This window comes from Bos indicus x Bos taurus, chromosome 20, assembly GCF_003369695.1.
Source record: "Bos indicus x Bos taurus breed Angus x Brahman F1 hybrid chromosome 20, Bos_hybrid_MaternalHap_v2.0, whole genome shotgun sequence".
NCBI classification, from domain to species: Eukaryota; Metazoa; Chordata; class Mammalia; order Artiodactyla; family Bovidae; genus Bos; species Bos indicus x Bos taurus.
Window position 1 is genome coordinate 33,231,892 of NC_040095.1, and position 144,179 is coordinate 33,376,070.

General features: G+C 40.6%; 2 protein-coding genes across 2 annotated transcripts in view; one reads left to right on the top strand and one right to left on the bottom strand.

Annotated features, from left to right (window-relative positions):
• Positions 1-2,250: 2,250 nt before the first annotated feature.
• On the top strand, positions 2,251-75,142 carry MROH2B (maestro heat like repeat family member 2B). The gene is made up of 42 exons (XM_027520296.1): positions 2,251-2,278; positions 3,464-3,525; positions 5,595-5,705; positions 6,945-7,104; positions 8,200-8,298; positions 11,682-11,836; positions 15,917-16,057; positions 16,422-16,514; positions 16,603-16,672; positions 18,289-18,402; positions 19,302-19,375; positions 22,480-22,602; positions 23,313-23,426; positions 25,522-25,678; positions 25,823-25,863; positions 26,485-26,626; positions 27,180-27,223; positions 30,874-30,981; positions 33,751-33,867; positions 37,073-37,180; positions 37,732-37,884; positions 41,509-41,535; positions 43,064-43,183; positions 43,407-43,486; positions 48,510-48,645; positions 48,747-48,842; positions 51,997-52,086; positions 52,494-52,614; positions 56,999-57,096; positions 59,580-59,732; positions 62,149-62,306; positions 62,867-62,993; positions 63,357-63,544; positions 65,386-65,526; positions 66,047-66,161; positions 67,011-67,157; positions 67,663-67,845; positions 71,243-71,398; positions 71,730-71,864; positions 72,500-72,602; positions 74,491-74,556; positions 75,003-75,142. Exons 1-42 carry the CDS (start codon positions 2,251-2,253, stop codon positions 75,107-75,109), a joined length of 4,761 nt encoding a protein of 1,586 aa, XP_027376097.1. The 3' UTR covers positions 75,110-75,142.
• A 20,907-nt stretch (positions 75,143-96,049) lies between these two features.
• C7 (complement C7) overlaps positions 96,050-144,179 on the bottom strand; it is a 57,028-nt gene continuing 8,898 nt past the window's right edge. The window contains exons 4-18 of the mRNA XM_027520141.1: positions 142,432-142,573; positions 138,243-138,390; positions 137,117-137,255; positions 128,981-129,151; positions 127,468-127,711; positions 125,247-125,357; positions 121,498-121,664; positions 120,082-120,310; positions 117,060-117,231; positions 114,091-114,178; positions 111,925-112,057; positions 107,704-107,895; positions 102,705-102,795; positions 99,286-99,470; positions 96,050-97,285 (exon numbers count right to left, since the gene is read on the bottom strand). Coding sequence (XP_027375942.1) covers positions 97,104-97,285; positions 99,286-99,470; positions 102,705-102,795; positions 107,704-107,895; positions 111,925-112,057; positions 114,091-114,178; positions 117,060-117,231; positions 120,082-120,310; positions 121,498-121,664; positions 125,247-125,357; positions 127,468-127,711; positions 128,981-129,151; positions 137,117-137,255; positions 138,243-138,390; positions 142,432-142,573 — 2,394 coding nt within the window. The 3' untranslated portion in view covers positions 96,050-97,103. The remainder of the gene's footprint in view (positions 97,286-99,285; positions 99,471-102,704; positions 102,796-107,703; positions 107,896-111,924; positions 112,058-114,090; positions 114,179-117,059; positions 117,232-120,081; positions 120,311-121,497; positions 121,665-125,246; positions 125,358-127,467; positions 127,712-128,980; positions 129,152-137,116; positions 137,256-138,242; positions 138,391-142,431; positions 142,574-144,179) is intronic.

Below are 144,179 nucleotides of genomic sequence, written 5' to 3' on the forward strand. Positions count from 1 at the left end.
GGAATTGTGCTCTATAATGAAACCATTAAAACCACAAAAATTTAAAATTTGATTTTCATAAAATTTTAATTTCTATAATATTTTTATATTATTTTCACGTATCCTCACATAGCCTTATATTTTTCCTTTACTGCCTTATTAATATCCTTGTCCAATAACACTGCATTTGGGAACATAGTGCTCCCATAGTACACATAGGGTTGAGTGGTATCATTTGACAAGTCACACTGAAAGGGGATGGTTACACCATACCCAGAGAGACACCCTAGTTGTTTAGCAAGGTGAACATCAACTCCCCTGCAATCAAACATCTAGAAACAATACATCATTAATTAGCACATGCCATCCCATTAGCTTTGAGAATTAGGGTTTAGGATGCTACTAGGGCTTCAGAGAAATCAAACCCATATTGTGCTAGTCTAGCACAAAAAGTAGGAAATAATAGGAAAATGACTTTTTTTAAAATATATCTGCAACACTACTTTATGAAAAGAGAGATCTATGAGTAAATTGCTTTATCTGAAAGAACATTTAACAAAAAGTTGTTTTGATTGCCCTGATGAATAAATTACAAAGTCAGTATAAATCAATCATCTCCTAACTTCCCTAATCTCTGTGAAATCAATAAAATCTTTATGTAGAGACACTCAAAAAAATCATTTGCCACCATTCATGAAAAGAATAAGAAATTGATTGTAACAATCAGCTGAATCACTGTCTTAGTATTGATTCTGTTTCACAGTGTTCTTTAAGATTCTAAAAGCACATCATTTCTAACATTTTCATTTTGCTATAAGACATTAAGAGATTCCAGTTTCCTCTCATCACCTCATCACCTCTCTGACCCACTAATTCTTAGCCTATCCTCCAATGGGTGAGTGAGTCATTGTTCTGAAGATGAGCAGCTGCTATTCTCACCAAAACACAATGAAGAGCCTCCAAGTAAGTGCTAAATTTTCAATTATCCACTAATGGGTGATTGCACAAAGATCTTGGCAAGTGCTTCTCAGACTTTAGTAGACCTAAGAATCAGTCAGGGTACTCATTAAAAATACAAATTGCAAGCCCCTTTGTAATTTACCAGGTATGAGGTGTCCCTGAAGGATGGACATTTTTAAATAAGGACAACAGGTGATTCCTGATATAACACACTTGTGGACCACACTTTAAGAGTGATGCTGACTTGGGAAGCTGAAAATGCTTCTAATCACCAGCCTACTGAAGACCTCTACAACAGATCCAGAGTGAAAATACCTATAAGAAGGACAATGAATCCAAAGGTTTAGGCCAAAGCACCCAGCCTTGGAATCTGAAATATCCTTAATGAAGGGAAGATAGCTGGAGAAGCAGCAGAAGCTGAGACTTGTCCTGGGCCCCTCTCCTCAGCCCCTTTCACACTCAGACCTACAGACTGCTGGTACCCCACTCCCACTTCCTCTGACATCTACCACCTTAACATACAATCTGGACATACACTGAAAGTTGTGAATAGATTTAAGTTTGCCGGTGTGTGGAGAACAGACTGAAGTACTAGTAAAGTTGAAAGTATTATAGCCAAGAGATCTGGATAAAGAATGACTTGAAAATAAGAAGAGAGAATGAAGTCAGAGGAAAAAAGCCTGAGCCTGGAGTGAGGGCAGTATCCAGATCAAGTCAGTGACAGAGGGGATGGGGAGGGAGGCTGAGAAGGTCTGGGCTCTTCTGCTGTCAGTTGGACATTCCATTCAACTGCCCGTGGTGAGCATTCCAGTCCACTGACCATGCCTAGTTTGTGTGACTGACTTTCACCAGGTAGAACAATCAACAAGGTCACCATAAAATTTTGACCAACACCAGGCCAGTAAAGTGACCACTGAAAACAATTTCCAAATTTGTAATCAATGGACCCATGTTTAAGGAGAAGAACTCCTTTGGTCTACCAAAATGGTTTGAGTTTCAGTCTCTAATTTCTTCCTTCTCAGATACTCTGGTCTCCACCAAAAGGACACTATTTGGTGAGATGAAGCCATTTTGTTGGTCAGCAGGAGCTCAGAAGCAAGAAAATGTCCCAGTGGTAGAATACAGCATCATCTTCCTCAGCAGCAGCCCATCACTGGAAGTTTCCAGAGCATTGTGCCAATCGAGTGGTGGACGGACTTTCATTTAGAGACCCTTATGTGAGAAAATTGCAAACCTGTTTCTTGGACTTGTTAGCCTTACTGTTTCTGATACTTAGGTGCTGTCTCTTAGAGAGCCTGAAACAGCCAAGACATGGCTGAGGACATGGACGAATCTGCAGGTAAGCATCACTGGACCCTGAGGAGTTAGATATTTTGTGTCTGTGTGACCATATACATATGGTGGGGAATAGTGAGCATGATTTAGGGAGATCTGTATACCTGAAAGGTTTTATGAAAAATTATATTAAAGTAAGATTGTTTCTCTCCACTCTCCTTTCATTCCAAAATAATAAAAATCACCAGATTATAAATTATAATTATAAAGGACCAGTGAAGGACTGGGAGCCTGAGAGATGATTGTGTTTTACCTCTTTAGAAACGTATAGTCTATTTGAAGAGAAAGTGCCTACAACACAAAGGCAATTTCTTGTTTAATCTTCAGTGCTGGCAGAGTCCTTTGGAAATATTCTGCTTTGCCAAAAACGACTGTATGAAAGGGTGATGTTGTTTGATTTGGAGGCTTATGGAAAATCATTACATCCAAAAGGATCCCTCCTACCAACTTGCCGTGTGGTGTGAAATTTCTCAGTTCCCTTGACTCAAATATGTCTTTTCAGTTTTCCAACGTGCTTTATTCAAATAATGCCTGGAATGTGCAAGTCAAAAATATTTGGATCATTTTTAGAAAAGAACAAGGTTGCATGAGCATGATACCAGAAGAGCTGGCAGGCCCAGAAGGGAAGTCAGAGAAAAAGAGGATGTGAATAAATAGGATGGAGGGGAGCACGGAGGAAGGAGGTAGAAAATAACCAGCTCTATCACACTCCTGCCTTCCCCTACTCAAGTCAGGCATAAGGGGCTCAGTTCATGGAATCTGAGAGGGGAGCCTTGCTGAAGAGGATATAGTGTGATACCTACATGACTGGAGGGATTAATTGGGACATAGCATCTTCTGTCTTCCCCTACGTGTTTAATTTAGGTTTTGAAGAAAAAATACAAAGCATCTTCTATTGTCAAGTATATGAAATATACATGACACTGTTCCTGCCATCAAAGAGCTGGCAGTCAAGAGGGAAGAGGAGAAAAGTAGGAGGAAGGGAGAGAGGGAGAGAGAAAAGAAAGGGAGAGAGAAGGAAAGAAGAAGAGAGAGGAGAGAGACAGAGAAGAGAAAGAGAAGGAGAGAGAAGTGAACACTGCAAAGTAATTAACAGGAGGGCATTTCAGCATGTGTTTTTTTTTTTTTTAATGTTTACAATGTTGTATTGGTTTTTGCCATATTTAATTCTTTTCCCATCCATTTTTAGAGATTTTGGGAGATATTAACCTCACTCTTGGCATGCTGAACAAGGAAGATAATATTAGCAAGGTAAGGAAAAGAGAGAAAAATCTCTTCCCCATTCACTTTTTCTAGTCCAGTTATTGCAACATTTCATCTGCATCCTTCTTTGCTTCAACTTCTTCTTTTCTTTCTGGCTTCTTAAGTGGTATTCAGTTTTTCAGAAAATGCACTTTCATAGAAGTCATTTTAATGTTTCCACCATGACACTTGGCATTTGAGGATTCAGAGTATCCGGTTGTAGAAGCTAGCAAAAGAATGTCCCCTTCCATAACCTTATGCAGATAGATGTGGAAAGAGGGGGATGCCAGAGTCACAACCACGTGGGTTAGAGCCTACTCCTGTGTATTCTGAGGGTTAGCAGACATTTTTTGGTGCGGACCAAATGTTTTATGAATGTTTTGGACAGGACCAAATGACCTGCAAGGAATTTGAGGGCTCCTATGAGAAAATTCCCAAAGATCAAACCAGTCAATCCTAAAGGAAATCAACCCTGAGTATTCACTGGAAGGAATGAGGCTGAAGCTGAGGCGCCAGCACTTTGGCCACCTCCTGGGAAGAACCGACTCACTGGAAAAAATCCTGATGTTGGGAAAGATTGAAGGCAGGAGAAGGGGGCGACAAAGGATGACCGGTGTGTCCATCATGGACTCAATGGACATGAGTTTGAGCAAACTCCGGGAGACACTGAAGGACAGGTGTGCTGCAGTCCATGGGGTCGCAGAGAGAAGGACAGCGCTTAGCGACAGAACAGCGAACAACAGCAACGACCCATCTGTATGCTATTCCACAAATAGAGATGAATTTCTCTGAGATTTGAAGGTTTTTCTGGCTTCAATAACCTTTCGTAAAATAACAATGCTATCTTTCATAGAACACTTATCTAGGGCACTTGATTCTTTCCAAACAATAATGCATTGTATTATGCTCACTCCTCACAACTTTGTGATATAGGTGTTGTTATTTCCATTTGACAGCTAAGAAAAGTGAGGCCCAGAGAAGTAACATGCTTGAGAACAGTAGACAAGCCCATTTGATTCCAAAATAATGCTCCTAATCATTATTCAGTGTAACCTCCCTGTGAAGGGCGGTGCCTACACCTTTATCTCTTAAGCCAGTGGTTCTCAACCCTGACTCCATATTAGAATCCTGTATGCAAAGTGAGTTATCTCACACCTTAAACACAGGCATAGTACCTCAAGGTAACATGCCTGAGGCTCTTGGAGATTTCAGAAGACCAGTCTCTCATCTTCCAAAGGCCTTGTGGCCATCTAAGAGATTGAGAAGAGCCCTCACACACAACATCTGCTCAAGCCATGTAGTTCCCAGAGGCTGCAGCTCTGTGGAAAGGAGTTCACAACTTCTCCTCCACAAAGGCATAGATGAAATAAGGGCTTACAAATCCCCTTTAGGAACAAGTTGCATAACTTTCAGCCTCTTTGGGAATGACATCATATTCCTTAATGCTATAGGTGCTCTTTGGTAGTAAAAGCAACAATTAGGGTGATGGGCATTTCCATTGCCCTGAGGGCCCTACAACAGAGGATTTCGAGAGACTTTAGTATGTCAAGTGACCCATTCCTGCCTTCAGTTAGATACTGCCTTAGAAATATGGTCATATTAAAACAGGTTTTAGAATGAACTTCGCTTTACCTATAAGCCTTTGATTCCTAAAGATGCATATTATGTTAAGTGCATGTGTGCTCAGTCATGTTCACTTCTTTGCTACACCATGGACTGTAGCCTGCCAGGCTCCTCTGACCTTGGAATTTTCCAAGCAAGTATACTGGAATGGGTTGCCATTTCCTACTCCGGGGAATTTTCTGGACCCAGGGACCGAACCCACGTGTCTTGGGTCTCCCGCATTGGCAGGCAGATTCTTTACCACTGTGCCATCTAGGAAGCCTATATTATGTTAAGGAAGCCTCAATTAGGATATATAAAATCTCGTAGATACTTTGCTTAGTTTAATGGTATCATCAGATATATAAAATCTCGTAGATACTTTGCTTAGTTTAATGGTATTATTCATCTGGATATATTCTGACTCTTTTAGCTTTGCAACTCAAATTTCTGTGTATAACTTTGTATGTTCACAGGAAGACATTTATGGTCATCTCGCTTCCATTATTCAGAATACCGACATCTTGGATGATGCAATTGTCCAAAGGTTGATTTATTATGCTTCTAAGGACATGAGAGATGACAATGTAAGTTTTATCCTTAATGATGCATCAGTGTCAGGGCCAGTAACAGGTCTTTATGTGACGCAACTGCACCCATGTAGACATCCATAAACATTTTTTACATCACTACAAGGACCATAGATCACTTCTATTTGTTTTTCATGGTAACCTGGATATTATTTACCCCATCACAGATGAGGAAACCAAGGTAGAGCTTCGAAAAGTTTTAGAAGTAATATCCCATTCACTTTTAGGTGAGGAAATTGGTGCTTAGAGAGATTGTTTGCAAAGTAACACAGCTATCTATCAACAGAATGAATAAACTAGAACCCAAATTTCTTCATTCCCATGTGAATTCCTATCTCTTCATATGCCTAATTGTCCATGTATACTAGGCATTGTGTCTGAAAAATTATTTGTAGAAGTAGTTTGAGTCTTACATTATTTCCTTCCAGAAAGGATTTTCACTTGTTTATCTGCCGAGGCACAAGCAATCTAATTTCAAGGCTTGGGATTTTTCTGGGCAACTTCCGTAACTCAAGGTTGGACTCTAGTCCCCGGAGAGCCAATTTAACCTCCCATATGAACGCAGCTCTTAAAACATAGGATGACCAGGGTCTCGCTCTTGGTTGGCCCTGAATTCTGACTATTGTCCCGAAAAGCTGCAACGCAGTCCCAAAGGCAAAATTCACATCTCTGGATTTCCAGTCTTGTCCAGATTTCAATTCAGTAATTCATTCCACCTTATATTGTGACTGTCTTTGATGTTTCTATGAGTATATTTTTTAATATCTTGCCCAGCACTTTTTCTTTTCCTCAGCAGGAAAGTGGATCAAATTGACTTCATTCACCATTACCAAAAGCAAAGGCCCCTCCAAATATCTCCAACATTAAGGATAATTAGATCAGGACAATACTAAAACTCAAAGCTCTGGACTCCCAGCCCATTTTTCTTTCTCCATTCCCTTCAGTAATTCATATCACTTAAACGTAAATCTTAAGTTCATGGTACCTGATTAATTAGCTAGAAAATATGCATTGCCTCGAGTTTACAAGAACTCTATGAAAACCTGGCTTTGAGAAGCTTTTGAATCACATCCGCTTCCCAGCTGCTGACATCTACCCTAGAGTCTTCCACACAGGGTTTGTAACAGCCTGTTCTCCCTCAATTGAAAAGGTAGAGAACTTATAAATATTATGTCAACTATTTCCCCTCTGCTGATTCATGCTGGCTGTTATTGTTATCTTCCTTTTCTTCTTCAGATCCTCAGAGAAATCAGAATGCTAGCTGGGGAGGTATTGGTGTCTCTTGCTGCACATGACTTCAACTCTGTAATGTATGAAGTACAAAGTAACTTCAGGATTCTGGAGCTACCAAACGAGTTCGTTGTGCTTGCCCTGGCTGAACTGGCAACCAGCTACGGTACAGAGGGAATAGCCTCCACATTTTCCCTGGGAAACCATCATTGTAATTGTCTAAACCCAAGTGGGAGCAAACAGCAGAGGGGGAGTGTCTCTCCTACTTCCTTCGGTACTAAAGAAATACTGACCCGTCTGGGCTGCTGTTTGTGAGCTTGGATGGGCCTGCCCTCCAGCCATGGGTCCACGCTGCTCTGAATTTGGCTGGACTCTTTCTCCCACCTTCACCTCTCCTTTCATCTGGCCTTGTATTTGCAGAAGCACATTTTCCACAAGGCATATTCTGCAAACCACTCAACTCTTACATGAAGTAAGGGTTTCCTAGGATGCTTTTTTCTTTATTTAACATATTTATTTATTTATTTAGCATATCACCTGTGCTAGGCCCTGGGGATACAGGCAAGTTCTGGTGGGAGGGATGAACATTAACAAAATAATTATCCAAAGTAATTGCTAAGAAGCAACAGGTACAGACAACTAATAGGAAGCACCTTATTTTAAGGTGCTCTAACTACAGTAAGTCTGCCAGATGTGACTGAGTTCCATTCCAAGAGCATGTTTGTAAGTCCAGTTTGTTCGTTCAGTCCAACAAAGTTAGCCTAGCATGGTCGGCTGTATAGTACTGTACTGTAATAGGTTTATAATAATTTTCACACAAATAATACATTAAAAATGAACACAAAATATGGAGAAAATATTTTAATCCTACTGTACAGTACCTTGAAAAGTACAGTAATCCCAAGCTACATCACCACAGCTTTTGTGCTTGCTTCCAGACATGATGGGCTTGGAATAAAGACTATGTACTTCTGTACTGTCTACAGTACTGGACGGTAAAGAACATGTCTACTTGCACATGACATTGTATACCAGACACGTGAACTAACGTATGAGACTGGACAGGCAATTGCACATTCTCATCTTTGAAAGTTTGCAACTTGAAGATTCATATGAAGGAGACTTACTGTACAGGCTGGCATTGGGGGGTGGGCATGGGGCAGAATGGCTTCCCACCACACCTCATCTGCTTTGAAATGCTTGTTAACTGATGATGGTTTGGGGAGCTGTGACAGAAATTCCTCTTGTGCCCTTCCTGCAGTGTCCCAGAGTATTCCCTTCATGATGATGACCCTGCTCACCATGCAAACCATGCTCAGGCTGACCGAGGAGGAGAGGATGAAAGGCGCTTTCTGCGTTGGTGGGTATCCCTGCGGTTTCCCCTTTATTAAGACCAGACTATAAGTGGAGCAAATGTCTTATTTTTCCTTTTACTCGTGTCCTTTCTAGTAGTAGTATCTACCATTAACTGAGGGCCTTCCACATGGAAGGCCTTCTGCCAGGAGTTTCCCCTATCAATCCTCACTGCAATTCTACAAAGTACTATTAGCCCATTTTACAGATGAGAAACTGAGGGTCAAGGGAGTTAAGTGATTTTCTCTCAAAGTCATGACAGTCAATGTGATGGAGAGGTGGCATTCAGATCTATATGACCACCCAGTCCATCTTCTTTCCACTGTCCTACATAATCAGTTTCTACTAGTCTCCTTTTTCAACTGGACCACACTTTCCCTAGTGATTATGAGATCTTACTAGCTCTTCAGTTCAGTTCAGTTCAGTTCAGTCGCTCAGTTGTGTCCGACTCTTTGCAACCCCATGAATCACAGCACGCTAGGCCTCCCTGTCCATCACCATCTCCAGGAGTTCACTCAAACTCACGTCCATTGAGTCGGTGATGCCATCCAGCCATCTCATCCTCTGTCCTCCACTTTTCCTCCTGCTGCCAATCCCTCCCAGCATCAGAGTCTTTTCCAATGAGTCAACTCTTCGCATGAGGTGGCCAAAGTACTGGAGTTTCAGCTTTAGCATCATTCCTTCCAAAGAAATTCCAGGGCTGATCTCCTTTAGAATGGACTGGTTGGATCTCCTTGCAGTCCAAGGGCTCTCAAGAGTCTTCTCCAACATCACAGTTCAAAAGCACCAATTCTTCAGCGCTCAGCTTTCTTCACAGTCCGACTCTCACATCCATACATGACCATCCATACATGACCAAGGCTATGGAAAAACCATAGCCTCGACTAAATGGACCTTTGTTGGCAAAGTAATGTCTCTGCTTTTCAATATGCTATCTAGGTTGGTCGTAACTTTTCTTGCAAGGAGTAAGCGTCTTTTAATTTCATGGCTTCAGTCACCATCTGCAGTGATTTTGGAGCCCAAAAAGATGGGCTAAATTTTGGTATCTCTTTGTAATGAAATATTGTGAAAATGATAAGTAAATAATCTAATAAAAGCACAAGCAATCATAAAATCAAGGAAAATGGGTATACAAACTATGATCACAAGTCCCTTCTACCCCAAAACTGAAAGACATCTATAGTAATCAACAGTCTGCAGAGAATGGCATGCCCTTCAGTTCCTGGAAAAAGCATTCTTTGAACAATAAGAGGTTTCTTGGATGAGTCTGAAGACCTGAACTCTCTCCTCTGATGAGTCACTGAGCCATCAGGTGATTCTGTCCTTCTCTCAACCTCAATTTCACCTCTTAAAACAACAAATGAAGTGACTGCTGAGATTCCTTCCACCACTGACATCTCTGTGACTATTATTTTATAGTATTTTAAGGCCCATGCTGTCAGAAATGTCTTCTTTACATATCATCCAAGTCTTCTCTGTTCTATTTTGCCTGTTTCTTCTTATCTGTCCTCAGTGAAGGTAAGATTTGTACCTGATAAATATTGAGAATTTACTATCTACCTGGGTACTGCCGTGGGTATTTTTAGATTATTCTTTCATTTAACCCTCACAGTTACTACATTGAGCGGATAACAATTTCAGTTCATTTTACAGATGAGAAATTGAGGCTTAGAAAGGTTAAACAGCTTGCCTGCAATCACATAGCCAATACTTGACAGAGACAAGATGTGAAGTATGACAGTCTAAGTCAAGGACTCAAACTACTATACTAGATTAGCAGTTTTCAATATTTTTTTATTTTCCCTATTTATCATCACAGTTAACATTGTGTTCCAGCAAAACAACATTTGGTGCCTCTAAGTGCATTTCTACCTCCAGTATTAATAACCAAGAAGGTAAAAGAAAATAAAATCAGAAATCACAATGCAATGAATAAGGGAATTCTTATCTGTGTATTATAAAGTTATCTAAGTGCTCTTTGGTCCTAAAACAACTTTTGTCTGACTGCCAGTTAAGGTTAAATGTCTATACTATAAAGAAAATATATACAATTTAATAGCCATCCACCTAGCTGTGCAATCAATCAGCAAAGAAACAGATGTTGTGTTTGTTGTTTCAGAATACAAACAAACAAGGTATGTATACCACAAGCAGATTTGAGAAAATGTAACATCACTTTTCACTTTCATGCATTGGAGAAGGAAATGGCAACCCACTCCAATGTTCTTGCCTGGAGAATCCCAGGGACGGAGGAGCCTGATGGGCTGCCGTCTATGGGGTCGCACAGAGTCGGACACGACTAAAGCGACTTAGCAGCAGCAGCAGCAGCAACATGAGATTACATGAGAGAGTCTGGAGGGGGAGGAATAAACCAATAAATGACCAGTTCTAAAGCTAAGGTACTCGGCGTCTTTTCCATAGTATTGTGTGACATATCCTTGAGAGAGTAAACTATAATTTTTTACTATCTAACACAAGGGATAGCATGCGGAGCTGAAGGAAAAAACAATTATGTAATGACTTGATGCAAATATATACGATATATTGCAGGCTCAAGATTTTTAAGTTTTATTAAAGTAAAATATACATGGAGAAAAACATAATTACCATAAGTATACAAAGAGCTGAGTTGTCACAAAGTCAGCCTTCCATTTGACCTCCACTCAGGTTAAACCTTTGGACATTACTAGCTCCTTAGAGGCCCCCTTCATCTTTTTTCCCAATCATCACCCTCTCCATCCTCTCCAAGAGTAACCACAATTGTGGATTCTAACACCACAGGTTAACTTTACCTGTTTGTGAGATTCATGCATGTTGTTTTGGGTCCATGGAGTCCATTTTCACCTCTGTTTACAGTTACACGTCTGTATGATAGTTTTTCCATCCTGCCTGTTGACAAATAATTTGGATTGTTTTTTGTTTGAAGCTGTTACCAAAAAGTGAATAGAAACATTCTTGTACAAGTTTTTAGTGCCTATATGTATGCATATCTAAGGGCTGTATACCTCAGAGCAGAATTTCTGAGTCCAAGATAAAGCACGTTCAAGTTTGGTTGATAATGTCAAACCTTTCTCTAAAGTGTTTGCAGCAGTTCATACTCTCACTAGCAAAATGTCAAAATACCAGCTGTACCTTAGTCTTGTCAATACTTGACAATGACTGTCTGAAATGATAGCAATTCCGGATGGTATGTTGCAGTATCTTATTATGGTTTTAATTTACATTTCACTAAAGTGGCTGGAGCACTTTTTTATAAATTAATTTGGTACTGTCATAGATTTTATAGAAATTAATACACATTTGTTAATCATCAGTACGCTCTTCTCAGATTATATTATGGCCCATCCCCTCTTGATACTTTTCTCAGTCTGTGGTTGTTTTTAAATGCAGCCCTAGAGAAGTTCAGCAGAGCCATTTACAAGTATGTCAACCACTGGAGAGATTTCCCCTATCCCAGATTAGATGCCAACCGCCTCTCTGACAAGATCTTCATGCTGTTCCGGTATATCATGGACAAGTGGGCCTCCACGACCTCGCCCACACAAGTGAGTGGGGCTCAGTATGACTCCAGCTAGCTCTCCTCGCATCCCGATTGAACTTCCTCTTCTCTTTTTAACATGATAATTCATCTTAGTTCTTTTGGAAAGTGATGGGTTGTATTTTATCTGGTTTATTAAGTCTTTTGTTTTTCCTGTTTCAAATCACTATTTACTTGTTTATTTCAACTAATATTTGTTGAGTCCCCATGACATGTCATATCATTCCACATACTGGAGATACAGCAGAGATTAAACAGATCCAAATCTCCACTGTCATGGAACTGACATACCTATGTGTGGAGAGAACAATAAATATCTAAAATGAGCAAAATATATGGAATGTTAGCTATATCATAACCCATATTTGGACTGAATCACTGATTAGGAAAAACACCAGTCCACAGAAATTTGCTGTGTCTGTGACTATCACAGTGAATTAAAATGACATCTAAAGAATGAGGCTGATCATTTCATAATAGTGTAATGCCTTATAAAGAATAGATTACAAAGTTCATTCATATATATAATCCCATGCTGCTGCTGCTGCTGCTGCTGCTAAGTCGCTTCAGTCGTGTCCAACTCTGTGCGACCCCATAGATGGCAGCCCACCAGGCTTCTCCGTCCATGGGATTCTCCAGGCAAGAACACTGGAGTGGGTTGCCATTTCCTTCTCCAATGCATGAAAGTGAAAAATGAAAGTGAAGTCACTAAGTCGTGTCCGACTCTTAGTGACCCCATGGACTGCATCCCATCCTAATCTTGCTTAATTGCTATAATTTTTTAAGTAAGCTAACTTAAATTTTATTTCTTTATTGCTATATTATAAAAGATTTAACATTTAGCTACCTTCTCTAGTTTCTTTTTTATATTTTGAGCTATTATTTTTTTTTAACATGCTGGGATGGTGAAATCATTATCGAACATGAAATTTTTAAAATACTCTGTAGAGGTCTTTTATGGAAGCCACTTGAAAAGCAAAATGCAATTCAAATTTGCTCACTACAAGAGTTAGGCAAGTAATAAGAAGGTGCACAAAGTAATAAGAGAGCACAGGGAGAGAAACACTTAACACCCGATGAGTACTAGAAAGGCCGTGACACTAGAACTGAGCTTGCAGCCTATGAATTCATTTACTGCTGGGGACATGCAGTCACTAAAGAGGGGAAAACTCACTGAAGCATAGGTTGGAGATGGGATAACGTGGCACTTGAGTGAGTTAAGTGGGAGGAGGGGAAGTAGGGTGAGGAAAGTAAATATAAACAGGCAGAAACAAAGAAACCCAAATAGTGATCTTGGCCAACAGAATAAAGAGCCTTTAATTCTACAGAGGATGTTTTTTAAGAAATAAGAAAACTTGGAAGGACTTAAGAAGAATGAGATCTTAGAAACTAAGGAGTGATTTTCAAAAAGCAAAGGCAGATCTACAGAGGCCATTGTTATGGTGCTCAAATAAGGAAAATCTTGAAACGTGTCCACTGCATGGAAATGTGGTAGAACCACCTCTCAGCTGACATACAGTCTTAAGTGAAATCAATGGTTATTGTTATTAGCCACTAAGCTTTTTAAAATTTATTAATTTTTAATTGGCTTATAATTGCTTTACAATGTTGTGTTAGCTTCTGCTGTATAATAACGTGAATCAGATATGTATATGCATATATCCCCTCCCTCTTGAACCTCTCTGCCACCCCATCCCACCTCTGTAGGTCATCCCAGAGCCCTGAGCTGAGCTCCCTGTGCTATACAGCAGCTTCTCCAAAGCTATCTGTTTTATGCAAGGTTGTGTCTATATGTCTATGCTCGTCTCTCAATCCATCCAATTCTGTCCTTCCCCCATTGTGCCCACAAGTCTGTTCTCTACATCTGCATCTCAATTCCTGTCCTGCAAATAGGTCCATTGGCACCATTTTTCTAGATTCCAAGTATATGTGTTAATATACAATATTATTGCATTGTATATTACAATATACAATATGCAAAGAGTTTTGCTCTTTCTGACTTACTTCACTCTGCATGACAGACTCAGGTTCATCCACATCACTACAAATGACACAATTTTATTCCTTTCTGTGACTGCCACTAACTTTTGAGATGGTTTGCTCTATAGGAAAAATTAGCTAATAGATAAAAATTATATAATATTAGGTAGAGAAAGCTGAATTTAGAACTATAGATTAAAGAATGATGTCAGTTTCTAAGAAATTAAAATACATAGAGAAAAAGAGAGAAAAGAAAAAGTCAAGTAAAGAAAAAACATATTAAAAACATACCAAATAGTGCCTATCCATGAGTACTCTGGGCACTATGTTTTCTGCTTCCTCCTAATTTTTGTGTTTTCTAAATTGTTATCATCAATATACATTACATTTATATTTTGTGCGGGTTCGCTTTTCATGTCATGTGGAAGCCGGAGTATTGTGGACTGAGAAATAAATGGAAGGATATTGGAGAAGGAAATGGGACCCACTCCAGTGTTCTTGCCTGGAGAATCCCAGGGACGGGGGAGCCTGGTGGGCTGCCGTCTATGGGGTCGCACAGAGTCGGACACGACTGAAGCAACTTAGCAGCAGCAGCAGCAGCAGGGAGTGGAGATAGCAAACGCAGACCACTCCTTCAATAAACTTTGACATGCAAGCAAGAAAAGAGAAGGAGAATTGGGTGAGGATAACAGTGGGGTTGAAGTGATATGGAATCAAAGAATATTTCATGTCAGGGAGATTTTTAATTTGTTAGTATATTCTCATTAGTTGTATAGCACAGGGAGCTCTACTTAATTCACTGTGGTGACTTGAATGGGAAGGAAGTCCAAAAGAAAGGAGATATACATATGGTTGATCCATCTTGCTGTACAGCAGAAACTAACACAATATTGTAGAGCAACTATGCCCCAGTGAAAGTTCATTTAAAAAGAAAAAAATCCACGTTGTTTGCAAAATAAACTTATAAGTAAATTTTCTAGATTATTGACATTTTAAGCACCATGATGTTTAATAATATTATTCAGAATAATAATAATACTCAGAGGAATACTGAAGAAAATTAAACATTTAATGAAAAAATTTTTAATTAAAAAAATTTAGTCTGTGGGAACTTGAATAGAATTTATATCCTACTATTGTGTGAAAATTATTTAAACCTTAATTATGTTGATTGGCTCATGGTGCTTTTCTGATCTACTATATCCTTCTACTTTTCTGTATGTTCTATTAGTTTTTGAGAGTTTAATATTGAAACTCCAATTAAAAATCTTAATTTACTTACTTAAAAAAATAATTGTAATATATAGTGGAACTACATGTAACATTGTTCTGTATTTTCCAAGTCTCCTGCAACTGTGCTATTATCATACTTTCATAAAAAATAAAGAAAGAGAAAAAGTTTTTAATAAATCTGTTAATATAGTAAAATAAACTGACAATTAGAATGAGATTAAAGAAATAGAAGAGAGGGGCAAACATTGAAATGAGCATAGATATGGATATGGATGTAGATACAAATATAAATATAACTCTTCATACAATGAATACAGTGATCTTAGCTTCAATATTTTTTGAAAAAACCTTGTTTGGTTGAAAGCAGTGAGGAAAGGTTTTTGGAGGTATCTAAAACTCTTCCTGGTATACTGAGAAATGTACAAAAACATAGTGAAATATTTTATTATGTACTTATGTAAAGTATCAGTTCAGTTCAGTTCAGTCGCTCAGTCGTGTCCAGCTCCTTGCAACCCCATGAATCACAGCACGCCAGGCCTCCCTGTCCATCACCAACTCCCGGAGTTCACTCAAACTCACGTCCATCGAGTCGGTGATGCCATCCAGCCATCTCATCCTCTGTCATCCCCTTCTCCTCCGGCCCCCAATCCCTCGCAGCATCAGAGTCTTTTCCAATGAGTAGTTATTATATATCTTATATTATTAATATATAATTGTGTATTATACTTTACATAAATTTACTATACTTGTGCTTAATATGTATAATATACATAATATACATAAATATAATATAATATACATAAGTATATTATACTTATGTAAAGTATAATTAAGTATTATACTTTTTCTAAGTATCTGTTTGCTGCCTCTGCAGATTTTGGCCATCATTAAGGCTCACGGCCCCACAGTAAGCTTGCTGCTCCATCGGGAAGACCTCTGTGAATATGCCCTGGGCCAGGTCCCATGGCTCCTTAACCAGTACAAAGACAAAGAGATTGACTTTCACGTCACTCAGGTGAGAGCCACATCAGAGAAACTGATTCCCACGGTTGTCCAAAGATCATCCTGAAGGATGTTCATTCTCAGGAGGGGTTAAGGAACTCAGACATGTTTTGGGGCAGCTGAATTTACATACCTCCCAGGAAATACAAGGTAGAGAAGCAGTAGGCCTCTAAGGTGGCAGACACTCCAGAAAGGAATTCCTGTTCAAGCTGCAGGAGCACTGAACACGGTAAGGCAGCCAGAATCACTAAAGAAAACGGTAACCACTGGAAGGATAGGGGTATGTTCTCCTCACAACCATGATCATTTGCCTTCCACATTCTGGGCTGTCGCTCCGCAGGCAGGCTCCAGCTAACCTTGGAGAGCTTTTATTCCAGAGTCTAAGACAGATACTGACCGCAGCAGTCCTTTACGATGTCAGCCTTCCGAAGGCCTTGAGGAAGGCCATCTTCATCAATTTACTCCGCCAGGTAAGAAGACCATGCTGTCAAGTCTGTTTTGTTGTCACCAGTTTTCTGTTTCACGTCTAGCCCCTTAATGTTTTTTCTTCTCATTCAGGTGTGCAGAGTTCCAGAGCCTCCAGAAAAAGAAAACGAAACCGAAGCTTCAAACTGTTTCCTCATTCTAGGTAGGACTCAGCATCCAGTGGGCTTTTAATTAAAATGTCTCAGAGGGGTGATGACAGCAAGGACGAAGTGTGAGCACACTGCCACATTCGTCACTTTCACACATACACACAAAACGTTCCTTTGACTCACGCTATTCTGTTTTTTCATACCCTACTTGTTCTGAGGAGTGCTGTAGGTGGGGTGACCAATTATCCCGATCTGCCCAGGACTGAAGGATTTCTGGGAAATTAGAACTTTCAGTTTTAAAACCAGAAAAGTCCCAGACATATTTTGGATATAAACTTTTTACTGGATATGTGGTTGGCAATTACTTTTCCCATTTCATAGGTTGCCTTTCCATTTTGTTGATGGTTTCCTTTTCTGAGCAGAAGCTTTTTGGTTTGATGGAATCCCACTTGTTTATTTTTGCTTATGTTACCTCTGCTTTTAGAGTCAAATGCAAAAAATCATTGCCGAGACCAGTGTCAAGAAGCTTAGTCTCTATATTTTCTTCTAGAAGTTTTAGAGTTTCAGGTCTTATGTTCAAGTTTTAAATTTATTTTGATTTAATTTGTGTGCATTTGTATTTTTTGAGGTAACAATCAGATTTCTTTCTTTTCCCAGCACCATTCACTGAAGAGACTAATCTTTCTGCATTGTATATATTCCCGGGTCTTTTGTTGAAAATTAATTGACCATATATGCTTGGGTCTATTTCCAAGCAAACCAGTGTGAGTTGGTAACCCTAAGGCTAGGAAATACATTTTTTCTTGGTATTTGTGATTATTAGACACTCTATCAAACTAATGTTACCCTTTTTTTCTTCCCTGTCAACTCTTGGTATGTATCCCTTATCATTTTCTCCAGCCTTCACTCTCTTTTCTTTCACATCACAATCCTGCCCATCACTATGTTAGAATCTACAACCTGACACAAGTTGCAGAGGAAACACCAAGGTCCCGGGGTCAGGATACAAAACCATGTTCTAATATAGTTTCTCAGGGCAAGGGACAAGAACACCCTATACCTCCCACACCTGCACCCTCTCCAAAATGTGTCATCTCCACTACCTCACTGCATACCTTTCTAGCATGGCCTAGTTCTCTCCTAATCAGCCCCTCTGTTTTTGTACTTTCCATTTCTCGATGTGCCAGCCTAATTAACTACTTCGCTTTATCATTTCCAGCCCAAACCCATCCACTCTATCCAGACCTTTCTTCAGTTTTACCTGCTTCCTCCCTACCCCCACCAGCTGCACAGATGGTGAAGCATCACTTTGATCTCTGCCTCCATGTTCACAAGGCATCCTTCTGTGTCTCTGTGTCTTTTATCCATCTCTTATAAAGACACCAGCTATATTGAATTAATACAACTTCATCTTAACTTGTTTTCTCTACAAAGAACCTAATTTCCAAATAAGGTTACATTCACAGGTATGAACAGAAGTGGGCCTAGCTCTCTTAGGGACCAAACTGTTAAATTCTGTATGCTAAAGAAGTATGGGCCTAATAAAATCTGATTACCAACCAAAGGGTGACTTTGACAATTCTCATAGAATGATAGTCTTCCCATTTACAAGAATTTTACCTAAGGTGAAAACGAGTTCTTTTGACTCCAGTATTTCTTAAACCCACAGCCCATTCAAACCCTGCAGACCTGATGGATTTTTTTGATGAACAAATGAGAAATAATAATGAAGCCATTCGAATGGGAATCTTGACTTTGTTAAGATCAGCTATCAATGCTGAAGGTAAGAATAGGGATGACACCAGAGTTGTTTCTTTTGTATTAAGAAGCAGACTGAAATCTGTGCACTGTCTCTAATTTGATCCTGTGTCTTTGGGAAGTTTACAGAACACCATATTCAAGTAAAGCTAGGTTTTCTTAGTTGTCTATAATCAATCTACTACTTTTAAATAGGCATTTCCAGTTACCTCTGTTCTTTCATGATATTTATGGATGCAATCAGTAAAGGAATAGAATATTTGAGAATTGAATCTGGAATTGAAAGGAGGTATTGGTTAAGTGGCCCAATAAACTGAGAGTGGGTGTAAGAATGCACAATGTTCTAAAAATTTGTACTTTTAGAAAAGAGAATTTAATGAATTTTCATTTTTGCATTCTAAAAACTGTTAATTTTTGCAATTTCAGAATGCATCTTATAATTGATAGCATCTTTAATTATCATTAGCCACTATAGGTTTTCACTCGGTGCAATATAAACTAATGATGCCTCATAAAATTGATACCTCAGATTCAATAAAATATGATCTTTCATTTTTGTACAACAAAATAATAGTTTTTTAAAAAAAATTCAGTTTGCCCTGTGATTTACTGAAAAATTGGCAAAAGAAACCTGAGGTGGTCTCCAAAATTTAAGGCTAATCCATTAGGTGTGATGTATTGACTGCACTTAAGAATCTAACAATTTAAACAAGGTTAAACAAAGTGTAACAGAGAACCAAAAAAGCAATCAACATCTATAAAGAGTTGAAAAAGGAGAAGGTAGGAAGGAAGTGAACAATATAAAATGTTAAGGACAAGAGACTTTGAAATTATGTGCCATAACTCTAATCGGTTTTCAACAATTCCAGAATGTACTGTACTCCTACTGAAGTAGGCTTCTCAATTTCTCTTTCTGTCTTTCAGAGCCCAAGCTGAGGGATCATGTCACTTCAATTGAAAAAGCAGTCAAAGTCGTCATGGGTGACCTCAGTATTAAAGTAAGAGAATTAATGGGGACTTTTATTTGGATAATGATAGCTTTAGGAGTAAATGAAATAGTTTTGACTCTTTAGGGATGTGCTTATGAGACTGATTTATAAAGAGCTCAGTGACCAATTCTACTTTTAAAAGAACTCCATCTTTCCCTAATAAGATAAACTCTATCAAAGTAAAGTTCTGAAGCACATTCTCAAGGGCTTCTCAGTAGGAAAAAAAAAAAAAAAGATTTTGGTCTAGAGCATGATTCTGCTATGCTAGTTAAATAGTTTTAAAATTAATTGTTAATTATAAAGATGATACTTCTTCCTCCAAAAATAATAACCCCTGAACCCTATTTTGAGCAGAGATATCCTATTTTCCAGTCAGGGAGCATCTATAGAAAGTCTTACATGCACAATAGATTTCTCAATATCTCCTGATTATCTGATTAAAGTATTCCATGTTGAAAAAGACATAGAACTTTTATGTGAGAAATTTTTAAAATTAGCAATTATAGTATTATTTTGTATGAAAATTGTATTTTATTTGGATCAAAGCCCTATGCAGAAGCCAATGAAGAGAAGAAAATTCCCCCAGGAGGCTTTGGTCACCAATAACTATGGTTAAAATAATCAAAGCTATGCAATAAATAATAATGGAGTGATTATATTATGTCCAACCTAGATAGCATATTCAAAAGCAGAGACATTACTTTGCCAACAAAGATCCGTCTAGCCAAGTCTATGGTTTTTCCTGTGGTCATGTATGGATGTGAGAGTTGGACTGTGAAGAAGGCTGAGCGCCGAAGAATTGATGCTTTTGAACTGTGGTGTTGGAGAAGACTCTTGAGAGTCCCTTGGACTGCAAGGAGATCCAACCAGTCCATTCTGAAGGAGATCAGCCCTAGGATTTCTTTGGAAGGAATGATGCTAAAGCTGAAACTCCAGTACTTTGGCCACCTTTGGCGAAGAGTTGACTCATTGGAAAAGACTGATGCTGGGAGGGATTGGGGGCAGGAGGAGAAGGGGACAACAGAGGATGAGATGGCTGGATGGCATCACCAACTCGATGGACATGAGTCTGAATGAACTCCGGGAGTTGGTGATGGACAGGGAGGCCTGGCGTGCTGCAATTCACGGGGTCACAAAGAGTTGGACACGACTGAACGACTGAAATGAACTGAACTGAACTGATTATATATATAAACCTGACCCAGTAATTGAGCAAGCCAATTGAAGCATTGCTAGGATTTAGGGTAGAATAAAAGAGGACAGAAATTTCCAGGAAAGCGCTCACTCCTTGGGCAAATATACAGAGAAGGTTTACCTCTTTCTCCTCAGTTAAGGAGATTACAGAGTCCGTGTGTGCAACCTTGGGACCCTGCTTCCCTGTGAAAAATTATTTTCTTCCTACCCTCCATTAAAAGACCCATTCACTAAGGAATTAGATCTGAGGTTTCTATCCTCCAGGGAAACAATCCAATAGATGAATTGAAGCCAAATTATTAAACAACTTGTGACACAGGTTCATAACCATTTATTCAAATCCATAGAGCAAGACATATTTCATAATTTACAATTTTTCAGATTAGAAAAAAGTGTTACTGTGATAGTAGCCCACAATCAAACCTATTAAGATTTCTTCAAGAAAATGTATGCATATTCACACTACATAGAAAGGGTAGAGATGTTGGATGACATCACTGGCTCAATGGACATGAGTTTGAGCAAGCTCCAGGAGGTGGTGAAGGACAGGGAAGCCTGGCATGCTAGAGTCCATAGGCTCGCAAAGAGTCGGACATGACTGAGGAACTGAATACCAACAAATAGCTTTAAAACAGTTCAGTTTGAGTTTCTCAACCAAGTAGGAACCAAATTTAAGAAACAAAATCCCAGTTTTCAGTGTCATTTAGAGTTTGAGTTTGTGGATAAGAAATTGTGGAACTTTATTTCAATGTGCCATCTTTCACTGAGGATTTTTTAAGTGAGGCAGTGTTTTAGCCTTTTCATAGGCTAAAACAGAAAAGGAAAAGCTTTATTTTGGGGTGGGGGGGGGGTCGCTCCAAAATCACTGCAGATGGTGATTGCAGCCATGAAATTAAAAGATGCTAGCTCCTTGGAAGAAAAGCTATGACCAACCTAGACAGCATATTAAAAAGAAGAGACATTACTTTGCCGGCAAAGGTCCAACTAGTCAAAACTATGGTTTTTCCAGCAGTCATGTATGGATGTGAAAGTTGGACTATAAAGAAGTCTGAGCATCAAAGAACTGATGCTTTTCAACTGTGATGTTGGAGAAGACTCTTGAGAGTGCCTTGGACTGCAAGATCAAACCCATCAATCCTAGAGGAAATCAGTCCTGAATATTCATTGGAAAAACTGATGCTGAAGCTGAAACTCCAATACTTTGGCCACTTGATATGAAGAACTGACTCCTTGGAAAAGATCCTGATGCTGGGAAAGATTGAAGGCAGGAGGAGAAGGGGATGTCAGAGAATGAGATTGTTGGATGACATCCCCGACTCAATGGACATGAGTTTGAGTAAGCTCTGGGAGTTGGTGATAGACAGGGAAGCCTGGCGTGCTGCAGTCCATGGAGTTACAAAGAGTAAGACAGGACTGACTGAACTTAACTGAACTGAGTTTTAGCCAGGATATGTCGTGGGAACTAGAAAGAGTTTGCTTAAAGAGAGCTTTGCTAGTGACACTTAAATCATAACCTTATAGATTACTTCCTGCTCCTACAGGGCGTAATTGTTGTTGTTGTTTAGTTGGTCAGTCATGTTCAGCTCTTTTGCAACCCCAGGAACTGTAGCCCACCAGGTTCCTCCATCCATGGGATTTCCCAGGCAAGAATACTGGAATGGGTTGCCATTTCCTTCTCCAGGGGATCTTCCTGACCCAAGGATAAAACCTGGGGTCTGCTCATTGGCAAGCAGATTCTTTACCGTTGAGCCACCTGGGAAGCCCCATCTATTACAGTAATATCATTCAATTTATAGGGTTGTTTTTTTTTTTTTTAAGATTCCCGCTGAACAATCCATAAAGGTTACACAATAGGAGTATCTAAATTTCCATTCTGCCCAAAGAAATGAAATATTGTTAATGTATTTTCCCTACTCTAGGTGAGGAACTCCACCCTCCTCCTCATCCAAACCATGTGTGAAAAATGCTACATTGAAGCCCGGGAAGGCTGGCCACTGATTGACTACATCTTCACCCAGTTTTCAATGTCCAACAAGAATCTGGTACGAAGAGGGTGCCATCTTGAGTGCTGCTCTGCAGCAAGTGCAGTTGACTCGACTGGATTTTTAAAAATACCTGAAGTTCAATTTAGTAACTAAAGTCATATTTAAGCTTTCACTTTTATTAATAAATTTTTCAGCATCTAGTGTTCTCAGTTCCCTTCCACTGATGCCATTTCTAACTTATCATAAATGCAAGGTAGGTTAACTCACAGTTTTCCCTAGAGAGGAGACAACTTGGCCTCCAAGGCTGGGGGCTGGTTTGGAGAGAGGCAGAGAAAGTGAATTGTCTCTAGAAAACAGGAAACATCCATACTTGTTACACTGGTTCCTTTGGATGAAGAACCTGAAAAACACATGTCTAAGATCTCAGTGATCTTACAACCTGCAAGTGAAATTGCAGTCCACTCCATAGGAAGTAGTGGAAATTTTTGTCCCAGAGAAAAATGGGGAAAGGCCTGAGAAAGGGGGTAACTGAAGTTCACAGTGTTTGTTTTTCTATGAAAAAAGCCAGAGGCATTTTTGTCTCCCCCTTCTTCCAAAGAGCAGTTAGAAGCAGGGGTTAGATACTGGAGTCCAAGGTCACTGGGTTCCTCAAGCCCTTTAAGCTGAGTGACTTTATCCTCCACCCCAGAGACTAAGAACACACCCAAGGTCAGAGGAGACCAACAACAGGGATTATTAACAAGTCACCTGCTTCATCTTTCTTAAAGGAGAAACCAATAAAACCTAACTCCCAGGAGACTGAAAAGGGAGAGACATCTATCCGAGAAATAAGCCTGGAGGTCTTAAAAACCCTGGACCCACTGGTCATTGGAATGCCTCAGGTACGGAGTCTTCTGTCACCAATCATAGTTCCTTTGATCACCTTTCTAAAGCTCTGTCCATTTAGGAGTAAAGAAGTTGGTACTCCATCTGTCATCAGCTTTTTGACGCTCTGGCCAGAGAAATTATGTGAGAATATTCAAGGCCAGCACATAATGGTTTCTCAAAAACAGGTGTTAAATTAGCTACATACTCTTATATCTGGAGGCAAATGGCAGTTTATAAGCATCTTAATATATTGTTTCTCTTCTTCCCAAGTAGTAAGGCAGTGAATGCTAAACTTACCCCCACTTACCTGGGAAGGTGTTAAAAGCACACATTCTCAGACCTCACTTGAGGTTTAAAATAACCTGAACCTCAGGAACTTTGGGATCTGCGTTTTGCTTAAGAAAAACAACCTGGGAAAGGATTTAATGGCCAGAAATACATGGCACAGCCAGAAGACAATCTACAGACCAATTTAAGTGAATCGGAGGCTTTATCTAGGATGGTATTTTAAGGTGTGATTGTAGATTACCTGCAATATTTATTTAAAATGCAGATTTCCAGGTCACATGCCAGACCTAAATGAGTCAGCATATCTGGGCGTGGGACCCATGAATCAGCATGCAAATAAGTTCCAACATTTCTGATGCATATTAAAGTTTGGGGAATTTCTGATCTAGTAGTAAATGATGAAAAAGTAGTCTAGAGCCAGAATCATAAAGGATCTGAAATGCTAAATTCCTACCTTGTCCTTGATGAGCCACTGGAAATTTTAAGCAAGGGCCAAACATTTGAACTGTGGTGTTGGAGAAGACTCTTGAGAGTCCCTTGGACTGCAAGGAGATCCAACCAGTCCATCCGGAAGGAGATCAGCCCTGGGATTTCTTTGGAAGGAATGATACTAAAGCTGAAACTCCAGTACTTTGGCCACCTCATGTGAAGAGTTGACTCATTGGAAAAGACTCTGATGCTGGGAGGGATTGGGGTTAGGAGGAGAAGGGAACAACAGAGGATGAGATGGCTGGATGGCATCACTGACTCGATGGACGTGAGTCTGAGTGAACTCTGGGAGTTGGTGATGGACAGGGAGGCCTGGCGTGCTGCGATTCATGGAGTCGCAAAGAGTCGGACACGACTGAGCGACTGAACTGAACTGAAACATTTGATAACTATAAGAAGTCGGTGAATTGACATGAGTAGTCTAAGCACAGAGACTATATATAAGATGAGATGAGATTCATAGACACTGGATATGGGTCATAAAATTAGGAAGGGAAATACGCAAGGGCATGAAAAATCTTATAATGAAAAAAAGGTCTAGGCTTGGTGATTCAATGGGGTTTCCCAGGTGGCACTAGTGGTAAAGAACCCACCTACCAATCCAAGAGATATAAGAGACTTGAATTCTATCCCTGGGTCAGGAAGATCTCTTGGAGGAAGGCATGGCAACCCACTCCAGTATTCTTGCCAGGAGAATCCTATGGACAGAGGAGCCTGGCAGGCTACAGTCCATGGGGTCAAAAACAGTCCGACATGACTGAAGCAACTCAGCATGTTGGTGATTAAATGCAGATGGCAAGACAAAAGGCAGAGTCCAAGTCGATACCTAGGTTTCCATTAGGACATGAACCATATTCAAGTTTTCCAAGGGATGTGAAACACACAGACTACAGAAGTTAGCACCTGGAGCACAGACGGCAAACACAGTCCATTCGCTATCCATTCCCAATCCGTCTCACTTTGGAGCGTTCCACTCCAGTCTTGGAGTTTGGAGAAATATATGGGGCATTTTTGGTTGTCATATTGACGCGGGGCTTAAGGGCACTTGGTGAGCAGAGCCTGGCGCTTCCTGCAGTGACCCACAGTGAAGATTTGTCCTGTCCCAGATTCCAGCAGCAACCCCATGGAGAAACACTCATGGCCAGTAGCGCCTGAAAATGAATGTGCTCAGCAGAGGCGGATTTCATGATTTCATTTTGATTTGGCCCAAAGAGCAAAATAATAACAAATGAGAGGAAGTTTTCTAAACTAGAGGGAAACACACAGTGAGGACCAGGGAGGAATAATGGAAAAGAACAAGCAGCACTTTCATTTTGCCTTCGTTTTCCACAGGTGCTATGGCCCAGAATCCTGACTTTCGTGGTACCTGCAGAATATACAGGAACGCTGAAATACCTGTTTAATATCATCAGGATTCTGTTTATGGCAGAGGAAAGAAAGAAGAAGAATGCCAAAGAATCAACAGCACTTGTCATCTCTACAGGAACTGGTTTGTACATTCAAAAACAAAGCAAAACTTTTCTCTTATGAGATTCATTTCCTGAAGGGCTACAGGGCTTCACTCATACACCCAATCCCAATCTGAATTTTTCTAGTCCCCATAACAGTAATGAAAATTGCTTTCTCTTTCTAGTGAAACTTCCTTCACCACAACAGCTACTAGCCAGACTTCTGGTGAGTGAGTTATGAAAAATCAAGGCGGGATCAATTTAAACCAATGCAGATATTTCCAGTTCCAAATAAATGATAGTAAAAGCGACAAAGATACTCCAAACCAAAAGAAACACTAAAACGGCATAATAAATGTTCTGCTATATTAATGACACTCATGAAAATTTATTCCTGGCAAGATTATCTCCTAACTCTGAAATGTTTCCTAAAACTTCATTTATGATTTTTTAATAAGCGTAAACTGAATCTGATCCGTGAGAATGATTCAAGCAAATTGCATATTTGTTGTTCAGATTTCTCTCTCTCTCCTTTTGGCCACATATGCATCATTTACTCCAGTTGTATCTCCACGTGCCCTTATTTAATTCACAGATAGATCTGTTAGTACATTTCATTTATTTTCAGTTGATGCCTTCCATACACTTTTTCACTTTTATCTGCAGAAAAAAATTGGACAGATGGATGTCTAAGTATTAGCTTTACTCTAGAATAGTCTGTGATGGTCTGTTAAAAGATTATCTAATGAAGGATTCTAGGGAATCCAGAACAGTGATTAAAAGGAAAATGTCGGTGAGCCCTTTAAATACCCCTGAGTTGATCAGTAATTTTTCTTCCATCCTCCAGGTAATATCTATGCTCGCTAGTGTGGGGAAATTGCGTGGGGCTGGTGCAATAGGACTTTTGAAGATATTGCCTGAGATAATTCACCCAAATTTAGTAGAGCTGTGGAAAACACGCATACCTGAACTCCTACAGCCTTTGGAAGGTACAAGTGCATGGGATCAGGTCTTATTCAAGGAGGCAAGAGCACGAAGAACAAGGCATCCCTTCTGTGTCTTAAGCCATGAGTGTTCATGCTAGACAATAAGGACAGTGAACTTGATATGCAAGGTGGACAGCTCTGTTTTGTCTTAGACTCCTCAGGTTCCATTTCTCTACCAAATACTTATACTGTAATAAGGCCAGGTGGGTTACATACTTAGCAAGAACTTTTACTTGTGATCTGGTCTTTTTCTTGTATTTAGAGAAGTCTTCTTTTGGTAGTATTCTAAAATGTTACTATTCATCTATGCTAGAATATTAAAATACTATCATTCAGTAAGTACTGTTGAAATTGGCAAAAAGCCTGGATTTTTACCATGAACTAGCAATTTAAGATTGCTAACATAGTAATTTTAATCTTAAATAACCATCCTGTGTAGGGAGAAAACTGAAAATGGAACACTAGCATCCAGTGGGAACCTGGCAAGGGAGAAGTACATCTTGAATTTTTTTTTTTTTTTTTTTTTTGCCCTTATTGCACCAATTTCTGTTTCTAGGAAAGAACAGTAGTATCGTGCTGTGGGAGACCATGCTGCTTCAGGTAAAGATGGCTCCCAGACCAACTGTTGATGATGGGGTGATGAAACCACCTAAAATTACTCACCTTGACCAGAAAGAATTAAATTCCCAAGGGCAGAAAACAGCATTTCTTTTCTTGAGAAAATTGTTAGACTATTAGATGTGATCGTGTCAACTGTACTCTTTGAATTACCATAATTTGAACAACTATCTTTAGTCTTCAATTTGGTTCAGAATCTAGGACAGTTTTGAAGATTTCACGTACTAATATTTTTCTCCCTCTTTCTTAAATCTTCTCTAATTTTCAAGTTTTCTCCTCTCCTTCCAATTGCATTCTTTCATCATTCATATAGAGAAATAGAAATTAACATAATTTCCACTTCTTTGCTCCTAAATACAACTCCATTTCCTCCTATATCTGCTTCTCATTATCTTTTTCTTGATGTCTAAACACCAAAAGACCATATTGCACCCCTTCTCCAGAAAAGAATCTTACTCTCATCCATAACTTTTTGGACTTTGACAGCCAACAGTGCCATAATGTCAAATCCCCAAAACTATAAGATAGGACTTGCACATAGGACTTGGACATTAGCGTTACAAACAGCACATTGGTTTTAGGAGTCCACAGAAGATCAAGGAGCCCACAGCCAGGAAGCTTTTAATCCAACAGAGTTTCAGTGCATAAACCACCTATATAGAAATTAACTATGGCTTCTTTATTTTTTAATTGAATTTATTGATTTACTGCTGTACAGCAAAGTGATTCTGTTCTACATATCTATATATATACATATACATTCTTCATTATGGTAAATCATAGGATATTAAATATAGTTCTCTGTGCTATACAGTAGGACCTTGTTGTTTATCCACTCTCTATATAAAAGCTTACATTTGCTAATCCCAACCTCCCACTCCATCCTTTCCCTCTCCCTGTCCCCCTTGGCAACCACCAGTCTGGTCTCCATGTCCAAGAGTCTGTATCTATTTCATAAATAGGTTCTCTTGTGTCATAGTTTAGATTTCACATATAAGTGATACCATATGATATTTGTCTTTTTCTGATTTACTTCACTTAGTATGATAGTCTCTACTTGCATCCATCTTGCTGTAAATGGCATTATTTTGTTCTTTGTTATAGCTGAGTAGTATTTCATTGTATTTATGTCCCACATCTTCTTTATCCATTCATGTATTTATGGACACTTAGATTACTTCTGTGTCTTGGCTATTGTGAATGGTGCTGCTATGAACATAGAGCTGCATGTATCTTTTGGCATTATAGTTTTGTTCAGGAGCAGGCTTGCTGTATCATATAGCAATTCTATTTTTTTATTTTCTGAGGACCCTCCATACTGTTTTCCACAGGGGCCGTACCAACTTACATTCTCACCAAGAATGTAAGAAGGTTCCCTTTTCTCCACACCCTCCCTAGCATTTGTTATTTGTAGACTTTTTAAAGATGACCATTCTAATCATACTAATCTAATGAGGTAGTACCTCATTGTAGTTTGTTTTCATTTGGGGGCAGTTTTGAGGGGATGTATTTATTACTATGTATTACAGAAAAGGTGTATTTTTAAAAGTAAGCTAAGGGTATTTATAATGATTTTTAAATTTATATTTTAAAAAGGACCTGTCAAATAACTTTTTAGGATTTTGATTATAAAATTTACTAGATTTTTTTAGTATTTTAGTTTTATTGGAGTAAAGCTGATTGACAATATTGTCTTAGTTTCAGGCATACAGCAAAATGACTCAATTACACATATATATATTCATTCATTTTTAGATTATTTTTTCATATAAGTTATCACAGAATATTGGGAAGAGTTCCCTGTGTTATACTGTAGGCCCTTGTTAGTTGTGCTAAGTCACCTCAGTAGTGTCCAACTCTTTGTGACCCTATGGACTATAGCCTGCCAGGCTTTTCTGTCCATGGGATTTTTTAGGCAAGAATACTGGATTGGGTTGCTGTGCCCTCCTCCAGGGGGTCTTCCCAGCCCAGGAATCAAACCCACATATCTTACATCTCCTGCATCGGTGAGCGGGTCCTTTACCATTAGCACCACTAGGAAGCCCCCATGTTGGCTATCTATCTTATATAGTAGACATGTTTGTGTTCATCCCAAGCTCCTGATTTATCCCTCCCCTTCTCATGTTTCCCTTTGGTAACCGTAAGTTTGTTTTTGATATCTATGTTTACTTCTGTTTTATAAATAAATTCATTTGCATCTTTAAAAAAAATTATATCTTACATAAGAGTGATATCATATGATATTTATCTTTCTCTGACTTACTTAGTATGATAATCTCTAGATCCATCATGTTGCTACAAATGGCATTATTTCATTCCTTTTTATGGCTGTGTAATATTCCACAGTATATATGTACCATAGCTTTTTTATCCATGTCTCTGTTTATGGACATTAGAGTTGATTTGTGTTCCTCTAATAATTAGCAATGCTGAGCATCTTTTCATGTGAACTATAATTTCTATAAAATGTAATATTTCAGTGATGTCTCCACAGCACCTCTACCCCTAAAACCCCCCTTCTAGAATCAGAATCTCCAAGAGGGGGTACCTGACAGCTTACAGGTCTTGATGACGCTCACAAATGAGTCTTATCCAATATGAGGTTTGAAAGCAACAGCTCTATTCTTCCTGTTCCTTAAGTCTAGAATCTATCTTCCTCCTATATTCATGCTTCTTCTATCTCTTCCTCCCTCCCTCTATCATAATTTCTACCTTATTTCCCCACTTACCATTTTAAAATAACTGTTCTTACTAGGAAGGAAAGTTCTTGAAGCCTTGAGAACATTACTTTCCCTTCCTCCAATCTTGAGTATACTTCTTGGCTTCTTTTTCCAAAACTGTCTACATTTGCTTTCTTCCCTTATAATGCCAAGGTTGTACAATTTTTACTTTTCAAAAGATCCATTGAATGAATTCTTATTAAGAAAACATGTTCACAAACTTTTTCAATGGTTTTGACACTGTGTTCTGTCTAAGATTAAGATAGAGAAAACGCAGGAGAAATCATAGATTTTAGAAATTGCAATGGATTTTGTCCTCCAAAAGGACAAAAACACCTCTTCATGTATGGTTCAATGAAGAAAGACATGGGTTCAGATGACTGATTGTGGCCCTGGCTCAAAATAATTGATGAAATGAGGAATATTTCATTACTCCAGTTGAAGTTGGCAACTTGTGCTTGTATATCTAATTGGTTCTTCAAGGCCTTTAACTCACTATTCCAAAAATGTCCCTTTTTCTTAGTAAATAATAAAGCAAACTAACTTTGACAAGTGGAGTTTTTCCAAATCTACTGAAACCTTGAAAAATGTTAACTTCAATTTAAGTTTCAGATTGGATGAGTTTCTATTGTAAGTCTTTTGGCAATTTTTATTTAAAAGGAAAACAGAAGGCACTTACATGAAGTTAACTTCCACTTCCTGTGGATCTGATTCTTACTGGAAATTCAGAACAATACGGAGTATGTCTTCTAAAATAAGAAGAAAAGTTTCAAAGTAATCAAGTTTTTATGGGAAAAGGAATAATCCCATATAGTATACATTTTATACTTGTAGAATATATTGTAACAGAAAAGTAGCAAGAAAACACATTAAACAGTCACATTCATATCTGATTTTCACCTCCTTCAACAGTTGCTCAAAGAATCGTTATGGAAGATCAGTGATGTAGCCTGGACCATTCAACTGAGTCGGGATTTCAACCAGCAAATGGACAGTTACAGCAACACCTCTGTTGAGAAGGTTGGTTTTTCAGCTCAGAGACCATACCTTCTAATTTATGACCAAAAATTGTGGTGCAAGTTCCAGCTTGTCTGCACTGCAATGCAAAGGAGGAAGAAGTGGTTAGAAAAATGGTCCCTTCTATTTACCTTTATTTGACCCAAAGTTACAGGGCCACAGCCTATCTGCAAGGAAAACTGCTGAGTATAGTGCCTTTAAGATAAATACATGCCTGACCAAAATTTGGAGGTTCTGTTCTAGAGAAGGAAAAAAAAAATTACTCGAGAGCGAATAGCAGCCTCTTAACCATAGCACTGGTTTAATGCCAGTTTATGCCTTGGTTTCCATTCCACTGGGCCACTCATGTGAGGCCGGCTGCGGGAAATAATCTATCATTTTTTTTTTAATTGAAAAAAAAAAAAAAACAACGCTCAAATTTACATTTTTACAAATTTACCAATTTTCATTCCTCTCTCTACACATGACCTCTACCAAACCCTCCACACTGTAACCATCCATTCCAAATGGAGTTTGAATTCAGCTTCCACTACTTAACTACTAATGCAGCTTTTGGTAAAATTTTTAACCTTTTCAGAGCCTCAGTATACTCACCAATAAGATGGAAATTTTTATCTCTCTCTGAGGATTGTATTGTTATAAGGGTTTGATGAGATAAAGTATATAAAGACCCTAGTAAAGTGTCTGGCACATGGCATGTGTTCAATAAAAAGTAGATTGTAGTTATCACTGTGGTTATATCATTCCAAAATTTATTCCCCCCTGGAAAGACATTTGCTCAGTTATTAAGTGTTCCCAGTATTGAGTGTTTCTTCCCACAAATCCTTTATTATCAACCTACAACTCTCTTACATCATTTTCAAATTCTTCTGATCTCAACTAGCCTCACTGGGGTGTACTGGGGATTGGCTGGTCTGGGATGATTTTGTCTAGGACAGCTTGTTTCTGCTCCTTGCAGTCCCTCATCCTGCAGCAGGCTATCAGGGGCTTGCTCTCATGGTGGTGGCAGTGATGCATGCAAGATCCTTGAGGTCTAAGCTCAAAGGGGGCATGCTATCACTTCTACCACATTCCAGTGACAAAAGCAAGTTGCAAGGCAAGCCCAGATCCAAAGAATGGAGAAATAGACTTGTCTTGATAGGAATCACAAACTCCCATAGCAGGGAAGCATGGACAGAAATGAGATAGAAAGATTATGGCTATTTTACGATCAACCACAATTTTCCCCCAATTCGGGCTTTCTGATTTCTGGGATTCCTAACCAAGTCCCCAGGTGTGAATGCACTATTCATTGAATCTGACAAAATTCAGCAGATAAGCAAAAGGTCAGCAGTACTGGGAGGCACTGAAGCTATATTATAATACAATATATTTTCCTCCTTCCTCAAATCAATATTCCTGCAGCACAAGATTTTCCCACCTCTTTCCTACCCTTCTCCCAAGATGAAACTAAATAGACTCTAGCAGCTTTGGCCCCACTCAGGGGATCTTTTGCCTAGACAACTGAGAATGGAGTGGATGCTCCCTCATCAGAATCTTACTCTGATCAAGTCTACTCTTACTCTGTTCCACCTGTTTTATAGCCTTATGGCCCCCTCCCATCCCAAATCAGATTAATCTGTACAATTTCTCCTGAATGTGCTAATTTGTCTTTATCTGTTATGCCTAGATTTTCCATTCCTCCTGTGCCATAGATCCTTTCTGATTACTAATGACCACTCAAAGAGCTACAATCCTTTGAGCTCTGCAGAGTTTTTGGAGTGGACTTCCAACTGGCCATTTTTCTCTCCTTTCTGTAACAAGACAGACATTCTAAATTAAAAGATGCCAGTCTGGTATTAAATTGCTTTGTATACCTGCATGTTCATACACCTATTTACAGCCAGGCATGTGCTGTGATTTTCAAACACAAGCTACTGCAGGGCTGTCCCTTGCCCCTAGTCAATAACTCTGCATGGCCACCGATGAAAGATGACAGGAAGCAGTGCCTGTTCTACTTGCCTTTTCTCCATCCTGACACTACAGAAGTGCCCAGCGTATGGCTGGCATAATGGATCCAACACTCTCACCGCCTCTGGAGGGGGTGGAAGCCACAGAATGATTCCTGACATGCTCTGTCACCAGCGTTCCTCCACTGGGTGCTTTCCTTCCTCAATTTACTCAGTGTTCATTACTGAAGACACATGTGTATGTGAAAGTTCTTATGTGACTTTTCTGCTTCATTCCTAACACCAGTCTGACAGCACTTCTGGAGAGAGATAATGGTAGAGAAGCCAAGGTATTACTTTCAAAACTACTGTTAAATCTCTTAAACTATAAACCAAGTCAATATACTGTGAAGTTTGAAAATATCAGATGACATTGTCTTCAAAATAACCCAATTTTCATTGAGCATGTTTATTCAATAAGAACTTATTAACACTTATTTGTACATAGATAATCAGTGAAAACCTCTGCTACCAAGAACTGAAATTCTGAGCATAGAGACAATAAGAAAATTAAAAATCACAGTAGGTAATAAAAGGTATTATTATGATGGCAGGGCACACAGCATAGAGGAAGGCAGGAGAGCACAGGCAGAGGACAGAGCCTGTGGGGAGGGAACATTTTGAAGAAGAGACAATACGCGAAAGTGCTTGATAAGCAAGCAGTCCTAAGTCAACTCAATGTCTTTTTTTTTTTTTTTTTGAATGACTGTTTTTACTCTTTCTACTTTTTATCAGTCTTGCTTTCCAACTTTTAACATTCTGTTGCTTGTCCTTTGTTTTCCAGAAATTTCTTTGGAAAGCCTTGGGAACCACCTTGGCATCCTGCCAAGATGTGGACTTTGTCAGCTCACAGATTAAGGAATTTCTGGCTGCTCCCCACCACCTGGGGGACCAACGACAGGTGGGACCACTTTCTCTCAATTTCCTCTCATGACAATGATAGTGAATTCCCTCTGGAAAACCGCTGGCAGTTCTTACATTAATAGCTTACTTATCCAGAATTATCCACGCAGAATTATCCACACATACATTCAAAATAGTCCAACAGAATTTTTCAGAAAAATGAGGCTTCCCTATTTTTTATTATTATTAGAGTCTAACTGCTTTACAGTATGTTATTTTCTGCTGTACTACAGCATAAACCAACTATATGTATACATATATACCCTCCTTCTTGAGGCTCCCTCTCACCCACCATTCTTCCCGGGCTGAGCTCCCTGTGTTTGTTTCACAGCAGCTTCCTACTAACTATGTATTTTACACATGGTAGTATATTCTTTACATCTGCGTTTTCTATTTCTGTTCTGCAAATAGGTTCCTCTGTACCATTTTTCTAGATTCCAAATATATGCAATATTTGTTTTTCTCTTTCTGACTTACTTTACTCTGTAGACGGTCCGTCCATGTCACTACAAATGGCCCAATTTCATTTCTTTTTATGGCTGAGTAATATCCCATCATATATATGTACCACATCTTCTTTATCCATTCATCTGTTGATGGACATTTAGGTTGAGGTTTCCCTATTTAAAAATCAGTGCTTCATTATCTAATCAGATTTGTGAAAATAGTGAAAAATGAATTTCAGTCACTCCTACTCAACAAGAGTATTTTAAAAATATTTTGACCTTGGCTTTGTAACATAAGGGCATGATTGTAAGTACCAAAATCATTAAATGTGTAAGCCGAAAGTAAGGTTATGTATCATTGGTTTTCCTCCTAGAGAAAATATAACCTGGAGAGCTTTTGCAAAGAGCTTTTGCCTATTCCCTACCCTAGCCTAAGCTGGAGAGCATATGTGAAGAAAAAGACGATGTCTGTTTAAGAAAAGAAACCACCCAGGAATAAAGACCAGCTAGTAAAAAATAAATGATCATAGTCTGTCTTTTTATATACCTGTCTCAGAAATTCTCAGGTGTTTAGCGTCCTTTCCCCATTGTAAATAGCTGGAAAACATTATACTTACTGAACTTTTAAAACTGACTTTATATCGTCGTTAGTTCTTTTTTCCATCTCAGATATTCAGCCTTCAGTTATTTCTCATTGACATTATTCCTAACACCATTATTTCCATTCTAGTTGCCCTTTTAGTTCTGCTCTGGGCTAGAAAACAATTAAGTTTATTTTAGATCCAAGCATACCATATGGCCATCATTCAAAGTCTGAGGAATTCACAAGCCTTGGAAGGAAGATGAACTTTGTGACATCCACTTAAGCTTCTCAAATTCCTCTTTTACTTAACTTTGCTTCAAGTTCTTCAGTGTATCCTGCACACTCAAATCACTTAGCAAATGGCCTCTGGGTTGGTGAGGAGTTAACACATAACTCTCTAAGTCTCACTGATCAGCTGGCCTTCCTTCTCCTAAGAGTGACTCTCTCACTCAGGTGACACCTAGGCTCTGATTCTGGTGTCAGACCAGCTGGATTCAAATCCTGTCTCCACAACACATTGCCTGCATCCCTCAAGTTCCTCCAAATAAAATAAAGGAAAATAGACTCCTCAAAGTTTTTTTTCATAGAAAATGCTTAGTAAGGAGTTTCAGGAGAGAAGATCTGAAATTACAACTGTGAGGAATTGGAGAGAGAAAATAGATTAAAGAAAACAAATAGGATATGTGTGCAGATTTGAGGGCCCCTTGGGGAGTTGAAATCATCTTCTACTCCAGCAATTTTCTCAGGGGTGTCATTTTTTTTCCCGGTAGCATCCAACAAATGGGGTATACGGATAGGTGATAGACAAGTATGAGAGTCAGATTTATCCAGGGCCTGGGATTTTCCAGACTCACATGACAGAAAGACAGTGGGACATAGGTCAGAGCTGGAAAGATGGGGAGGGAGTTAAGAAGTTAGGAAGATGGGTCGGGAGAGGAGAAACACAGAGCACTGTGGGGTGAGAGGACCCGGAGATGGAAAGTCACAGAAGTTTACATCTTAGGATGTAAAGGAACCTAAGGAACCAAGGCACCATGACCAAGGAACACAGAGACACCAGGCCACCAGCCTTTAAAGATTTCTTCCAAGCATCTCCTGGTGGTAGAGAGTGTAAGACCCTATATCTAAGAACAGTGCTGGTTGAGAGCTTGATGACAGAAGTCTAGTCCCTGGATTCTCATGCTGGCTCTAGCAGGATTATGCAACCAAATGAAACAAATCAGGACTCATGAACAAACTGGCATGAAGGTACAGTGGTGAAGTGAGCCTGAAGCAAGTGAGGTGGAAAGAATGTGGGCAAGGGGGAAATATGAACACAGAGTGTGAAACAGGAGCTTTCAACATTTTAATCACCTAAGGGTGAAGTTAACCTTGGGCTTCCCTGGTGGCTCAGACAGTAAAACATCTGCCTGCAATGCAGGAGAGCTGGGTCCAATCCCTGGGTCAGGAAGATCCCCTGGAGAATGGAATGGAAGCCCACTCCAGTATTCTTGCCTGGGGAATCACATGGACAGAGGAACCTGAAGGGCTATAGTCCATGGGGTCACAGAGTTAGACAGGACTAAGCAACTAACACTTACACTTTTCAAGGTAAAGTTTCAGAAGGAGAGTGATCCTGTAGAAATGATAGTCAACTCCAGCTCAAGAAAACCTCCACTTGCTTCCCACTGGTCTAAGATTAAAAATCCAAAGTATTGAGTGTGGCCTAAGAGACCTTACTCAGACCAACCCCCACTTTCTCTCTGACCTCATCTTTTACTTCTTTGTTCCATCTGTCCTCCTTGGTGGACCTCAGGACCTTAGCACATACTCTCTCTGTTTGGAACTTTCATTTCCAGGAAGTCCATTAGCTCACTCTCTTGCTTATTTCGGGGCTCTTCTCCATGTCACCCTTTTATTGACAACTTGTCTGGCTACTCTATTTGTATTGCCAACTCCCCGAACTTATAGAAGCTACACTTTTTTCTTCTTTTCTTACAGCACTTATCACCATTTGACATACTATATATTTATAGGCTTACTGGATTTGCGTATTCACTTTATGTCACTTCCTTGTGACTTCCCCTGGTTTTACACTCAAGAGGATGAGGAGTTTGGTGTGTTCTGTTGACTCCTATACCTCCAGCACCTAGAGTTCCTGATGCATCAAAATGCCCTGTCTTTTCTGATTTTAGGGAATAACATCTATCTTAGGATACTGTGCTGAGAAACACTTTGAAGTTGTCTTAAAAGTTCTTAAAACATTCCAAGATCGGGAAAAGTTTTTCATGAATCGATGTAAGGTAAAAAGAATATCCTTCTCCTCCAAACCCCTTGGTCATTGCAAAGGCGAGTGACACTGACTCCATCCGTGGACATCCTTTCTCCATATCATACTTGCTCCCATCCTCGGTCTTTATTCCCGGTTGGAACCATCTGAGCCCAAGCCCTGTAGAATGACCAGCTAGATAACAAGTCTCCTCCACTTCCTGTCACTCATACTGACCTGGGAGGACCTGAGGAGCTCTGTGGGTGTCTAGTTTTATCCCTCTTCTGGCTCCTCAGGCCTCATGGACAGTTTCCATTGCATATACTGCTTCCCCTAAAGAAGAGGAAGAATGAGTAAAATGAATGCAAGCCCTCTCTCAAGTACCTCTATTAAAGCCTGGTAGATCCACCACACCATTCTGGGTGTTGAAATTTATATCAGCAAGCATATCAGCTTCAGACTCATTTTAATAATCCCAGTCCCATTTCTTAACTCCCATAGTGGCCCATAGGATTAGGAAAAATCATGAGAGGAAAAGAAACTCCTTCAGCCATATTTTTCATGTCTCTCTTTTCTCCTCTTCAGGGTATTTTCTCTGGGAAAAAGAGCCTGAGCAAAACTGACGTCATGGTAATCTATGGAGCCGTGGCCCTCCATGCACCTAAGAGTCAACTCCTAACCAGGCTTGATCAGGACATTGTATCTCAAGTCCTATTTCTCTACGGCCAGTGCTCTCGGGTAATAGCCAACACGGGGCTACTTCAATTTCCAAGACTGGGGTTCCCAAACATTACAGGGGCTCAGCTCTTCAAAATCATCCTCAAAGGATACAGACCAAAGGGAAGATAGGATCTGGTGCATTTGGAAGATGAGAACATATTGTTGTTGCTCAATCACTCAGTCATGTCCCACTCTTTGCTACCCCATGAACTGCAGCAGGCAAGGCTTCCCTGTCCTTCACCATCTCCCAGAATTTGCTCAAACTCATATGCACTGAGTCAATGATGTTATCCAACCATCTCATCCTCTGTTGTCCCCTTCTCCTCTTGCCCTCAGTCTTTCCCAGCATCAGGGTCTTTTCCAATGAGTCGGCTCTTCTCAGCAGGTGACCAAAGTATTGGGGCTTCAGCTTCAGCACCAGTCCTTCCAATGAACATTCAGGACCGATTTTCTTTATGATTGACTGGTGTGATATCCTGCAGTCCAAGGGACTCTCAAGAGTCTTCTCCAGCACCACAGATACAAAGCAGCAATTCTTCAGCTCTCAGCTTTCTTTATGGTCCAACTCTCACATCTGTACATGACTAGTAGAAAAACCATAGCTTTGACTATATGGACCTTTGTCTGCAAAGTGAGAATATATGGGAAGAGAAATTTTGATTATGAAATGGAGTTGAGTGATTTGTTTCTTTTGTAAGATCCTGGGCAGAGTTCCAAAGAATAACAAGGAGAGATAAGAAAGCCTTCCTAAGTGATCAATGTAAAGAAATAGAGGAAAACAATAGAAAGGGAAAGACTAGAGATGTCTTCAAGAAAATTAGAGATATCAAGGGAACATTTCTTGCAAAGATGGGCTCAATAAAGGACAGAAATGGTATGAACTAACAGAAGCTGAAGATATTAAGAAGAGGTGGTAAGAATACACAGAAGAACTATACAAAAAAGATCCTCATGACCCAGATAACCAGGATGGTGTTATCACTCACTTAGAGCCAGACATCCTGGAATGAAAAGTCAAGTGGGCCTTAGGAAGCATCACTATGAACAAAGCTAGTGGAGGTGATGGAATTCCAGTTGAGCTATTTCAAATCCTAAAAGATGATGCTGTGACAGTTCTGCACTCAATATGCCAGCAAATTTGGAAAACTTAGCAGTGGCCACAGTACTGGAAAATGTCAGTTTTCATTCCAATCCCAAAGAAAGGCAATGCCAAAGAATGTTCAAACTACCACACAACTGCACTCATCTCACATGCTAGCAAAGTAATGCTCAAAATTCTCCAAGCCAGGCATCAACCGTATGTGAACCAAGAACTTCCAGATGTTCAAGCTGGATTCAAAAAGGCAGAGGAACCAGAGATCAAATTGCCAGATCTGTTGGATCATAGAGAAAGCAAGACAATTCCAGAGAAACATCTACTTTTGCTTTATTGACTATCCCAAAGCCTTTGACTGTGTGGATCACAACAAATTGTGGAAAGTTCTTCAAGACATGGGAATACCAGACCACCTGACGTGCCTCCTGAGAAATCTGTTTGCAGGTCAACAAGAAACCATTAGAACTGGACATGGAACAACATACTGGTTCCAAACTTGAAAAGGAGTAAATCAAGGCTGTATATTGTCACCCTGCTTATTTAACTTATATACAGAGTACATCATCTGAAATGCCAGGCTGGATGAAGCACAAGCTGGAATCAAGATTCCCAAGAAAATATCAATAACCTCAGATACGCAGATGACATCACCCTTATGGCAGAAAGTGAAGAAAAACTAAAGAGCCTCTTGATGAAAATGAAAGAGGAGAATGAAAAAGCTGGCTTAAAACTCAACATTCAAGATCATGGCATCTGGTCCCATTACTTCATGGCAAATAGATGGGAAAACAATGGAAACAGTGAGACTTTCTTTTCTTGGGCTCCAAAATCACTGCAGATGGTGACTGTAGCCATGAAATTAAAAGACATTTGCTCCTTGGAAGAAAATCTATGACCAACCTAGACAGCATATTAAAAAGCAGAGACATTACTTTGCCAACAAAGGTACGTCTAGTCAAAGATATGGTTTTTCCAGTAGTCATGTATGGATGTGAGAGTTGGACCATAAAGAAAGCTGAGCACCAAAGAATTGATGCTTTTGAACTATGGTATTGGAGAAGACTCTTGAGAGTCCTTTGGACTGCAGGATATCAAACCAGTCAGTCATAAAGGAAATCAGTCCTGAATGTTCATTAGAAGGACAGATTCTGAAACTGAAGCTCCAATACTTTGGTCACCTGATGCGAAGAGCCAACTCATTGGCCAGGACCCTGTTGTTGGGAAAGATGAAGGCAAAAGGAGGAGGCAGCAGAGGATGAGATGGTTAGAGAGCATCATGGACTCAATGGACAAGAATTTGAGCAAACTCCAGGAGATGGTGTAGGACAGGAAGCCTGGCGTGCTGTAGTCCATGGGGTCGCAAAGAGTTGGACATGACTTAGTGACTGAACAACAACAATGAATCAGTCTTCAGGGATGGATCACTGAATCTGTCATTTTAGACAGATTCTAAATGTGAATCTGATGCTACACACCGGAAATTTGATAAATAATGATGAGAACTGAAAACATAGTTTAAGAAGGTATTTTATATTACTATTAAGTCCATCACTGAGGAAAGTTTTGGTAACAATAAAATAGAAAGGAGATAAAGATGTTTTAGATAAGGATCACTACACTTTAAGGTAAGTCAATTCTGCTAAAATGCAACTTTTGCACAAGAGAATACAGGAAAAACCACAGGGATTATGGGGGAAATGGGATGAGTGGTACAATATTCAACAACCCCATCAATGATACAGTTTAAAAAAAAACAACAAGAATTTAATTTTCAAAAGTAATTTTAAAAACAGTAAGTAGATAAATACTACTAAAAAATGATGGAAATTTTCCTTAAAAAACCCCTGAATTCAACTGCACAATTTATGAGCTATTATGAAACGGTGGTGGGAAGGAGGGATATCTGAAATCCGACAGACAGCTGTAATGCCGGATTTGGGTGAGAGCAGCTCATCACACACAGTAAACAGAGGCAGCTGATGATGTCTGTGGTGTATGTGCAAGTCTTCCTCAGGCTCAGTTCATCTGGTTCACCTTTTTGCCCTCATAGACAAAACTGCACATAAGCAAACTCAAAATTCAGAATACGCTAAAAGTATCCCCTCATACATCAATTTCATTGTAACAAATTTGCATTTTCAACACAGGCATTGTCAGAGAACTGACTATATCTCAGTTCCAAAATCAGCTGCTACATTAACTTTCATTTTATAAGTTTTCATTGCTCTTTCTTCCAAGAGCTTTTGTGCCCTTTTTCTTACCAAGGTCTGATAGAGCCTTTTTAAAATGAGAAGCCTGAAATCCAAAGGCTTGAAATCTTTGTGCTGCCTTTTGTAGCTTAGTCATGATTCATCCATGGCAAAGAATCCACCAATACACAGGTGTCCCTTTGAAACTGAGGGAGGGAGGGAACAGCCCCCACCACTTGGAAAAGCTGAACACCCTGCCTCACTGTTGTCCTTCAGGTTGATGCGTGGTTCTTTGGTTGGGGTGAAAGAACTCTGACTGCTGCTCTAGTATCTGCCTTTCCTTCTGATTTTTTTCAGGTTCTGGGCATGTCTGTGGCGAACAAGGTAGGTGATATATTTGATATACCTGAATACCTGTGTTTGAGTATAAATATATCTGAATACAAATTATGCTCCCTGAAAGTACAGTAAGCATAAATGTTCTCTTGATTTGATTCCACAGGAAAGAATCCCAAATTTTAACTAATTAATCCAATTCTGAAGTCAGGATTCCCAAGCCTAATTTAAGACAGAACAAGGAACTGTATTTGGTTCTAGGTGGTTTGAAAGTTACCTGTAAACCAGAACAGTGTTCTTAGAACTGTGAGTTGTGACCCACCAGTAGATCAGGAAATCAATTTAATATATCTAATAAATCACAACCAGTAACTTTTTGTAATAAAATAAAAGAGGAATAAAAGATAATTTTTGAGAGTTTGATATTGAAACTCCAACTAAAAATCATAATTTTTCTACTTAAAAAATAATTGTGATATATGGTGAAACTGTATGTAACTGTGTTCTGTATTTTCCAAGTCTCCTATAAATGTGTTATCATACTTTCATAATGTAAAAAATAGAAAGAAAAATGACTATATATAGCATTAAGTATCACAAAACTTTTATTTCAGTTGTATTTTATATATATATATATATTATATACATAATATATATTATATTGACCTATGGTTGAAATATGTGCCCAGACAGCAATGACACTGTGCTTCTTTTGGCATTTTCACCTTAGTCTCAGATCCAAGTTGCAGGCAGGTTGATAAATCATGGTTTTATATATCTATATATATAATTATATATTATATAATATATATTATATATAATACATCATGTATTATATACATATATATATGTATACATAATACATCATGTATTATATACATGTTCAGTTCAGCCACTCAGTCATGTCCAACTCTTTGCGACCCCATGGACTGCAGCACACCAGGCTTCCCTGTCCATCACCAACTCCCGGAGCTTACTCAAACTCATGTCCATCGCATCGGTGATGCCATCCAACCATCTCATCCTCTGTCATCCCCTTCTCCTCCTGCCTTCAATCTTTCCCAGCACCAGGGTTTTTTCCATTGAGTCAGTTTTTCGTATCAGGTGCCAAAGTACTGGAGCTTCAGCTTTAGCATCAGTCCTTCCAATGAACATTCAGAACTGATTTCCTTTAGGATTGACTGGTTGGGTCTCCTTGCAGTCCAAGGGACTCTCGAGAGTCTTCTCCAACACCACATTATACATGCATTTTATATATATATATATACACACACACACACACATATATATATATATATATATAGTTCATGTAAGTACCAGATGGATTTGTAAACTGTTTCCTATTTTGATTCTGGTCAGAAATGTTTGAAAACCACTGTTCTAGAGAATCTGCAGTCCATGGCAGAGGTCGGGGTTAAGAAACCCTGCAACTTGGATCTGAGACTAAGGTGAAAATGGCAGAAGAAGCACGGTGCCACTGCTGTCTGGGCACATATTTCAACCGTAGGTCAAACATTTGTAGAACCAGGTTCAGTGCCTAAGACTCTGGCTTGCACTGTGAGTCATTTTCCTTTAGGACATGGATCTGCAGATGAGTTTTACCAGAAGTATCACAGAGATTGGTATTGCTGTCCAGGATGCTGAGGATGAGACGTTCAAGTTCTCCTACAAGGAGGTGCTGCTAGGTTACATGCTGGTGAGTGTGCAAAGGACATGGGCAAGATCCTGAGAAGTTAATTACCAAGAGAGCAAGTTGTCTTTTTTTTTTAAGTGGGTAAAACTTGCCAATCCCTAAGAACAGAATTTTGCCATGGTTCTGCCTGAGGGCACCCAACAGTCCAATGAGGCTTCCACCTCAGTGCATCTAGAAACTCCCCTAGTCCTCCCTGAGACGGTTCACCGCCTTGTCTGTGTTGCAGGACTTCATCAGGGATGAACCTCTGGATTCCTTGGCCAGCCCTATTCGGTGGAAAGCCTTAATTGCCATCAGATACCTCAGGTAGAGAATTTTTTGTTTCTTCTCATTGAAAAAAAAAATTTCCTCCGCATATACTCATTCTGATCAACTGCCATTGATAAGTGCAGACTCTAGTGCACCATCACAAAAAGGACACCGTTCATCAATGCGTGCATGTTACCTAAGTTGCTTCAGTCGTGTCTGACTCTGTGTGACCCCATAGACGGCAGCCCACCAGGCTCCCCTGTCCCTGGGATTCTCCAGGCAAGAACACTGGAGTGGGTTGCCATGCCCTCCTTCAAGGTATCTTCCCAACCCAGGGATCAAACCCACGTCTCTTACGTCTCCTGCATTGGCAGGTGGGTTCTTTTACCACTAGTGCCACCTGGGAAGCCCAATTCATCAATAGGTTATTTCAAATGGGAGCTTTTTCTTTTTCCAAAGTGACAGAATTGACTGAAAGCCTGATCATTTGATGACTGACAGGGACTAGCAAGCTGCTTATAAAAGTCAGATTTATTGATATATGAGGACTGAAATTTCTGTGCAAAAATAATTTCTCTTGGCCTATAGGCAAATTTTAATCTTCCCATTAAAAACTTATGAAAGCCTTAATCACACTCAGGTTTGGTTAGCAGCACTATGCCTGAAGAAAATGATAATTTTAAGCACATTTTTAAAATAATCTTTTCCCCTGCAGTAAAAGAAATAGAAGTTCACTGTTAAAACTTGGAAACTGCAGAAAGTCTTTAAAAATCACACCTAACCCTACCCTATTATCAAAATTTTGGTATATTTTCTTCAATTCTTTATTCCTAATTGTCCATGTTGATTACAGAGCTGAGATTCTGCTCTGCATATAATTTTTATCCTGTTTTTTTTCCCTCATCTTATATATTCCCATGTTATGACCAATTCTTCACAAACATAATTCATTTTTCATTAATTTTTATTGTGGTAAAATATACATGTTTATCACCTTAGCTGTCTTTAAGTGTACAGTTCAGTAGTGCTAAGTACTTTTACATGATTGTGTAACCAATCTCCAGAAATGGAAGCACTATACCCATTAATCAACTCTTCATTTCCTCCTTCCATCAGCCCTGGCTGATACCACTCTATATTCTGTCTCTGTGAATTTTATGCTTTAGGTAGCTCATGTCACTAGCACCATCTAGTATTTGCCTTTTGATGCCTGACCTATTTTCCTTAGAATAATGTCCTCAAGATCCATCCATGTTGTAGGGTGTATCAGAATTTCATTCCTTTTGAAGGCAGAGCAATATTCTGTTTTATGTGTATAGTATACTTGGTTAATCCATTCCTCTATTGGACACTCATCTGTTGGAGGGTTTTCACATTTTGGCTACTGTAAATAATGCTGCTATGAACATAGGTACATACATATTTCTTCCAGACCCCACTTTTATTTATTTTGGGCATATACTCATGAGTCAGCCTGTTGGATCAGATGGCAAGCTTGTTTTTGATCTTTTGAGGAGCCACCACACTGATCTTTATAGCAGGGCACTGTTTTATGTTCACCAACAGCACACAAGTGTCCTAAGTTTCCCATATCCTTGCCGTCACTTTCTGATTTTTGTTTGTTTGTTTTTACAGTAGCCATTCTAATGGGTGTAGGATGGTGTCCCACTGTAGCATTGAGTTGCCTTTCAGTAATGATTAATGACTTTGAGCATCTTTTTATAGGCTTATTGCCTGTTTGCATATCTTCTTGAGAAAAATATTCGATCCTTTGTCCATTTTTCTCAGTTCTTTCTCTTTTTTTTTGTTGAGTTGTAGTTCTTTATATTTTTATACTTTTCGTATTCTTTCTACTCTAGATAAGGTTATTAACCCCTTATCACATATATGACTTGCAAATATTTTCTCTCATTCCATAGGCTGTCTTTTTACTCTATCCTTTGTGTCCTTCATGAACAGAAATTTTTAATTTTGACGTAGGTCCATTTGTCCATTTGTACTTTCACTGTTTGTACTTTTAGTGTCATATCCAAGTAATCATGGCCAAATGCAACATTATTCCCCTCTGAACGGTCTTGGCACTTGTTGAAAATCATTTCACCATATGCACGAGAGTTTATTTCTGGCCCCTCTATTGTATTCCACTGGTTTGTGTGTCTGTTTGTTTATGCCAGCACTATACTGTTTTGATTACAGTGGTTTTGTAACAAGTTTTGAAACCAAAAAGTGTGAGATCCCCAACTTTGTTCTTTTTCAAAATAGTTTTGGGTATTTGAGGTCCCTTGAGATTCCATGTGAATTTTAGGATAGATTTTTCTATTTCTGCAAAAAGTATCATTGGGATTCTGATAGGGATTGCATTAAATCTGCAGACTGCTTTAGAGGGACATCTTAACAATCATAAGTATTGCAATTTAAATATGAAACACCTTTCCCTTCAGTTGTGTCTTCTTAACTTCCTTCAGCATCATTTTGTGGTTTTTTGGTGTACAAGCCTTTCACTTTCTTGGTTAAGTTTATTTCTAAGTATTTTATTCTTTTGATGCTATTATAAATGGAATTGCTAACTTTTTTGATGGTTCATTGTTTTAAGTGTATAAAAATGGAAGTGATTTTTGTGTGCTGATTTTGTATTCTGCAACTTTGAAGAATTTGTTTATTAGTTATAATATTTTTGTAGATGTTTTAGGATTCTCTATATATAAGATCATGTCATCTGCAAACAGAGATAATTTTACTTTACTTTTCCAATCTGGATGGCTTTTATTTATTTTTCTTATCTATTGCTCTGGCTGGGACTTGCAGTATTATGTTAAATAGAAGTAGCATCTTTGTCTTGTTCCTGATCTTAGAGGGTAAGTTTTCAGTCTTTCACCATTAAGCATGATGTTAGCTTATACGGTTTTCATATATGGCCTTTATTATGTTGAGGTAACAACTATTTTAATCACTGCCTGATATCTTGATGCATAGATATGCCTCATATTATTACCTTCAATTATTAATCAACCTCCTATTGCTACATTTAACTATTTCTTGTTTTAAAACCTGTAAGTAATACTTTGATGAACATCCTCATGCAAAAAAAATGTTCTTTGAACATCTAATTATAAAAGCTGACAATTTGGTTCAATAAATATTATTGAGTTGCATCTATGTATCAGACATTGAGCTAGGTTCTAAAAGGACAATGTTAAACAAAATATGACCTTTCTCTGAAGGAGTTTTAGCCAACAAAGAGAAATGAATTCAAAACACATCCACATAGTTTTTCTAAAATTCAGTAAGAAGCAAAATAAGGGAAAGGCACAAGTTCCCATATTTATAAAGATAAGAGAGGTTTCAAGAAAGTGCAAAGAAATCTTGAAGATGAATTAAGACTTAACCAGGTTCCAGAACAGCATTGTTGAGTAGAAATAATACAGGTCACATTTATTGTTTAAAATTTTCTAGTAGCCACTATTAAATATGTAAAAAAGAAACATTAAATTAATTTTAATAATTATTTTAATCTAATATATTCAGTATACTACTTCAACATGTATTTAAAATAAAGAATTAATAAGATGACTTACATGATTTTCATACCACATCTTCAAAATCCGGTGTGTTTTACAATTACAGTGTATTTTAAATCAAACTAGCAACAACTCAAGAGTTCAATAGCCACATGTAGCTAACAGCTTCCCTCATATAGACAGGACATTTGTAGACCTTGAAGACTAATGACAGAAAGCAAATCAGTGGTTACCTTGGACCAAGGTGGAGGAATAGATGAATTGCAAAGATGCATCAGGAAAAACTGGGGACTGATAGCAATGTTCTGTATTGCTTATAGTGGTAGTTTCATGAGTGTGGAATTTATTTGATTGCACACTTTAAATGGATGCAGCTTGTTGTGCATAAATTATGCCTCAATAAGTTGATATTTTTAAATAGCCAGCCAGACAATAAGGATGAGAAGATTGCACACTATATATCAACACATTTAACATTCAATAAAGCTGTCACAGCTTTATTGACTTTTACTCCTCTGTGCAAGTGAAAGTGAAAATCTATCAGTCATGTCAGACTCTTTGCAACCCCATGGACTATAGACCATGGAATTCTCCAGGCTGGAATACTGGAGTGGGTAGCCTTTCCCTTCTCCACAGGATCTTCCCAAACCAGGGATCAAACCCAGGTCTTAAGCAGATTCTTTACCAGCTGAGCTACAAGGGAAGCCCTGTAAGAGAACCAGTTTCACCCTTCTCTGACAGTGTCATCATTTTTTATTTTTTTGCTAATTTTGTTGCAGACAAGTGGTGTTGTATTGTCTTAGCTTACATTTATCTAATAACAAATGGAGGTTTTCATATTTACTGAATACTTACATGTTCCTAAGCTATATCCAGGTTTCTTTATATCCTCATGTCTATACTATATGTCAGATAGTGAGAAAGGAAAAGGAAGGTTCCAGTGTCATTTACTCTGTGTTTATAGGTGGTGTTTAGTCACTAAGTTGTGTTCCATTCTTGCAACTTCATGGGGAGTAGCCCACAAGACTCCTCTGTCCATGGGATTTCCCATGCAAGAATAGTGGAGTGGGTTGCTCTTTCCTTCTCCAGGAGATCTTCCCCACCCAGGGATCAACCCTTTGTCTCTGGCATTGCAGGCGGATTCTTGCCAGACTGAGCCATCAGGGATGACACATGACATGAAAGGACATATGACATCAATAAAACTCACTGTTCCAAACTTAGAATCTCTCTTCTCTCTCTCAGTCACTCACACACACATACACACATAACTTGAGTGCTGAAGAAAACAAGTAGATAAATGTTAGATCATACAATAAAGGATTAAGTAATGCCAAGCAAGTGATGGTTTGTTTATCACTGTAATAAGTTAGACTTACAGTCTGGTTTTATGTCCCCAATCTTTCTCTACTCCTGTTACCATCTCCTTCAACATTGCATTTCCATCAGAAATGCATCTGACCCCTTCAAGCCCCTTCAGATCCTCAGTTCTCTGGAACTCAACTGAGATGTGTGTTGTTTGGCGATATAATATCCACTTCTCCACGTGGTTCTCATTTCAGTAAATTGAAACCTCAACTCTCACTGAATGACCATCTTAATATTCTTGAGGAGAATATTCGGAGGCTGCTGCCCCTTCCACCCTTGGAAAAACTCAGAAATGAGGGCGAGACGGACAAAGACAAGGAGCACATCCAAGTATGTGGGGGCGAGGCCGGAGGAGGGTGAAGAACCGGGTAGAATGAATGAACTTGAATGAACGCGTGCTCTCAGCTTCACTGTCACTCACTTCATTTCAGTTTCTCTACGAACGATCCATGGATGCTCTCGGAAAGCTGCTGAGGACCATGATGTGGGATAACATGAAAGCAGAGGACTGCCAAGAAATGTTCAATGTGAGTAGGTCCCATGGATCCTAACCTGTGCTCCAGGTCACCCTCCAAACTCTGCCTCCTCCTGGGGACTCATCTAGCCTGACCCACGTAGCCCCCCAGCAACACCACAGAGCCAGCCCACTTACACAGTGTTTGTGGGGAGGCCAGCACCCTATTCCAGAAGAGGCAGAGTGAGAGCAAGAGAATGAGAATGGATAAATATGAAAGAATATGCTACTGGAGATCAGTGGAGAAATAACTTCAGAAAGAATGAAGGGATGGAGCCAAAGCAAAAACAACACCCACTTCTGGATGTGACTGTTGATAGAAGCAAGGTCCAATGCTGTAAAGAGCAGTATTGCATGGGAACCTGGAATGTTAGGTCCATGAATCAAGGCAAATTGGAAGTGGTCAAACAGAAGATGGCAAGAGTGAACATCAACGTTCTAGGAATCAGAGAACTAAAATGGACTGGAATGGGTGAATTTAACTCAGATGACCATTATATCTACTACTGTGGACAGGAATCCCTTAGAAGAAATGCAGTAGCCATCATAGTCAACAAAAGAGTCCAACATGCAGTACTTTGGTGCAATATCAAAAATGAAAGAATGATCTCTGTTCATTTCCAAGGCAAACCATTCAATATCACGGTAATCCAAGTCTATGCCCTCACAAGTAACACTGAAGAAGCTGAAGTTGAATGGTTCTATGAAGACCTACAAGACCTTTTAGAACTAACACCCAAAAAAGATGTCCTTTTCATTATAAGGGACTGGAATGCAAAAGTAGGAAGTCAAGAAACACCTGGAGTAACAGGAAAATTTGGCCTTGGAGTACAGAATGAAACAGGGCAAACGCTAATAGAGTTTTGCCAAGAGAATGCATTGGTTATAGCAAACACCCTCTTCCAACAACACAAGAGAAAACCCTACACATGGGCATCACCAGATGGCCAACCCCAAAATCAGATTGATTATATTCTTTGCAGCCAAAGACGGAGAAGCTCAATACAGTCAGCAAAAATAAGACTGAGAGCTGACTGTGGCTCAGATCATGAACTCCTTATTGACAAATTCAGACTTAAATTGAAGAAAGTAGGGAAAACCACTAAACCGTTCAGGTATGACCTAAATCAACTCCTTTACGATTATACAGTGGAAGTGAGAAATAGATTTAAGAGACTAGATCAGATAGACAGAGTGCCTGAAGAACTATGGACAGAGGTTCATGACATAGTACAGAAGACAGGGATCAAGAACATCCCCAAGAAAAAGAAATGAAAAAAACCAAAATGGCTGTCTGGGGAGGCCTTACAAATAGCTGTGAAAAGAAGAGAAGCAAAAAGCAAAGGAGAAAAGGAAAGATTTGAATGCAGAGTTCCAAAGAATAGCAAGGAGAGATAAGAAAGCCTTCCTAAGTGATCAATGCTAAGAAATAGAGGAAAACATAGAATGCGAAAGACTAGAGATCTCATCAAGAAAATTAGAGATATCAAGGGAACATTTCATACAAAGATGGGCTCAATAAAGGACAGAAATGGTATGGACCTAACAGAAGCAGAAGATATTAAGAAGAGGTGGCAAGAATACACAGAAGAACTGTACAAAAAAGATCTTCATGACCCAGATAATCACAATGGTGTGATCACTCATCTAGAGACAGACATCCTGGAATGTGAAGTCAAGTGGGCCTTAGAAGCATCACTACAAACAAAGCTAGTGGAGGTGATGGAATCCCAGTTGAGCTACTTCACATCCTAAAAGATGATGCTATGAAAGTGCTGCACTCAATGTGTCAGCAAATTTGGAAAACTCAGCAGTGGCCACAGGACTGGAAAAGGTCAGTTTTCATTCCAATCCCAAAGAAAGGCAATGCCAAAGAATGCTCAAACTACTGCACAAATGCACTCATCTCACACGCTAGTAAAGTAATGCTCAAAATTCTCCAAGCCAAGCTTCAGCAATACGTGAACTTTCAGATGTTCAAGCTGGTTTTAGAAAAGGCAGAGGAACCAGAGATCAAATTGCCAACATTGCTGGATCATTGAAAAAGCAGGAGAGTTCCAGAAAAACATCTATTTCTGTTTTATTGACTATGCCAAAGCCTTTGACTGTGTGGATCACAAGAAACTGTGGAAAATTCTGAAAGAGATGGGAATACCAGACCAGCCTCTGACCTGCCTCTTGAGAAACCTGTATGCAGGTCAGGAAGCAACAGTTAGAACTGGACGTGGAACGATAGACTGGTTCCAATAGGAAAAGGAGTACGTCAAGGCTGTATATTGTCACCCTGCTTATTTAACTTCCTCTACTGGGCTGGAGGAAGCACAAGCTGGAATCAAGATTGCCAGGAGAAATATCAATAACCTCAGATATGCAGATGACACCACCCTTATGGCAGAAAGTGAAGAGGAACTAAAGAGCCTCTTGATGAAAGTGAAAGAGGAGAGTGAAAACGTTGGCTTAAAGCTCAATATTCAGAAAACGAAGATCATGGCATCCGGTCCCATCACTTCATGGCAAATAGATGGGGAAACAGTGGCAGACTTTATTTTGGGGGGCTCCAAAGTCACTGTAGATGGTGACTGCAGCCATGAAATTAAAAGACACTTGCTCCTTGGAAGAAAAGTTATGACCAACCTAGACTGCACATTAAAAAGCAGAGACACTACTTTGCTAACAAAGGTCCATTTAGTCAAGGCTATGGTTTTTCCAGTGATCATGTATGGATGTGAGAGTTGGACTGTGAAGAAAGTTGAACACCGAAGAATTGATGCTTTTGAACTGTGGTGTTGGAGAAGACTCTTGAGAGTCCCTTGGACTCCAAGGAGATCAAACCAGTCCATCCTAAAGGAGATCAGTTCTGAGTGTTCATTGGAAGGACTGATGTTGAAGCTGAAACTCCAATACTTTGGCCGCCTGATGCTGACTCATTTGAAAAGACCCTGATGCTGGGAAAGATTGAGGGCAGGAGGAAAAGTGAACGACACAGGATGAGATGGCTGGATGGCATCACTGACTCGATGGATGTGAGTTTGAGTGAACTCCATGAGTTGGTGATGGACAGGGAGACCTGGCTTGCTGCAGTTCATGGGGTCGCAAAGAGTCGGACACGACTGAGAGACTGAACTGAACTGAACTGAAGGAAAGCACTTTTACTCTTTGACCAACAGCTTCTCCGAATGTGGCTTGTCTCACAAAAAGACTGGGAAAGAGAAAGAGCCTTCCAGATCACCGCAAAAGTTCTGACAAATGATGTCGAGGTGAGTAAGCCCCTAGAATGGGTGGATGTCATTGCCTGCTAACAGCAAGGACTTCGGAGGCCACTGGAATCCAAAACTCCCATGTGAAGGATCTCCAGTCCAGGCGGAGTTTTTTTCAGAGAGCCACCCTGAGGTCTGCCCCATCCCTCATCACTGTGAGTACAAGCAGGAGCTGGCTGAGGGGTTGCGGGGTGGGGGTGGGGGGGCGCGGGGGGAGGGGGAGATTTGGAGGCGGGGAGTGAAGCGATTCATTTGTCTTTGCTTGCCTGTCCGCTTGGAAAGTCCGAGATTCCATTTTATTCTAAGGACCTGCACGGAGGAAAGAAGGACTTAATATCCAGTGTTGGGACTATCCTGAAACATCATCAAGCCACCCCATCACCTCGGGATCCTCCTTTATCCTGCAGGCACCAGAGAATTTTAAGATCGGCTCACTCCTTGGCCTCCTGGCTCCTCACTCCTGTGACACCCTGCCCTCCATCCGCCAGGCGGCTGCTAGTTCGGCTATTGGTCTGTTCTCTATAAAAGGTGAGGGAAGGATGAGAAACCCACAGATGCAGAGAAGATACCTGTTTTCATTTTTCTCAGCTTTTCTCTTTGTATATCTCTGTCTCTCTCCTTCCTCTCTCTCCTTCTTTCTCCTCCCCTAGTTCAGTCATTTCTGAGTTATGTCACACAATTTATCTCTCTCTCTTAGATCCTTTTTCCTCAGTAGCTCTGCTTTTTGTTTTTTTTTTTTAAATAAAGATAATAGCAGCAAAGCATCATAAAGATCCGTTAAAGCAGGTGAAATGTTTTCAGAGTGTCTGATTTAAACCACACACCAATTGGGCATATTAGCAAAGCTTTTTCTACCACACAGTTTTCTTTCAGAGGAAATCACTATTATCCTGGTGCTACGTGAATTTCAGAGTTCTCTAAGAGAGAGAACTTTGTGGAGACTTTTGTAGCTTGCATAGCAGGACCTCTGCCTGCTCTGCCAGAATGTGTAAATGCCTATAAATGTCAGGAAACAGAAGGAATTTTAAAACCTCAGTATCAGGCTGAAACCAACACTCAGGGCTTCCTTTAGATTAAATCCAGGTTAAATCAGCAAATGTTTTGCCGAGGTGGGACCTGCCTTGTGTACAGTTCCCTCCAGACCAGTTGCAGCCAGGATCCCCCAGCCAGCTTGCTGCTGCTCATGCCTACACTAGACTCTTCATTCTTTTAGATGTAGAATTAAGAGTCTAGATTGCCTGGAGAAATATTAATAACCTCAGATATACAGATGACACTACCCTGATAGCAGAGAGCGAAGAGGAACTAAGCCTCTTGATGAAGGTGAAAGAGGTGGTTTAGCCACTAAGTTGTGTCTGACTCTTTCGACCCCATGGACTGTAGCCTGCCAGGCTCCTCTGTCCAAGGAAGTCTCCAGGCAAGAATGCTGGAGTGGGTAGCCTAACCCTTCTCCAGGGGATCTTCCCAATCCAGGAATCGAACCCAGGTGTCCTGCATTGCAGGTAGATTCTTCACCAACGAGGTACAAAGGAAGCCCCTAGGGAAGTATTTGAGTGCCTTTTTGTGTGTCAGACACTGTTCTGGTGCTGGGACACAGAGATATAACAATTCTAAATTTGCATGCTAAAAGTGTGTGAAAGACAGGTGGAATTTGGTTGAGGGCAGATGATAGAGTCAGTCAATAGGGAAAAACTATTCAGCAGAACCTGAATAGATCTGACAGTCCCTTGGGATTTGGGAAGAGAATTCATGAAGGGTGTATGATTTTATCAAAGCAAGAAAAAAAATGAATTAAAGGGGTGAGAATTAAAGGACCATTCTAATAAGACAAGAAATGTACCACAAAAGGACCTCATAGGAAGAAAGGGATTCTATTATTCTTCTGCCTGGTCTTTATTTGTTGTTGTTGTTGTTGATGTCCAACTCTTTGCAACCCCATGGCCTACAGCATGCCAGGCTTCCCTGTCTTTCATCATTTCCTAGAGCTTGCTCAAACTCTATTGAGTTGGTGATATCATCCAACCATCTCGTCCTCTGTCATCCCCTTCTCCTCCTGCCTTCAATCTTTCCCAGCACCAGGGTCTTTTCCATTGAGTCAGTTCTTTGCATCAGGTGGCCAAATTATTGGAGCTTCAGCTTCAGCATCTGTCCTTCCAGTGAATATTCAGGACTGATTTCCTTTAGGATTGACTGGCTTGATCTCTTTGCAGTCCAAGGGATTCTCAAGAGTCTTCTCCGACACCACAGTTCAAAAGCATCACTTTTTCAATGATCAGTCTTCTTTATGTTCCAACTCTCATATCCATACATGACTACTGGAAAAACCATGGTTTTCACTATATGGACCATTGTTGGCAAAGTAATGTCTATTTTTTAATATGCTATCTAGATTTTTCACAGCTTTTCTTCCAAGGAGCAAGTGTCTTTTACTATCATGGCTGCAGTCACCATCTGCAGTGATTTTGGAGCCCAAGAAAATAAAGTCTCTGACTGTTTCTATTGTTTCCCCATCTATTTGCCATGAAGTAAGGGGACCAGATGCCATGATCTTCATTTTTTGAATGTTGAGTTTTAAGCCAGCTTTTTCATTCTCCTCTTTCACTTTCATCAAGAGGCTCTTTAGTTCCTCTTTGCTTTCTGCCATAAGGATAATGTCATCTGCATATCTGATGTTATTGATATTTCTCCCAGCAATCTTGATTCCAGCTTGTGCTTCATCCAGCCCAGGATTTCCCATGATGTACTCTGCATATAAGCTAAATAAGCAGGGTGACAATATACAGCCTTGATGTACTGATTTCCCAATTTTGAACAAGTCTGTTGTTCCATGTCCAGTTCTAACTGTTGCTTCTTGACCTGCATACACAGGCTTCTCAGGAGGCAAGTTGAGTGGTCTGGTATTCCCATCTCTTTAAGAATTTTTCACAGTTTGTGGTGATCCATACAGTCAAAGGCTTTGGCATAGTCAATGAAGCACTAGATGTTTTTCTGGAATTCTCTTGCTTTTTCTGTGATCCAACAGATGTTGGCAATTTGTCTCTGATTCCTCTGTTTTTTTCTAAATCCAGCTTGAACATCTGGAACTTCTTGATTCGTGTACTGTTGAAGCCTAGCTTGGAGAATTTTGAGCATTACTTTGCTAGCATGTGAGATGAGTGCAATTGTGTGGTAGTTTGAACATTCTTTGGCATTGCTTTTCTTTGAGATTGGAATGAAAACTGATCATTTCCAGTCCTGTGGGCACTGCTGAGTTTTCCAAATTTGCTGGCACCTTGAGTGCAGCACTTTCACAGCATCATCTTTTGGAATTTGAAATAGGTCAACTGGGATTCTGTCATCTCTACTAGGTTTGTTCATAATGATGCTTCCTAAGGCCCACTTGACTTCACACTCCAAGATGTCTGGCTCTAAGTGAATGATCACACCATCGTGGTTATTCAGTCATGAAGATCTTTTTTGTATAGTTCTGTGTATTCTTGCCACCTCTTGTAATATCTTCTGCTTCTGTTAGGTCCATGCCATTTCTGTCCTTTATTGAGCCCATCTTTGCATGAAATGTTCCCTTGGTATCTCTAATTTCCTTAAAGAGATCTTTAGTCTTCCCCATCCTATTGTTTTCTATTTCTCTGCATTGTTCACTTAAGAAGACTTTCTTATCTCTCCTTGCTATTCTTTGGAACTCTGAATTCAGATAGTTATATCTTTCCTTTTCTCATTTGCCTTTTGCTTCTCTTCTTTTCTCAACTATTTTAAGGCCTCCCAGATAACCATTTAGCCTTTTTGCATTTCTTTTTCTTGGAGGTGGTTTTGATCACTGTCTCCTGTACAATGTTAGGAACCTCTGTCCATAGTTCTTCAGGTGATCAGATCTATATTTCTCCCTTTAGGTCCTTTTATTTTCTTGAAACATGCAAAGTTCCAGTTCTTAAATATTCTTTGTTAGCAGGTAATCCCATATTCATTTTTCATTAACTCTTTTTCCTGTTTGATCAAATAAACATGGTAGAGAGAGAGAGAGAGAAAGAATATGATCATTAAATTAAATATGTACTGGATACAAGTAACTAGTGTTTTACTGAATTAAATGCCCACTTAATATTTGTGGATGTTGTTCAGTCCGTTGTTAATGCGGATAATAGATCAGAGGTTGAGAAATTTACCAGTTGCTTGGACAATTGAAGGCAGTGAAGCTGGACTTTGAGCCCAGGTCCTCTGCCCAGGAGGCTAAGCTACCTCCCAGAGAGTGATTCAGGTGTGAGTTTCCACCAATTACTAACTCCAGACAGCAAACAGAAAATCATCACCATTGAGGTCTGCATTTACAAGTCACTATCGGAGAAGGCAATGGCAACCCACTCCGATACTCTTGCCTGGAAAATCCCATGGACGGAGGAGCCTGGTAGGCTGCAGTCCATGGGGTTGCTAAGAGTCGGACACGACTGAGTGACTTCACTTTCACTATCAACAATCACACAATTTCAATGATTACAATGGTTACCTTACCAATCCCCTCAACAGAAGTTGACTGCAGAATAGAACTCCAACAGAGCCAGCAGTAGAGTAGAGTAGTAAGAGCCTGGGCAGTGGTGTCAGACCAGGGTTCAAGTTCCAACCTTCCATTTTCACCCCCTGCATGACCTGGCCAAATGACTTTACATCTCTCTGTGTCAGTTTTCTCAACTGCAAATAACCTCAGATGATCTCTAGGAGTAATAAATGAGATCAGAGTATTTAGCATGCTTTTAGCATGCCGAAACTCCTCAGTCAGTGTTTGCTCTTATGCTCATCAGAGAGGCTTTCGTGCGTTTGTGAAAGGCATCCAGCAGCTGAATTAGTGTCACATTAAAATATAGACAGCCTCTCAACCCCTATCAGCTCTTTGAACTCCCATGTCACCCTTTGTTGACTGCAGGTGTTCACCTGGAAGTGGAAAGACTACAGGATTTGCAGGAAGGGCTGCAATGTGATGATGTGCAGGTCCAGATCAAGATTTCCTCCAAAATAGCAAAGGTAATAGATATGGAGGACTGATCAAGGGACATAAGGATGATTCTGGGTTGATTTTCAAATGAGTCAGCTGTGTACGCACCTCTACCAAGGAGGGCAAACAGTCTAGCCATTCTAGCAAAATAAAAGACTTTGTCCAGTCATTAAATCTGGGTCCACGTATATAAGCAACCCCTGCTAATCTCATTTCAAACTCTGGGAAACCTAGGGAACCATGCAGTCCTCTCCAGGTGAAGGAGGCAGTAGGGTAAAATGAGAGAAACAGGGCATTGAGTCCATCAGATGTATTCTGTGTGCACCCCTTGAAGTGCGTGCACTATGTGATCCATTTCCTCATCTTAAAAAAATGCATAACCTCCCTCTCAGAGCTGCTATGAGAATTGGTCAATCAATTCATTCATTTATTCAGTCACTTATTCATTCACCTCATGTGCCCTGTGCATCTACCACATGCCAGACTATTTTCCAGGGTCTTAGGATAGAAATGCCTGCCCTCATTGAGTTCACGTCCTAGTGGATGGAGCAGCCAAATAAATATGATGTCAGGTAGTGATAAGTGAGAAACACAAAGTCAAGGAGGGGAATAAAGAGTAAGGTGGGCGCAGATCCCCTGGGATCACAACTCTGAAAGAGAGAACCACAAAGATATCTGGAAAGAACATTCCAGGCAAAGGGGGAAACAGTATGTGCAAAGGCCCTGAGGTGGAGAAAGAAGTGGGTCCTGAGATCCAAGAGATAGCCCAGAGCAGATTGAAGTGCCTTCCAAGCCTTATTAAGAGCCTTGGTTTCACTCTAATAAAAATCAAAAACCAGCAGAGGGGTTTGAACAGAAGAGTCAAAACCACTACATACAATGTGGCAGGTGTGAAATGTACAACTTGTATGAGACAATATTGTTCCTAATGCAGACATTATGCATTTCTATGTGTACTATGGCAATTACCCACTGAGGGCGGTAAACAACAAAATTGGTCATTATGACAATAACAGAGAGAAGGGAACTTTCTTGAGAACAAAGCATTTTTCCTAACTTGCAAAATCTCCTTATGGGGTAGCGGTGGTTCTATGAGGAAGAATGTGATACAACTCTATTTCTGAAGGGTCACCTGGCTGCCATGTTGAAACTAGACTATAAGCTGGCAAGAGTGAAACTAGTGAGGTCAGTTTGGAGGAAACTGTAAGAATCCATGTGCGAGCTCAGGTGGCTTGGACTAAGGAGGCGGCAGCAGCGACAAGAAAGTGATGAGTATACAGGAGAGAAACTCATGGGGGCACAGGGAGGGAAAACAGGTCCGATGCCTAAGACAGTGTCTGATGCGTGATAAGTGTCAAAAACATGAGTTCCCTTCCTTCAATTATTCCTAAACCAATATCATCCCAATATGAGAAAGAAAAACACACATAACTGTTGAGCTTGGACCCAGGCAGACATTTGGTGCTCCAAAGAACAGACACATGGGTCTAGGCCTTGATCTTGGAGCCACGGTAACTCAGAATCCAGCTAGGACAGGCAGCTACTCATGAAAAAGAATTCATGTCCTCTCAAAGATTGTTCTACCACACATCACTGGGCCATTTAATACAGAGGGAATTCAGTTGTGAATAGGAATGTTTTCATACCCACAAACTCAAAACCATGACCTTCTTGTTTGGTTAAAGCCCCAGATAATGCTTCTGGAATTTATTCAGACTGCTAACTTTTCACCTACACTGCTTGCCTTTTCATTCGCACATACACAGAGGCATATACAATCAAACATTCTATATAATTATTGTCGAGAGACCAAAATTACAAAGTCTTATTTTCTTGACCTTTTTATTGACTACTCAATATTGAAACACACAAAAGCAAAAGACAGGGTTCATCTTAATTCATCCTCCATTTGGATGCTGTGAGGCACAGGCTATTTAGCCAGGCACTTAGTACATGTGACAGATTTCCTGAATCCTCAAGCCTAGCTCCTAGCTACTCTTTGGCAGACCAAGACATTTCTATGATAGATGAAATGTATATGAAAGTACTTGACAACATTTAAATTGCCATGTATGCATTATTTTTCCATTATGAGGCATGTTGTAAATTCAGGTTTGGAGAGGAAATTGCCTTGGCAGACCTAGAATTTAATAAATACGAAATGATTTTTAGAAAGCAACTTCAAGAAAGTTTTACTTAGACTGAAAGGCCATGTCTATGTCCTATTTTAGTATTTTCTCTAGTTTCTATGGCCTCAATCATACGCTAACTCTTTGGAAAGCCCAGTGGTTTCTAATATCCTAAAACAAAGGACAGCACGTTTTGGGTGTCCAGATAGGAAGTGAGGGGCTTGGTTACGTGAGTCTTTCTGGGTCCAGATATGAAGTGAGGGGTTGGTGACATGAGTCTTTCTGGGTCCAGATATGATGTGAGGGGTTGGTGACATGAGTCTTTCTGGGTCCAGATATGAAGGAGGGGTTGGTGACATGAGTCTTTCTGGGTCCTTTCTCAGATTGTCAGTAAACTCATCCCCAGTGAAGAAATGCTCGTGTTCCTAGAGGAAACCCTGGATGGTCTGGAGAGCCTCAACCCCCCATGTACAAAGGCCTGTGGCGTCTGGATGATCACTGCCCTGAAGGAGCAGGGAGCTACTCTGGAAGACCAGGTGAACTGACAGCCAGTCTGACAACTGAGCACAATTCTAGCACTTCTGAAAGGCCAGTACCAGAAGCAGGTCATCACTCCTCAGTTGGTCCTCTGATGAGTCACAGGCAAGAGTATACACAGCCACAGGAGGCCTCAACAGAGACCCAAGTTGTGTATGAGCAACCAGGCTCAGGCGGAGGGCCCGTCTCGCCTGACTCAATTGCCTCTCTAGTCTGTGATCATGAGCACTTTCCAAGCTGCCACTCTCTGGCCAGAGGAAGAATATCTGAACCAGAAGCATGTGGGGTGTGCAAAACTGGGTTGTAAGACCTACAAGCATAAGAGTGATCTCATGAACCTTTGAGATGGCCACTGAGGGCCAGGCGCGCTTTCTAACTCCACTGCCACCCTGTGAGCTGCTCTTTAACATCCTTTAGGTATTTTCTGATAAAGAAGGCTATTCTTGAGGAACTGACTGAAAGAAAAGTCCTCAATCCTTTCTCCCAACTAGAGAATTAAGCAGAGAGATTGGATTTAAATTCAGGAAGTCTGGTTAAGAGCTCCAAATGGATATGCTGTCTTCTCTCTCTCCTAAAGTCAGAATCAAAATATTAGCAATTCAGAGATCAATGATGAGGAAAAGAATTTTTAACCCCGAAAAGCTTCCTTCCCAAGGGTAACAAGAGGAAGAAGTCATGGACCCCAGAGCCCAGAGTTAATCATCCTAAATTAAAGAGTTCTCCAAAGCATGACTTTTACAAATGACCTCTGTTCTAATTACTGTCCAACTGTTCATTTGTTTTCAAAAACATTTATTGAGTATATACTGTGGCAGGCCCTAGGCCAGTCATGGGAGAATGAAAGGTTAATAAATTTAGAATATCCATGTGTTTGTGTGTTAAACATAAAAGGGGAAGTTGTTCACATGCTAGGTAAAGGCTAGGGACCTAAATGTTTTCCAAGAATCACTAGTATGGGACTGTGTGATAATCAGGCTTGCAGGATATTTATGATTAAGGAATCACAATTCTATGAAAAATGTTATATTTAACCTAAAAATGTCTATCCAAAATAAGAAAGAGAAATATCTACTGGACACAAAGTTGCTTTCACATAGAGACGTGTCCTAATCCATGTCAAAAATCCAAATGCATGATATAATTCCCTACTGCACACAGACTAACATCCAAACTCAGAAAGGTGGCCCTCAATGCCCTTTCGGATTCAGCTTTGTCTTATCTATCAAGTTATCCTCCTCTTTTTTCTCACCTTCATTCTTTCTGTGCTCCAAACTGAACCATTCTCCTATTCCATAAAGCTTTTCTACATCTGCTTCTACCAGGCTTTCATGTAGTTTTTATATAGATTTTAGAAGGCAATGGCACTCTACTCCATTACTCTTGCCTGGAAAATCCCATGGATGGAGGAGCATAGAAGGCTGCAGTCCATGGGGTCGCTGAGGGTTGAACAAGACTGAGCGACTTCACTTTCACTTTTCACTTTCATGCACTGGAGAAGGAAATGGCAACCCACTCCAGTGTTCTTGCCTGGAGAATCCCAGGGATGGGAGCCTGGTGGGCTGCCATCTATGGGGTCACACAGAGTCGGACACGACTGAAGTGATTTAGCAGTAGCAGTAGCAGTACTTTATAAAGCCATTAGGTTCACAGCAAAACTGAGCAGAAGTTATAGAGTTTCAGTACACCTCCTATCTCCACACTTCCAACATCCCTCACCTCAGGTTACATTTGCTACAATCGATGAACCTACATTGACCCATCCTATAATCACCCAAAGTCCACAGTTCACATTAGAGCTTTTAGTTTTGGTGTTGACAGATGTAAAATGACAGGTATCCAAAAGTGGAGGATAGATCAGTTTCACTGCTCTCTGAACCTGCTGTGTTCTATTTGCATTTTTACCTGTCTTGTTCCTTCTGACGAGGATTCCTTTCCTCGCCATCTCCACCTTGCCTTTTGGAATTGGTATATATCCTTTGAGACCCAGACCGGTGACCTCAGTTACTTCTGGATTCCCCTATCCGTCCCATGAATCTCTTGTACACCGTTTGTCATACACAATTTTGTGCACAAGCCTTTGGGTGTACAGTTGAAGTCCTTTATGAGATGACTCATTCCTTTTGAGAAAGGGCTACATCTTATGCAACCCTGGTAAATTCCCCACAATGCCTAACTCAGCACCTGGCATAATGCCACCTTTTACTAAATGTTTGCTAAACTGATTTAAGAATAAATGCCTAATTTATCAATAATTGTCCTGAGCAAGAGATAGGCCATGTGTAGAATCAATCACCTCCTTAACATTATTTCTATTTCATCAATCACCATCCACAACTTGCTGATTGTACATGACCTAAGCCAACCATGTCAAGGAAAAATGGTGATTCAGTGATTGAATTGGCTTTTTGTTTTTAGCTGTTGGAGATCTTGGGCGTAATTTACCATCACATGCCGGTCCTCAGACAAAAGGAGGAAAGTTTTCAGTTTATGCTAGAAGCCATCTCTCAGATAGCCAGCTTTCACATGGACGCAGTTGTTGCCAACCTTTTACAGAAGCCTCTGCCATTTGACAGGTAGATTCAAACTAAGGTGGTCCCTTTTCCCAGGGAAGACCCCTCTGTAAGGCACTGGGAAAAAATCTCTGGTTTGGGAGAAAGATAGCAAGAAAAAGTTGAAAACATCTCACCTGACTAATTTCAGAAACAGTGCTTGAATCACAGGTAATGGTTTTCCAAGTATTTTTCAAATATATGTCCTCATTGGATAATGAGAATTTTAGGTATATGTATGTGTGTGTGTGTGTGTATGTATGTGTGTGTGTGTGTATATATATATATATATTTAAAATAGGAGTAGGTGAGTTTTAGAAAGTGATTATTTCCCCCCTTTCTGGTTGCTGAGAATGCATCTATATGAGAGGTTTCTGTCTTGATGGATGTTAACAAACCTCAGCAACCCAAGGCCCAAATGCTAGATTGTTAAATAAAGCATCCTTATTATCCCCAGGCACGCTGGCATGTCCACTCGTCCCTGCAATTGTGATTAGTCATAATGTGGTTTTAGAGTGGATCCAATGGAAAAGCGCATCTGCCAAGGAGTTGAGCCTCATCAGCTTCCTGCCTTCCTTCCCTAGGGACACAAAGACACTGTGGAAATCTCTGGCTGAGAACCCAGCCTCCAGTGGCAAACTCTTGCGAGCCTTAGTCGACAAACTGGAGAATGAGTTAGAAGATGACCTAGCCAGGATAGAGGCAATATCTGTGAGTTGGACAACCCGTGGCAATGACTTTGTGGCTGATCATGTTTAGAAGCCGATTTCTTACCAGCCCAAGGAAAATCTATGCCTCTGTGTTTCCAAATTATCCTTCAAGACATCTAATTGTTGTCAAAAGACTCTAAGCCTAACCTGATGGTGCCAACTAGACTTCGGAGTCACCCCATATGGGAGCCCTGAGAGAAAAACACAATCTGAGTTGAGAAGTTTCCAGAAAAATAAACCCTCTGTTTTCTCCCCTTTCTGTGTGCTTTTACCACAAGTGTGGTCCACCTGGGAAGCAATCCTGTGGAGGGAAAACAGCCTGGAAGGTCAGCCCCACCTGACACGAGACCCTTCCTCCCCGCAGGTGGCCTGTGCCGTGTATGAAGTGGTGTCGACGGGCACCCCTGTCGCGAGCCTGTACCCGGAGCTGTTCGCGCTTCTCCTGAAGCTGGTCAGCTGCACGCTCGGTCAGAAGATGCCCACCTCAGCCCTCAGCCGCCGCCGGCGGGTGATGCCACAGGGGGAGCGGCAACAGATAGCTGACCCCTGCAGGTAAACGGCCAGGCAGAAGGGCCTTCTGGAGACATCCTGACCCAAGACTCCAGAAAAGAGCCTGGCATGGCCTCAAGTACCCATTTAGAAACAAGGGCCCTCCATCCCTGAGCCTCATAGCCCTTCTGCCCAGAACTGGTACCCAGGCGCTGTTGTCCAGAACAGTCTTATAAGCAGCAACATCCTCTTCTCTAGAGTGCCCCATCCACTTCCTTTGTCTTCTTTCCTTGAAACCTTTCAAGGAAAGTTGGAATTCTGTAATATTCAAGGCAGGTGGCACTAGTGGTAAAGAATCTGTCTCCCAACAAAGGAGACTGCCAATGCAAGAGATGCAGGTTCAATCCCTAGGTCGGGAAGATCCCCTGGAGAAGGAAATGGAACCCACTCCAGTATTCTTGCTTGGAAAATTCTATGGACTGAGGGTCCTGGGGAACCCCAGTCCATGGGATCACAAAGAGTCCAACACGAGTATACACATATACACTGTACAAGGAAAGAAGAAAAATAAAAATAAATATCATATTTCCTCAAATCTAAGACATCACCAATTGAAAGAACCAATATTACTTCATGAACCATTGAAAAAGTTAAAAAAAAAGTCCCAATTAAGTCATAAATTAGTGCTTTCTTAAACTATTAAATTCATATTTTATATTGCTCCATAGAGCTCTTTGAGGATTATTAAGTATAGATTTTTATCCTGTAACACATTGCTTTGCTTCCCTGTTCTCTTGCCTAACTTTTTGTTCCAAAGTCAAGTCAACCTATTAAAAGGCATTTTAAAGAGCAATTAGACTCAGTGAGCATGCATGTGGGGTGGGGTGGGGGTGGGGTCTGCTTGCTTGCCTGTGCAGGCCCAGGCACTCAGTCACACAGTCCCATCTGACTCTCTGTGACCCCATGGACTGTGTAGCCCACCAGGTTCCTCTGTACATGGAATTCTCTAGGCAAGAATACTACAGTAGGTTGCCATTCCCTTCTCTAGGGGATCTTCACATCTCAGGGACTGAATATGGGTCTCCTGTATTGCAGGCAGGTTCTTTACCATCTGAGCCACCAAGGAAGCAGTTAGGCTCAGCACATGTACATACATACATGTAACTTTACTAAAATACCTACAGCTCTAAGCATGTATGTGTGCATGCTAATTCACATCAGTCGTGTCCCTCTCTTTGCAATCCAATGGACTGTAGCCTGCCAGGCTCCTCTGTCCATGGGATCCTCCAGGCAAGAATACTGGAGCAGGTGGCCAGGTCCTCCTCCAGTGACAGCTCAAAGAGCCACACTTAAATCTGTTTGTGTACACGAATTGTAGACACAGTCAATAGAGACTGCATCACAACTACTGTTTGGCCAACAACTGGAATGCACTATCCATTGAGAGATGCATCCTGGTTTCCAAGGTGCTGTGTTTGAACCACTAAAATACAGTATTTCACACTTTCTATCTTCAGGGCTTGATTTTCTCAGGAGAGGTTAAGATTTTGGGGAATTATTGACTGACTTCAGGACATGTCAATATCCCCTTTGGCCCCAAAACCAAAGTGTGAGATCAAGGCTGCCTGTGTTTTCTTTGCACAGCCTCCATTCATCCAGAAGTAAGGGAGCATTATGGGGAACATTTTTTTTAAACAAACAAAATGTGCTATATTTATTCTGTAGAATGTAGTGATTATAAGTAACCAGATTCATACATGTCAATATAGAGCCCCAAGATATAATATGTGAAAATATAGAATACAGACAACTTGATGGTATTTATTATGGATTATGGACTTGGGGGATTCACAATTCCCTGCATGGTGATGACTTACTTTTGTGATGCCAACTGTCTCTTTCAGGCTCTCGACTACAACGCTGAAGTGTGTGCAGGCCCAGGCCATGAGAGAAGGGCTGACCAAAGAATCTGACGAGGGAGACAACGTGTGGACCCTCCTCAGCAGCCCCAGTACCCACCACATAGGAGTCTGTGCACTGGCCAGGTAATGTTCAGATACTCCAAAACTAGATACCAAAGAAAAAACTGAAAATAAAGTGAAAATGCAGTGCAGACAACTTCACTGAGAGCCATTGAGTCACCAAGGACTTAGAGTCAAGGAGAAAAAAGAAAAAAACAGATGAAAGAGCAAAGGGGGTTGGGAAGACATGGTAGGATCAGCTCCAAACTCAGCAATTCCTCAAAAAATAGTGATACAAATTAACAGTTTTAGGCAAACTACACTTTAGAATTTAAGTAAACTCCCGGAGTTGGTGATGGAGAGGAAGGCCTGGCGGGCTGCAGTCCATGGGGTCACAAAGAGTTGGACACGACTGAGTGACTGAACTGAACACTGTAGTCAGGCACTTAGATAGGGTGCTATAAAGTTTAAGGCTTGGTGCTCTTTCCTTGTTAACATCCCTTTTTAAAATTATTGATTTTCCTGATAGAGAAATAGACTAAAGTGTCTTCCATTGTTTAGAAAGAAAAAAGTCTCCGCTACAATGGGAGCCTTGGTTTTCTAGGAGCATGGCCGTGTGGCAACATGGAATCATACGGGACATCACAGAACAACTCCTCCCATCCCTGACCTCCTCCTCGGAGAACTACCGGATAACGGGCACAGCTTTCTTCTCTGAGGCAAGCCATCCCAGGAGGCTCGTTGGGTCCCATGGGGTATCTCTCTCAGGAGTCCAGTGGGAACCAGAGCTACGGAAGAGGGACCTTCACCAGAAGCTGTGGGAGTGGAGAGGCCCAATGACTGCCAGAGATACAGTACCTGAGAAGAGAGAGAGAGAGGAAAAAGAACCCAGCCTCATCCTCTTCCTCCCCTCTGGTCTGTAGACATCAATTTCCAAAGCAGAGAAGGATAGAGACTTAACCTGCAAAGGACAAAACAAAATATAACCAACAAATATATCAATACTACAGTCCTTCCACACCCTGGGATAAAGGCTGGCCCAGCCAGTCCAGAGAAATAACATCATCAGTTACTCCTGTTTTCCATGCTCTATTTTCCCATTTAGATTAGAATTATCTTCTTAACTGGGCTTCCCTGGTAGCTCAGCTGGTAAAGAATCTGCCTGCAATTCAGGAGACCCCAGTTCAATTCGTGGATTAGGAAGATCCCCTGGAGGAGGGCATGGCAACCCACTCTAGTATTCTTGCCCGGAGGATCTCTATGGACAGAGGAGCCTGGTGGGTTTTATTCCATGAGGTCGCAAAGAGTCAGACACAACTGAGCAACTAAGCACGTGCACATATATTCTTAACTAGGTGTTTTGGTTCTCATCAGCTCATAACCTTGACCTGTGGGTTGCTTACTGCTAGAGCTTAGTTCCTGCCAGATTTGCATATTCACCCAAGGCTTCTTCCTCTGCTCCACAAGCAGCTGGGGCCCTATCCTTTCATCATAGCTGTGATGCCTTCAGAACTCTCCTGAAGGGAGGCCCTTCCCTCAACTAAAGGGGAGAAGTGTGTCATTTTCAGCTCATGAAGGAGCCAGTCCTTTGGAAGCATGGGAATCTACGGGAAGTGCTTGTCCTGATGGATCAGAGTGCTTGGGACTCCAACCCCATCCTGAGGCAAATGGCCATCCGGGGTCTTGGTAATACAGCTTCTGGAGCCCCTCACAAGGTAAAAGGGGTTGGGGGAGGGACAAAAAGTAGTTCCTCTAAATAGAGTTAGGGGCTTCCCAAGTGGCTCAGTGGTTAAAAGAAAAAGAAGAATCCATCTGCCAATGCAAGAGACACAGGAGACAGGTTCTATCCCTGGGTTGGGAAGATCCCCTGGAGAAGGAAATGGCAACCCACACCATTATTCTTGCCTGGAAAATCCCATGGAGAAGAAGGAGCCTGGTGGGCTACAGTCCATGGGGTTGCAAGGAATTGGACCCAACTGAGCATGCATGGACACAAGTAGAGTTTTAAAATAATTATTTAGTAACCCACACCCCATGGTTACCATGTGTGTTAATTTCAGAAATTAAGTGAAAATCCAAATAAGTTGCTGAAGTAGTGGCTCTTGTGTTGAAGGATCCGTGACCCTAACAGAATGTCAGTCCCCTTGTCTGGGGTCTCCTACCCTATTCCAGATACACATAGAACAGTTTTTGAGATTAAGAGACCTTATTTCAAAATAGGTGAAGAAGCACAAGCAGATGATGTTAGAATCTGTCATCAGAGGCCTCTATCACCTGGCCCGCACTGAGGTCGTCTGTGAAAGCTTGAAGGCTCTAAAAAAGATCCTGGATCTGCTCACAGACAGAGACGTGAGCTTCTACTTCAAAGAAATAGTGCTGCAAACAAGAACCTTCTTTGAAGATGTAAGTGAACCTGTTCAGGAATGTTCCTTCCCCAGCAGTGAGTGAACAGAAAGAGGTTCAGGCGGTGCTTGCAGCAGACCAGTTTGGTGTCCATCTGCCGTACCCGCTTATATTCCCTTTCGTAGTTTTCCTCTCTTGTCCGTCTTGCTTCCTGGGCTCACCTCCCTTACACTTAAATCCTTACCTCAACGTTTGCTGTTGGGGGAACACAGATGATGACAGTACTCATTACAGGGCTAGACGTCGATGCCGCCAACACCATCTTTTCCATGTGCAAGATTTCAAAGACTTAAAATGCTTGCGTAGTTCATTTCACCCAGGAGTCATTAAACTGCCCCATGGCTCATGGGCCAAATTCGACCCAGAACATCTTTTTGCAAATGTAGTGCTAATGGAACACAGCCGTGCTCATTGGTCACATATTATCTATGGCAGCCTTCACACTTCATCTGCAGAGCTGATTAGTTGTTACAGAAACCATGTGGCCTGCAGAGTCTAAATTATTCAGCCTTTGGTCTTTTACGGAAAAATTTTGTCAACCCCTGATCTGGTTTACAGCCCTCATTTCAGAAAAGATTAGTCAATGATCCTAGGCAAAGGAAGGTCATTTTTCTTTATACCTTCTGGGAAACTAGATTTTATTATTTCTTCTCGGTTTATTCACTGTCATTAATATAGAAATCTATTTCACATCTAACATAAACCTATTTTTTATCATCTAAACCTGTCTGCTCCTGTTGTGTGATTGGAGGAGATGGAAAATCTTGGCTGGCTCCTCAAGTACATCCTTCTTAAACATTAAGGCCTTATTAAATTACCTGTTCACCTGATGGTCTCCAGAATGAAAAGTCTTTATTTCCTTCATTATTCACCATAAACCTAATTTTTCAGCTCCTTAATATTTTACAAGCCAGTGACTGTGTTGTATCTCTAAATGAGGCCTGAGAAGTATTGAATAGAATCTGAAGAAAAATCACCTCTCAAGTCCAATTTTTTCCTATTTATTCACTCCAGTTTTTTTTTTAATCTTACCCTTTCTTCCTGACTCTTCAGAGGTTTATTAACCACCCGACCTCCAGATTTCAGTTTGTAATCCGTGCCCTCAGTCCACAGTCCACCAGTTTTGTGTTTCCGTTTCTTTTGTGTGAGTCTGAACCTGACCTTTGAAAGCAGCTTTCTGCTGGTATTAGTGTTACTTTCTCCAATGTGTTAGTGTTACTTTTCATTCTCATTTTGTACTCAAAAAATACTTCATGGGCTTTCATTCAACTCAGTATCTTTTTTAAAATAACAAAGATGTTCTTTTCTTCACTACACAGATTTGAAACAATCTTTAACAACAAAGAGCTGAAGTCAGCCCCAGAGAGACCCACCTGTTAGGTTTCCTGGACTGTTGTTGATTCAGTGATAGTAACACTCTTGGATCTGAGCCTTCAATAATCACAAGTCTGTCTACAAGTTTTATGGTCAAAAGAATGTTTCTCAGTTTTACTGCAAAAAAATCTAAAGTCTTTCTGGTTGTTAGGTTAGAACTTTTTCCTTTCTAGTAGGTATCAACCTCATCAAATTTTGCATAAAATTTGACAAAAATTGAGTCTTAATAACGACATGTTCTTTACAGTCCTGTAATGCTCTTTTGGGGGCTTGCCAGGTGGTGCTAGTGGTAAAGAATCTGCCTGCCAATGTAGTAGACTTAAGAGATGCATGTTCGATCCCTGGGCTGGGAAAATCCCCTGGAGGACGGCATGGCAACCCACCCCAGTATTGTTGACTGGAGAATGCCACAGACAGAAAAGCCTGGTGGGCTACTGTCCATAAGATGGTGAAGAGTTAGACACAACTAAAGCAACTAAATGCACGCAATTCTCTCTTTCTGCAAATAAATTATGATACTTTGCCCCTATATTTTTCTATAGGTAAAACATACAATTCTGTAATCTCCAAATTCTCTCTTTCTTTTCTTCACTATTCAAATACTTTCTTGAAAATCCAAAAATATGGTGACACTTTGAAAAAATGGTATAAAATACAGCTGCTGTCCCACGCTCCAGGCCCTGCTCACTATTTCCCATACCAGCACCCAAGCGCTCACGTCACTCTCTATAACAGGAAATTAAACTTTAATACTTCTCCCAGCACCCAAGACACTTCTACACTTCTCTTTTCTGCTTTCTCATCCTCCCAATTGGTTAATTCCTCCTCCACCTAGCTTTAGGTCTTTGATTTTTAAAAATTCAAATGGTTTCTTTTTTTTTAAGAAAATAACTCTCTAGCTTTTGGATACTTTGTTATTGGGTTGCTTCTCTTTCTAAAAGGAGATCTTTTAAAAATATACCTTGACCTTACTTCTAGTACATTTAAAGAACATGTCTACTTCCATTTCCATTCTTCAAGGTCACATCTCATGTATTTAACTTTTCTAGCCTTTTCCCAACAAGCCATGTTTATTTTTTTATGGTAGATCTTTATCAGCGTCCTTTTTCATAACATTGTTGTTTATATGCCCACTTCTCACACACATTTAATTTTGCCATCAAAGTTAATTCTTCTGTCATCTTCCCCTCATGTCCATGGGAATGCTTTTTTATTGGTTCTTGTTTGTTGCTAATCTAAATAATATCGTTACCCGAAATGACCTTTCCCCTCATCCCTCTGCCTTCCTATAGGTATTTTAGACTAGTTTTCTAGATACCCAACTCCCTCAAGAAAAAGAAAGAAAAAAGAAAACCTCCAGAAAATTCATCAGAGTTTGTTAGAACTCTAAACCATATCAACAAAGTGTCTTAGATAATAGAAGGCCATCTTTCTCCACCACCTGTAAAGCATTGCCAACCATCCTGGACAGTAAGCAAGGGAGCTCCGTAACTTCATATATAAAATAGTGAGGCTAAGCACTTTCTTGTTTATCCTCTCTCTCTCTCTCTCTCTCTCTCTCTGAGACCCAAAGTTCAAATTTCTGAGCTTTCTGTAATCCCTTTGGAAAGTGTATGGGATCTTGGAGAAGCATCCTAGACCTTGAGCAGTTTCGATCAGAGGCCCCATAACTCCAGGCTAATGATGCAGTCAGACTAATATGTATAAAATACAGAACAAACAAGAACCCTCCCTGGCCTTCTCCCACTAGCATTCCCTGTGTATTATTCCTGTGGTCATATTTCCTCATTAGTTCCTCAAAGTCAGAAACCAAGTCTCCAGCTCTAAACTCGGGTTGTGTGGATGGAGAGATACTGGGAAAGAAAAGGCATTCTTGAAACACACAGGGGCTGTGACAAGCGAGCTCCAGTGCCTGGACTCCAGCCTCCTTTACTGAATGGGAAGGGGCATAGTGGGCTGGAGGGTTTCCAGCTGGGAATGGCCATGTCGGGGACTCACCCAAGACATGCATCTGTCATCACAGGAGCAGGATGATGTGAGGCTGACTGCCATCCTCTTATTTGAGAATCTGGCATCCCTAACAGGAAGAAGGTGGAAGATTTTTTTTGCTGAAGAAATAAAAAAGAGCATGATTTCATTCCTTCTCCACCTCTGGGACCCCAATCCCAAGATTGGAACTGTAAGTGGCCCTTGCAGAGACAGCTGCACCTCTTCCTCTGCCCGTAGCCAAGAGGTGCCAGGAATCTTGGTCTGGCTGGGCCAGAAGCCATATCTGAAGACACCAGTCTCAAATGAACCTGAAAACCAGTTATCCCATCTTGGGTTCTTTTTTGGCCATCACTTCCTGAGTTTGCACTTCCATCTTTGAAACTGGGAAGGTGGTAGCACTGACTGTCCAGCCCTTGCATCACTCTTTACTGCTCTTTTCCCAACATACCTATAAGCCTGCCTTCCCTTCTGGAAGGGGAACTAGCATTATGCACTGTGACACAGAAAACTCTGTTTTCCAGGCTTGCCGTGATGTCCTGATCATCTGCATTCCTTTTCTGGGTCTCCAGGAACTCTATGGGGTATTAGACCATCTCCTGGATGTTCAGGATCTACCAAGGGCCAGGGATTTCTACAGGCAGTTCTGCATGAAGCTGGTGAGTGTGCAATAGGTGCTGCTTCCAAAAATTCAGGCCAAGAGTCCAGGCAAATCCCAGAAGGCAAAGCACATAGCAAAGAATCCCAGCTAGAGCGAGAACCATCTGGGAAGAACAGTGATTCTGGATATCCTGCCACATCACCCTCTACTCTGTCCCCAAGTTCCAGCTGGAATCTGCTCTTGACTCCTGAAACATCTGTTGATTAGTCCTATAAGCTCCAGTGCCACCCTGATTAAATTTAGAATGAAATAGCCGCTGTATGCATGCTCACTGGTCTTTTGATGTCTGTTCTTGGGGACTATAGGATGCTGAATTTCATAAAGGGTCACTTCTCAGTTGCCTTCTTGTTTTTTTAATTTATTGAAGTATAGTTGATTTACAGGGTTGTGTTAATTTCCACTCAACAGCCAAATAACTCAGTTATACATACTTATTCTTTTTCATGTTCTTTTCCATTCTGGTTTATCACAGGATATTGACTATAGTTCCCTGTGCTATACAGTAGGACCTTGATGTTTATCCATTCTGTATATACTCATTTGCGTCTGCTAATCCCAAACTCCCAGTCCTTCCCTTGCCCACCCGTCCCTCCCACTTTCAGTTGCCCTCTTTGTAACACAAATCTCTTCCAGTCGAAGAGAAACCAAGAAATCCTATGGATCCTCCACACACACTCATTCACGTTCTTCAGCAGCAGCTGGGAGACCATCAGGAGTGCAGCCATCAAACTCACAGGTGAGGCCATGTCCACTCTCTCCACTCACAGGTCCGCTCCTTGCCATCCTGTTTTGCTTTGCCTGGAAGCTACCCCAGCATGAATGCTGGTATGATTGTGTGCTGTTGCTTTAGTCATATCTGACTCTTTGCAACCCCATGGTCTGTAGCCTGCCAGGCTCCTCTGCCCATAGGTTTCTCCAGGCAAGAATACTGGAGTGGGTTGCCACGCCCTCCTCCAGGGGATCTTCCCAACCCAGGGATCAAACTCATGTCTCTTATGTCTCCTGCATTGGCAGGTGGGTTCTTTACCACAAGTGCCACCTGGGAAGACCAGTATGATTGGTATGACCAAAAAAAATAATAATAATAAGCCAGAAAATTCATTTTATGTATTACGACATCTTCCCTCAAAAGAACCTGTTTTCTTTGCAAACTTACAGTAGCAGCTTCTGAATTCCCAACACTCATTCTCTTTCCATCAGACCATTCTCCCTATTTGGGTCCTTCCTGCTTCTTCTGATTCCAAGTCACTCTTCCCTCTTTTCCCCAGGTCTTTGATCCAAGCCTGAAGCCCCTGCCAAATTGTTTTCCTTTGTATCACCCATTAACACAAACCATAGTCAACCTTCTAAACTCAGTTCAAGTTGAGAGCTTTAGCAGCAACGTGATAACTAGTGAAAAGTGTACGGGTGCTTGGGGGCCAGCGGACCTCGGCTCTGCTAGCTGATTCTGGACAATTCACTTAATTTCACTCTTTGTTGTGAAATTTCACTCTGTGTCGCCTCTTTGTTTGATCTATAAAATAGTAAAGTAAGTGAATCACTGAGGATTAAGTCTTATCATGAAACCCATTCCATCTAATCAGGCCTACAATGAATAGACCCACTGGGTTGGCCACCTTAAAGAAAGAAAGAAAGAAAGTGAAGTCGCTAAGTCATATCTGACTCTTTGCGACTCTGTGGACTGTAGCCTGCTGGACTCCTCCATCCGTGGGATTTTCCAGGCAAGAATACTGGAGTGGGTTGCCATTTCCTTCTCCAGGGGATATTCCCGACCCAGGGATCGAACCTGCATCTCCCACACTGCAGGCAGACTCTTTACTGTCTGAGCCACCAAGGAAGCCAGGACCCTGCCTTATTGGATCCTATAGAGGATCCCCTTTTTGTTGTTTTTCAGTCACTAAAATGTGTCCACCTCTTTGTGAACCCATGAACTGCAGCATGACAGACTTCCCTGTCCTTCACTATCTCCTGCAGTTTGCTCAAACTCATGTGCATTGAGTTGGTGATGCCACCCGACCATCTCATCCTCTGTCACCCCCTTCTCCTCCTGCCCTCAGTCTTTCCCAGCATCAGGGTCTTTTCCAATGAGTCAGCTGTTCACGTCAGGTGGCCAAAGTATTAGAGCTTCAGCTTCAGCATCAGTCCTTCCAATGAATATTCAGGGTTGTTTTCCTTTAGGATTGACTGGTTTGATCTCCTTGCCATCCAAGAGATTTTCAAGAGTCTTCTTCAGCTCCACATTTCAATAGCATCAATTCTTCGGTGTTCAGCCTTCTTTATGGTCCAACTCTCACATTCGTACATGACTACTGGAAAAACCATAGCCCCCTAACTACACTGTAAATTTTTGGAAGACAGGGGCCATACATGTTCAAAACCCTGACAACTCGCGCCGCTCCCCTGGAGGAGATAGTGAGTTTTCCCAGTAACATGGTGGGCAAGCAACCGCTTCGAGTCACAGCACTCAAGACTCCATACACATCATCCTGGAGGTGCAAGGGGAGCCTAGCTTGTTCATTCACTATTCAGACCACTTAATTTCTGACCAGGTGCAGAGTCTGCCCTGACTTTTTGTGGCCCATTCCTCTAAAGCAAATAGTAACTTTTCTTCCTGTTGATTTTAGATGCCATTATTCTCAATTTGACCTATCAATATGTGGAGCTAGTAGACAGAGAACAACTGACCACACGTGAGTACCAACCCTAGTTTCTGTCCAGAGCCCTGTTATATTCTTAGAGAAAGAGAAACTAAAGCCACTCCAAGTTCCACATCAGCTGTAAAATCATAGTGTACCCCATCATCAGTGGTCTCTGATGCTCCCCATATACTGGACTTTCTCCAGAGTGTAAGGTGACCCCCAGCTCCATCCCATTGCAGGCACCATTCCCAGCAGACTTCAAGTTTTCGATTGTTTGTAAACCTACTGGTCCCAAGGTCAGCATCTTCTCTTCCCTTATTTCAATGTAAAAATAGTTTCTAAATTTGTGGATCCAAATCCTAACCATTAGGGCAAAATGTGAGCCCAGGGACCTGAGCCCCATGTAGCTCTGATCCTTAGTGGAGGCTTCCCTGCACTGCAGAGCTTGGGCTTTGGCTTTCTTCCCTCAGTGGACATTGCTCTTCTTCCCATTTCAGAGCTCCAAGCACTTCGACAGGACCCCTGTATCAGTGTCCAGAGAGCAGCTGAAGCTGCTACGCAGACCCTCCTGAGAAGGTGTAAAGAGATAAGTGTCCATCTGTAAACCATCAGGAAATAAACTGCTAGGCTTTTTCTATAACTGAGTCCTGTCTTCATCCTCACAACTCACAAACTTGTAATATCTTGAGGAAAGAGGTGGCGCCCAGGGTGGGGATCTTGAGGTAGTGGTATATCCCTTACCCTCCAGACTCCCTGGTGGCTTCTGTTGGCAAAAACCACACTCACCAGTTCACATGAGGAATAACCTGTGATGTGAGTGGTGACAGCCACATGGCCTTTGCACAGGACAGCCTTCAATGGAAGCTTACATCCCAACAGATACCAAAAAAATGAAAGAACGTCAAACAATTCTGCTGCCACTGAGAAGAGGACTACTGCTACTTTCCGCTCATAGCCCCTTTTCATATCTTTGCCAGTTTTGACTTGCTACTCAGGCTCTTTTCTTTCTAAGAAACAGTCTTATGACAAACTTTAACCTGTCTGTTCTTCCTTTGTAATTTATGTGTCGAGATTGTGCCCCAGGGACTTCTCTACAAAAGACCCTTCCTGACATTGTATTAAATCTCACTATCTCCTTTCCATTTTTATCCTAGAGCATTCCTCTCTTTGAATTGTGTATATGCAAGTGCATATGTGTTAACCTGCTTCATGGCATCTGAATTGTAACTCTTCACTCTTTTTCACAATGCACACCTGAAAAGCTATGTTCAGAAGTCATGTTCAGACAAAGAAACTTCTAACACAGAGTCCAGGACTCATTTAACACCACCACGATCACAACCATTCATTAGCAGCCTTATTTTTTGCTATTATTTTTGTCTTGTGAACATTTAAATTTCAAACACTGAGCTCAAGTATGATCTGGCCCTTTGTTCAGATTTCTGAAATAAAGTTAAACTGATAGCTTTAAGGATGCAATGTATTTAACACTGTACATTAACAATTTGAGAAAATCTAGGGGGTATCATAACTACATACCTTTTATATTTAGTAGCACAAGTATAGGGACAAGCCATGCAATTGGAGGAAAAACCTGTTAGGGACTGACAGAGAGGTCCTTGGTTGCTGGCAGAGTCTCCTCTTGACTCCAGACTTGAGAAAAACTAGGAGTCTGTCAGTATACAAAAACCACTGAACTCAGGACAAACAGTTACAGGATATTAAGGAATTGGCTCTTGCCAATTCGGATTGTGGTGCCCAGTCTGAAGTAAGCAGGGTTGGCTGGAGACTGGAAGTGTTGCAGTTCAAGTCTACAATCTATAGATTAGCACAGCAGTCTTGAAACAGAATGTCAGTGCCTTCTTCAAAAATCCTCAGTTTTCCAACAAGTCCTAGGATTCTTTTCACAAACAACGGCAACACTTACTAAATTGACATGTCTCCTTATAAATTCGTCTAATCTATATTCTAATCCCTTCATCCTCAAGTTCTTGAGAAAATATCTCTCATTTCCACCAAACATTTTAGGAACCAAAGGAGTCTTTTAGGTCAGAGATTTTAGACCAGAGTCTTATTTATTCATGCATTGACAAATATTTATTGAGTGCCTATAAATGTATAAGGCACTGTTATAGCCACTGGGGCTACAACTATGAGGAAAAAAAGTACAAAAATTCTACCCTCATGAAATTTATACTCTATGGCTCCAAATGATTCTTGTCTCCTGGTGTTCCTGTAACTCTCTTCCCACAGTGAATAGAAATGTCCTGTGCAATCAATACAAAGGTTCAGAAAGTTACAGTGTGTGACTTTCAAGACAAGGTCATAAATGGTACTGCCCTCTCTTGAATCACCCACTATGGAGGAAGCCAGCTGCCAACATAAGGATGCTCAAGCCGCCCAAAAAGAGATCCATGTGTCCAAGAACTGATTCCTTCTACAAACAACCAGAGCTAACTTGCTAGGTTTGTTAAGGAGCCATCTTGGAAATGAATCCATGAGCCCGGGCAAAGCCTTCAGATGATTGAAGTCAAGTTGACACATTGACTGGATTATGAGATAAAATACAGAATGCCCAATGAAATTTGAATTTCAGGTGAGCAATGAGTAGTTTTTCAGTGAAAGCATGTCCTGATTATTGCATGGGACACACTTCTACTAAAGAATTATTTACTGCTTTTCTAAAATTCCAAATTAACTGAACATCTTGTATTTTTGTTTGCTAAATCTGGTCACTCCAGTACAATCTAACCAGAGTCCTGGGTCAGAATCACTAAGCTAAACCACTCCTGGATTCCTGAACCACAAAACTGTATGAGATAATAAATCCATGTTGTTTTAAGCCACTAAGCTTTAAGGTAATTTGCTATGCACTAATGGGTAACTAACACAGAGAGGCTATGATCCCACCTAAGTCATATGCAAGTTTCTGTGTATAATTGCATAGGTATATTTTGAGGTAATGGCTTTGATTAAATTCTTAATGGAGTCGGAACTATTCCAAAGCATTAACACACATGAAACAAAGCAAGAAGGCAAGAGATATGGTTTAGTTGACCTCTTTGGCAGGTTTTTTTATGTCAAATGACAGTTGCAATAGAACTTTCTGCAATGATGGAAATGCTCTATATCTGCACTGACCAATATGGTAGCCAATAGCCTTAGTGGCCATAAGCCACTAGCCACTAGTCTATCAGAGAAATTAAGTTTTTAATTTTAAGTAACCATATGTACCTAATAGCTACAGTATCCCACAAGACAATTTCAGAATATGGGGCAAAGAGTTGTAACAGAATGTGGGCTGAGCCACCCAGAACTACAAGACATTCTCAACAAGTATAAATTCACTCACACAAGATCTTATCTGATACTTCTTCACATATCCATCGCCACTATTACTCTTCACCCACCCTGGCAACCAGCAAAGAGCCTCCCTTATCATTGATTGGTGGAAATTAGGTAGAATGGCCACATGAAACACATACCACAGCTGGACTTTTGTCCAAACCCTAATCTTAGAGGGGTTCACCCTGACATGAATTTCCAAGACTCTTTTTATCACATTCCAGCTTCACCCTTTACTAGCTGTGTGACTTGGGAAAAATCATTTTACCTGCCTGTACTTCAACTTCCACATCTGTAAACTGGGATCATGGACATTGTAAACTGGGAACAAGGAACACAGCCTTGTCTAACTCAATGAAACTATGAGCCATGTGGTATAGGGCCACCCAAGACGGGCAGATCATGGTGGAGAGTTCTGACAAAACGTGGTCCACTAGAGAAGGCAATGGCAAACCACTTCAGTATTCTTGCCTTGAGAACCCCATGAACAGTATGAAAACATAAAAAGACAGGACTCTGAAAGATGAACTCCCCAGGTCAGTAGGTTCCCAATATGTTACTGGAGATCAGTGGAGAAAAACTCCAGAAAGAATGAAGGGATGGAGCCAAAGCAAAAACAACACGCAGTTGTGGATGTGACTGGTGATGGAAGTAAAGTCCGATGCTGTAAAGAACAATATTGCACAGGAACCTGGAATGTTAGGTCCATGAATCAAGGCAAATTGGAAGTGGTCAAACAGGAGATGGCAAGAGTGAACATCGACATTTTAGGAATCAGTGAACTAAAATGGACTAGAATGGGTGAATTTAACTCAGATGACCATTGTATCTACTACTCTGGGCAAAAGAATCCCTTAGAAGAAATGCAGTAGCCATCATAGTCAACAAAAGAGTCCAAATGCAATACTTGGATGCAGTCTCAAAAATGACAGAATGATCTCTGTTTCTAAGGCGAACTGTCCAATACCACAGTAATCCAATTCCATGCCCTGACCAGTAAAGCTGAAGTTGAACGGTTCTATGAAGACCTATAAGACCCTCTAGAACTAACACCCAAAAAGGATGTCCTTTTCATTACAGGGGACTGGAATGCAAAAGTATGAAGTCAAGAGATACCTGGAGTAACAGGCAAATTTGGCCTTGGAGTATAACATGAAGCAGGGCAAAGGCTAACAGAGTTTTGTCAAGAGAACGCACTGGTCATAGCAAAAACCCTTTTCCAACAACACAAGAGAAGACTCTACACGTGGATATCACCAGATGGTCAATACTGAAACCAGATTGTTTAGATGGAGAAGCTCTATACAGTCAGCAAAAACAAGACCAGGAGCTGACTGTGGCTCAGATCATTGCCAAATTCAGACTTAAATTGAAGAAAGTAGGGGAAACCACTAGACCATTCAGGTATGACCTAAATCAAATCCCTTATGATTATACAGTGGAAGTGACAAACAGATTCAAGAGATTAGATCTGATAGAGTGGCTGAAGAACTATGGACGGAGGTTTGTGACATTGTACAGGAAGAAGGGATCAAGACCATCCCCAAGGAAAAGAAATGCAAAAAGGCAAAATGGTTGGCCGAGGAGGCCTTACAAATATCTGTGAATATAAGAGAAGCAAAAGGCAAAGGAGAAAAGGAAAGATATACCCATTTGAATGCAAAGTTCCAAAGAATAGCAAGGAGAAATAAGAAAGCCTTCCTCAGCAATCAATGCAAAGAAACAGAGTAAAACAATAGAATGGGAAAGACTAGAGATCTCTTCAAGAAAATTAGAGATACTGAGGGAATATTTCATGCAAAGATGGGCACAATAAAGGACAGAAATGGTCTGGACTTAACATAAGCAGAAGATATCCAGAAGAGGTGGCAAGAATACACAGAAGAACTATACAAAAAAGATCTTCATGACCCAGATAATCACGATGGTGTGCTCACTCACCTGGAGCCAGACATCCTGAAATGTGAAGTCAAGTGGGCCTTAAAAGGCATTAATACAAGCAAAGCTAGTGGAGGTGATGGAATTCCAGCTGAGCTATTTCAAATCCTAAAAGATGATGTTGTGAAAGTGCTGCACTCAATATGCCAGCAAATTTGGGAAACTGAGCAGTGGCCACAGGACTGGAAGAGGTCAGTTTTCATTCCAGTCCCAAAGAAAGGCAATGCCAAAGAATGCTTGAACTACCGCATGATTATCTCACATGCTGGCAAAGTAATGCTCAAAATTCTCCAGGCTAGGCTTCCACAGTATGTGAACCATGAACTTCACATACTGTTGAAATTTTCTAAATCCAAGCTGGATTTAGAAAAGGCAGAGGAACCAGAGATAAAATTGCTGACATTTTTTGGATCATAGAAAAAGCAAGAGAGTCCCAGAAAAGCATCTATTTCTGCTTTATTGACTATGCCAAAGCTTTTGACTGTGTGGATCACGACAAACTGTGGAAAATTCTCAAAGAGATGGGAATACCAGACCAGCCTCTGACCTGCCTTTTGAGAAATCTGTGTGCAGGTCAGGAAGCAACAGTTAGAACTGGACATGGAACAACAGACTGGTTCCAAATAGGAAAAGGAGTACGTCAAGGCTGTATACTGTCACCCTGCTTATTTAACTTATTTGTAGAGTACATCATGAGAAATGCTGGGCTGAATGAAGCACAAGCTGGATTCAAGATTGCTGGGAGAAATATCAGTAACCCCAGATATGCAGATGACACCACCCTTATGGCAGAAAGCAAAGAAGAACTAAAGAGCCTCTTAATGAAAATGAAAGAGGAGAGTGAAAAAGTTAACTTAAAACTCAACATTCAGAAAACTAACATCATGGCATCTAGTGCCATCACTTCATGGCAAATAGATGGACCAACAACAGAAACAGCGACAGATTTTATTCTGGGGGCTCCAAAATGACTGCAGGGGGTGACCGCAGCCATGAAATTAAGACTCTTGCTCCTTGGAAGAAAAGGTATGATCAGCCTAGACAGCATATTGAAAAGCAGTGACATTACTTTGCCAACAAAGGTCCATCTAGTCAAAGCTATGGTTTTTCCAGTGGTCATATATGGATGTGAGAATTGGACTATAAAGAAAGCTGAGTGTCGAAGAATTGATGCTTTTGAACTGTGGTGTTGGAGAAGACTCTTGAGAGTCCCTTGGACTGTAAAGAAATCCAACCAGTCCATCCTAAAGGAAATCAGTCCTGAATATTCATTGGAAGGACTGATGTTGAGGCTGAAACTCCAATACTTTGGCCATCTAATGTGAAGAAGTGACTCCTTTGAAAGGACCCTGATGCTGGGAAAGATTGAAGGTGGGAAGAGAAGGAGAGGACAGAGGATGAGACGGTTGCATGGTATCACCAACTCAATGGATGTGAGTTAAACTCCAGGAGCTGTTGATGGACAGGGAGGCCAGGTGTACTGCAGTCCATGGGGTCACAAAAATTGTACATGACTGAGCGACTGAACTGAAACTGGGATCATATTTATCTACCTCAAGGTGCTATTGTGAAGATTAGATGTATTCGTGTACATGTAAAGAATGTAGAAATCTGGCACAGAATCATTATTAACTAAATGTCAACTATACAATATAAATATTAATGAGTAACAAATTTATTATTATAATCACAAATCTTAACATAAATTCCGTGATTGACAATATAAAGCCAACTGATTATCCCACCCCAAGTGGCACATTCCTAGCTCAGTGAACGTTGCTGCTCTTCTTGGGAGGCTGGAGACAGCATGGCCCCTCTAGTCAGAGGATCCAGTTCAGCTGTTCTGGCGGCCTCTTACAGACTGTAATTTCCCACTGAAGGCTTCTTGCTTGCTCTCGTAACGTACAGAATAAGTCACAGTCAGGTTGTGTGACAGGAGAAATTTAGATCTATTTTCTCACCTCAACAAGTATTTCCATGAATCCCTCCCAAACACTACCATCCGCTCAGAGTTGCCCACCCCCACACCCCTGGATGCCTCTCTTTTGGTTAATCCTCCACTGGCCTCCGTGGTTCACCTCTATGGTTGAGACACAGGCCATGTTACTCAGCAGGGAGAGACTTCTTGAAGATCTCAGGGAAATAGAGTTATAGAGAAAACATATATTCAAGTACTCTTGAAGAAATTACAGATTTGTTTTCCAGTTTTACTCCTGCTGTTTGCCTCACCATTATTTGCACATGTAATCATTTTTCAACTTGTGTTTACTTTAGGATAGAGATTCGGTGATCTTCACAGACTGCTTAATGGGCCAGCACTACTCTGAAGCCCTCTGAATGACATTATTTTGCAATTTAGCACTCTGCCCTTTAACCCAACAGTGAAAGCCAGTGTTCTGCTGGTAAATCAGAGACGTTTAGCTTGGCTGACTTTGCTAAGAAGGCAGTTTTACCAGAAAACAGGAAAACAAAAAACCGCAAATGGGAAGGAGGAGACACGCTTCCAGAGAAAGAAGCCAGGGGGATCGCTTAAATGAGATTTCCCCCATACCACCGCAGTTTTCAAACATAAAACCCAAGACCAGGTACTTATTCTGGAGTCCTTAAGAGACTCCAACAAGGTTATAGCAAACATCTTCTAACAGCGTTATATTCTCAGTTGATTATCCTTCAGATTATCTATGTATAAAACTAGAAAACGCATGTCAGTCAGACATGTTAGCAACCTGTAAGCTAATCAGAATTTTTGATCTACATCCTGACAGAGAGAAACTCTCTGGCAAAAAATTTTCTACAGCTATAGTCTGAGAATTATCATTCTTCAGAATTTCTCTTTCTTTTTAATTTACTTTAAGTATCCCTAAAACCAGGACAGAATAAAACATGGGAAGAGTCAGGAGCAACGTGAGGGAAGGACAGTGGGGCTCATCATAAAAATATGTGTGTTTGTGTACATGTAGAAACCCCTAAGACATGGCCTGAGAAATGGCATTTGCTTCTTCCCTCGGCTTTACCAAACTTTATTTATCCAACAAAACAGTATTACTTGTTTGTATTCCTTCTGGACACACTGTCCTGGATTTTATTTATAGAATTAGGTGCTTATCCTGAAAGAAAGATAAATTTGGAGAACACAATTTTCTAAATATATGTGACTCATAGTTTCTTTTTCAATTTGAGAGCCACAGAAAAACACAAGATAAGAAATCCTTCCCTCTACCTTACCTACCACTTCTTCCTCATATTCTGAAGTAACTTTTGAGGATTAAATTGACCAATGCCTCAATTGGCACAGCAGTCAAAAAGAAATTCTATTTTAAAATGGGAAACGTGGAGAATTGCTTATTAGTCTGCAGGACAGGTTCACCAGGACTTTTTAAATTTTTCTGAGAAAGATGGGGGAGTTGAAATTTATCTTTATTTTCATTCCAGTGGAATTATAATTATCTCACATCTAACCCTCAATGGCTCTGCTTAGAGTAGAGATGGTAAGAATGTGCCAGGCCTGTGGATGGGGGTAGACAGGTCTATTGGATCATTTTGCAATCTGTACCATTTCATAGAGTGTGGAATGGAGCCCCATGACTGTATCAAAAAGGTGTTACTACGAGATAAAGACAGCTAAATAGCAAAGGGCCAAATGTTGGAGGACAAATTGAGTTATACTGTATTTGGAAGAAACCAAGTTATCAAAAGAAGTTCTTGATCAAGGTAATGAAATAAAAAACTAGTATTTTAGCATGCAATGCACAGAGTAGATAAGCTGCTGAGTTAGACATAGGTGACAGCATTTTGGACTAAGGCCTATTATTTTTAAAAAAGACAGAGACTTCCCTGGCCATCCAGTGATTCAGACTTCACCTTCTAATGCAGGGGGTGCAAGTTCAATCCCTACTCAGGAAGCTAGGGTCCTATATGCCGTGCAGCCAAAAGACCAAAACAATATTGTAACAAACTCAATAAAGACTTTAAAAATGGTCCACATAAAAAAAAAAAAAACTTTAAAAAATAAAGAAGAAAGAAATGACAGGGTCAATTACTAGTAAAGAGATTGAATCAGTAATCAAAATTCTTCCAACAGACAAAAGTCTAGGACTAGGCAGCTTCACCAGTGAATGCTACCAAACATTAAAAGGAAAATCAATATCAATCTTTCTCAAAAAAAAATCTTATCCAAAAAATAGAAGAGGAAGGAACACTCCCAAATTCATTTTACAAGGCCTACATTACTCCGATACCAAAACCAGACAAGCGTACCATAAGACAAGAAAATTACACACCAATATCCCTGATTAATATAGATGCAAAAGTCCTCAGTAAAATGTTAGCAAGTTAAGTTCAACAGAGTGTTAAAAGGATCATACACCACAATATGCTCAAGTGGGATTTATGGCATAACAATTCATAGGAATATAGATCACCTTTCTCTTTTACAAAATGTCACATCACACAATTGCATTGCTGATTGGATCTAGTGAGCAAGAAATAGCAACTACTCTAGATTTATTGGTAAGACCTTAATTTGTTCGAGGTTGGAAAATAAATCTACCTAAACTGAGATCATCTCCTTCAGCGACATTCTAGGGATCCAGTGGTATGGGACCATGTGGAGATATCCTATCTATGGTGAAGAGTAAATTATTGCATCCTGCTGCTCCTACAACCAAGAAAGGCACAACGCCTCGTGGGCCTCTCACTTCACAGCAAAAGAAGTGCTACAACAGGCTTTTGTATTTTGGAGCAAAGCCCTGCCATCCTCTGCAAATTCCTCTTCTTTCAAGAAACAAACTACTCTTCTTTGCCTGTTACTAGGCCTTAATAGAGATGGAACGCTTAGTTGTGGGTCACCAAGTTACTGTGTGAGCTGAGCTGCACCTTGTGAAGTGGGTGTTATCTGACCACCAAGCCAGAAAGTTGATGAGCACCGCAGCACCCCATCATCAAATAGCAGTGATGTGTATGTGACTGGGACTGAGCAGGCTAAAGAACATAAGTAAGTTATGTGACGATGTGACCCAAATGCCCATAATCCCTCCTCCTGCTATCCTGCCCTCTTTCTCTCGTGTGCACCCATGACCCCTTGGTGCATGATGAGTGCTGTGATCAGCTGACAGAGGAAGGGACAACTCAGATCTGGTCTACAGATGGGTCTGCGATGGCTGCAATACCACAGCCCTTCCTCTGAAAGCAACAGGAAGGGAAACCCTCCTGGTGGACAGAACTTTGAGCAGGGCATCTGGTTTTTCACTTTGCTTGGAAGGAGCAATGGCCAGGTGTGCATTATACTCAGATTTTTAGGCTGTGTCCCATGATTTTCTAGATGGTCAGGAACATGGAAAGACATGACTGGAAAGTTGGTGCCAAGGAAATTTAGGGAACAGGAACATGGATAAACCTCTCTGAATGTTCAAAAAAATATGAAGAAGTTTGTGTCCCATGTAAATGCTCACCAAAATGTATATCTCAGCAGTGGAGGGCTTTAATAATCAAGCAGAGAGAATGACTTGTTCTATGGTACAAGTTGGGCTTCCCGGGTGGCACAGTGGTAAAGAATCTGCCTGCCAATGAAGGAGATATAAGAGTTCGATCCCTGGGTTGGGAAGATCCCCTGGAGGAGGGCATGGCAACCCACTCCAGCATTCTTGCCTGGAGAATCCCAGGGACAGAGGAATCTGGTGGACTACAGTCCCTGGGGTCACAAAGAGTTGGACATAACTGAAGTGATTTAGCATGCGCACACAGTACCAGTCAGCCTCTTTCCCCAGTCAGTCCCATCATCACTCAGGGGGCTCATGAACAAAGTGGCCCTGGGGACAAGGGTAAGGTCATGCATAGACTCAGCAACATGGCTGACCTGGCCACAGCCACCACTGAGTGACTAATCTTCCAGCAGAAGAGACTAACACTGAGTCCTCAATATAGCAGCAGTCCCCAGGGTGGTCAGCCTGATGGTGCATTAATACATTGAACTGTTTCTATTACAGAAGAGGCAGTGCTTTGTTCTTACTGAAATTGACACTAAGTATGGATATGGATTTGCCTTTTCTTCATCCAATACTTCTAGTAAAACTAACATCTGTTGACTAACAGAATGTCTTATCCACAGTCATGGTATTCCACACAGGATTGCTTCTAATCTAGGAACTCTCTTCATAGCAAAAGAAGTGCTGCAACAGGCACATGCTCCTAGTCAAAAATGTGCAGAAGGTTGTACATGCTCTGAATCCAAATCCAGGATATGGTAAGATTTCTCCCATCCACTATTCAGAGATCCAAGAACCAAGGGATGGAAACAGGAGTGGCATCACTCACTCACTGGTGTCACTCACTATTATTATCCCAAGTAATCCATTGGTAAATTCTGTTTTCTGCTCCCATGATCTTATGACCTGCAGGCCTAGAAGTCTTTGTTCCAGAGGGTAAATGTTTCCACCAGGGAACATAACAATGATTCTATTGAACAAGAAGTTAAGACGAATACCTGGACACTTTGGGCTGTTCATGCCACTGAATCAACAGACAAGGAAGACAGGAATTGTCTGACTGGTGTGATTGGTCCTGTTCACCAAGGAGAAACTGGACTACTACTCCACAATGGAAGGAAAGAAGAGCATGTCTGGAATACAGGAGATCCTTTAGGTCTTCTCTTGGTGCTACCATGCCCTGTGATTAAGGTCAACAACCTAATCCAGGCAGGGCTACTAACGGCCCAATTTAGGAATAAAGGTATGGGTCACTCCATTAGGTAAAGAACCACAACTAGCTGAGGTGCTTGCTCAAGGCAAAGGGAATACAGATTTGGTAGTTCAAGAAGAGAACTAAAATACCAGCTACAACCACATGACCAGCTGTATAGTAGAGACGAAAGCTATACTTGTCATGAATATTTCCTCTTTGCTTTGTCACGAATTTCTGCATGTATATTAAGCAAATATAATTTTTTTCTTTTCTCCCTTATTTCCCTATCATGCAACATATTTTACATTTTGTATGTAAGTATTGTTCATTTTGCATCATAGTACTTAAGTACAGGATATCAAGGAGAAAAGTAAATATCTCTCAAGTTCTCTATCTCCTCTTCTGGGGAAAGGATGAGTATGTTTTCAATTGTATGTAAGATAATTAGGTGGAATTATGACCTTATTATTATCTTCATTTGGAGATTAAGTAGAGCTTAGAGATGTGCATGGATGCCAAGTTAATAAGTGATGGACTTGTGATGGTTAATTTTCTGTGTCAACTTGACTGGGCCACAAAATGCAAAATATCTAGTTAAACATTTTTTTCTGGGTGTGTCTGTGAGGGCTTCTCCAGAAGAGATTTCCATTTGAAAGTGGATAGAATGAAGCAGATTGGCCTCCTCAATATAGATGAGGATCACCCAACCCATCGATGGTCCAAATAGAAAGAGAAATGTTGAATTTTCTCTCTCTACTTGAATGCTTGAGCTGACATTGGTGTCCTCCTGGCGTTGGAATGAGAATTACACCACTGGCACTCCTGGGTCTCAGGCCTTCAGAGTCAAACTGAAATTTACACCAGAGGCTTTGGGGTCTATAGCATGCAATGGCAGATCATTGGACTTCTTAGCTTTCATAATCACATGAGCCAATTCCTAATAATAAAACTTATTTTATATGTACATGTATATATTTTTACATGTTTATTTGGAGAACCCTAACAAATAAAGTCTACTTATATGCACAGAGTTTATACATACTACTTCAATAACCAAAGGGAAACTGGAGTAGCTAGGTTAATACCAAACAAAGTAGACTTCAAAACAAAGAATATATCAGATACAAAGAGACGTTTGATGGCAACAAATGGGTCAGTTTATCAAGAGGACAGAATAATCCTAAAAGTTTATGCACCTAATAATGGGGATTCAAAATACATGAAGCAAAACTGATGGAATTGAAAGAAGAAATAGATAAATCTACAAAACACTCTCAATATCTGATAGAACAAGCAGGCTGAAGATCAATAAGGATACAGAAGACTTGAACAACACTACCAACTTGACCTTATTGACATTGTGGAACACTCGACTGAATCACAGTAGAAGGCAACTTCCTTTCAAGTGCAAATGAAGCATTCACCAAACTAGATCATATTTTGAACCAAAATATGACAAATAAGACAAATCTCCATAAATTTAAAAGGATTGAAATCATTCAAAGTATGTTCTATAACCACAGTGGAATTGAACTAGAAATCAATAACAGAAAGATATTTTGAAATCTCCAAAATATTTAGAAAATTAATGTTATTAATTAAAAAGTCAATGTTTATTAAAGTTTCATATCCTTAGGATAAAATCACAATAGACATATTTCTAGGTAGATATGCCCACGTGTGCGAATGTACTCAGTTGCTCAATTGTGTTCCATTCTTTGTGATCCTGTTGCAGGAAGGGGGACCCCTTCCAGGGCCCAAAACTGGGCTCTTGTCTAACACTCGGAAGTGAATTGTCCAAGGAAACACATGTGCTGACAAAGCAAGAGAATTTATGGGGAAAGGGCACCCGGGTGGAGAGCAGTAGGGTAAGGAAACCCAGGAGAACTGCTCTGCCACATGGCTTGCAGTCTCAGGTTTCATGGTGATGGGATTAGTTTCCGGGTTGTCCTTAGCCAATCATTCTGACTCAGAGTCCTTCCTGGTGAACAAGTCCTTCCTTGTTCAGCCAAGATGGATGCCAGCAAGGATTCTGGGAGGTGGTCGGACATGTGGTGTCTCCTTTTGACCTTTCCCGAACTCTTCCAGTTGGTGGTGGCATATTAGTTCCATGTTCCTTACTGGGACCTCCTGTCTTAAAACAACTCATGCAAATGGTTACTATAGTGCCTGGCCAGGGTGGTGGTTTCAGTCAGTGTGCTTCCCCTAACAACTCCCCTCTGAGAGACTTCATACTCCAGATACTTCTTGGGAATTGAGGCGGAGGTCTCTTGCTTCTGTTAACTTCTTCCTGCTGTGCATGGGCATAGACCTGCCTAGCAGAGCAGATGTCTCTCTCTACCTGATCTAAGTCAGGGTATTCTTTGCCTGAAAATAGCATTCACCCTTGTAATAACAGCAATTTAGCTTGAAACTGTTGGCTCCTCTCAGAGATGAAATAGACAGGGGCCAAACAGGAGACCTAACAGGATGGTCGTTACTGGTCCCCAGAAACAGAAGGCAACATCTGGGGAGAGGGCTGCAGGGTGTGTGACTTTTTTCTGATTGGTTGGTGGTGAGGCAACAGAGTGGTGCTCCAAGACTCTTGTGTTCAGCCTGAAGTTACCATCCTCCACCTCGGTGGGGGCCCCAGTTCTGCAGAAGAACTCAAAGACTTTGTTATGCATATTTCTTGAGTAGGAACCAGGACCCTGTCTCAAGGCTGTACCACCATTTAATTGTTCCTCCTCTGTTTCTGTATCCCCTCCCTTCCCTGAATAGAAATCATTTGAATCTGGTCTTTGGGACTCAGGGAAGGTCAGGAGACTGAATGAATGTTCTTATCCTTTTTTTTTGGCATTCTATGCACAATATTTTTTATTGCTGTTTATCTAAAACCTTCAGAAATATCAAATTTTCATTAATCAAAACTTGCCTCTTAAATATTTTAGGTATGCATACACGTATTCAAGATGAAATCAAATGGAACTGTGTATTGGTTTGAAGTCACAGCTTCATTTGGGGTTGGGCAGGGACAGGAGGTCCTGGTAAGGAACACGGAGCTAATAAGCCACCACCAACTGGAAGAGTTTGGGAAAGGTCAAAAGGAGACACCACATGTCTGACCACCTCCCAGAATCCTAGCTGGCATGCATCTTGGCTGAACAAGGTGTGCACCACCAGGAAGGACTCTGAGTCAGAATGATTGGCTAAAGACAACCCAGAAACTAATCCCATCACCATAAGACCCAAGACTGTGGCCATGTGGCACAGCAGTTCTCCTGGGTTTCCTTACCCTACTGCTCTCTGCCTGGGTGACCTTTCCCCATAAAATCTCTTGCTTTGACAGCACACGTCTCCTCAGACAATTCATTTCCGAGTGTTAGATAAGAGCCTAGTTTTGGGCCCTGGAAAGGGTCCCCCCTTCCTGGAACAACCCCATGGACTCAACCAGGCTCCTCTGTCTATGGAATTTTCCAGGAAAGAATACTGGAGTGGGTTCCTATTCCTTATTTCAGGAGATCTTCCCAACCCAGGCATAGAACCTGTCTCATGCATCTCCTGCATTTGGGAGGCATATTACTTACCACTGTACCACTTGGGAAGCCAGGTATAACCATAGACACATTCAAACACACACAGCAGATTCATGGAGCATTAGAAAAACATTTATTTCGATCCATTTTAAAAGATCAGTTTGAGGAAGTCATCCTATTTACACAGCTGAATCTTTTTAAAAGCACTATGGAAATTCCTGTGTTTTCATTCCAGTGACCAAATCTTATCTTGAATGTTGGTTTATTTTTTTAATAAGACCAAGTATAACAAAAATTTTAGAACCAGTTGTTGTTGTTTAGTTGCCAAGTCATGTCTGACTCTTTGCAACCCCATAGACTGTAGCCTGCCAGGCTCCTCTGTTCATAGAATTTCCCAGGCAAGAATACAGGAGAGGGTTGCCGTTTCCTTCTCCAGGGGATCTTCCCAACACAGGGATTGAACCCATGTCTTCTGCATTGGCAGGTGGATTCTTTACCACTGAGCCAACAGGGAAGCCCTTGAATCAACAAGAAATGCTATTGTCATGCTATTGCTACCTATTGCGATAACTACTGCCTACCTACAATATATCAAAATAGTGGTTAAGAGTGTAATCTACCAAACAAAAGGGCTTGAATTTGAATTCTGTTTCCTCTAATTGTTATCTGTGTAAGTTGGGTAAATCACTTAGTTTCTCTATGCCTCCATTTCCTCATTTGTAAAATGAGAATAATAATAGTAGTTATTCACAGTGTCATTAAACTGATTAAATGAGCTAATATATATAAAGTGCTCCCAGCAGGTTTAGGTTTTAATATTAATGTTGCTCCTTTCCTGCATTCAGGTTTTTATATTCCACAGCCCAAGACTGAGTTCCAGTGTTGCTTTTCAGAAGAGATGGTATATCCCAGCCTGAGTTCCTTGGGACCTGTATTAGACATTCAAAACACTGGCTTTATAATGTGAGAGAAAAATGTCTCCAAGAATATGCAGAGAGGATGTGTCAGTTTCCATAAATTTGCTCTGCGCTATTTACATTGTTTGCCAAGATTGCCAAAGGGCAAGCTCGTAAGATAAGATTCCTCACCAACCCACTGGAAGAAGCAACCGGTTTGACCAATAAATCACAGCAGTTTATGGTCTCTTCTACGGACTAAATGTGTCTCATTAAAATCCATATGTTGAAGCCTTAATCCCCAAGGTGATGGTATTTGGAGATGGAACCTTTGGGAGTAATTAGGTTTAAATGAGGTCAGAAGTCATAAGGGCAGACCCCCATGGGGGCTTGGTGACTTTATAAGAAGAGGAGGAGACCAGAGCTCCCCGTCCACCATGTGAGGACACAATAAGAAAGCAGTTGTCTGCAAACCAGGAGGAGGGCCCTCACCGGAGGCCCAATCTGCTGGGAACTTGATCTTGGACTGTCCAGCCTCCAGGACTGTTTAAGCCTTCCAGTCTATGGTAGTATGTTACAGCAGCCAGAACTAAGACATCTAGCTCTTTTACCCACTAAAATGGGAAAAAAGGACTGTTCATCACAGATTAGAAGTCCCAGTCTGCATCCCAGGGGACTGTCAGCTGCAGCCACTTCCACTCTCAGAAGCAGGATCAACAGTCTCCTAATAAGCCAGCATCCCAAGATCAACTTTTCCAGAACTTAGGCTTTTTGTCAATAACTTTTTTTTAATATGCATTTATTTGACTGTGTCAGGTCTTTCTTACAGCATGCAGGATCTTCATTTTGTCATGCGGGATCTTTCCTTGCCACACACTGGCTCAGTCATGGTGCAAGGGGCACGTGGCATCTTTAGTTCCCCAGCCAGAGATCAAATCCGTGTCCCTCGCATTGCGAGGTGGACTCTTAACCACTGACCACCAGAGAGGTCCTGTCAATATCATTTAGATCTCAGGAATTTCTGCTTCCTCCTTAAATTCTCTGCCTCATTCTGTACCGCCGTTCTCAAGTGCAAACATCCTCACCCTCAGTCAGTCCTCCAACAGGGGACATAATTCAAAATTTCCTAACAATATTCCAAAAAAAGAAGGGAGAGAATTAGGAGGCCCACACTTTCACAGCACAAAAAGACAAAGCGTATCTACTTAAATCCAAGTATTCAGAATGCCTGCCCTGTGGGTATCATAAGAGAACACTCACATAGCACATGAATCTCCCCTGCCTGGCAAGACCCAACTCAAACACGGGTTCACAGGACAGTCAAGGCACCAGCACTATATAGAAATGGATGAGTACCACTCTGGGAAGCATAAGAGCCATTTCCAGACTAGGTCTGCTGACTAGCTATGTGACAATGGAAAGTAACTGTAAAATGGCAGTGTTATTGAGCATATACAGCCAGGGTCCTGAGCCACAGGGGGCACAGAACCATATCGTCAAGTTCCTACTCTCACCAGTCCAGAGGAGACTTGGAGATAAGATCTCTCCAAATGTGACTTCCCCTCACATCTAATGAATCTGTGCACCATGTCCTTGGTAAACAGCCAATCATTGCATTTGTAAGAGGCTCGAGATACTCTGGAAAGCTTCTCATCTTCCTACCGAAGTATTTAATCCTATGGGCCACAGTGATCCCCTTGGTGAGCGTGTCCATGTTTACACCACACCTGACTTCAAGACTCATGCCACCTCCCCCTCCCCCCGCCCCATGATGCTCAGCGTCTGTACAGAGAAGTTTCTGGAGTTCAATGGGAGCCCTTTATGAACCACCATCATGGTTCACACTTGGGTTGCACGTGGTCTAGTAATACACCAATCCTGGGACCTCCACCTTAATCACTTTCTCCTGAGAATGTCTGGTAAAACTTTCCCTTAATAAGAAAATTCCACTCCACCATTATAGAAAAGTCCTTTGACCTGTCTGTATTCCCAGCCCACTTGGTCAGCAGATTCTTGCATAACACACAGTTATTCAACAGCACATCTGATTTATTTGGTCAGTGCTTCTCTGTTGTGAGCATCATTGATCTGTTGTGTACCTGAGGCCCCTCCCCTGGGATTCAGTACCAGCCCCCTCTTGTAGGGATGCACAGAAATAATAGTGATAACAGAAAAGTACTTAATGTTTGTCCTTTCTCAGGAAATTGTCCTCAGCCTGTAAATCAAAAAGCACTTTATTGTTCTTTCTCCTGCCCACCCTTTCACCTTCGGCCCTCCCTCTCTGAAACAACAGTCTTCTCATCTAGTCTTGTTAACCCTTGGCTAAAAAAGCAAATTTTTTTTTTTACATGATTGATGTTTTGAGAATCAATCTGGAGCTTTGCATGACAGGAATAAATAAAAAGACAAATTGCAAGTGCTTTGGTTGTCACAGCAGGGACTCCTATCATGCCATCAGCTTTCTTGTCCCCAAATGTGTGAACTGCCTGAAAGACCAAGGTAATTGAAAAGCATGCATATACCTCGGGTTTCTCAGATATTAGGAGGAAATTGCCTCCTACTGCAGTTGCTTTCTGGCTCAGTGTTCTGAAAGAGAACAGGTCATTCCGTTTCTAGCTAAAGTATTGAATCCACTTTAGTCCATCAAGGAAGAAAAGTCCTGGTACACTGGTAGGTAGCAGGGTTAATGTTGCGGCTCAGTTCTGCTACTCCTGTGCTAAGGATGCTCCAATCTTTTTTTTTTTTCTCTCTCTCTCTCTCCCCCATCTCTCCCTCCCTCTTTCTCTCCCTCTCCTTTTCATTTCTCTTCTCTCCTCTTGTATCTCCTCCTCCTATCCTATCTAAGACAAAGAAAGAGTCATAGATACACTTGAATGTCCTAAGTATATAGGACCTTCATTTATCTTCAAGTTTATGATGACCACCTTCACTAGCTATTACACCCATCTTACAAATAATCCAGATGCCTGTGGTAGGTCAGTATGTGTGCAGGTATGAGGGTGTAAGAAATATTGGTAGTACAGAAAAAAATATAGAGCAAATGATAAACTGTGGGGTTGGTCAAAAAATATTGATAAATATGCATACCTTAACCAAAAGCAAAAGTAATTAACAGCCTATGGTGCAGCTGTTTCAGGGAACACTGAGAAAACCAGCTGCTCAGCACCTGCAGCTCTGAACAGCTACTCACCAACAGGATGGTCTTGCAAGTCCCATGTGAAGCTGAGATTAGCCATGACCTGCTCAGCTGAAAGGGGGTGCCCTCAATCAAATGAGCCAGTCACCTGGCTTGTTGTTAGGAAACTCAGAGTTCCAGGGGACATTTGTCAGACATCCCCCTTGCCATTCTACATCCCCACCATACCCCACCTGAATACCAAGAACCTTCCCTCTGTTTCAGGGGGATTACAACCATCCTGGACTGTTGCTGCTGGGAGGGAAGTTCCAAACAGAGCAGTTAGGATGGGGCTCATTAAATCTCAGGGCATTGATAAACAGCACTTCTGTTGGTCAATTGTTAGGAAATGTGTGGAGTGTCGCAAGAAGACACAGTCCAGTGCAATTAGGAAAACTTCCAAAGCAGCTTCTCTGCCCAGGTGACTCACAGGGTCCACTGAAATTGTGAGTGATGGCTGGTAGGACGTGACTGGGCTCCCCTGGAGCTCCCTGCAGCTAGTTAATGCCTGCACCAATTCCCTCCTTTCCCTCTGTCCCCCAGTAGGTCCAGACAACTTTCACTTGAGCATTTTCTGCCTTCTCCTCCAAGGCTAGATCCCAGCCAGGTGCCCCTCACCTGGTCTGAGGCAGAGGGAGGGGCAGACGAGGGTATTCTCCCATTGCCTCTGTTCTCATTGCGTCAGTTTTCATGACATAAACAGTCCTTCCAGCTTTCCTAAAACCTTCTCCTTAGATGTTCAGGAACTCATTTTAGAAATCTCAAAAGATTTTTAATGTTGTAAGTTACTATCTTTCTGTAGCCCTGCTGCCATGATCCTAATTCTCTCATAGAGAATTGTGAATGTCTCTGTCCAACTAGCGGAGGAGGCAATGGCACCCCACTCCAGTACTCTTGCTTGGAAAATCCCGTGGACGGAGGAGCCTGTTAGGCTGCAATCCATGGGGTCGCTAAGAGTTGGACACAACTGAGCGACTTCACTTTCACTTTTCACTTTCATGCATTGGAGAAGGAAATGGCAACCCACTGCAGTGTTCTTGCCTGGAGAATCTCAGGGACGGGGGAGCCTGATGGGCTGAGAAAAAGCCAAGGATAAGGATGTTCAGAAAAGAAAGAAAAAAAAAAGGCATGAAATTTAGTATTTCAAGACAGCATCTCTGTCCAATCTCATTCACTGGTCCCTGTTTAGCCACCAATTATTCACTCATCCAGGATAGAACCTGGAGGATATTATGCTAAATGAAATAAGCCAGACACAAAAATATAAATACAGCATGATCTCACTTATACAAGGTATCTAAAACAGTCAAACTCATGGAAGCAGAGAGTACAATGGTGGTTGCCTAGGGCTAAGGGCAGGGAAAATGGGGAGGTGATGGTCAAAGGATATCAAGTTTCAGTTATACAAGATAAAGGAGTTCTAGAGATCTCCTATACAACACGGTGTGTATAGCTAACAATGCTGTAATGTATATTTAAATTTTTCTAAGAGGAAAGATCTTATGTTAAGTGTTCTTTCTGTTCTTATGATAATAATAATAATTACAATGGGGGTAGGAGGGAACTTTGGGAGGTGATAGATACATTTATGGTCTTGATGGTGGTGATATTTTCACACATGTATGCATGTGTGCATGCTAGGTCACTTCAGTCATGTCTGACTCTTTGGACTGTAGCCCACCAGGCTCCTCTGTCCATGGGATTCTCCAGGCAAGAATACTGGAGTGGGTTGCCATGCCCTCCTCCCAGGGATCTTCCCTACCCAGGGATCGAACCCACATCTCTTATGTCTCCTGCATTGGCAGGTTGGTTCTTTACCACTAGCACCACCTGGGAAGTTTCTCACAGATGTATACTTATCCCCAGACTCATGTACAGCTCTTTACATGTCAATCATATCTCAACAAAGTAATTTAAAATGCTTTAAATGTAAAAAAAAAGCACATTAGCCATCCTTCATGGCAAGATTCTTTAAAATTAAACATAACACAGATTTTTTTTTTAATGTCAAAGAATGGTATCTTTAATGAGTTTTAAAATCATTGTGATTTAAACTAAAGTTTTATTAAAATGAATCAGAAAATACAGATATTATTCATATATAAACACACATTTTAAATCCCATTGAAGCCCACTCATTTAACCTCCTACAGCTGCTATTTTGTTTTGATGAAAGATGAATAGGGGATAAATAGAAAGCTAATGCTTCAAACGGATCTACCTGTAGAGTCCCCGGAAAAATCTAGGTGTGTATCCGTATTAAAGAACACTCTTCACCCAAATATGCAATCACTCAATAGCTCAAGCATAAATGATGCTTCCTACCAAAAAAAAAAAAAAAAAGAGAGAGAGAGAGAGAAGAGGAAGGCAAATTACAGGTCTTGAATTTGGCACACACTAAAGAAAAGCTCCAGAGAGAAGCCTGAATTGTATTTGTTCTCAGACAAGAAGGTAGCCATCACATAACGGATTCCACTTTGATGACGGGTGATTCAACCTCCTGATAAGATTAGGGATCTCCAGGTGTCCTGCCTGGGTCAACAGGGTGAAGGATTACCATTTGGAATGGAATAATTTTATCTGTCTTCCTCCATTCCAGGTCCCCTTGTATTCGGTTTCACTGAGTGAAGCCAGCCTCTCTAATCTTTCTGTTTTCCTAATCAATTTGTAGAATGTATTCTGGCTCATGAGTGGAGTCAATCATACTTAAAACAATCATAGAGCATTGAAATTTCTCTAGTCTAACCCTCTAATTTTCAGATTAAAAAAAAAAAGGCAAGGTCCAGAGAAGTACAAAACATCTGCAAAGGTTCATCAATATCCTTCAGACTGACATTTTTTAGAAAGAGAAGAGAAAGATCTGAATTCGGGTTTGGGAGGACAAAGAGCTGTGGGATTATGCAGGGGTTCGAGTTGGGGGAAGGGGACACGGAGGGGAAGGAGAAAGAATGGGCCTGCGTGCTGGGAAGCCGTCTACAGGGCTGGCTATGCAGAGCTTTAGTTCAGCCACAGCGCCTGCGGGACGGCGAGCCGGACCTCAGGCGCCGGCAACTACGCGGCCTCGGCGGCGCAGGGCCGGATGCCTGTGACGGAGATGCTCAGTCCTCTGCATCTCAGGACGCCGGCCTCGCACTCGGTCATCGTCTGCTCCCTGCCGTTCACCTCTACGCAGACGCTAAATCCTGCTTCCTCGCACTCCGAGGCGGCTCTGCAGACACATTCGCTGCCCTCGGCTGGAAAAAGAAACGAGAGAGGCTTAACGGCACCTGGTGGAGATGAGGGAGGCCAGGCGCATCCCATCCAAAGTTATGCAAGTGGTGACTGGAGAGCTACCGGTGTTCCTGTCACCATTACCTGCCCCACCCCGTGTGGGCTTCCCTGGTGGCTCAGACGGTAAATAATCTGCCTGTAATGCAGGAGACCCGGGTTCAGTCCCTGGGTCAGGAAGATCCCCTGGCGCAGGGAATGGCAACCTGCTCCAGTAAAGGGAGGCATTTTGCTCCAGAGTAAGCAAGTTCTGAGGCTGGTGCCAGGCTTCCTGTCGACTGGACGCCCATGGGGCGGTTCTCTCCTTCAGGTGCTGCCCAGGGGCGCCCCAAACATGATGTGATCCCTCAACACCCAGACCGAAGGCGGAGACCTCAGCAAAGAGCCGGGCGGCAAGCCTCAGAGGGAGACAAAGTAAAGGAGAATTAACTTGCTTTGAGAGAGAGGACGTGAAACCCAAAAGGCCTCATACTGCATAAAGACCAAACAGAAACGAGTGGGAAGGAAAGCTGTGTGGGCGCTGAAGGGGTGATGCTGGAATACACCGGCCAGGCATCCCCTGAAGGAGGGTAACCAGATCAGCCAGCAGACTGTGATGACTGCCAAACCGAAAGTGTCGCAGACACGGATGGCCATAGAGTTTTATGTGTCACTGCCTCTGCTGCAAATGGGACAGGGGTGAGGGGAAAGATGCCCAGGGGGTACCAGCCAGGAGCGGGAGGCCCTGAGGAGCTGGTAGAGACCTTACAGATCCAGAAAGCACCATCAGGCTCCCAGATTTATAGATGGGGAAACTGAGGACCAAGGCCTGGCTTGGACAACTCAGCTCTTCCCCCTCAGAGGTGGGGCCCCTGGTGTGGTTGTCAAGATCACTATTAAGTGCCACCAGGACGCCAGGACAGGAGACCAGCAAGTAGTACCTCCTTTTCCATCACATCCTTCTGATTGCTTCTAGGAGAAAGTGTCAGCCTGGCACTGGTGTGCTTCCAACATGCCCCCTTTGTTGTTGCTAAGTCGCTAGGTCGTGTCTGACTCTTTGTGACCCCATGGACCGTAACCCACCAGGGTCCTCTGTCCATGGGATTCTCCAGGCAAGAATACTGGAGTGAGTTGCCATGCCCTCTTCCGGGGGATCTCCCCAACCCAGGGATCAAACCCTTGTCTCCTGCTTGGCAGGCAGATTCTTTACCACTGAGCCACCTGGAAAGACATTTTTATGGTTACCTAATATTTATGGTAAGGGATATTTCCTATTAAAGATGTGCTATAAAGTTTCCTCTTTTAAAATTTGTTATTTTTATGTGAGGCTGTTTCTTTTTTAATGAATACATAATATGGATAATACAAGAACAGAGCAAAAATCGTGAAGGTGGAATGTGATATTTGGGAGGACATTCAGGCCATCAGATCTTCCCTGCTGGCTCAGACAGTAACAAATCCACCTGCAATGCAGTCAACCTGGGTCCAATCTCTGGGTCAGGAAGATCCCCTGGAGAAGGAAATGGCAACCCACTCCAGCATTCTTGCCTGGAGAATTCCATGGACAGAGAAACATGGCAGGCTACTATCGACTGGGTCTCAAAGAGTCAGACACGACTGAGTGACCCAACAAGTTCAGACCACCAGGGAGGATTCTTCATCCACCACTTCGCCTCCCCAGGGAAGGCAGCGGGGGAGGATAGTGGGGATAGCAGGAGACTGGGATTCAATCCCTGGGTCAGGAAGATCCGCTGGAGAAAGGAATGTCTACCTGCTCCAGTATACAGGACCAGGCAAGGGAGGCATTTCACTCCAGAGTAAGCAGGTTCTGAGCCTGATGCCAGGCTTCAAACTCAGACCAGTCTGAGTCTTTGACATACTTAGGGATGTGCTTTCATCTGTTGCTAAAATAGCACACTACATGTTTGAAAACTTCACTCCTACTACTGAAGTATTTTTATAGTCACAAATATGAAATGTCCCTTACCATCACATTTTTCCCATAGTGGACACACACCGCAAGCTTTTTCAGCCGAGGCAGGCAGAGTGCAGCTCTCCCTACCAGCCACGGTGTAATTTCTACCCTGGCACTGGAGAACGTGCATCTTGCAAACGGTCAGAGGCAGTATCCTTTTGCTTCTCTCATCTCGAGCACATACACCCAATGAGGACCTGAAACAACATTTTTAAATTACTTCCTTTACAAAATTTTCTTTCCTCAAAGCTGAGAATGAAAAGTGAAAGGTGAAGCTCTGGGCTCAGTGCCTCAGATGTTGTCTCCCACAGCCAAATGAGGGGACAGAAACTCAAATCCCCCACATTTCTAGGGCCCAATCCCCTCCAGTCTTCAAAATGAACATATTTTGCTCTTTATTTGCTCACAAGTTTTATAATCTTAGATATCTGGTGTCGATCTAGTTTCATTTAGAACAGATCAGATACAGCAAATTAAAAGAGAAGGCAATGGTCTGTTAGCAACAGGTAGATTGATAACAAAGGAGGAGACAGAAAATTAGCAAAGATCACCGGAGAAGGGCATGGCAACCCACTCCAGTATTCTTGCCTGGAGAATTCCATAGGCAGAGGAACCTGGCGGGCTGCAGTCCATAGGGTTGCAAAGAGTCAGACACAACTGAAGTGACTTAGCACACACACACGCACTCGGAGGGACCAAAGTCAAATGCGACCATGTGATTGAGGGCAGGAGAAGAGGACGACAGAGGATGAGATGGCTGGATGGCATCACCGACTCAATGGACATGGGTCTGGGTGGACTCCAGGAGTTGGTGATGGACAGGTAGGCCTGGCGTGCTGTGGTTCATGGGGTCACAAAGAGTCGGACACAACTAAGCGACTGAACTGAACTAAACTGATACCTATGGCTGATTCACGTTGAGGTTTGACAGAAAACAACTAAATTCTGTAAAGCAATTATCCTTCAATTAAAAAATAAATAAATTTTGAAAAAATGGGACCACTAACTGTAGAAGAAAGCAGCTGTTCCCAGCCCAGCAACCCTGAGAGTTCATGTCCACATGATAGCATTATCCACAGCTGATGACTGAATTCTCAAGGGAAGATGAACTCTATCTTTCAATGCTATTTTTAGAGTATCTATGTTTACAAAATAGTTTAGAAATATTTCCATGAAATGTGTTAATTTTTTTCCTTATGCATTGGTGCTAAAAAAATGCCAGTATTTGAAATGTCAATAATAAAAACAACCACTTATCTGAATACTGATGGGTAAGGATGCCATTACCGTAGTGAAACCTTAGACAACAAAAGGCATTTTTGAATAACAGACAGAATCTATATTTACTGACATATATTTAGCTCTAATGTTTTCTTCTCTTAACCAAGAGCTAAATTTGTTTGGACAAAGAAATACAGAAATACATAATGGAAACAAATCCTTGTATCCTTTTTTTAATCTGTTTATTTAAACTTTAAATAGAAGTACTTAGAACAGCTTAAACGGCAAAGAACTTACAAGCCACCTCCCTTGTTATCAGTGCACATTCAGTCGCTCAGTTGTGTCTGACTCTTTGCAACCCCATGGACTGTGGCTCCATGGAGGAGCCCAGAGGACAGGCTTGTCTGTCCATGGAATTTTCCAGGCAAGAATACTTGAGCAGATTGCCATTTCCTACTGCAGGCGATCTTCCCCACCCAGGGATCAAACCCATGTCTCTTGCGTCTCCTGCATTGGCAGGTGGATTCATTACCACTTGGGCCATCTGGGAAGCCCATATCAGACATTAAAACTCTTCCCATGTGTATAAACAACAGGCTGCAGATCAGCTCAATGAAACAAAGAAGTTGAAAGGAAGATGAAGGTGAATCAAAGTAAACAATGATTAACAGAGAATAACAGCACAGTCAGAAGATTCTGGGCTGAACTTTTTTGTGTGTTTGTTTCCTTTTTCTCCTTTATCTTTTCTTTCCTTTTTTTTTTTTTTTACAATTTCCATTTATGTTATTCAGCTATATATTCTCCTTCACACAAAAATTTACTTCTTATAGGATACCCCTTAGTCATCACCACACAATGTAAGTATTCAAGGAGTTGGATATGTGTTTTGATGACCATACTAACTGAAAGCCAAGTAACTGGCCAATAAATTTGTGTTTTGATTGTTAACCTTAGAGGTGGTCAGTAAGTCCTAGGGACTGGATGTTTCCTATTTGCCTCTCCAGATTCACCCTCCTCTCTTCTTCACCCTGCCTGGGAAGCTGAAGTGTACGGACCACATCAATAGACTTCCTTGTCCTCTAGCTTCAGGAATGTTTGATCATTGTGGGGTTCTGGCAGAAAAGGAGGGAGGAAAGAGAGTACAGTTGGGGTGTTTATTCCCCTGGCTCACTCCTAGGCATCTCTGAAGCCCCTAGAATGAGACTCAACTCCTCCTCAACTAACCCTCTGTCAACAGGTTTTCATAAATGCTCCTCTCTCACAACTTTTGACTTAGGCGTGGAAAAAAATGTAAACCAGTTCAGTTCAGCTTCTACCAATTCAGGAATACTGCTCTGTCGTGTGCAGTTTTCTTTACTCGACCCACATTTCTGTAAATAGTCCCACCAATAAAGCTCCTCTGGTCCTAATTTAATCATGCCATCTGTACCCAACACTTAGTAATTACTTCAGCTATATTTCTACAAAGGAGTGATTTCAAGTGGGATGGTGTTCTTGGAATGCAAATCTAGAAACATATTTCAAGAATTAGAAAAGCAGCTGCTTTTTTCTCTGTCGGTATTGCTTTAAGAGTTTATGTCTCTGGGGCTTCCCTGGTAGCTCAGTGGTAAAGAATCAGCCTGCCTATGCAGGAGAGACTGGTTCAGTCTCCAATCCAGGAAGATCCCACATGCTACGCATAACTAAGCCCATGCGCCACAACTACTGAGCTTGCGCTCTAGAGCCTGGGAGCCGACACTACTGAGCCTGCGCGCCCTAAAGGTCGTGCTCTGTGACAAGAGAAGCCATGGCAAAGAGAAATGTGTACACCACGACTAGAGAGTAGCCTCTGCTTGCAGCAACGAAGACCCAGCACAGCCCAAAATAAATGAACGATTAAAAAAAAAGTTTATGTCTCAAGGGAATTTCAGCCCTAATCTCCTCAAACTCTAAATCCTCAGGTTTTGTTATTTTGTCCCATTTTATACAGAAAACAAGCAGCCTTAAGTAATCCTTCAGCCTTTCTCACCAGCCAGATTAGAACACTGCCCGACACCACCAATGGTCAGCCCTGGTGATCCAGGCAAAAACAGGCAGCAGATGGACTGGATTGAAATGTGAAGGACCTTGATCCTTGGTCAGTAACACCTTTGATCCAACAGAGACTAGCATCTAAGAAATCATTCAATCTGTTTTGAATAAAATAAAACAGAGAATAAAACAGAGCTTACCCACATTCATAGGGCATTTTACAAACACATCTTGAATTCTGCAGTTTCTCCCAGGGCTGACATTTAGGCACTTTCGGTGTCAAAGGTGCTTCTAAAAGAAAAGAATAATGGAGATGTGACCATTAGGAGAAGAGCTTCTTTGTAGTAAACAAGGATTATTTCAATTGTTGAACCAGGCAATAAATTCTTATAATCAATAAATTAATAAAGCTATAAAGCATTTTATAAGAGGTACAGCGTCACAGACCCAACAAATAACGTCTTTGGTCATAATAGCCACCATTTCTTGAGCATGGACTCTTGATCCTGCCCTTTTTATATGATATTGAATTCTTCTTAATAAATAGCCATTTAAGAGATGAGGAAACTAAGAGTCAGAAAAGTCAAGAAATTCATGCTAGTTAACAAATTGTCCAAGCCAGGATTTAAGTCTATGTTTGTCTGAATTGAAGCCCCATGGTGTAGGCTCCCTTTCTTCAAAAAGGTGGAGTTTAAAATATCATATTAAGAGAGTAGCACTGAAACATAAACATTACACATGTAAAAGAGATAGCTAGTGGGAATCTGACGATTGATGCAGGGAGCTCAACCCAGTGTGCTGCGACAACCCAGAGGTATGGGATGGTGTGGGGAGTTGGAGGGAGGTTCAAGAGGAAGGGACACATACATACTTATGGCTGATTCACATTTTTGTATGGCAGAAACCAACACATTGTAAAGCAATTATCCTCCAATTAAAAATTTTTAAAGAGAAGGTGGGGTTTAAAAACCATGTGTTATTTGGGTACATTTTGCTCACTACACCTATCACGAGACAGAAAGCATACCATAAGCTGACCTATAGAAGAAGAACTCTTAGTATCTCAAGGATGACTATAATAATCTCTTACATGTAAATGTCCAAGTGGTCTCCCCTCAACAGTGAGTAAATGTCTGGAGGTATTTACATAGATAAAATCCTTTCCTTCATGTTTTCTACAAACTGATAGAAAGCCAATTATCATTCCAGTTTTGTCAGGGAAACACCTTGGTCTGACTTGCAAAGAGCTTAATTTGCCATGGCCACAGCTGGGCCTGACTACAAAGTGAACAGTGTTCATTTTGCCATTTCTACTTGCCTTGCCATTTCCACTTCCTGGCAGCTTCATTACAATGGAATTCCGTGGCATATACTTTTTCATCATCAAACTAGTTACCTGTTGCTGCTGCTGCTAAGACGCTTCAGTCGTGTCCAACTCTGGGAGACCCCATAGACGGCAGCCCACCAGGCTCCGCTGTCCCTGGGATTCTCCAGGCAAGAACACTGGAGTGGGTTGCCATTTCCTTCTCCAATGCATGAAAGTGAAAAGTGAAAGTGAAGTCGCTCAGTCGTGTCCGACTCTTAGGGACCCCATGGACTGCAGCCCACCAGGCTCCTCCGTCCATGAGATATTCCAGGCAAGAGTAGTGGAGTGGGGTGCCATTGCCTTCTCTGAGTTACCTGTTAGATATACCTATAAAGGTCATTTGTCTGAAGGTCATGTTTTTATAGATGCACAAACTGTAGAATGCTTCCTTACTTTTGGAAAACTTAAGAGCTTTAGACATGACAGGAAAATCTCATGAACAAGGAAGGCATAAACTTGTAAAAATGGTGGCAAGGTGAAGTGTGTCTGTCGTGTCCAGCATTGTCTGTAGCAAGTATTTATTCTTCAAGCATTTGTCTTTAAGATGGTATTATCTTAAATGCGATGTAGTATCCTGAATTGGATCCTAGACCATGAACACGACATCCGTGGAAAAACGTGATGAATGAAGAGTCTGTAGTTTAGTTGACAGTGTTGTACTAATTAATATTAATGCCTTGGTTTTGACCAACTAAATTATGTCAAGGTATGTGAGGTGTTAATAGTATTGGAAGATGGGTAAAGGGTATATGGAAACTATACTTGACAACTTTTCTGAAATCTTAAATGATTCCAAAATAAAATACTTTAATGGGATTATTTAGATCAATGCTTCTCAACCAGGGACAGTTTTGCTCCACAGGGGACATTAGGCAATGCCAAAGGACATTTTCAGTTGTCACCCCTGTGAGATAGCAGGGGCCAAGGATTCTGCCAAACATGTTACAATACATAGGACAGGCTCCCACAACAAAGAATTATCAGGTTCCAAAATTCCAATAGTGTCGGGGTTGAGAAAGTCTGATCTAAATGCACCCAAGCTGAAGTTCAATGATTAAGCTGTATAAATGAATTCTGCATTATTATTAGCAGTTTTTTGCTAATAATTCTTAAGGATAGAACTTTAGATTTTACATATTTTCTAAAAGTTCTCGTAATTGCTTTGTGAAAAATCACTTGTGGAATTACCTAGACAAGAGACTTGCATGTAGAAAGAACATGGCTTTGTCATCTTCATAGCTTAATTAACCAAGTAAACCCACTCTTAGAGCCCACCTACAGAATGTACCTTCACTATTTTAAAATCAAATATCTTCACATCAAGGCTAAATACCACTGGGGGTGGAGATAAATGAGAGACAAGTGTTTAATGGGTAGAGTTTCAGTTTGGGAAGATGGAATGTTGGATGACAGTGAGGGTTGAACAATAATGGGAATGTATTTAATGCTATTGAATTGCACATATTTAAATGGTTAAAATGATAAATGTTGTGTGTATTTTACTACAATTAAAAAACAAAAAGACTACTTAAACAGCAGGTATTGTAAAACTCTGGAGGCTAACAAACCTGGCCTTTTTTTGTTTGTTATAGGCTTATTTTAAGGGTAGTTATTATTGTTATCCATGTCTTTCAAAAAATACACAGGTTTGGAAAACATCCTTAATTAGAGCCTTAATAGAATTTGCTGAGGGGGAGAAAATTCATACCAAATTGTGCTATAAAGTGACTGAAAAAACATTTCAGAAAAAAAAAAGTATATAATTTCATTTAGAGGAAAAGAGAAACCTCATCAACTGTACATTGTTCTCTTTAATTTTAGCAATATTGGTACAGGTCCTTTACTTTATCCCAAATAAATTCACAGTGATGCTTCGGTGCGTGTGGAAAACAAAGCTGTCATCTCTGCTGTGGTCCTCTGACAGCCACAGAGCACGTGGGGTGGGCACGGAGGCCATTCCATTGAACAGGCTGCCCTCTCATTGTCCTCTATGGTCTATTTAATACCACAGCCCAGGTCTCCCATCACAGAACCCTCCAGGCAACCTACTCTCTTTTCAGTGGTGCACATCTAGTCTACCCAATATTATCACTCATGGAATCAACTACTTCATCTTCACCGGAGATGACAAACTTCAAAGTGAAAGTTGCTCAGTCGTGTCGGACTGTTTGCAACCCCATGGACTGTAGCCCACCAGGCTCTTCTGTCCATGGGATTCTCCAAGCAAGAAGACTGGAGTGAATTGCCATTCCCTTCTTCAGGGGATTTTCCCAATCCAGGGATTGAACAGAGACTCCTGCATTGCCAGGTGGATTCTTTATCATTTGAGTCACCAGGGAATATTATTGTTACTTATAGAATCAGCTATTTCATCTTTGCCATAGAAGACACACTTCAACATTGAATTAAAAATCATATACTCATGTACGGCAAAAACCAATACAACATTGTAAAGCAATTATCCTCCAATTAAAAATTTTTTTAAATCATATACTCAAGAAATAAGAATATCAAATAGAATGCAAGTATGACTTCTTCCTTGTTTTTAACTGTTGCAAGCATAATATTTTCCATTTATTAAAGTGAAAGTCACTCAGTCACATCCGACTCTTTGCAACCCCATGGACAATACAGTCCATGGAATTCTCCAGGCCAGAATATTGAAGTGGGTAGCCGTTTCCTTCTCCAGGGGGTTTTCCTAACCTAGAGATCAAATCCAGGTCGCCCGCATTACAAGCGGATTCTTTACCAGCTGAGCTACCAGGGAAGTCCATTTATTAAAAAATGTAAACAAAAAAGAAAGAGTTTATTTTGAAAACAAATCTTAAGTATCTCTGAACAGAAATAGTTTGGACCATGTTATACAAGTGGACTTATTCACAAAACAGAAATGGAATCACATAGAAAACATAGAAACAAACACATAGAAACACATAGAAAACAAACTTATGGTGAGCAGAAGGGAAGAGGGGAAGAGTTAAATTGGGAGGTTGGGATGGACATAAACACATTACAATATATAAAATAGGTACTAATAAGGACTTCCTGTATAGTACAGAAACTCCACTCAATACTCTATAAAGGCCAACATGAGCAAAGAATCTAAAAAAGAGTGGATACATGTGTACGTATAACTGATTCACTTCATTGTACACCTAAAACTAACACAACACTGTAAATCAACTATACTCCAATAAAAATTGAAAACATTTTATTTATTTATTTATTTATTTTTTTAAATTTTATTTTAAAGGCCATTTAAATTTGCCATGTGTTCAAAATACTGGATATTTGGATTTTTACTATTAAGAATAATTTCACAAACCACAATACTTTTCCTTTCATAACTTCTGCTTTGTAGGCTTAAATGTAAATGCTTTTAAATATTCAATTTCAATAACACTAATAAAGTAATAAATACTAATAAACTAATAAGTACTAATAAACCCAAAAATGAAATAGGCAGGATTTTATATAAATTGTGATCTCAACTCTGTATTTCATAAAAGTACCTTTTTAAAAAATCAGGAGGAAGCCAGAAATCAGCTTTTAGAAATTCTTTGTTTTTTTTGGTATCCTACAAATATAAAACTAATCTTGGATATGAAGGATTTAAGTTAAAATCTGAGAATCACCTGGGCTATTCTTGCCTTTCCTTGAATTCTGCGAGTCTATGTGTTATATGCAAAAAAATCTAGTTACCCAGTCTAGACCTCCTTCTCATAGTGGGGTCTGGATGGAGGGAATGATTCCGTTACAGCAGTTCAGGACGGCCACAGGGACTCTCACTCCCAGAGTCCATGTGTCCGTGGACAGACCCAGGAGCCACTCACCTCTCTGCACACACTGGACATCCTTTACCTCAGGGCTCCACTTAAGGCTGGAACTACAGAGAAATGTCGAGGGACCTTCTAAGGATCTGCCGCCTGAACAGGAAATGGTCACCTTCTCGCCAATGGTGTAGAAAGGTTTGTGGGGATGACTCTGTATGCCATCCATCAGTGCAGGCAGAACGCAGGCAATTTCTAAAGAGAAAAGAGAGCAGAATACAAGGTTCCTTGCTTTCCTAGACCATCTTTTTAAAAATGACAGCCCTGAATGGTGCTGATACACTTGTTCTACTTTTTCAAATTAGAGGACAAGGTAGAAAAGGTGAGTTCACTCTTAGAAGGCCCTGAAAGACATGTCCCACCGTGCTTGTCATGTAGTGATGTAAACGACTGAAAACCAAGACAGTTCCCACCCTCTCACCCCTGCCCTCACAGTCATATGACAATTTAAAATGAATAAGCACTATAAGGTCCCCAAGTCCAGCCTGCTGTCAAAACTGGACTTTTCACAGCTGCCACTTCTCTCTCTCATCTGGTGAAGTCTCACCAAAATTTTCCCAAGAGCTGTGTTCATTTGCATATCATTGCATATGTCCAATTAGATATTTTGCTATCTGAAATTTTTAAAGAACCACCTTTAACCTTGCAACCATAAAAGTGCTAAATCTTTCTTGGTTTCCCATTTCTATCTTTCCTTATTCCATTACAGTCATTAGTTCATATCTTCTACTTAAAAAAAAAAAATGAAAAACATGCATAATGGTAGAAAGCAAGTCAGAATTAATGACTTAAAAAAAAATCTTTCTAGTGGGATTTTGGACAATATTCTACAAAGTCCTGCTCTATTTTGGCACCATTTTTATCAGAAAATCCATTCATTCATTCAAAACCAGCATTTACTGAGGGCCTACACTTGGCCAAGTGTGTTGAATGCTGCTATGGACACAAAATATTGCTCACATACTCCACCTTCAAATAGCTAATAATCTAGCATCAGGACTGTTTATTTCTGGCCATGATATATTTGCTGGTTTCACACTAATGCTCCCACTAAGACATATAGGAAAGCTGTACAAGTTATAAGAAAAACTATTTCTGAGAGCATCAGAGAACAATCAGAGAGCATCAGAGAACAATCAGAGCAGTGGAAATCCCAAGGTATAAGACTCTAGAAAAAGGAAAGTCTAAAGCAGTGATTACAACATTTGATAATGTTTTTGTCCTTGAGGCTATTTGTAAATTTAAAACAAAAAAAAAATTTTTTTAATGTGCTGAAGGGCTGCTAAACTAAGGAGAAAGCTGCAGCTCTGAAGCTGAATAGCTACAGAGAGTTTTTAGCAGTCTCGCAGGGCTAGGAGATCAAAAATTAAAGTCCAGTCCTGTTACAAAAAAGCAGCCTCAGTAGAAATCCAATACTTTCCCTTATGATCCTTTAATGGTTATGACCTAGGATAAAGGTAAACTGGACATAAATCAACTTTGTTCTTGCCAGAAACAAACCTAATCTTTTTTCTAGAGAAGGATAACATCATCCAAAGTCTCAAATTATTTATTTTTTTACAAATAAAGTCTGGCATTCAATCAAAACTAATCTAATATTCAAAAATACAACAGAAACAGATCTACAGCAGATCCAGACGATGGGGCTAACAGACACAAGCCATGAAATAACTATGATTAGTATGTTGGAAAAAATTAAATTAGAAGAGGGAGAGTTTCCACAGAGAATTAGAAAGTATAGAAAAGTGGACAAATGGTTTATCTGGAATTGGAAAATGAAATTAAGAATTCAGTAGAGTTCTTGAAAGCAGATTATAACAAGAGTACCGAGAATTAAAAAACTAGAATATAGATCAACAGAACATACTTAGAATGAAACAGAAAGAGAAAAATTGATGTAAAGCAAAGAAATATAGGGCATTCCCTCGTGGTCCAGTGGTTGAGACTCAGTGCTTTCATTGCCGCGGGCCTGGATTTGATCCCAGGTCAAGGAACTAAGAGGCTTCGGCTTCCCTGATGTTTCAGATGGTAAAGAATCTGCCTGCAATGCGGGAGATCCAGGTTTGATCCACGGGTCAGGAAGATCCCCTGGAGAAGGGAATGGCAACCCACTCCAATATTCTTGCCTGGAAAATCCCATGGACATAGGAGCCTGGCAGGCTACAGTCTATAGGGTCGCAAAGAGTCAGACACAACTGAGTGACTAACATTTTCACTTTCAAGTAACTAAGATCCCAAAACAAACATAAAAAGAAAGAAATGTAGCACACACACACACACATATATATACACGTATGTATATGTGTATACTTTGTAAAAAATGTCTCATCGATGTCTCATGAGCAGAGGTGGGCAAGAATTAGACAGCAATATTTAAGGAAAAAGGTGAATAATTTTTTAAAATTGACAAAAGACATTAAAGGATAGGTTAAAAAATGCTTTGAAGATCAACTAGGACAAAGAAAATCACGCTTAGGCACATCAGAGTAGAGTTGCTTCTAAAAAAAAAAAAATTCTTAGAAACATCTAGATCAAAACAGTATATGATTTCCAAAGGAGAAACAATAAACCTAAAAGTTGACTTCTCACTAGAAAATAATGAAGTCAGAAGGCAATGTAAAAAAATCTTTAAAGGGCTGAAAGACAATAATTCCTTACCCAGTAAAAATATCCTTCAAAAGTAAAGATAAAACAAGAATGTTGCAGATGAACAAAGAGTGGGACAATTCCTCACCAGTAGATACACAATAAAGAAAAAGAAGCTCTTAAAGCAAAGTAATCTTTTCAAAGAACCGACTTTTAGCTTCATTACTCCTAGCTAGGGAATATTTATTAATACATTCTATTCAGTAGTATTGATATCCTATTTCTTCTGAAAGACTCAAGGGTGGAGAGACAGAGAGACAGAGACAAAGGAAACAGGAGAATTTCCAAGTCATTAATAAAAAGACTAAAAAACCACCAGAAAAAAAATGTCCAAAAGACTAGACAGCCATTTCATCATAAAAAAGTATCCAAATGGCAATAACTATATGAAAACAGGCTTAACAACATTAGTCATCAGAAGAAATACAAATTTTAAAATACAAATTAGAAAACAAGATACTGCTACACACTCACCACTATGGCTAAAAAAAATTTTAAAGATAGATGTTATCAAGTGTAGGTGAGGATACAGAGCAATCTTGACTTCTTGGATTCTGTCCAAGATGTAAATTGATACAACCACTTGGAAAACTGGTGTGGTGGTTTAGTCCCTAAGTAATGTCCGACTCTTGCAACCCCATGGACTGTAGTGCGCCAGGATCCTGTATCCACGGGATTTCCCAGGCAAGAATACTGGAGTGGGTTGCTGTTTCCTTCTCCAGGGGATCTTTCTGACCCAGGGATTGAACCCACATTGCCTGCATTGCAAGTGGTCTCCTGCCCTGCAAGTGGATTCTTCACCAAAATCGGTAGCATACCAAATCTAAACGTGTGTGTGCCTGATAACTCAGATATTTCACTAATAGGTATGTACCCAAGAGAGTAAAATGTATGTGCATGCAGACTTTCCTCACACAGCACAGAACAATCAATATAGGAAAAATACATCCCAGTAGTGCTGTCTATCCATCTGCTACAGAATCTTACATTGTAGAACAGCTGAGAGGGAAACCCGAGAACAGTGATAGGGTGATATGACATACAGGAGCACTTACTCAGAGGCCTGGATCTAAACAGACTAGGCTCCAAAGCACTTGAGGAAGTAGACTGTAGTACATCCCTGCTAACTGAACTCTGAAGAATGTCTTCACTAGGACTGAGAACTGGCTAGAACTTGGCTAGAACTGAGCTTCCTGACCTATTCTGATTTACCCCAGAAACTTTAAAATTGCAATTAGGATTTCCCTGGTGGTCCAGTAATTAAAATTCCATTAGTCACATGCTGCCAATGCAAGGGATACTGGATTAGATCCCACGGGCCATGTGGTGCAGCCAAAAAAGAGTTTAAAAAAAAAAAAGGAATAAAAACGTAGTAAAATGTGCCTCGTCTAACAGGACCACTATCAACTACAGAAAGCTGAGGATTTTTTCAAGGTACTCCTGAAACCTGATTGGAATCATATGAGCCTTTCAGGAAAAAAAAGAGATCAAGACAGGAGTACATGATGAGTAGCTCTTTATTCTGATTTATTCCTTCCCACTCATCTTAAATGAAATACCACGACCAAGGCCACTCACTCTGACAATGCATATTCCCAACAAGCCACTGCAAATCTTCTCCACATCTGGCAACAGGGTCTCCAACCAGAGAGTATCCTTCTTTGCAAGTATACATTATGTTTTTCCCAACAGGAAATGTGGCACCTTCATCCTAAATAGAAATAAAAGATGGAGAGAGGAAGAATACATCTCTTTTGCATTAATAAATTGTTTCTTTAGATATATTCAGCCTAAAAACCATGACTTCTGTAATCATTAGGCAAACTACATTCAAATAGCTCACTTTGAAAACTGTCCTTAAAATAATTTTTTCCTGTACAGTCCTAATTAACAACACTGATACCATCATTAATTGAAATAAAGATATTAATGCCACTGTACTATAATTTATTGACTGCTTCCCAAATGAAGCACTGTACTAAGCATTTTATCAAAATTATTTGAATGGATACTGCCCAAGTAACTTCTCTTATACTTTCAGGAAAGTCTGTTATCAGATTTCAGAAATGTCTTTGTCAGTCAACTCTTCCTAGTGAGGTGTTATGGGCTGTCCACTGGCAATCACACCCAACAAAAGCCATTATGAACACGGAGAAATGTTTACATCGTATCAACATGTTCATGGAAGTCTGCATTTCCCACTGACGACTTTTAAGAGAAGCATAAGGTTGCTCTTCGCCCACCACCCTCCCGTGCCCCGTCACGTTGCTGGAGCTGGGTCAGATTTGAGGACATGTCATTAGCCCATAATGCCAAGAGGTAAGATTTCATGGTGAAGCAAGGAAGAATCTGAAGTCTGAGCCTTTAGGGAGTCATCATGCTTGTTTGGTTTCTCTATTGGTGCCTTTCTTTATCCTTTTAGTTCTCTGCTACTCAAGGGGGTGGTAAAGAAAATCGGCCTGGAAGAGGACTTGCAGCTGGAACAGCTCTGCTGTGGGCATTAGAACAAAATTCTATGGAGCCTGCTTCTCAAAGTCCTGCTCATCCTGATCCATTCTGGCTCCATTACGGGAGTTGATAGGAAACACAGCACCCAGATTGGCATCGAGATTTGCAGAAAATGGGGAAAGATATTTAATCTGCTTTGGTTCTAGCCCCTTCCTCTTTCTTGCAGAAGGGACCTCTGTATGAGAAAGTCTAACTCAACAGTGTCTAAACCTGGCCGTCTCTGTCAGAATCACTAGCAGCAATTTTAAAACAAAGAAAAAAGATTCTCAGGCTCTACCCCAAACTTACAAAATGAGGGGTGTTGGGGGGAGAAGAAAGGTCAAGTAATAATCTATTGTTCAGTTCCCTGGGTGCCTGTGAGGTAGCCAGTCCACAGGACAGTGTTTAGAACCTCCAGTTCTTTACAGGTCACCCATGCACTGCAGCTGAAGACAGCACACACCTCTGAATAGTACCTACGTCTGGGGACATTTCAGCAGACACTCAGTGAGTATATGTTCAAGGGCCTGGCATTTGAGAGACAGAAACTGCCATGGACCAAGCATGGCTGGTGGCGTTGAGAAAATCCTGATGAACAGCAACTCCTTTGTGAGCACAGAGACACTTACTGGGGTTTGGAGCCAAAGTTTCATCATAACAAGGAGTGAGAAGAGCATGAATTAATATGGTCCCAAAGGCAAGAAAGTTCTCCCGAATGACAGTGGCAGATGACTCGTGTTCCTTCCTGAACAAGAAAATTGCTCAAAGTACCATGACCCATATCTCGCCAGACACTGGCTAAATGTCACACTGGCTAAATGTCTCACTGGCTCCTAGAATAAATAGAATGCTTCACCCCAGCCCTGGTAGTCATGAAAAACTTTAAGCGACTCCTTTCAATGGAAAAAATACGGAACGTTCTCTATATTGAAAACCTTGCTTATAGATTCCTACTTTCATGTTCAGAATGGAAATGTTTAGCAGCCCTCTGGCATGATTACATTTCTAATTCATTGGGTGGTGATATTGATTTCCCTTACCATAGGAGATACACTGCCTTCTGCAGAATTCTAATCACTTTGGGCCAAAGAAGAAAAATCACAAACTAAAACCTGATTAAAAACTGAAAGGCACACATAAAATGCTTTTTAGCACTGCTTCATCACAGGAGGAGGAAGTAGATTATGAACATCAGTAGAGAGCTAGAACTCAGAGCAAAGAGGATATGTAAAGAAAAAAATCTCTTTCATAACCAACTTGAACAAATCCGTCTTTCAAGGCAGGAGGTGATGAACAGAATTTTGTTGGAACCAAAGACAAGGGAAAACAATGTGGCTCGAGCAATCTGAAAAGAAAAGGAAATAAAACATAATTAATGTGATGGATTTGCTACTGTTAATAAAAATTTTACACTACAGTGAATTTTTCATTTGCATCTGAAGGGACTCCATCATGTGATGTGATGTTTTTGCCATTCTCAGAACCAAACATCTGATCACATCCACGACACAAACACAAACTTGAGCTTCCAAAAGATAACAACCAGGTCAGTAGTGCAGAAAATAAGCATAAAGAAAAGAAAAAGAAGTAAAAGTGTTTGGACAACACACATCCTTATATGACTTCTAGAGGACAACCATCTAACACTACTTTTTCTCCTACTGTCTGTCTCTTAAATACGTTAAACACAGAATTAATTCTCTATTGAAAATAAGGTAATTCAAGTTCGTAATCCTGGAAGAGAGATAACACAAAATAACCACTTTTGACGGAGGGCTCTCTATATGCTAAGCACCATGGCAGATGCTCTACAAATGTGCCTCAGCTCAATTCACATGCACAGTAACCCCCTGAGATATGTGGGAAAAGTCTCAGAAAGTTTGAGTAACTTGTCCAAGGTTATAGAGGAAAAAATACCAGGACTAGACTCAAATCTAGTCAGTTGCTGTTGTTCAATCGCTCAGTCATGTCAGACTCTCTGCAACCCCACGGACTGTAGCATGCCAAGCTTCCCTGTCCTTCACCATCTCCCGAGGTTTGCTCAAACTCATGCCCATTGATGCCATGCACCCCCCTCAGCCTCTGTAGGCTCCTTAAACTTATGCTCTTTCTACCTCTCACGAGGCAATCTCTAGCGGGGCTCAAAATAATTGAATTCAAGCTGGTCCCTGTGGGGCTCCCAGGCAGGGAGGCCTATTTTTGTCCCCTGATTCTTATAGGCAAGACTCCAGCCTCCATGACCTTCCTTAAGGGCAGATTTAAATAGTTGCTCATCAAGGGAGAAGCAACCAAGAAAACAGCTGAGGTAAGACTAAGGAGACCCATCAGCTGAGATGAAGAGAGTGCAAGCCAAGTACACACCCTGATCTTGTCAGAGACCCCACCCTTGGACGTTTGTTATAAAACCCCCTCAGCAGATCCTCTGGGCTTGGGACACACAGTTTCTTGAGGCAGAAGCCTGCTATGTCCTCCTTTGCCTGGCACAGTAATAAAGCTATCCTCTTCTACTTCACCCAAAACACTGTCTGCAAGATTTAATTCAGCACTGGCACAGAGAGGCCGAGCTTTCGGCATCATGATCATGGTAACGGTGACAGCCATCATTAGGCAATGATTATCAGTGGTGCCTCTGAGGTCACTCTTTCACCAATATTAACTCCACTCCAGGAACATGAAATCTGAAGGGAAGCCTTACAAATAGCCTCTGAATGTCACCTCCTTCTGAGCTGAGTTCCTTATATTCTTGCAACAACTGAGGAAACTCAGAAATGTGACTCAGTAAGCATAGTTTTCCTTTTTGTACTAAGGAGGAAGAGGATATTTTCTCTCTTCTGAGCACCAAGAAGAGAGAATTCTCTCAGAGCTTCCTTAGGAGGCTCCTGTCCATCCAGCTTTATGTCTGCGGGCGAGGAAACACACCCACTGGGGCCAAGGCTCCCTCAGAGACCCTCGTCTTTCCAGAAATCTGTGCCCTGAATGCAGCTTTCTCCTCCTTCCAGATTTCATGTTTGCCAGCTGACTTCCCAGGTGGCACTAGTGGTAAAGAACCCGCCTGCCAATGCAGGAGATGTAAGAGGTGCAGGTTCAATCCCTGGGTCGGGAAGATCCCCTGGAGGAGGACATGGCCACACACTCCAGTATTCTTGCTGGAGGCACCCAAGACTTAGGAATAAGGCATCCCATCTCCCTATGCTAATACCACACACCCAAGCATCTTACATTTCGTCAACTCACGTGACCTTCGAATTATCTTTGTAGAATGTTTGCTAATCCCTGATCAGAAAAGGTTAATAAAGACGGTGTTAAAGAATGGGGTGTGCCATAAAGAATTCCAACCCAGGGGAACAATTCAGCAATGAAGTATTTTTAAAGATAGCTTTTGCGAGATCCTGACCAATAGGAAGTCGGTATCAGACAACTGGGTTAATCAGTGAAGATGTTAACCATCTCAAATACGTGCCTGATGCTTTGTCCAAAGAAAATAAAGAAGAGGGGTGGTAAAGCTGAAAATAATACAACTGTTATTGACAGCCTACTTTGTGCCTGGCACTGTACTCATTACTTTGTGTTCTTAACCTCATTTAATTCTGACAACTTTCTGTTATCACTGTATCTACTATTTTTATCCTAATTTTAGGGGTGTGCAGTTAACTTGCTCAAGGTCTCAGAGCAGGCAGGTGGCAGATCTGCTTGATGCCAAAGCTGCTGCTCACATCCACTGAGCCAGACCACCTCCCAGTTCCGCAGCCTTTTGTAACAGCTGCTTCAGGAAAACCTGAAGCACACATGAGGGCTTCCCAGGTGATGTTAGTGGTAAAGAGCCCAACTACCAATGCAGGAGAAGCAAGAGATACAGGTTCAGTCCCTGGGTCTGGACGATCCCCTGGAGTAGGAAACACAACCCACTCCAGTATTCTTGCCTGGAGAATCCCCATGGACAGAGGGCTACAGTCCATAAGGTTGCAAAGAGTCAGACACAACTGAGCGACTTTAGCACGTCCAGATCAAAGAACAGAGGAATGTCATCTAGAGTCAAGGCACTCTCAGTGATTCTTACTTGCCACATGCCTCTCCCATTCAGCTGACCCCAGTGCTAAAAACCAAGCACTCCCTGATAAAATCATCACATAGGGTTTAAATGTTTCAATAGCAGCCATAATGTATTCCATGCGTCTGCAGAGGGCATTGAGTTTTATGTAATTGCCAGGAGGTCTGGACTCCATTACCGCAAATGCTCCAGCTCCTCGTCTTCGCATTGCCTGGTTTCTGAGGTTTCGCCAATGCAGGATTTCCCACCCGCACTGGGAGACGGGTTATTGCATTGTCGGCTTCTTGTTTTCTTCCCTTGAACACAGGGACCCCAAGAGGACCAGCAGTTCCACCCTCCATCCACCCCTCCTGCAAATAAAGAGAGATTTTTTGGAGAGCACTTGGAGAGAAAGATTTCTGTGCTTAATACTAAGCTTTCTGCTAAGTGGTGATTGAGGGAGGGGACAATCCGGAGTGCACTCCCTTCACTCTGTTCACTGAGGTCTTGCACAATGCCCAGACTGTCCCTGCACACTGACTAGGACTGTCCATATTAAGACTGCATTAACAACTTTCTTGCAAAAATATCTTAAATTTGTGTATTATTTTACATTTTCAAAGCACTTCCACATGCATTTTTTCATTCATTTAGTTCTCACAAGAATTAATGGAGGTGGCCAAGAGGTCTGTTAAAATTTTCATTTGATAGGCATGGAACCCAAAACCAAATGGTTAAATGCTATGTCCAGTGCTGTACTGTCAGCCGAGTGCCACATCCTGACTGTAACTCGGTCTTACAGCTGAATCCAGGCTCTTTTTTTTTTTATCACCTCACAGTCTCTCAATAAAGGCACACAAGGTCCTATTGTTAAAACAGTGATTGGGCCTCAGAAGAACATAGTCTATTGGGTATCCAGGGTTGGAGCTGTATAACATGAGGAAATATGCAAGTAGGAGAAATGTGTCTACCTCCTGTCAGCATCCTTCTTAAACTGCAGGTACCTCCTCACTCACCCTGGCCACCTTCCACCTCAGGGCTGGTTCCTGTCTCATAGTTTTTAGTATTTTTCCCATCATGTTCCTTGGGGCAGGTAAGAGAGAATTTGAAACATATACTAAGAAATTTGCTTTCCAAGTTAGAAACTAATCTCAGGAACCACTCCCTCAAAGCATTATTTTCTGCTAATAGAAGAGGGTGTTTACTGCTCCTTAGCTATTTCTACTGGAGAAGGCAATGACACCCCACTCCAGAACTCTTTTGCCTGGAGGATCCCATGGATGGAGGAGCCTGGTGGGCTGCAGTCCATGGGGTCGCTGGGAGTCGGACACGACTGAGCGACTTCACTTTCACTTTTCACTTTCATGCATTGGAGAAGGAGATGGAAACCCACTCCAGTGTTCTTGCCTGGAGAGTCCCAGGGACGGGGGAGCCTGGTGGGCTGCCGTCTATGGGGTCACACAGAATTGGACTGTGCAGCAGCAGCAGGAGCAGCTATTTCTGCTGCGTGACCTACATCCCTCTTCTTCCCCTCTCTTCCCCAACACTCACTCCTCAGTATTGTGCACACCGAAACTAAAATAATTTGTATAATAATTTTACCCAATCTTCCTTACTCTTTCTTCCACAATTAGAAATTGAGTTGTGTGTATGTGTGTGCTTAGTCACTCAGTCATGTCCGACTCTTTGTGACCCCATGGGCTGTAGCCCACCAGTCTCCTCAGTCCATGGGGATTCTGCAGGCAAGAATACTGGAGTCGGTTGCCATGCCCTCATCCAGGGGATCTTCTCAACCCAGAGATCGAGCCCAGTCTTCCGCATTCCAGGCAGATTGTTTACCATCTGAGCCATCGGTATTAATAGTAGGTAATAAGAGCTTGATGTTTTATGATTGCTACTCCATTCCTCACCAGCAGGCGGAGCTTCCAGTTTAGCTGCTGCTGCTGCTAAGTCACTTCAGTCGTGTCCGACTCTATGCAACCCCATGGACAGCAGCCCACCAGGCTCCCCCGTCCCTGGTATTCTCCAGGCAATAACACTGGAGTGGGTTGCCATTTCCTTCTCCAATGCATGAAAGTGAAAAGTCAAAGTGAAGTCGCTCAGTCGTGTCCGACCCTCAGCGACCCCATGGACTGCAGCCTTCTAGGCTCCTCCATCCACGGGATTTTCCAGGCAAGAGTACTGGAGTGGTCCAGTTTAGCAAACAGCTGTAAATCAACCCTTCAAAGGAATGAATGACAGAGGTGGTATTTTAATTTATCAGGACTGGTCACTTGGGAAGATATTAGGAGGCAAAGATGCTTTCTTGATGTTTGTCTATAAGCAACCATGGTTTAGTCATCTATTCATTCATTTATCAAACATTTATTTATTAAGTCACTTAATGAATCAAGCCCTATGTCAGGCTCCAGGAATAAAGGAAGCAAACAGTTCTGACCTTAAGAAATGAGTTTCGAGATGAAAGAGCCACATAAATAAATATAAAAACAAATATACACAAATCGTCTCATACTTTGCCTACTCATAAAGTCAACTTCATGTGCTAAATACTTAAAGCACCAAAAGCTCTGTTGAGTACACAGCTGTTGTTCAACAAATATTTGTGAATGAATGATTAATTGATGGGACATAATGGAAAATAAAAACAGTAGTGTTTCCAAAGGCTTGCCACCAGAAAGGTTGGTCAGTGCAGACGAAAGCTCTGTAGACCTAAGTTAAGACAAAACTTTACTGAGATGACCATGGAAGGATGGAACATGTTTCAGGCAATAAATCTATTCTAATGGAGAGTGGAGGACTGGAGGCAGGTCTGTTATTTCAGCGGCTTCCCTGGTGGCTCAGATGGTAAAGAATCTGCCTGCAATGCAGAAGACCCGGGTTCATTCCCTGGGTCAGGAAGATCCCCTGGAGAAGGGAATTGGCAAGCCACTCCAGTATTCTTGCCTGGAGAATCCCATGGACAGAGGAGCCCGGCAGGCTACAGTCCACGGGATCACAAAGAATCAGACACAACTGAAGCAACTGACACTTTCTGTTAGTTCAGATGGGGAAATCAGGGAGACAGCGAAGGGCCCTGACCCCCGCAGCTACAGTCTGGAGGTGGAGTAGAGAGGGAGAGTCAGATTCAAAGCCTGATGAGACTTTGCCCTATATCCATACATGAAGAAGCACAGTCTCAGAGGCCAGAGGGAAAGTGGCCACCATAAATGCAGCACACTGACCTGCTTGGTCCCCTAAGAGGACGCCTTGCTCACACGCCACACCAGACGTTTTCGGTTTGCAGTAGCACTGACACTGGCTTCCCTGAACAGTGGCCATGCCACCATTGTGACAAGGCCGGCAATGGCAGGGGTCAAATTCATCCAGGTACTCCTCGATGGCCCGTTTCAGGTAGAGCTTTTTCACAGAGGCACAGGGTACTTCCTTGACCAGTTCATACAAAGGCGTTAGCTACACAGATAAAGACATCACATGGTCAGTAATCAGAGTTCTAGTAAGAATATTTTCCTTTCAGCATTTTGGCTCAACCCCATTAAAATAAAATCAAAAGCCACTTATCTTCATTCCAACTATTTCTTTTTCAAATAAAAAAAGAAAGCAACCCACTTTCTTTACAAGACAAATCTAGGGAAAACTAGGAATATTATTTGCATTTTGTGTGAATGCATAAATTTTTTAAAACCAATAGGACCTTCATTTTCTAGTTATTAAAAGATAATTTTGAAGACCACACATTTCCACCCTTGCAAGATTCAGGTTCTCTTCAAGGTGATGTGCCACATATGTTGTAGACTATGCATTTCTTAACAAGTTAACATGTATAAATCTGAAGCTGTTTTTACTGGTGCCTGTCTTTTTTTTTTTTAATGAGTGTCACAGATCAAGTTTTTGTGTGTTGTGTTCCTAACACCATTTTCCCCATAAGCCCTGTGGTCTTTATTGCACAGTTTTGCCTAACTCTCTGATTTTTAGGAACACATATGTTGTGTTATACAAGAACTGACTGTACCAATAAAACATCCTAAAATTCTGCCAGCCAAATTGATTCTATCTTTTTAGAATTAACCTGCATGACTCCAGGAACCGATAAACCATGGGCACAGGAAGACAAATGATCTGACAAATGTAATACTAGACAAGCCTAAGTACCTTCCTATTGAAAGAATCTATAACTCCTCTGAATCAGGGACCAGGAAGGCATAACCCAATTTAGGTCAAATGCTAGAAATGCAAATGTTAGCATTAATTTCTCTTGGGATTTACAGGACATTTAACCTTTACAACTGAAATATGGACATACAAGATAATGAACCTTCTGTTTCCTATTATGTATGCATTCATTTCACTATACAAACCATAATTGGGATACAGAAAACGCTAATTACAGCCTTCTCTGTTTAAGCACCTTGATTTAATCTCACTTTCCCAGTGCAAATAAACATGACTGCTTTCTGATGCTTTCTTCTTCCTTTTTTTTTTTTTTTTTTTAATGTTTTTTATTGGAGTACAGCTGATTAACAATGTTGTAACAGTTTCAGATGCACAGCAAAGGGACTCAGCCATATATAAACATGTTTCCATTCTCCCCCAAACTCCCCTCCAATCCAGGCCGCCACCTAGCGCTGAACATCACATACCTTTTGTTTTATGACTTCAGGAAGATCAGGTACAGATCCTGCCCACTGAGAATATCGCCGTTTGTTTCCAGCAGGATTGTTCAGATCCAGGTAACTAAGGCCAGCCAAGAAGCCAGAATGTCCTCCTCTGACAAATGGGACCCCTCGCAACAAATTGCCCTCATTTTCTACTCAAGGAAAAATCAAATAAGTTCAGATGTACAAATGAAATGAGAATGAGAAAATGAAATTGAAAGTCTATCAAGTATTTTAACACAATCCATTTAATTGTATGACGTTCTGGGAAAGGAAAAACTATGGAGACAGTAAAAATACCTGTGGTTGCCAAGTAGGAGGGATTTTTAGTGGATTTTTAAGATCTTTAAGGGACTTCTAGAGCAGTGAAATTGCTGTATATGAAACTATAATGGATTGTTGTTGAGTTGCTAAGTCATGTCTGACTCTTTCGATCCCATGGACTGCAGCCCGTCAGTCTCCTCTGTTCATGGGATTTCCCAGGCAAATATACTGAAGTGGGTTGCCATTTCCTACTCCAGGGGATCTTCCCAATCCAGGGTTGGAACCTATATCTCCTGCATTGGCCGGCAGATTGTTTACCACTGAGTCATCAGGGAAGCCCACTATAATGTTTACATGTCATTATGTATTTGTCCGAACCCACTGAATACACAGAACCCTCATGTAAACTATGGACTCTGAGTGATTATTCTGTGTCAGTATGGGTTCATCAATTGTAACAAATGGACCACTGTGGCCTGGATCTTGATAGTGGAGGAGGCTGTGCCCGTGGTTGGGGATATAGGGATTCTCTGTACTTTTTGCTCAATCACTTAGTGAACCTAAAATTACTCTAAAAACAGTATCTATTAAGAGAGAAAATAAAACAGACACAATCATTACCTAACAGTAGATGATTATTAAGAGATTATTACTCATATTCTTAATGTTCTTAGTGTAATAAGAATATTTGGGAGAGGGAGGTGGGGGATGATTTGGGAGAATGGCATTGAAACATGTATAATATCATATAAGAAACGAATCGCCAGTCCAGGTTTGATGCAGGATACAGGATGTTTGGGGCTGGTGCACTGGGATGACCCAGAGGGATGGTATGGAGAGGGAGGTGGGAGCGGGGTTCAGGACTGGGAACACGTGTACACCCGTGGCGGATTCATGTTGATGTATGGCAAAACCAATACAATATTATAAAGTAATTAGCCTCTAATTAAAATAAATAAATTCTAAAAAATAATAAATAAATTAGCATATTTTTTTAAAAAAGAATATTTGTTATACAGGCGACTGTCTTGCTTCTTAGAAAATACATGTATATACTTAGGGATGAAACATTATGCTGTTTGAAACTTCCAAGTGATTCAGCAAATATTACAAATATTTTAAATACATATTTTTGTATTGCTAAACAGTCAACATTATAAATACTATATGTAGATATATATGTAAATATATCAAAATAATAATTATTACATATAAGGGATGGGTACATGGGTATTTATTACTATTTTCTTTCAACATTTCTGTATGTTAGAAATTTTTCACAAGAAAATGTCAGGAGGGAAAGTTCATTGCATCTGGACTACTATAGTAAACAAAATGCTTTTAATTAACAGGCATACATTAACACATAAAAAGTGTTTTTAAAAACTCAAATACTAATCAAATCCCTTTTTTTTCATATCTGTGCCTTATAATTTCAGAAATATTTTCATCTCCATGTGTAGCTGATTCTACACTGATCATGACTGGAAATTCCTAACTTGCTAATCAGAGCTTGATTTTCATTTCCTTTTTTTAATCAAATTTTATAATTTCATCCAATTTTACAAATTTAAAAATTACATTTTTATAATCAGAATATTAAGAAATATTAAGTCTCATAATTTTAATAAAAATACCCGTGTGTCCTCATCTTGTTACATCTTTAATATGCAAATAGAACCACTTTTAAAGCAGTGTATTGCTAAGTTCAGTCCCTGAACTCCCAGAATCACCTGAACGACTGCAGATTTCTGATATCAGATGGATTTCTAGAAGGAAATAGCTGGGAGAAAAGCCGTGGACTGAGCAGCTGAACAGGCTAACCAGGTAATCCTCATGCACACCAAAGTCTGCGAATTACCACCTTAACTGATAAGCTTGTTTACAAAATACAGAGTCTGAGAAATCAGCTTTCATATTTATTTTTAAGCCTGTAGCCTCTCTCTCTACGCCTCAGTAAGCTTTCTGCTCAGCTGGCCCTCTTCCCCTAGACAACAGCCCAGGACAACAGCGAAGGATCCAGACTATGAAGCCAGACATTGGAATCTCAAGCCTGACACCAACTGCAGTCTTAGGCTGTGGCTCTCTGTGGCTCAGTGCCTTGTCGGTAAAATGGAAATATGGAATAATAACCAGCTCTTAGGTGGGAGTATATTGGCTAATTCTTGTAAATCACTTAAAATGGTGCTGGGCACATTGTAAGTGCTACCTGTTTGTTAAGCCCGAAAGAAAAAATAACACAAAATAACATTGATGAGCCACTTCTAATCACCAACCCAGCTGATAGCTGATGTCAACACCTTTTCAAAGCTCCACTTCCATTTCTATTTCCAGATCATTGGATTTCCACATTATTCAACTACTTGTCCTTCTCCTTTGTCCCGTCAGCTCTAAGAAGACAGCCTCTTTTCTAGCGTGTTCACTGCTACCTCACTAGTGCCTAGAACAATTTCTTCAGACACTATAGGTTCCATAAATAGTTGATGAATACAGTAAGTAAATGAAGAATTAAAGCCTGGCTTAACAGTGTCTCCCTCCTCCTTGCATTTATCCGCTAAAGAATCCTCACTTCCCTGATGAGGACCTTAGCACCTGCATCAGTCTTCTCCTTCATCCCAATTTCTGCCATCATCCCAAGAGAACTTGAGCCCCAGTATCACTCCATGGCCTTACACATTTCACGGCACAGTCTCATTTACATCCCTACACACTAAAAATCTCTTCATCTTAGGCAATTAAGTCTTAATCACCAAATCCAATAAAGAATCTTCAGACGTTCTTACTTAACTTCACTCTAGCACTTCTCGCTATCAGCTTCTTCTCCTCTACCTTCCCTTTTACTCGTCTCTTCTGGTTTTTATCCTATCAGATTATTCCCTTTCAATCCTTCTTGTTTCACTACAACTTTATATTTGTCATCTTTCATTTATTTGCTCCCTGTACTGAATCCTTTAACAGCATCCCTCACCATCAGGATGAAACCCAAACTCCCTGACACAGTGTCTAGACAGTCTAAATCAGCTTACCCTTCCAGTTCCTTTCTCAGTCACTCAAAGACTAACACACCACCTCCCCTACTCTACCATCACCATCACCACCACCACCATGCACCAAAATCTTTGCCTGCACTGAGCATCCATGTTAGAGAGTGAAACTGAAGCTTCCCCTCTTGGTGTCCTTTTTCTAGACTGGTTTGCCAACCATCCTCACAGGAGACAGTGGTGGTGTACATGGAGGACATAGTTACAGAGCACAGGACATACCCAGTGAACCTTCTGCTCTGCACGATGGATGGATGCATGGATGCAGATGGATGTCCATGACATCCGACGGAGAGATCACAGGTAAAATAGCCAAGTATTTGAAAAACGCAAAATAGAACGCCTGCTGAAATGTCAAAGTCCCTTGGAGACCACGAATTAACCATAAGGGGATAAACTTGTAATGAAAATTACCCCCTTCTCATTTACCTGAAACTGATTTTAAGACCTCTTCCATCGTTGTGCATTTTTGTTTTGATGATGTAAACAAAAACTGGAAATGTGAGGAAGCACATTTCCTCTTGTCCTCTGAATGGAAATCTGGAGGGAAAAATTTTAAACGTGCTTAGTTTCCACATTTGCTGAAAATCTTCTTTGAGATGCCAGGTGTGAGAGTGGGAGAAGAGATTGTTTCCTACCACTGTGGCCATATAATCAAAAATGTTATGATGTGTATATTTTCAAGTGCTCTAGAAGGATCAAAGGTCAGAAAAAGCAATATTTGATCTTTGTTATAAACAAAATAAGATACATGCATATATTTAGGGATAAAGCATCAAGTGTCTGTCTCACTTTCAAATGATTCAGCTGATATTGGCTTCTAATATCTTTAACCAGAGGGTGGAGTTACATGGATGATTTCTATATGAAACAGTGGAGGGAACTAAAATTGAACACCCCAAAGTTTGATATCTTTCACCCAACAACAGTCAGCTTCTCAGGCACAAGGCAAATAAGTAAAAGTTAATATGCAATGGCCTCCAGCCCACCTACTGGAGACACCAAAAACTGGGTTCTGGTTCTATAGTAATTAATTCCTAAAACCCTAGTTCTAGTGCCTCAGTGTCTCCATCTTTAACAGCTCTGGTTTCTACATTTTCTTCCAATGACATCTTAGTTGGTTATAATTTCTACTCATTATCAATTGGAATTTTGCCAATGTAATTTTAAAAAAGAGGATAGAAAATAATAAAGAGTAGAAATACATTTTAATATAATTTTACTAACAATATTATAATAAACTCAATATTTCTTAAAGAACACTTGTATGTATCATATCCCAGGAGCCTTGATTAATTTCAATTAAAACTTTGGGGAAGAACAGAAACTGCTCAAGTAAAATTTTTACTCAAAATTTTTACGAACTCAGAAGTCTTTTTTAAAAATCCTCTTCATTTCTTTTAAGATTTAAAGAAAAAAAACATGATCATGAAACTGAGTTTAGATCAAGCCATTTTCTGGATTAATTTCCCAAAGAAATATTGCCTCTGTTGTTGCTACAAAAACCTATACTTGTGCATTCATTTCCAACCTATTGAGGTTGGAAATGTTCACATTCTAATTGAACCATAATTGGTAAAAAAAAAAAAAAAAAATATTAAGCCCAAGGGGGGAAAATAGTCAATGGAAACAGAAAATATTGTGGTTTACCCGCAAGAGAAGGCTATATTCCTCCTCTGAATCTCATCTGAAAAGTCTTACTCTCCTCCAAAGTGGTAAGAAAGTCTTGACTGAAGAGGTGAACTGGGATAGAGAAGCAAGGGTGGCCGTGAGCTTCAGGACAAAACTGGGAAGAAGTTTGGACTTGGCCCATAAATAAGCCAGGGCCGAAAGGTCTTTGGAGAGGAAGAGTGGATCCTAAGACTCACATGCTCCTCCAACATGGCAGTAGCTGGTGGGGAACATCCTCTCACCGTGGAATCAACCAACATGAACTCAGTAGCGTGCCCAGTTTCTAACAAGAATCAGGCAATTCCAGCAGCAACATAACATAAGGATAAAGCTAAGCTGATGCTGGAGCCAGCTAGACCTCCTTACAATCTGTATGCCTTGAGATGGGTCTCTTCACAGCACTGAGTCTGCATTTCTCAGTCTGTGGGGCAGGAGCCATAATGGGCATATCACTGGGTAACAGTGAGGATCATTGCTGACATAGACAACTCACCTGTTGAGAAGGAATCAATAAATTTAAGCTACTGTTACAAGTCTTAGGTAGTGAGCAAACGTGATATTCAGAGCAAATTTGTTTTTAAAGGCATGGGAGTGGTAAAGAACAGAGGCAAATAAAAAAAAATACTTTATTGAAACATTTTGATTTCTGCAATATTAGTAAAATCCTCATCCATTTTCCTCAAGGAATATTACTTAATCTGAGAAATGGGGAGATCAAAAAGTATTATAAAAATCTAATCAACACCCTCTAGTTATCTCTAATGACTTAACTTTCATTTCAGGATACTATCCAAAAGAGTAGGCAAGCTTTTTCTTAAGGCCTGGAAGATTTTGTGTAGAGTATAATGGATTCATACAATTTTGGATTCCTTTGCAATTAACCTCTATTTGTCATATTTTAAAGCTCTAAAGTTTAACTACAGGTTATTCCCCCATTAAAATCCTTGCAATGCTTATATATAGCAATGTTTTTAATTACCAAATTTTTTGACTTTTTCTGAGTCCATATGAAAGATAACTTTGTATTCTCCTCCTAAGGACCCAGACTGAAGATAATGCGTCCCATACTGGTCAATCAATCTTCGGTAGGCACTGTAGTCATACAGAGAGGGAAGGTAAGAGAGTTCCTTCCAGAATGACTCAGCCAGTTGTAAAAATTCCGGATTGTTATTGATAAACTGAGCCACTTCAACAGTGTTCTGAAGAACCAACAATTGATAACTCTATAGGAATAAGAAAGAGTAAAAGGCATTTTAGGTTGAAGATTAAAAGACAACAGAAATAGTTTCTGGTCCAATGTCTCCATCAACAGTCACCTACATTAATGCAGACTTTATGAATTTTTTTTTTTTTTGATGCATAACGAGGTCTCTTCTGAGCCCACCCACTTGAAGCAATCTAAGGAATTTTTGGAATCTCAAACAGGAATAACATCTGAGTGATGACTTCATAACTTGTTTTATAGCTAACTTTTAAAACCCCAAGACAAAATTGTTATGCCCTCCTCAACTAGCAAAAAGGAATCAGCATCATTAACTACTAAATAATCTCACAAATAGGGATATAATGTCCTTAGAGTCCACATCTTGACAATGACTTATCAGTAGGGTGATCTAATTTATCTTTCATACTGGGGTATTTACAGGGTAAGCCACTTAATAATGAGATCTTTTAAACCCTTCCTAGGCATCTTTTCATGATATCCAAGACAGAGTTAACTTACACTAAATTCTCACTTATATGAATAATATAATATGAATATGATAAATGTTTTTACACTCATATTTCCAGTTAGTCATAAAACAAATAATATCTATATTCCTTTATACCTTACTTATGTGATTTATTTATCAAGTTACTGACTTTAAGAATGAGATGAATTATGCATATAATGAATGATAATCAGCCTGAAAAATACTTCACCACTAAGTATGTATCAATTAGTATAATTCATCCCAACTCTTCAGGTTGCCCATGATGAAAGTCTTAGTATCTCAAAACAACAGAATATCTAAAGTTAAGTCTTTTAACTCCTCAGATGAAAATGTTGGTCTCTCCAAAGTAATAAGGTATTTTAACATCTTTTATTGTAATACAGCTTATTTGAAAAACTCTAGTATTAGTGTTTCAGAAGCACATCTTCATTGGATTTTTGAAATAGTATATAACACCTATAGTACCATCAGTAATCATGAATTAGAAATTTAGGCTAGTTTTAACTAGAAGATTTTAAAGTTATAAGTATTTTTTGGATTTTTAAATAAGAACAAATAATGAGAAAATAAAAAGTGTAAATAAATACAATATGAAAGAGAATTAACAAGACAAAAGCTATACCTTTTAAAGAAGTATATTGGATTATCTCTTTGAAGAAGATACTATGCCCTAATTAAAAAATGATGGCTGATTATTTTGGTAAATACACTTTTGTTAATGTTAGAAATACTTAAACCAGCAAAATATGGAAAAGTTAATGAATATTTCACACTAACCTTTTTCTTAGTGAGTATATTCATATTTGAAGAGTAACCGTGTGAAGAAGATGAAGAACTAAAAAAGAGGAAACGTCCTTTACTAGATGATGAATGTTCTGTTGATGTCTCTTTTACATAAGCCCAGGTACTATTATAAAATTCATTATTAAAATCATTATTTATTTTCACCTATAAAGAAAATGAAAATTTTTGCTGTGAGCAAATTAAGGTCTTAGATGTAACCAAGAATAATTTGTCATGGCTTCCCTGGTGGCACAGAGGGTAAAGAATTTTCTTGCAATGCAGGAGACCTGGGTGTGATTCCTGGATTGGGAAGATCCCCTGGAGAAGGAAATGACAATCCACTCTAGTACTCTGGCCTAGGAAATTTCATGGACAGAGGAACTTGGCAGGCTACACTCCTGGGGTTGTAAAAGTCAGACATGACTTAGTGACTAAACTACAACCACCACACCTTAAATATGTACCATAAAGAAAATGAAAAATTTTGCTATGATCAAATTAAGGCCTTAGATGGAACCAAGAGTCTTTCATCATGGATCCCTTCACATGGATACTTTCTTCACATGATCTTCTCCAAAAGACAAAGCTCTTCATTAATGTAAAACAACAGTGATTCTCACTAAGACGAGGCCTATATGACTGTAAAGAATAGAGTTCATTATAATAATTACTTAGTCCCTTATTATAACAATTAGTGCATTATTAGAATTACTCCTTGTCAACCAGGAGACATAGTACTAATAACAGCAATCCCATGTGATTCACAAAATATGTTTGTGTACAAACATCTTGCATTTTCCTTTAATGCCAGCATTTAGCCCAGAAGTGAGCAAATCACCAGAGTTACACTAACAGAGACCTACAAAGCAGCTGGCTCTTGACTTTTCATCCAATAGAGGGACACAGAGATGCAAACAGGTGATATGAACTAGTTAGATCTCTGGGGCTTTGTTTTTGAAATACTCTATATGATCCGTAGTGGATTTAAATTTCTAATTCTGTTAGACTTAAATAAATGCTAGGGTTGGAATTGTTTTTCCTTTGCTAGATGGTAGAAGAAAAAGCCATCCCAGAAGAATTTTAAAACAGACAACAGGATAGTCACATGTGGCTGAGAAGGGACAGCTCCAGCATTCATGGAGAAGACTATCACTTCTTTATCCTTTATTTTGCCCTAGATCAAGTGTCAAATGAGGCCTGTCAAGTAATATAAATGTTGGAAGCATCCAGTGGAAGGTAAGGTAATGAAGAAGTGAGCATACATCCCATCTAAGAGGGTCTAAACATTCAAACCCATCAGGCAGTCTTGTATGTTACTACAAGTTAGTTCATTGTCTTTATTTTGTGTATATGTTAAAATTTACACATAATTTTATTTTATAGAAAACACCTTTTTTGTAAACAAGGATAAATCAGACCTTATATCTGATTATATTAAGAATTATATCAATTATATAATAAGAATTATATAATATCAATTATATCAATTCTTAATATTAATTGATGCAGCCTTCAATCTCTTCCTTTTTTTTAACTTTTTATTTATTTTATTTTATTTTTAACTTTACAATATTGTATTGGTTTTGCCATGTATCAACATGAATCCGCCACAGGTATACACGTGTGCCCCATCCTGAACCCTCCTCCCTCCTCCCTCCCTGTAGTGTGATCTTAAATTTGCTTCAATTAATACCCTCTTCACTCTGGCTAAGATCTTGAATTCCCCCAGACTGAGTCTTCCTCTGAAATCACAATGCAAACATCCTATACTCCGACTTTTTTACTCTTTCAACTCTCATTCTACTCTTGCCATAGCTTATTATTCAACTTCATAGAAAGAAGCTCTGCAAGTTACTTTCCCTTCTCTTTCCCTATCAGCACCTTCATTTTTTCACTTCCTTCCTGTTGTGGGTAAGCTTCATGGTTCATGACTTCAACCATTCTCATGCCAATGAACCTAACTCTTGCCAATGAGCCTTGTCTAGGTATGTCCTGCCACCATATTTGCCAGGCAGAAACTCAACTCTAGTTCAATCCTCACAGCCAAGCAGCTTAGCACTACTACAGAAAAATCACACAACTATCCATTGGTGATATGATAAGTTCATTCATGATTTCTAATTTCAGGGGAACCCTCAATACATGCCAGCAATCCTAAATCTCTAGCCAATTCTTTCTCCCATTCCCTACAGTATCAGTTTCAAAAGTTCTGCATCCATCTCAACCCCTCACTCTTACAGCCATTTCTTTCACTCTTGGAAGATAACCTTAATCTCATTCTTTACAAATATTCCCTCTGTCAGACAAGAGACTACTCATACTTCTGGCTAACAAATCTACAAACTTATGAACACCTTCACTTCCTTTCTGCACACGTGTTCCTCTTCCTATCTAAGGCTAATTTCTCTGACCTCTTTCTATACTGCATTTCTTCCCACCTCTCCAAAGGACCAATTAAATCGATTACTCCCTGTCTTACAGCTTCAAGTTTTCTTTCTCTACTGGTTCATTTCTATTAACACTTACACATATTCTGGGGCTTCCCAGGTGGTGCTAGTGGTAAAAATCTTGCCTGCCAGTACAGGAGATGTAAGAGGCATGAGTTAGATCCCTGGGTTGGGAAGAGCCCCTGGAGGAAGGCATGGCAACCCGCTGTGGTATTCTTGCCTGGAGAATCCCATGTACAGAGGAGCCTGGCAGACAACAGTCCATGGGGTTGCAAAGAATTGGACACAACTGAAGTGACTTAGCGTGCGCACACACACACACACACTCTAATCCTGCCAAAGTAAAAGGCACTACAATGACTCCAAAGTCACACTCCTGGCCTTCACACCCTATAGTTGTCATCTGCTAAAATAGTAGATGATACAACCTACCTACTTAGGTTATTATAAAGAAAAAATAAGGTACATTTAAAGCACTTGAAACAGTGCTTAGTATACAGAGGGCTCTTAATATATGTGAGCTATTTTTATCATTATTCAAATTATTTTTTTGTTAACAAAGTAGATTTAGAAATCTTGGACAACTAGACATACCTTCAGAGGATGCAGAGGATCAGATAATTAAGCATTAATTAAAATTTCCTTTAGAATATGTTTTCGCTATTAATTTGACAGACATATCTAATCTCTAAATAACAAAGTGAGGTAAATCAAAGACAAATATCACATATCACTTTATGTGAAATCTAAAAAAATGACGCAAATGAACTTGTTTACAAGACAGAAACAGACTCACAGACATAGAAAACAAAACTTATGGCTACCAAAGGAAAGGAGAGGAACGACAAATTAATTGGGGATTGGCAGATATCAGCTACTAAATATTAAGATAGATAAACATCAAAGTCCAACTGTATAGCAGAGAGAACTATATTCAATATTTTGTAATAAACTATAATGGAAAAGAATCTGAAAAGAATATATATACATATATATATATTTAAAGACTCACTTTGCTATACACCAAAAACACGTTTCAAATCAGTTATATTTCAATAAAAATTTTAATATTATGAAGTACATCCAAGACCAAAGCAGGAGGATCCAGAAAGTTGTTTTTTCCACCCTGATCTTTGCTCACTGCCATCTGCAACTCATTACATGCTGAGAATAAACAAGACTGTCTTTCAGCATCTCCCAAGCTGAACTAAGCAGGGTGGCACCTTCCCAAAGTGACCATGGAGCAGGAATGTGCTTGAATTTCAAAGGCTTCCTTGCAGTATGAAAAACATGAGCAAACAGAGAACAAGCATAGCTTCAAAGTAAGTGGACTCCTCGGTAAGAAACGGGGTTTGTCCTGGGTACGCTATCAAGCTGATTTCCAAAACAGAGAGTAGAAGAGAGATTGACCAATTCTGTTTTCTGTTTATTTACTAATGTTTATGCTCCAACAAGCCAAAAGTCATGTTCTACCTGAAGAGGGCTGAATCTGCAGTGGCCCCCAGTCTGTCTGAACTGAGGAGAACATCGACCACCTCTGTATTGGCACCTGGGTTTCGCGCTTGCCTGACTGACTCACTGCCTGCTACTTCCACCTCACTTCCCTCGGGCTGGATTCTCAAAACATCTCTACTCTTCACTCAGTAACAGGCTGTAATTTCCCTCTACCTCTGACAAACATTCCTTCAAATTCAGTGACTGGAAAGGCATTTCAGATGTCAATCCAAAAACCAAGCCACACTGTGAAAAATGAATGGCAGGATTACACTGTTATTAAATTATTTTTCTTCTTCAGAAGTGGCAGGCTTCCAACATGTCTTCCTTCCAACCATGTCAAAAGTCCTCTCCCTTATTATTTCTTCTGTTCTATATGTGTATGTATACACACACGCACACACACACACACTTCTCCCCCTTATAATAATGAAAGAATTATCAACACATTACCCTAGGAATAAGAGGAGAAAAATCTCTCTGCATATACCTACTCACATTCTCCCTTTAGGCCAAAGGATAAATTACAATACATGTTTTTCACCATGTTAGAATCTAGAGTTGAAAAAGCATTTAATACAATACATTGGGAGAGTAAACTGGGCTTCCCTGGTAGATCAGCTGGTAAAGAATATACCTGCAATGCAGGAGACCCCAGTTCAATTCCTGGGTTGGGAAGATCCTCTGGAGAATGGATAGGCTACCCACTCCAGTATTCTTGGGCTTCCCTGGTGGCTCAGATGGTAACGAATCTGCAGTGTGGGAGACCTGTGTTCGATCCCTGGTTGGAAAGATCCCCTGGAGGAGGGCATGGCACCCCACTCCAGTATTCTTGCCTGGAGAATCCCCATGGACAGAGGAGCCTCGTGGGCTACAGTGCATGAGGTCACAAAGAGCAACTAAGCACAGCACAGGGAGAGTAAAATATACTAGAAAAATGAAGGGCTGTGAAGTCTGACATACTGGCGTGTGTACTAAATCACTTCAGCCATGTCCAACTCTGTGCGACCCTATGGGCTGGAGCCCGACAGTCTCCTCTGTCCAAGGGATTCTCCAGGCAAGAATACTGGAGTAGGTTGCCATACCCTCCCCCATGGGATCTTCCCAACCCAGAGAGCAAACCCATGTCCCTTAGATCTCCTGTATTAGCAGGCCGATTCTTTACCACTAGCACCACCTGGGGCGTGCTGGAACTGAGCCCTAAGCCTTACTACTTATTAATTTAGTGACTTAGAGCAAGTCAGTTGAAGTCCTCTGAGCCTTGATTTCTACTTATACAAAACAGTAAAATATTACTTACCTTCCATAGATATTGTGAAGATATTGTGATTAAAATTATACAAATTTCTTAAAATAGTGCGGATGCCACCAGAGATATTCAAAACTTGGTAGCCATGATCATTTTTCAGATATGTTTCACTTTTCATTTTCATGATTCAATAATTTTTAAATGTAACTTAATTCCATTATAAGTTGGAGGTTTGTGGGTTTGCTCCTTATAATCAGAACTGCTTTCTGAAGATGGCTAATTTTGGTAAACTAAAGGCCCTTCCCTCTGAACATTCTAATAGTTTTGCTTTACAAATTTGGGAGTAATCAGTAAGGAGGGTTGAACTGGAAAATTTTGAGTTCTTGGAAGATGAAAGGAAAGGCATGAGAGAGGAAACCTTGGAAAAGAAGAGCAAGAAACAAGTTAAAACAGGATGAGACCAGAAACTTCTTTTTGTTGAGGTTGCGAAAGGACAGACAATTTAAGATGGAAGATCTCAACTGTTTTTGTTGAATGAGTTGGCATTGCTACAGCAGACAATCTCTATGTTCCCTTTAAATCTTCAGGAATTTACCCTAAAGCCATTACGCTTTTGTCTGAGTAGATTTTGTGTGGAAATCAAGGAACAGGATGAGATTAGGTAGTGTGTATAACAGAAACAGCCCGCAAGAAGCAGAGGAGACCTCAAGACCATAAATGAAGTTTAAAAGCCTGGAATACAGATGCTGGCAATGATGTGGAGCACAGGTCACTCTTCCACACTGCTGGTGGGGTATAGACGAACCATATATATATATATATATATCATTTTGGAAACTTTAGACAAATATAACCTATACATAACCTACAAGGCAGCCATTCGAGTTCCAGGTGTTTGCCCTAGAGAAACTCTAGCTCATTGGCATGGAACAACTCATGCACAAGAACATTCAAGGCATTTTCATAAGAAAAAAAAAAAGGAAATAGTAGTAAAAATGCCATCTATATCAGCATGAATAAATTTCAAAACTAACCTTGAGTGAAAGAACGATTCACAGAAGAAAACATACTAGATGATTTATCTGTGTAAGTGGCAAAGAATAAGCATACGGGATAAACATATACAGGAAAACAAGGAAGTGATTAATATCAACACAAAATGTAAGATAGCGTTTACACGGGCTGTACAGGTGGAGAGGATGCAACAGAGAGGGGCAGACGGGAGTTTTTAAGTCACCAGCAATACTCTATTTCTTAAGGTGGGTGCTAGGCATACATGAGTCCTATTTGTGTAATTGTTTTGTTGTCCAGTTGCTAAATCTTATCCAACTCTTTGGAACCCCATGGACTGCAGCACGCCAAGCTTCCCTGTCCTTCACTATCTCCTGGAGTTTGCTCAAACTCATGTCCGTTGAATTGGTGATCCAACCATCTAATCCTCTGTTTTCCCCTTCTCCTCCTGCCTTCAATCTTTCCCAGTATCAGGTTCTTTTCCAATGAGTCAGCTCCTCGCATTAGGTGGCCAAAATATTGGAGCCTCAGTATCAGTCCTTCCAATGAATATTCAAGATTGATTTCCTTTAGTATTGACTGGTTTGATCTTATTAGTTTTCTCCAAACTGCAAGTATATGTTATTCACATGCTTCTGTACATATGAAATATTTCATAATTGCTGCCACCAGGGGGAGACTCTGTGGCCAGCAGAGGCCCCCTTGGCAGTGCTGCTTCCTGACCCGCTGGTCTTCCGGAGTTATTACATTAGTGACATCCTGGAGCGTGTGCTCTGTTTTGGAGGGAATATCCTGAATATTACAGGGAACGTGCTCCTGGCACTCTGAACAGTGGAAGAGAATCCACTGGGTGACATCATTACCCTGGTGGCCAAATGGAGGCTGCAGATACAGAAGTAATTTGGAATCTGCCATATCAGAGCTAAAGATAGTTCCCTGCAGCTAAAGATAATTCCCCCACCAAGGATTGATCTCCCCCCAACCTCCACAGTGAAAGCATGGAGTCCCAACCACTGGACCATCAGAGAATTCCTTATTTTTCATTTTTAAGTAATGTTATATAAGTGGTATCATACAGGATATACTTGTGGGCTACTTTAATTCAGCATAACTTGTAATTCATCCATGTTGTAGTGTGTATAAGTAGCTCATTCCTTTGCATCGCTGGGTAGTATTGTATTGTATGGATGTAATATCTACTCACTTTTGATCTATAATTGGATTGTTGTCAGATTTTAGCTATCACAAATAAAGCTGCTATGAACATCTGTGTAAAAAAAAAATTAAAAATAAATGCATTTTTAACCAAGGCAGTGGTTAGGAAATTATCACAATCAGTTATGACCAGAGTCTTGAGTTTTAACACCCACACAGGGACAGACCATTAGGTTCTGGGAGCGTGGAATTGAAAATGAGACAATAGATATTTCAGCATGAATGACACAAATTAAAAGTATTATTGCCCTGTACCCCAGAGTTAAAGAATATGTGTTAACAAACTAGAGAATATAACATAAAAGAAGTAGACTCACAGATAAGGGAAACAAACTAAAGGGTTACCAGTGGAGGGGGTGGGGAGAGGGGGCAACACCGGAGGGGAGAGGAGGAGGCACTAACTAGCAGGAGGTGTAAGACAGGCTCAAGGATGAATTGTAAAACACCGGGAATATAGCCAGGATTTTTTTAACAACTGTAAATGGAAAGTAACCTTTAAAAACTGAATAAAAATTTTTAAATGTTTACAAATAAATAAAACATTTTTAAAAAGAAAATGTATTCTTTTTAAGCTCATATAAGACATTTATAAGAACTGATCGCACATGAGGCTACAAGTAAACTCAACAAAATATCAAAAAGCTCAATATCATAAATAATGATCTCTGGCAACAGTTTACAGACTAGAAAGACATTAAATCCATAATTAAGTACCTGGAATGTGTAGGAGAGGATATTTCCACTCAGTCTGTAGAAATCTCTCCCATCCCCACTATACACCTTTCTGCATTGACCACCAAAACTTTTGGTATTGAGGACTTGGTTTCTAAACTGGCCCGTTAGTGCATTGTAACTGTTAAAAAAAAAAAAAAATGAAAGAAGAAAAGGCTGTTAAAAACCAGAAATAGCAGTTGCTGAAACAGGCATCATTAGTGAACTCTGGATGTTCTTGAAACACATTACAGTTAAGCATCTCTGGGCGATCTCAAATAAAATCCTCCTAAAGCACACCATACATTACCAACTCCCCCTCATTGGTATAATGGCTAACACTAATGAATGGGGAAACCCAAGATCTTTTTAGCCCTAAGAACAGCTCTTTTGTATCTATGGCAACAGCTGGTTTTGAATTGCATCTTTAGATAAAACCAATACAATTAAGATTACTCTTGAGGAGATAGAACTCTCTACAAATGAATTTCAACTAATTGGCCCCTTAGCATGCTAACTGGTATACTCTTTGGAGTAATTTTACCACTTTTCTGTTAACACATTTCACATCTATCAGTCTCAGAGATTATCTTAAAACCTTGAAAACTTAACTTGAGCCTGACCTTTAAAAGTTTTTCAGAATTCTTTTTGAAAAGGCAAAGAGGATCACTCTAACTTCACTTGAAAGTTCCCAGCTAGCTGAGACAATTACTTTTCATCCCGAAGGTCCCAACACAATTTCTCTTTTCTTCCACTGCTCTCGTTCTGTGGTCTCTCAATTCCCTTAAATAGCCCCACATCACTGAATTAGTTCTCCTTGCCGTCTCCCTCTCCCATAGGGTGACTGACTGGCCAGGTTTTCCCAGGTCTGAGGGTTTCCTTGGATGCAGGATTCTCAGCGCTAAACCCAGGACGCTGCAGGGACAACTGGTCCTTCCAAGCTTTACCGCATATGCTTACAGGTGTATATGTAGGCATTTTTTTAATGTTTCAGGATGTGGCAAAGAGATCTAAGTAAAGGTTGACTATTAGTTGATTTGCTCTTAGATTTACCAAACCACAGACTAAAACACAACAAAATGAAAACTACAGCTCGTAGATGTATACAGGAAGCCACTCAGCACCTTACCCACGTCCGGTAAGCTCTATGTTTGGAGGAGGTTTATCCTTGTCACAGGCAGGTCTGCTTTCTGCATCCTCGCATCTGTCTTCATCAGCACCGTCCTCTTCACAGTCAGAATCCCCATTGCAAACTAAAGATTTGCTGATGCACTGACCTGAACACAAGACCATCCACCACACAAAAATATTAGAGGAAAAAAGGAAAACACTACCTGGGGTCAAAAGGTTTCAGCCTGGGCTCCCAACACAGTACTGATACTCTAGTGTGAATTTAAGATAAACCCTCACTGCCCAAGGAATGAACGCTGATTATTTTGGTCCTCATTTTGCAACATGCAAAATTGATTCTGACCTTGCTGCTGCTGCTGCTGCTGCTAAGTCACTTCAGTCGTGTCCGACTCTGTGCGACCCCAGAGATGGCAGCCCACCAGGCTCCCCGGTCCCTGGGATTCTCTAGACAAGAACACTGGAGTGGGTTGCCATTTCCTTCTCCAATGCATGAAGGTGAAAAGAGAAAGTGAAGTCACTCAGTCATGTCCGACTCTTAGCAACCCCATGGACTGCAGCCTACCAGGCTCCTCCGCCCATGGGATTTTCCAGGCAAGAGTACTGGAGTGGGGTGCCATTGCCTGTGACCTTGAATGAACAATAAAATTTAAAATAGAACCCAAATTCAAATTCCAGGCTCTTATCCATAACCATCAAGCATTTTGGTCTCCAAAATCATACAAGGTCAACCATTGGGAAGACAGATTGACTTCCTGCTCTTCAACCTTTGATTTCTTTTCTGAAATCACTGATGAAGATGCTGAAGTCCTGCCTTTCTTGGTATTTTAAATATATATGCTTTGAGAGCATGGGGACTGGATTAAAAAAATAAAATTCATTCTGAAGGCTGTCTTTTCACCTTGCTTATAGTTTCTTTTGCTGTGCAGAAGCTTTTAAATTTTAATTAGATCCCATTTGTTTATTTTTGCTTTTATTTCCAATATTCTGGGAGATGGGTCATAGAGGATCCTGCTGTGATGTATGTCGGAGAGTGTTTTGCCTATGTTCTTCTCTAAGAGTTTTATAGTTTCTGGTCTTATGTTTAGATCTTTAATCCATTTTGAGTTTATTTTTGTGTATGGTGTTAGAAAGTGTTCTAGTTTCATTCTTTTACAAGTGGTTGATCAGTTTTCCCAACACCACTTGTTAAAGAGATTGTCTTTTCTCCATTCTATATTCTTGCCTCCTTTGTCAAAGATAAAGTATCCATAGGTGTGTGGGTTTATCTCTGGGCTTTCTATTTTGTTCCATTGATCTATATTTCTGTCTTTGTGCCAGTACCATACTGTCTTGATGACTGTGGCTTTGTAGTAGAGCCTGAAGTCAGGCAGGTTGATTCCTCCAGTTATAAGCAAGGTGAAAAGACAGCCTTCAGAATGGGAGAAAATAATAGCAAATGAAGCAACTGACAAACAACTAATCTCAAAAATATATAAGCAACTCCTACAGCTCAATTCCAGAAAAATAAACGACCCAATCAAAAAATGGGCCGAAGAACTAAATAGACATTTCTCCAAAGAAGACATACAGATGGCTAACAAACACATGAAAAGATGCTCAACATCACTCATTATCAGAGAAATGCAAATCAAAACCACAATGAGGTACCATTTCACGCCAGTCAGAATGGCTGCAATCCAAAAGTCTACAAGCAATAAATGCTGGAGAGGGTGTGGAGAAAAGGGAACCCTCTTACACTGTTGGTGGGAATGCAAACTAGTACAGCCACTATGGAGAACAGTGTGGAGATTCCTTTAAAAACTGGAAATAGAACTGCCATATGACGCAGCAATCCCACTGCTGGGCATACACACTGAGGAAACCAGAAGGGAAAGAGACACGTGTACCCCAATGTTCATCGCAGCACTGTTTATAATGGCCAGGATATGGAAGCAACCTAGATGTCCATCAGCAGATGAATGGATAAGAAAGCTGTGGTACATATACACAATGGAGTATTACTCAGCCATTAAAAAGAATACATTTGAATCAGTTTTAACGAGGTGGATGAACCTGGAGCCTATTATACAGAGTGAAGTAAGCCAGAAAGAAAAACACCAATACAGTATACTAATGCATATATATGGAATTTAGAAAGATGGTAACAACAACCCTGTATGCGAGACAGCAAAAGAGACGCAGATGTATAGAACAGTCTTTTGGACTCTGTGGGAGAGGGAGGAGGGGGATGATTTGGGAGAATGGCATTAAAACATGTATAATATCATATAAGAAATGAATCGCCAGTCCAGGTTCGATGCAGGATACAGGAAGCTTGGGGCTGGTGCACTGGGATGACCCAGAGGGATGGTATGGGGAGGGAGGTGGGAGGAGGGTTCAGGATGGGAAACACGTGTACACCCGTGGCGGATGCATGTTGATGTATGGCCAAACCAATAAATATTGTAAAGTAAAAATAACAATAATAATAATTTAAAAATTAAAAAAATAATAATAAAAAATAAAATTCAACATTTATTTAACACCTTCTTTGTTCTAGACACTCCTGGGTGTTGGGATGCAATTAAAAAGGAATTCACCAGGCTTTTCATACACTTTACAATCTAATAGGAAAGAGTGTGAAGACAGATCATTGCAATTCAGCAGTATAACTGTCATGATAGATACAAGCTGAGAGTACCAGAGTACCAGAAGAGAGGAAGCACTAGAGGTACCAGATGATCTAGCCCCTGCCTCCCTGCCCAGTGTCATCTCCAGCCATTCTCTTACCAGCTGCTTATGCCCTAGTCATACTGGATCACTTACCTAAATCAAAGGTCAATCTTTTTGCCATCTCCACTGACTTTGCAGATAGTTTTCTCACCCTCAAAGGGGTTTCTCTACTTCTCGCCTACTTGTCCTTCAAAAATCAGATCATATATTATCTTCTTTCAAAAACCACCCCTCCCCTACAAACTATGATGTATGGCCTTCATTTGTGTCCTAATAGCAAGCATGGCACAAAACTGTCCTGCCAGCCCATCCCACTATGCTTTTGATCCAATGCAACAAACGTATGTTGAGAGTCTACTATGTACTACACACTCCAGATGAAAAAAATAAAAGAAATAAAATCCACATCTTCAAGGAATTCACAGTCTACCAAGAGACACCCAGGGCAACATATACTTCAGATTACAGATGATACAACACACATGGAAAACATGGAAAGTAGTTTGTTAAGTAGCTTTATTAGTTGGGTGTTTAGGGAAGGTTTCCCTAAGGAGGCATCATCTGACCTGGGTTTTGAAATTAAAATAGGAGTTTGAGAGGTATTGTTGAGAAACACTTCTAACACAGGAAGTTTTTATGTACTATTCTGCCCATAAAACTAAGAATTTTGAGGGAAGAGGCTGTTTCATTCTACATTCGTAACCCTCATTTCTGTATCTGAACATAACAAGAATAATAAATGCTTGCTAAAAGTTATTGAATTAACCTGTCTGCACAAGTGCAACACAATGCATGCCTGCTAAGCTGCTTCAGTTGTGTCCAGCTCTCTGTGACTCTATGGACCGCAGTCCACCAGGCTCCTCTGTCAACAGGATTCTCCAGGCAAGACTACTGGAGTGGGTTGCCATGCCCCCTCCTCCAGGGAATCTTTCCAAATCAGGGATGGAACCCATGTCTCCTTCATCTCCTGCAGGAGATGCAGGACGGTTCTTTACCACTAGTGTCACCTAGGAAGCCCAAGACAAGAGGTCAAATAATATATAATCCAAAACTGTGTTCAGCCCCCTATGCATAGACATGACCTGTATCACTCCTTAATTAACTAATTAGAGTTGCTTTTCTTGTAAACATAAAAATAATTCGGGCAGTAATAGTGTTTTGCCTGACTTGTCTTTATTCCAGTCTCCTTCTACATCTTAACCAAAAATGCAATGTCAGGAACTGTTTGGGTCTGTCAACAGCCATGTTTCTTTTCAAAGAGTATCCCCATCTTTATTACTGGATGCCACCCATGCATTTGAAAGAATGATCGTTGAGTATGCAAATAATATGCCAATAAAAATCCAACTGATTCGGGGGAAAACTGGTATAGGCTAATATAAATGCAGTACAACTCAACAAGTATATACTGAGCAAGTTAAACAAATAACATTTGAATTTACCCTCTGCATGCTCAGCCTATGAGAAGCAAATACCTGAGAAACACCTGAAACGTTCTCCACATCCGTCTTCTGTTGGACATCCTCGAGTAGGTTGACATGGTTGTGTTTCAAAAGCACTTCCCACACAGGAATGGCCGCCGTATTGTCCATAAACAGCAATTGACCGCCTGCGAGTCTAAATACAAAACAAACACATTTCCAGTATCTCCAGGTTCCTTTATCTGAGAAATAAAATCTGAGATAAATTAATAATTTGGAGAAATGACATTTATAAAATTTTTCTGGTGTACTACAGAAGTAAAATGTCCAAAATCAATGAATCCAGAAACCCACTTGTCTTTGAGTCTGGTGACATGGGTTATTATTTCTAGAGCACTCCCAGTTTATATTTATGCTTAGGGTTGAGTGGGAAAAAAAATAGTGAATCTTTAAGAAAAAATTCTGGATAGAACTATAAGCAAATAGATCACAATACAGAATGATTCATTTTTCACCAAAGCAATGTACCAAGGGTTAACTAGAAAAGGTGAAGTGAGTTTGGCTAGAGGAAAAGTAAGGGTACTGGAAAGGGGGGCTAAGATGAAGTGGCGTTAGGGAAACCTTTAGAAAAGTGGTGGAAATTGATTTGAGCTGAACCTTAAGCCTTCTTCAGGAAGGCAAAACAGTCCAGAGAAAGATAGATATAGGCTACCATGAAAGTCAAGTTTACAAAACAGAAGCCTAAGTGGTCCACAGATGAAGGTACATCTACAATGAAACTTCACTGGAAATCCAAAATCACTGATCTGTGAAATTAGAAATATATCAAATGCACATGCTGGGGGTGGGGGTAAAAAAATTAGGGGAAATCACTAAGCCAAATGTGAAAACTAATTCATCCTAAACTTCATTTACTCAATATGAAGACATTTATCTAGTGTTTAAACAAAAAGAAAGATCTACAAAATCCTTTTCCTCTCCAAAGGTAATCAAAGGTACATCTTTTAAGCCTCTTATCCATTTATTAATCTTACCCATTAATAAAAATGGGCAAAATCTGAGATTCCAGAAAGTTTAAACCTTGAGCAAAGACCAATAGGGAAGACTATATGTATATAAACCAAGGTTGCACCTATTCATTCATCCTAAATTGAGACGACATGTAATTTGAACTTTGAGCAGGTCTGCGTCAGCCTGGACCTGGTTCTGGCCCATTTCATTGCACCTAAGCAGAGAAGTCATGGAGGAATGAGTGAGGAATGGAGCTCAGTACAGTTTCTCAGCTAAGTTTTTAGTTTCTGTATTTAGTAGAAGACATCTCTTATACGTGGCTTAGAAATGTGTGCTTTTCTGAAGTTCCAGAGCACAGATTGTGTTGGTGTGCAAGTAATGTTTTCCTGCTCCACAGACAGCAGCATGACCTTGATGGCTGCCTGCTCTCAGCGTCTCATTCTCACCTGTCAAATTCTGATCTCATGACCTCATTTTCATTTTCACTTGTCTCCTGGGTGAAAATTCTGTTTTTATAATCTGAGCATGATGACCTTCCCTCAAAACAATTACTCATATGAAAAGTACCTTCTATCTACCTCTATTTAATGTTCTTTCTTAACTTGTTTTTAAATTCTAAAAGTGTTTCCTGAGGTTGGTGTTTGTTTGAATTTTGTCTTGTTATTCATGTACCTATTTGCCTGTAATCAGAGTTGTCATCTATTATATTTGCCAGAAGCCAAATTCTACACTTGTGTAATTTATTTTGTAAATACCTATCATGTAGATACTAAATAAATGCTTGAAAATTG

Bases quoted from the DNA above. Each gene is read 5' to 3' on its own strand.
- MROH2B (XM_027520296.1), top strand. From the start codon at position 2,251: ATGGCTGAGGACATGGACGAATCTGCAG. The intron at 63,545-65,385 runs GTAAACGGCCAG...TGTCTCTTTCAG, and splicing joins CAGATAGCTGACCCCTGCAG to GCTCTCGACTACAACGCTGA. The intron at 74,557-75,002 runs GTGAGTACCAAC...TTCCCATTTCAG, and splicing joins CAGAGAACAACTGACCACAC to AGCTCCAAGCACTTCGACAG.